General features: G+C 42.9%; 1 protein-coding gene across 2 annotated transcripts; it reads right to left on the reverse strand.

Annotated features, from left to right (window-relative positions):
• Positions 1–22083: 22083 nt before the first annotated feature.
• Positions 22084–74284, reverse strand: SEMA4C (semaphorin 4C). Of its 2 annotated transcripts, none has more exons than XM_040345953.1 (15): positions 73826–74284; positions 44620–44743; positions 44108–44259; positions 43934–43996; positions 43616–43714; positions 42991–43087; positions 38696–38812; positions 38392–38543; positions 35904–36079; positions 33913–34057; positions 31596–31818; positions 27897–28012; positions 26882–27039; positions 26689–26756; positions 22084–24809 (listed from the first exon to the last, which is right to left on the reverse strand). In XM_040345953.1, exons 2-15 carry the CDS (start codon positions 44711–44713, stop codon positions 23965–23967), a joined length of 2505 nt encoding a protein of 834 aa, XP_040201887.1. In that variant the 5' UTR covers positions 44714–44743; positions 73826–74284; the 3' UTR covers positions 22084–23964. The 2 variants fall into 2 exon arrangements, with proteins under 2 accessions (XP_040201887.1, XP_040201888.1); XM_040345954.1 differs by having other exon boundaries at positions 44620–44746.
• Between the last annotated feature and the right edge of the window lie 69895 nt (positions 74285–144179).

Here is a 144179-nt window from a genome sequence, read left to right on the forward strand (position 1 = left end):
GATAATGTGTATTATTTACTTGTAATTTGATCCACTTTTTTGTATAAAAAGAAAACGGAAAACAATAAAGAGAAATTAAATAAAAAAACAAATATACACTAAATTTCCTAAAACCCTTTACAGCATTGGGGGGTTGAATCATTTTGAGCACAACTGTATGTAATCTGGACAACCAGCTTTATTTCTAACTACAAGAATTTTATTTTGTGGATGTATTTTAGAGCAATAATGCAAAATAGAAAGCTATTCATTATTAATAACATGGTACATTGTTATATTTATGTCATGAGACAGGAAACAACCGTAAAGAGAGTTTCTGTAGCCTTATTTTAATAAAAAGCACGGCAAATGGTGACTGTTTTTAATCAGATTTATTTTTATCGGAAGGTTGACCATACCTAAAACTGGGATTTCTATTTTGTGGATTTAGTAACAAGACTTCAGGACTAGGACGGTGGCAACATACACCTTATGAATTCTCAGAGGTACGCAGCTATCACAGTCATTATAGAGCCAAGCAATGGTGACCCTCTTTGAGATTGTTGCTCCAAAACATGAATTGTGCTGTCCAGACAAGTTACACCTTGGTCACAGCCTTGTGGGAAGGCCTGGGAGCACAAGTCAATGTTTCTCTACTGCAGACTCCAATGGATATAATGAGCTTGTTGGCAGGTGTTAGTGCCTCTTCCTGTAGTGATGGAATGGATGGAGCTAGGGCCCATAATACTAACTGTGTCTGGGGCCTAGTTAGAGAAGGGTATAGGAACAAGACACCCTGGTGTTGCATCATGTAGACTCATCCCAACAAAAGTAAGGGTAGGGGCCCCGCTGGAAAGAACTGTAAAACATTATGATAAAAGTTAGGATGCCAGTGGAGGGACATTGCCACCCCCGATCCTTAGCTGTTAGTCTGTGACATGGTATAGTACGGCCTTGAGGCCTAAGCATTCTAATCGGGGGCTGTTCCAACCTTTTGGTGCTTCCAGGAAGAGTATGAAAACATGGCTGCAAATATGTACTTGTTCTTTGCAATGATAAAGACTGCTGCAGGATTATGTTCTGCCAGTATGTCAAGAGTGATGTATTATTATTATTGTAATAAGTATTAATTGCAGTAAAGTGCTGAAAATTCAAGTGTGGCCCTTTTCATTTTTCCAATTTGGGGCTTTTGGTCGGGAATGTAGAGAGTGGGAGCTATGTGCACAAGATGGTACACACAACAGGTATGCAAGTGCCCTATTCAAGAAAAAGCAGGGAGGGGTACCCAAGCTGGATGGTGTGAACCTTGTACCTAATCCAGGGGTTTAACACTTGGTTTAGATAGAAGGATAGGGCACAACACTGCCTTGAAGTTGTGTTGGCCCTGCTAATTGGATAGAACGACACTACTATCGCTGCGCTACTCTCACAAAGGTGGCTGTTATGTGTTCGAGCAGTGACCAAGAATGACTTTGCAGTATGTTGAAATCATGTTGCGGATACCTTAGTGGCACTGTGCATCAACTGTGGAAAGCCAACTTGGCACCTTGGGCCACTGCTGAACTTTCCTGGGCTTTCCTTTTTGAAGTGCACCCTGGGAGTGAAGCACTGTGTGACTGAAGTGTGCCATAAGAGGAGAATGCAATATAGATGGCTAAGGGGAGTCTCTTCAATCTTCTACATCAACTGGAGGAATGCCACATAGGATCTCCAGAACTGGTGCAACGAAAAGAGGATGTACAACATTGGGGCTCCCCAGACAACATCATACTGGCAGGATTATGTTCTGCCAGTATGTCAAGAGTGATGTATTATTATTATTGTAATAAGTATTAATTGCAGTAAAGTGCTGAAAATTCAAGTGTGGCCCTTTTCATTTTTCCAATTTGGGGCTTTTGGTCGGGAATGTAGAGAGTGGGAGCTATGTGCACAAGATGGTACACACAACAGGTATGCAAGTGCCCTATTCAAGAAAAAGCAGGGAGGGGTACCCAAGCTGGATGGTGTGAACCTTGTACCTAATCCAGGGGTTTAACACTTGGTTTAGATAGAAGGATAGGGCACAACACTGCCTTGAAGTTGTGTTGGCCCTGCTAATTGGATAGAACGACACTACTATCGCTGCGCTACTCTCACAAAGGTGGCTGTTATGTGTTCGAGCAGTGACCAAGAATGACTTTGCAGTATGTTGAAATCATGTTGCGGATACCTTAGTGGCACTGTGCATCAACTGTGGAAAGCCAACTTGGCACCTTGGGCCACTGCTGAACTTTCCTGGGCTTTCCTTTTTGAAGTGCACCCTGGGAGTGAAGCACTGTGTGACTGAAGTGTGCCATAAGAGGAGAATGCAATATAGATGGCTAAGGGGAGTCCCTTCAATCTTCTACATCAACTGGAGGAATGCCACATGGGATCTCCAGAACTGGTGCAACGAAAAGAGGATGTACAACATTGGGGCTCCCCAGACAACATCAGTGGTGAACGCTCACCCAAGGACAATTGGTCTGAGCTCCATTGAGAACCTGAACAGGAGGAACACGTAGTCAGCTGTTATGGTGCCTGCAGTGGGACAGGTGCTGGCCAGTGATACCAGCAGCATGGTGACACTGGAGATGTGCTGCGCTGATTGTAGAGCGGCAGTCTAAACCCCCACATTTAGATCCTCCAGGTCCAGCAGCTGGAGGCTACATCTGCAACAAGTGTTGCAACAGCATCCAAGGAATGGGCTGGAACTTTGTGGGTTGCCCCCTGAAAGGACTCAGTGAACCAGTGGGAGAGTGCCCCAAAGAAGTAGGGGCTGTTAGGGGGGGGCAGTATCTTAAAAGTCCCCCAATCCCTTGGAGGACTGGCGTCTTTATAGAAGCGAGGGTGAAGAAGAGGTTGGTACCTCTGGAGATATGCAGGAGACGGTGCAGTAGCCTCTTCTCTACCAGTTTCTGAGGCAGGGTCAGAAGAGGCACCTGAGCCGGTTGTCCCAGCTGTATCGGTACCTGGTGAAGCTAGTGCAAGAGTTATACAGGCTGGAGTTTCCAGATTTCCCTGAGGCCTTGTTCAAGGTAAAGGAGGCCGAGTAGTAGCACTTTTATAAAATGGCAGTTTGGGAATTCCATTGCATCTATAGGGAGTAGAACTATGGTTGCCAAATACATATGGATTTGACAAATACATATAAGTAGTGGTATCCAGGCCCAACAGTGAGGACATACATAACTACGTAGTCAAGCAGATTACAGAAACTGGAAAGTGGAGAGTATTCCCAGATCCTAACTACTACCTATAGTTTTTTTGTTCCTGACTGACTACTGCTCCTTTTTCACGGTTCTAGTACTTGTGTAATTATTTTTAATCTGTTATAATCATGCCTACCATTTATGACCCTCTATTTGTGCGGGCTACTGCATTTTACACATGTCCAATTACCTCCATTTATAGTAATCTTGTTTATCTACTTCAGCTCCGGGAGGTTTACCCCCCCCCCTTTCATGACCAGGCCATTTTTTCCGATACGGCACTGCGTTGCTTTAACTGACAATTGCAGGATCGTGCCAAACTGTAAGAAAAAAATATATTTTTTACTTTATGCTATAAAACATACTCAATCTTCATCAATTTATGCCAATATGTATTTTGCTACATGTTTTCGGGAAAAAAATCCCAATAAGTGTATATTGATTGGTTGGAGCAAAAGTTATAGTGTCTACAAACTATAGATGGGATATTTTTATGAAAGGTTTTATTTCTTTTTTACTGGTAATGGCGGCAATCAGTGACTTATAGCGGGACTAACTTTGCGGTGGACAAATCTGACACTAATTGACACTTTTTGGGGGACCAGTGACACCAATACAGTGATCAGTGCTTAAAAATATGCACTGTCACTGTATTGACACTGGCAGGGAAGGGGTTAACATCAGGGGCGATCAAACGGTTAATTGTGTCACTAGGGAATGCTTGCTAACTTTGGGCGATGTGCTTGTACTGTGGGAAGACAGAGATCTGTGTTTCTGCTCAGCGAAAACACAGGATCTCGGTCTTCTCTTGTCACAGAACGGTGATCTGCCTTGTTTACATAGGAAGACCGCTATTATGCCTCTGTTGGGAAGGAATGGTGGGTTCGCTGGACCTGCTGATTGGCTTCCGCTGTGTCCAAACCTGCAAATAACAGAAGATGTACAGGTACGCAAAAATGTACGTGGGGCGGTCGGCAAATGGTTATACAAGTTGAATAGTTTGTAAGACTGAGTACACACAGGCCAAATATCAGGTGGTATCGGGTGGTCTAACAGGAACTGTCTGACATTAAGTCAGTGTGTACAGCTGTCTTTCAAACAAAAGCCAGTCTAAAGCATTTGTTGAAGGGACATGCTGATAAACCTGCATCTGTTCAGTGCTCTCAGCCAAAGGATGCAAGCACTAATAGAGTGTGTTTTGGCAGGGGGTAGAGCAGCACAAAGGCACAGCGGGGATGATCGGCGCACTAACGTTGCTTGTGTTAGTACAGTGATCTGTCAGGTTTTTTTGTTTAACCCACTGGCTTGAACAACTATGTGTTTACCCGGCTTACTATAAAAGCCAGCGTCAGGCACCTGGACTTTTATATTTATGGTTTCAAAAAATGTGGACTATACTGCTGTATTACTGTTTAGGGATGAAAGCCAATCTTCCCAAATGTAAGTAACCACCAGCACAGCAACGTGACATTTTTAAAAGAAAGAGGGGGAAGTGTTGGCAGGTGTTGGTGTCCCTGGTGCTGCATTATGTAGAGCTCATCCTAACAAAAACTAAAACGTGAGGGCCTAGCTGGGCAGAACTGAAAATGAGACATTAAATAAAAATAAAAAACACAACAGGATGCCATTTGAGGGACCTTGCTACCCTGATACTCAGCTGCAGGTCTGTCGCTTTGTGTAATAAGGCTTTGGGGCCTGGGACTGAGCATTCTAATGGAGAGCTATTCCAATTTGGTGGTGCTTGTGGCCAGATAAGTAGAGATCGGGTCTATGGAAGGAAGCTATGTGTACCAGTTGGCAGAGTAGGTCTCTCAAACAACAGATATGCGAGTGCCTTACCCAAGAAAAAGTAGGGAGGGGTGCCCGAACTGGATGGCACAAACCTCGTGCCCAATCCAGGGGTCTTATAAGATTATTATTATTATACAGGATTTATATAGCGCCAACAGTTTGCGCAGCGCTTTACGACATCAGGGAAGACAGTACAGTTACAGTACAATTCAATACAGGAGGGATCAAAGGGCCCTGCTCGTTAGAGCTTACAGTCTAGAAGGGAGGGTCAAGTGGAACAAAGGGTAGTAGATGTGGGGGGTGATCAGATGGACAAAATTAAAGTACAGTTGTTAAATGTGTGTAGGATAGGCTTCTCTGAAGAGGAGGGTTTTCAGGGATCCTCTAAAAGCTAATAGAGAAGGAGATAGATGGACAGATTGGGGTAAGGAGTTCCATAGGCTTGGAGAGGCTCTGGAAAAGTCCTGGAGACGAGCATGAGAGGAGGTGATGAGAGAGCTAGAGAGCAGGAGGTCTTGAGAAGAACGGAGAGAACGATTAGGTTGGTATTTGGAGACTAGGTCAGTAATGTAGCTGTGGGCAGAGTTGTGGATGGCTTTGTAGGTAGTAGTTAGTATTTTGAATTTAAGATCATATATTATTCATTTCACTGGTTTTCCTAAAAAAAATAAAAAAAAATATTTACAATTCAATGATTGTTCTCCGAATACATTTAAAATCTTTAGAAAGAAGACAGGAAAAACAGCCTACCAACCGGATTCTACTCTTACCTAATTTGCACTGTCAAATAACAGCCACAAATCAGATTAATAGAGCATAACAGGTCATTTTTTTTTCTTCTAAAGCAAAAAATGTTATGCTACAGAACAAAATAATTCTCATCTCTTCTCTGACAACCTGTAATACAGAATATGCACAAATCAGCCATAATTTTATTACCACTGACAGGTTAAGTAAATACCATTACCAACTGAAAGTCGGTGGGATATATCAGGCAACACGGAAAAATGTTGTCCCTGAAGTTGATGTGTTGAAAGCAGGAAAAAAAAATGGGTATCCTAGTTTGTTGTGTACAGGGCTGCATAGTCACAGACCCGTGTCAACAGACAAAAGCACCTACAATAGACACGTGAACATCAGAGCTAGACCACTGGAAGAAGGTGGCATGGTCTCTGATGAATCACATTTTCTTTTACATTAGCTGTATGGCCAGGTGCATGTGGCTTACCTGGAAAAGATGCAGTATGGGTAGAAAGCAAGCCGACAGATGCTTTGGGCAATGGTCTGCTGGAAACCTTGGGTCCTGACATTCATATAGATGTTTCTTGACATCTTGTACCACCTACTGAAACAATGCTGCTGACCAAGTACACCCCTTCATGGAAATGGGATTCCCTGATGGCAGTGGCGTCTTTCAGCAGGATAATGCGCCCTGCCACACTGCAAAAATGGTTCAAGAATGGTTTAAGGAACAGAAGTCTGAAGTGTTTACTTAGCCTCCAAAGTCTCCTGATCCCAATCCAACTGCGCATCTGTGGGATGTGCCGGAATAACAAGCCCAATCCATGAAGGCCCCACATCGCAATTTACAGGCTCTGCCATTGATGGCTTGGTGACAGATACTGCAGCATACCTTAAGAGGTCTCCATGACACAATGAGTCAGGGTTGTTTTGGCAGCAAAAGTGGGACCTACGCTATATCAGGTAGGTAGTCAAAAAGATATGGCTCATTGGTGTAGCTGTGTTGTAATTTTTTCCATCCCCTGACACCAATAATGGGGCACTATTCCTTCCACTGACACCAACAATGGGGCATAATTGTTGCCACTGATATAAAAAATAACACTATTCCTCCCATTGATGCCAATGATGCGGCACTATTCCTCCCACTAATACCAAGGTGGGAGTCACTATTCCTCCTACTGACCACAGGTACTATGTATTTTATTACTCCCACTGACCACCAAGCCGGAGGCATTGCTTACTCATACTGAAACTGAGGGTTGTACTCCCACTCCTAACATCTGGCAGACAGTAAACCGACCCTTTGTTCTCTGCTAAAGAGAAACAGAGAATGAGGGGCAGATAGAGTGTAGCAACATGATATTGCAGAAGTGAGAGGTAAGATGTAGAATTAGGAGCATATCGAGGACAAACATTATGTGGACACCCCTCCAAATGATTGAGTTTGGGTGTTTCCAGTGAAGGCTACAATGGAGTATATAATACAAAAAGACCATTTAGACAATTGTGTGCTTCTAAATATGTGGCAACAGTTTTAGCATAATTTCATTGTTTATTACTATTTCATAATTTAAATGTTATTTCTATTTCAGCATAATTTTCATATTCAGCATATTTCAGCCCAAGAGCCATGTCCATAAAGACACGAACTTGAGTGTCCTGCACAGATCCCCAACCTCACCCCTACTGAATACCTTTGGAAATAATTGGAACATTGATTTTGAGCTAGAGCTCATCATTCAGCATCAGTACGTGATTTTACAGATGCTCTTTTTTTACAAAAAAAATAAAAAAATCACAGACCCACTCTAGAACTTGTGGAAAGCCTTACCAGATGATTGCAGGCTGTCAAGGAGGGGGATTGGGTGGGACTGCATATTAAAGTGGTTGTAACCCTAAAAAATTCTCTTTAAGGGAGGCTAAGGTGCATAGTGATCTTGAATTGTTTAGAAGTCCATGCAATATTTTACAATATGTATATAAAAATCTGCAATAGGCCATAAAAAAATAGGCAGCTTTCTATAAAATTGTGATACCAATTTGTAATATACTGTATATAAACAAAGAAAGAAAGCAGCTCTTCAAATGTTGAGGATTACCGTATATGCACTTTTCAATAGTTGTAAAGTGAAATCAATCTGTAAAACATCAAATAACATAAAGTGCAAACAACCAATACATCAGGTTGTAAAGTGCATAAATCCTCAGAGATAGCAAACCTAAAGTTCAATCAATATAAAACATCAAAAAATATAAAGTGCAAACAGCTAATTCATAAAAAAATAATAATCATAAAACGTGAAAGCTAAAGGTGGCGATGTAAGTTCATGTGTCAAAAATGTATGTTATTCATACATCGGTCACTTAAATTAATGTATATAGTTCATTGGTGAACCAAAAGTTCCATCACAGAACATCTACAGTGTGTGATCCTCCAGGGAATAACATTTGTGCAAGAAAAGGAAAATGAATGTGATCACCAGATAGTAGTAGTTACCAAGTGTTTCCTACTAGAACAGTTGGGCTATAGATTATAATGGCCAGAAACACATGTAAGTGCAAAGCTCAAACTTGACTTCCATTGTCCGCACCTTTAGCTTGCACTTTTGATAATTTTTTTTGATGCATTAGCAGTTTGCACTCTGTATTATTTGAATGCATTATATTGATTGCACTTTACATTTGCTATCTTTGAGGATTTATGTACTTTACAACCTGATGAATTGGTTGTTTGCACTTTATGTTATTTGATGTGTTATATTGATTGCACTTTACAACTAATATTTTGTAATACCTGGTTAGTCCTGCCTCTCCAAGTTTATATTGACCTACAAGAGAAGATTTATGATGATTTTTAAGCAAAGACTTAAGAGTTTTTTTTACCCACATTCAATAAACTAATATACTGTAGGAGTTATGGTCAGGTGCCTACAAACCTTTTAGTATAACTGAAATTGTATCGCTACGGGACTCTAGTGCTATGATCTTCTCAGAGTTTGCAGCTGTAGCCTTTATGAAGTGGCATTAAATTGTTTTAGGCTTTGGGTTTTAGGGTTTTGAATTTTTGTTGGACTGCAGGTAATGTTTGTAGAAACACAAAATGCAACACCCACCAGGCTCTGTGCAGGCAGTGCCAAGAATTCTTCAGGTATTTATGGCATTACCTAGTACCAACCTATACTTACAGTCTCTACAATGCTGTGAACAGGTATGTGCCCCAATTTAAAAAAAATTTACTACTTTTGCAGGTCTTTAACTAAAACCTAATATTGGGATAAAAGACATCTGAGAGGACAGATTATATATTTTAACTACTTAAGGACCAGGCCTATTTTTTTCAAACTTGGTATTTACAAGTTAAAATATATATTTTTTGCTAATAAACTTAGAACCACAAACAATATAAAGATTTTTAGACACCCTAGAGAATAAAATTGCGGTCATTGCAACATTTTATCTCACATCGTATTTGCGCAGCGGCCTTACAAGCACAATTTTTGGAGAAAAAAAATACACTTTAATAAAAACATAAAAGTAAAGTTAGCCCTTTTTTTTTTACATTGTGAAATATAAATGTTACGCCGAGTAAATTGATACCCAACATGTCATGCTTCAAAATTACACCTGCTCATGGAATGGCGACAAACTTTGACCCTTAAAAATCTCCATAGGCGATGTTTAAATATTTCTACAGGTTACCAATTTTGATTCACAGAGAAGGTCTAGTGCTAGAATTATTGCTCTCGCTCCAGCGATCACGTCGATACCTCACATGTGTGGTTTGAACTCGCTTTCTGTGTGCGAGCCTGGCGGGATGGGGAACTTTACAATTTTTTTTGTTTCTCTTTTTTATTTTTTACGCTTTTTTTGTCTCACTTTTATTCCTATTACAAGGAATGTAAACATCACTTGTAATAGGAAAAAGAAAAAAAAAAAAAAAAGAATGACAGGACCTCTTAAATGTGAGAGGTGGGTGGCCAAAAAGACCTCAGATCTCACATTTACACTTAAATGCAATGAAAAAAAAAAAAGCCCCCTCTCCCGCCAGGGAAATGTGATCTCGTGGCGGAGACCACTTTTATCAGATAGAGGACCGGCCGCCGTTAAAGAATATACCAGGGTTATGGCAGCAACCTGCTGCCATAACCCCAGTATTCTATATCAAAGTACCGATGTAGAACGACAGAGGGCGGTCCGTAAGTGGTTAAAGAGATTGTAAATCTTCCTACCTGCACATAAGTGCATAGATCATGTAGTTCAATGGTGTCATTTGTTACCACATGTGTCGGATGTTTCTGATTGCGTTTAGCCACTTAAATTCAGGGCACTTTCCCCCCTTCCTGCCCAGGACAATTTTTAGCGTTCAGTGCTGACGCACTTTGAATGGCAATGACAATTGTGCAGACATACAACACTGTACCCAAACTAAATTTTTATAATTTTATTAAAAATTGTATTTTCTCCTTCACCGACGGGCACTGATGAGGCTGCACTAATGGGCACTGATAAGGAAGCACTAATATGTAAAATTTATGGGCACGGATAGGTGGCACTGATGGGCACCAATAGATGGCACTGAGGAGGTACTGACAGGCATTACTGAAGGGCACTGACAGGCATTAAGGATGGGCATCTGAAGGGCACTGACGGGCATTAGACAGACATCGATTGGCAATATGGGTGGGCACTGACTGGCAGCTGATGGGCATTGTGGTGGGCACCTCTGATGGAGACTGCGCTGATAATAAATGTGCCGATTATCAGCGCACACCCCCACACCCTCCAACAGGAGGACCATTGGTTCACGCTGTGATTGGTCACAGCTGATCACGTGGTAAAGACCTTCCGTCAGAGGCTCTTTACGATCGGAGATGCGGTGTGTCAGAGTGACACACCAATCACTGCGCGCTGGCTTGTTATCCTGAAAAGCGGCATATGATTCTCGGTCAGGATAACGCAACCACCGCCTGGCCATCATAGTGCTATAGGCCGGGTGGGAAGTGGTTAAACATGTGGCACTGCACTGTATAGGTTAATGCATTACATCTGTAGGTAGTCTACGAACTGACATGTTCTGAAACTATTAGCTAGATTCACAGCGAGCGCCGCAACTTTAAGGCGGCGTAGTGTATCGTATTTACGCTACGCCGCCTTAAGTCGGAGAGGCAAGTACTGTATTCTCAAAGTACTTGCCTCCTAACTTACGGCGGCGTAGCGTAAATGCGGCGGGCGCAAGCGCGCCTAATTAAAAATAGGCTGAGGGGGCGTGTTTTATGTTAATATGCTTTGACCTGACATGATTGACGTTTTTTTGGAACGGCGCATGCGCCGTCCGCCTACATTTCCCAGTGTGTATTGCGGCTAAGTACGCCACACAGGCCTATTGATTTCGACGTGGATGTAAATGACGTAAATCACTATTCACGGACGACTTACGCAAACAACGTAAAATTTTCAAATTTCGAAGCGGAAACGGCGGCCATACTTTAACATTGGCTACGCCACCTAGGGGGCATCTTTAATTTTAGGCGGCCTATCTCTTACGGAAACGGCGTATCTGTACTGCGTCGGCCGGGCGTACGTTCGTGAATAGGCGTAACTAGTGATTTACATATTCTACGCCGACCACAATGGAAGCGCCACCTAGCGGCCAGCCTAAATATTGCACCCTAAGATAGGACGGCGCAAGCCGTCGTATCTTAGATAGGTTTAAGTGTATCTCTGTTTGAGAATACACTTAAACTTAGGTCGGCACAGATTCTGAGATACGCCGACCTAACTCTACCTGAATCTAGCTATTAATTTTTTTACAATCCCTGGGTCTCTTAATCTAGTGTTCTTCAGGTGAAAGCCAATTAATTAACTCTGACACAGACACAAGCAGGCAGCACAATTAACAGAGAGATCATTTGTGCTGCAACACAGAGGAAATAGAGAGGCAGGAGAATAAGAAGTTGCTGGTCACTTCAGTAAATAGGTGGTTTAATACATGGACCATAGAGGGGAACTGATTAAAACATGTGAACCCATCAACAAGGCAAGGCACATAAACGACACTGCAAATACAACTACACTAATACCTAGTTAAAACAAAAGAAACATTGGAAAGTGTACAATGCCTTGAACACTTAATGAAAGATGCCCATAGCACAAATATTTTATACAAAAGCCCACAAATACCCAAATTAGGAATACTTTTAAGATTGATAAACTCTTGAATGGACGCTTGTTTTCCAAAGAGCCATAGGCAAAAGAGGACGAGTTGTTACCCTCACTACCATTACTGAGCCTTGAAAGCCTCTTTTGTCAAATCCAATGTTGAGAATGTGTCTAGGACTGAATGTACTGATCGGACTGCCTGCTCATGATTTATATGCTTGAAATCTTTTTTAAACTCTATTAAATGTACATTTTTGTCACTGAATGCCTTCAACTGACAGCAAGCACTTTAAAGCCTCTTTAAACTCTGAGCAAACCCCCTTTATTTTTTTCAGTTTTTGCTTTTTTACTACAGTCTATGGCCATATTGATGGGATTTCCCCTCACTTTCTATCCAGACAGTAAGTAACGAGAACATTTCTCCAGGCAAAACTGCAAAAAAAGAAGACTTTTCACGAGGAATGAGAATAGAAACAGTCGGGTCATTGTTACTATGTCTTCAGGTCCCAGTTACAAATGTTTCCCTCAAAACCGGTTCTACTGTAACATGGACATGAAATAAGGTGAAGTCTTCCATACAGCAACATAAACTTGACTCCAATACTGGCCAAAATTAGGCTTTAGTTAAAAGGTGTATCATGGAATTTCAAATACTGCCGAAAAAGGGTAATTTGGGCAAATTAAATGGATAATTAGACCCGGATACTTACACATAGCTAGGTTTGATGACAGCCCATTTCCTTAAACGGGGGCTTCTTTTGACCCAGAAAACGTTTTTTTTAAGCCATAAATGTAACGTATATGTATTTGTAAAGTCTTTATTACAAAATGTAGATATCTTAATTTTTTAGTTAAAAGCCTTCTTTAGCTTCAAGGCTCCTCATTTTAGTTTTAATCTGGAAAAGTGTGCCAAGCACAGTAAAAGAATCAGGTCAAGGCTCTTTGACATTCAATTATCAGAAAACGTGGCTAGCACAGTAATACAAATAAAGCTCTACCAGATTCTATGGCTAATGACTTATGACTCACTTACCTTTCAGTATACAGGAGGCTGCTATAAACACTATAGGAGATGTGTCACCAAGCTGATTATATGTCTCTGAAGTCTCTTATGGAAGCATCCATTATCTTTGATTTTAAGGACCATTAGTAAAATTGACCTGGTTAAGCCTTTAAATCTCCAGAACTATCATACTTTCCGAAGTCAGAGAAAATGGCTTCTTCCACAAGCTTCAAAGATTGTTTTTTAGCTTCGTGAAACTTTCTTTTTTTTTTTAAGGCAAATTAACAACAAGGTTGTAGCTGAATAAAGACTATTATATTTGCATACAATATTGCATACCTGTAAATTCTGTATATTATAGAAATAAAGGATACAGGTTGGAATTTAGGTTGGGAGAAACCCCTCAAGGATTAAGAGCTAAGAGATTAGCCCAGCTTTAATTAAAAAATAATATGAACAACCCACCAGCCTCTGCAGTCATTAGGACTGCAATAGAAATATACTGCCCTCCAGTTGTCTGTTTTAGGGCCGTACACACAGGCTGGCATCAGCATCATATCAGGTGGCATCAGCAGGGTCAAAAGAAACTGTTGAAGGGGCATTGCAGAAATAGGTCTGCCTGATCACCGATCAGCATTCTCAGTCAATGGCTGAGAGCACTGACTGGTGTCAGTGGAGATCAGCTTGTTAGTATAGCGGCTCCTCCGATGCTGTTCATTTTTTTCCCAATCAGGTTGGCGAGTTGAATGTCCGATTATTTTCATCTACTTTACACTATGAAGAAAACTGCAGGAAAAATGGGATGCGCTCGTTGTAATGGGAGGAGCCTAGGAATACTCACTAGAGATTCAACATAGGCGGTCCCCAACTACCTTCAGTACTTTAAATCATTGACCCATAAGTATTCAGCTGGTGAATTTAAACATCTGATCTTCCTATTTGTTTGTTGTCAGTGACCCAACAAATCCATTGGAGCAGCACAATTCCTAAAAAAATAGCACCATTACCAGGGAAGTCAATAATAGAGGCCTGTTTCCCTTAGATCTGAACGCCAGTGTAAGCAGATATTGGGGTTGATTTACTAAAACTGGAGAGTGCAAAATCTGGTGCAGCTGTGCATGTTAGCCAATCAGCTTCTAACTTCAACTTGTTCAACTTGTTCGGTTTCTATGCAGAGCAGCACCAGAATTTCCACTCTCCGGTTTCAGTAAGTGTTTGTTCACACCAGATGCAGTTCCTTGTAATTTCTTTCTGCACTAAAAAATGCATGCACAGTGTTTTCCATGTATTTCAATGGCTCTAGTTCACACCAATGCAGTTAGTTCTGGTCAGTTTCTGCACTGGAAACTGACTGGAACTGACTGCACCGGTGTGATCTAGAGCCATTGGAATACATAAAAAAATAGGATTTTATGCTCACCGTAAAATCTTTTTCTCTGAGTTCATAGACGGACACAGTCTTAATCTTGACATAGTGGGAAAATAGCCTTCCTTTAGGAGTGACTAGGCAGAAAGTGTTAACACTTCAAAGCTGAACAGCCCCACCCAGGGTGCGGTCCTACTGACTATATCCCCTCAGCCTGCACCAAGCAGTTCAGTTCGTAGCAAGCAGTACAAACTTTAAAAAAAGAGGGGTGGGTGCTATGTCCGTCCATAAACTCAGAGATTTTCTCTTTCATTCATGGACAGACACAGCTTTAATCTTGACATAGTGGGAAGTCCCAAAGCAGTGTCAAAATAAGGGGTGGGAATAGCATAAAATTAAACTTCACCCCAAAACCAAACAGAGCTCCTCAACTGAGGAGTTGTAACTCTAAAGTCGCCTGCAAAACTTTGCGGCCAAAGAAGCATCCGAACATGCACTCACATCAACTTGTAAAGTTTAGTGAAAGTGTGACCAGGCGACCAGGTCGCCGCCTTACACACCTGGCAAACAGACGCTTGATGTCAGTCCAAGAGGCACCATTGCCCTGGTCGAATGCATCGTGACAGGGAGGCGCCCGACCCTTTATGGCGAAAGCCTAATCAGGATCTGTCAGATCCACCTCGAAATGGCGGCCGATGAGACCGCTGGGCCCTTCTTGGGACCAGCCACTGAAACAAACAGTGATTCTGAACTCCAGAACGGAGCAGTAACAGACAAGTATACTCTCGGAGCTCGGACAACGTCCAAGGAATGCCACATCATCTCCTTAGGATTTGACGGATTAGGACACAAGGATGGCAGTACAAGGTCTTCCTTGAGATGGAAGGTCAAAATGACCTTAGGAAGAAAAGAAGGCTGCGGCCGCAGCACCACCTTATCCTTGTGGAAGATCAGATAGGGAGCCTTTCATGACAAGGCTGCCAGCTCAGAACTTAACTGACTTTGAATAAATAAAAAATCCAAAAATTATTTTGAACTAAAAGCCTCCAAGCCTATGGGCCAGAAGGGAGCCATGTCTTCTCCTTAACTAGGCAGAAAAAAACTGAACTGCTTGTAGGACCGTAGTCAGTAGGACCGTACCCTGGGCGGGGCTGTTCAGCTTTGAAGTGTTAACACTTTCTGCCTAGTCACTCCTAAAGGAAGGCTATTTTCCCACTATGTCAAGATTAAGGCTGTGTCCGTCCATGAACAAGTGAGAAAACACTGTGTGCATTTTGAACGGCCAGTTCACACCACAAAAATGCACTCGTACGTTCCGGATCAGTTTTTTATTACAGTTCGTTGGTCTTGCCATGTTCCAGTACAGTGCAGAAAAAAAATGCAGCACGCTCTACTTTTTTTTTTCTGCATTGGAAACTGACTGCACTTTGTGTGAACTAGAGCTATTGGACTACGTGGAAAACACTGCAGAAAAAAGCGCATCTGGTGTAGACTAGCACATATCAACCCCATTGTCTCAGTATAAGTGTTGTGTGTATCCTTACTTGAATCTTGGTGTGCGTTGTGCATTTCTTCCAGATCTGTGCAGCAATTCAATCTGAAGCGTTGCCTCTGTGCAAAAGGTTCCCCTAATAAAGCGTTGCCACTGCTGCGCTCTCTTTGTGCAGGGTGACTGGTCTTGGATCTGCTCCCTCCTGTCGTTTTCTGCAGGCAACCTGTAGTAGGTGGGCCTGCTGAAACCCTGCTCTACCACAGCTACTTTTACAAGGAAATAATTTTTTTGCACCAAAAGCCTTTTGTAAATCCAGTTATTTTGACTTGCCTCTAAATTCCATTTCTTAGAAGTACAGGATGGGTAGTCAGACACTGGGTTATAGGCAGCTACCTTCAGGTCATTGGATACTGCCAGAGCTTTGCTGGACATACCCCCTGGGCATACCCCTATAACCCCACCCTATTCCATGAGACCTTATTTTTATTTTTTTTAGCAAGCAATGCAGAGTAAAAATAACAGAAGGGGGAGCATAGTCTGTGCCCTGTACTATATACTCCAAGCTATGATTTACAGGCAAGTCAGGATACCTTTGGTCTTAAATCATACAATACAGAACACAACCTACTGGATATTCCTAGACCATGGGATCTCCCCAAGCAATAAATCAGAAAGTTGGGAAACAAGGCACACGGAACTGTGCCAATAGACCGAATAATAACAGGGGTCAACGAACTAAAGAACAGGTGACAGACAGCCTTATTCAGCTGGGCAAGCTGCTTGAGGTCAGAATGCCCATGAAGCACCCACATATCTGGTGAAGTGAAGACATAATAGTGCTGGGAGGTGTTTTGTCCTCATGAGTATAAGCTGTAAAAATGTGTGGTTGCTTCAGAACCGAGAGTACCAAATAAAGAACTCAAAGAAGCACAGGGTGCTGTAAAGTCGATCTGGCCGGAGAAACTCATTTCATTTTTTTTTCCCCCTTTTAAATAAAAAAAAAAAATCAAAGAAAAGCGAGGCTGGAGGTTTTTGGAAAAAATGGTCAAGGCCTGTCCCCTAAGAGTACTTGACTTCTGGTCAAGTCCGATTGTAGGAAGGCAAGAATGTGAGGCACAGGAGTAATCTCTGCGATTAAAGTACCAGTGGTCATGTCAGGCAAAGGAGGATTACCATATATGATAGTTGATCTTTCTGGAAGTGGCTTTTAGTAATGAGGGAATGATGGAGTCAGATACCCTCATCCTTCAAGACCTGGGTTTCAACAGCCATGATGTTAAAGCCAGTGACCGAGAAGCAGGATAGAACAGGGGACCCTGAGACAGAAGGTCTGACCGGTTTGAAAGAGGCCAAGAATCTTCTTCTAAAGGGTTGTGCATGTCTGTGGTGCAATGATAATCACCAGTTTCTTCCTTAATCTATATTGCAGAGCAGTCGAGGCAGACTCCACACTACAGGAAAGGGATATTTTACCTGGAATAGAGTGCAAAGAATTACCAGTGTATCCAGTGCCAGTGCTAGAGGATCATTGGGCTAGCGACAGTGGTACCTGGAGGCCAGGATGTCCACAGCTGTAGTCCCCCATTTCTGGCATTGGAGACTGAAGGATGCCATTCTGAAGGGCTCATTCATCTTGGTCCATAGGATGACAATTAAGGTAATCCAACAATTGTCCACTCCTGGGATATGAACAACATTTCTCCACCCAAAAGATAAATCACACTTTCTTTAAGGCTGTCTAAATCATGGTACCGCTTTGATGACAGATATAGGCCATAGCATCATCTAATTTTACCTGGATTGTGTGACCCTGAAGAGGGGGGGGCGCAAGTGATACGGAGCTAGTTTTGTTACTCTGAGCTCCAAGGTAATGATGTGGAGCTTAGCTTTCATGGTGTCCATGTTTTCCCTGAATTATAGAACATTGGAAAACTTCTCCCACTGACATCTGTCATTCTCACTCTCCATGGTTGTGGTAGAAACATCTTCCACACTGTCAATGATGGATTGGAAATCCGCCAAACTACTGAATCCCTTGCTTGACTGGAGAGGAGCATAGGGATGTTGTCATGAATCTGCAGTAATACTTTCATGCCCTGTCTGTCTACCTCTGGTCTGTGCATTAGCCTTAGGGCCTGCACCCTCACACCTGCATTGTTGAGCAATTTTCTCTCAGCGTGGCTCCACAGGATACACTATTTAACACCATGCTCTCCAAGCCTGCCTTACCCAAGCAATATTGTGCGTTTGGTGCACAGATCTACATCCGATTCGTTTTACCATTCTTTGCTTGTTCTCGACAATCCTTGTCGGCTTCATACCCTGACCTTTGGCATGTTCTTTCACTATCCCTGTCTGTTTGTTGCCCTGACCTTTTGGCTCATCTGACTATCCCTTGTTGTCCTGGACTGCTACTTCCTCTCTATCCTCCAGTAGCCTACCATGAGCTGGGAGACCCTGGGGACGGCGACCTGGAGCCAGTTGCAGTGAAGTCAATCCCCACCATTAGGGGCTCTGATGAACACCTGCTGGTTCCTAGACACTGCGCCCTGGGGAATCTCATGCTCTAGCTCCCAGTGTGATCCGTGTTGGTGCTCCAGAGGGCCAGCTTCCTGAACCACCCAAATCTTTATCCAGAGCAGTGTGCCGTAGGGTACCTTAGCGGCACACTCCTGGCCCCAGGTGACCTGACATATGTTAAGAAGCAGATTTATTCCAGGCCAACAGGATGTTGCATTGGGGAGGCCTTGAATGGAAAGGAACAAAAGGAAGTACCCTCCAATGAGTTCACCATGATGCACAGAACTCTGAGAATCTCACTAAGAGGCGTTTGTTTTCCCACAAAGAATACTTTTGTGGGTTCCATTTTGAGAATGAGGCCTTAGTATTCAGGGAAGGTTGGAGAAGCCTTTTGAAAGCCTACTACTCAATCAAAATCCGAATAGTCTTTTGGACATTTGCAGATCATTGAAATGAAGTTGAGCCTTTAAAAAAAAAAATGTTAATAAAAAGGTTTGGCGTTATCAGTGACTCACCTACATCCATAGTAATACAGTTAAAACAAAGGTAATGCCCTTTGGGACTTAATATGAGGTGTGCACACCTCATATTAAGTCCCAAAGTGCACTACCTTTGTTTTTATTGTACGTTTAAAAAAAAAAAAAATGTTGTCGTCTATGTACCCCGTTACCTGAAAGCCCTGGGTTATTAAGAGGGAAAGGAGTGCAAGGTACCTTGGTAAATAATCTGGATGCAGAGGATAGGCCAAATGGCATGTGGCAAACTGAAAGTGTTCGTCCCCTATTGTGTGAAGTGCAGAGATAGATAAATGAGAATATGTAGATAAGCATTGTATTGTATACTGATGCCCTTGTCTCAAAGATTCAATAACCAAGGTTGCAGATTCCATGTCAAGGCATTAGTTTAGAAATCATAGTTTCAGGATAGGATGAATAACCCTGATCGTTTTGATACTATGTACAGGTTTAAATATAATGCTAGAAATTATTTTGGACCCCTTTGAAATCATCATCAATGAAACACACAGGTCTGAGATATCGGTCACCCAGAGGATGCCAAACTAACAGACACCCCCCTACTGTTGGAAGTGGGGGTGGCCCCTTAAATGTGAAGGAAGTCTTGGGTGGATTTTGTGTTCTAAATCATGTGTGAAAAATGAAGGGTTGAGTTTTAGCTTTGAAGGTGAAGCCTAAAGGAGAGAGTGGTGGGGCACTCTTTGAAGAGTTAGCAGCCCCAATGAGGCGCATTTAGGAGCCCTCCAGTGACATCTTTAATCATTTTGTTAAGTGCCTCAAACAGACACCCTGTTTCAAAGGGCTTTCAGCCATAAGATTCTGCACATACAGACAGAAAGAAGAGCCTATCTGAAGATTAGTAGCATGACATGCTCTAGGGCATCAACACAAAAGAATTAGGGTTTGTAAGTGCACAGCCAAAGTTCAGTCCCGAGAGACTGGATCTTGTTGGTTGTTCTTTGCAATAGTCCATTCAGCTGTGCAGTCTGACAGAGAAAATTGCAGCAATAGTCACATTTTCTGACCGCAAAATCTTTTAAGTAACATCTTCTATAGGACAGTGAGATGTTTGTTGAAGACTGAGATGGTTGGGTCTATTACAGTCAACTTTTTTTAATAGAGACTTTTTCCAGTGGATAGAGTTCAGCAATCAATTGTCATATGCCCATTCTATTTGTTCATGAATAACTACTGGAACAGAGAAGCAGTCTGTATGCATGTCCGGTCAAGTTCTTCACCATGGACCCAGGGCAGGAGAAGTTTGGCGAGTGAGGCACAGTGGATATCTGGAAGAGCCATGCCAGGGGAGCCGAGTGCAAGGCCAGAGGAGAGACTGTAGGGTTTTGTGTCAAAGCGATGTGGCCTGCAGGCACAAGATTTGCAGGTCGGGCCAACTGGGATCAGTAGTCCACCAACTAATGCAAGCTGCTAAACAACTAGGCCGCAAGAAAGGGTACTGCAGGCCCCTGGCCTATTAATCAGTCAGCAAGTTCAGTCAGCATCTGGGACCACTCAGAGCGATCCCTGGTGTTATGTGAAGATAGGGCAGAGAAACTAGCATTGCACAGTGAAGTTTTGTGCAGGAGGAGAAGAGTCCTGGGAGCAATAGTCTGCAGGAGTTGGTGCAGAGGAGGAGTAACAGCCTGCAAGAGAAGTGACTGAATGCAAGGCTGGATTCACACCTATGCAGTTTTAGTGCATTTTGAAGATTTGCACTACAGTGTTCCATAAGAACCCATGTTAAATGGACTGTAATGCAAATCTGCAAAGTGCAAAAAGCACTAAAACTGCATAGGTGTGAATCCAACCTTAGAGTCAATCAGTTCTTTGAGGCTCAATTCATTTAATAATTCTCTAATGATGGCAAAGCGATTTGTTCTATGGGCATCCCATACCCCCTTTCCCCAACCAAGTTATATCCCCCAAATAGAACAAAAACAAAGCAAAATGACCGTTCATCACCTCCGAGAGTGATATATGGAGGTCTGGCAGCAGGGTGATATGGTAACTTGTAGCAACCATCCGCTACACTGGCAATAGTATGACCTGTGTGATGCAACACCTAATCATCCACCTGAGACAGAATAAGCATCAAATGAAGGAATTTTACACCAAGTTTGAAAAGCTTAACTCCTCTATAAGCAATTCATTTTTAAAAACACATACTCCTGGTTTGACAGATTCAATATAAAACTGCATGCTAGGAAGGATAAGTAATCTAGTACTATAATATTGGTCCAGTAACCAGGTGATCCGGTCTATGTGGTTGGTCCCCCGTTTAGGGTCCAGGCTTCGCTTGTCACAGTGGGTGTACCCCTAAGAGTGGTCTTAAAGATCTTGGTTTAATAGGGATGGATAACTGCCCTGGACCTCTATAGCACCATGACCAACTTCACACATTGCATGTGATGCCAAGGGGAGCATGCAGGCAGGATCCAGTCCTGGAAGCAACGTTACATCCCTACATTGTGGGGTTGGAGTATGGCTCAAAATGTTTTACCAAGGTTACACCCATCCAGAAGCACGGCTTCTGTTGTAGTAGAAGACTGAGGAGTTGACCAAATGGCTGACTGAAGAATCCAAAGATTATACCATTCGGTCAAATCACCCAAGGACACCATCAAACTGAGGAGTCAATGAGTAGAGCAGTTAACAGGGGTATGCCCATGAACCATGTCCAGCAAAGCTTTGTCCGCATCCAATCACATGAAGGCAGCAGACTATAATCAAGGGTCTATTAATATCTGCATTGTACGATTAAGATAAGGGGATTTACATCCTCTGACGTTATAAAGGAGTATGTCTAAATGCATGTTTTTGTGTCTTTAGTTCAGCTTTAAAGTATATCCAAAGCCAAACCTTTTTTTTGATAGAGTGTTGAGAGGTTAGAGCCTCTTCCCGTGTCCCCATTAGAGAGATTCACACATTTGTCCTGGTGACAACTGGCACAAGAGCTAAAAGTGATGGGAAATGTTTCAGTGAGGACTGTATAAGGCGGTAGTTTCCTCAATATAAAAAGAGATTTTCTGCCATGTATACAGGACAGAAAGTGAAGGGCAATCTTCACAACGGCACAAATAAAAACCGATGGGCTTTAACAATTGCAACTCAATTAAAAAAAATAAAATAAGGAGGTGATTTAGGCCACCAAAACAAGCTTGCTGTCAAACAATTCGGTTTTAAATTTCAGAAGTTTAATGCAGTCAGAACTTTTGAAAATGATTTGTTATTGACTAGACATGGATTACTGCATCAAGAATAGATATTATGAATGACATAACATGTTTAAATTTTATTTTTATTTTTCAATATAAAAATACAGTATTTACAAGAAATAAATATATTTTAAAACAAATAAATTACACAGTGAGCTACAGAAGTGAGACAGAATCCAGGAAAGAGAGAGCGTGAGAACGGACAACCCTATTTACAGAAGGGAATGGAAAAAAAAAAAAAAAAATGATATTTTTAGCGAGCAGACCCCGAAGGAGGTTTGGTGCTTAAAAACAGTTGACAGGATATGTATATACAAAAAACACAGCTCTCTCATCCCTGCCTTCGGCCACTCGCAGACACACAAATAAGAGAAAACAAATTGGCATTTGGCATGGTGGGGACCCATACAAATTCCGGGTTTAAAAAAAAATCTTTGAAATGTTAACTGGAACAGGCTTGCAGTACTCAAAGTGGGGGTTTAATTGGTGAAAGGATCAGGAAGAGATATTGGATTGGAAGATGCTTAAGTGGTTTTCTGGGGTACTGTCCCAGCATAAGACATTACAAAAAGATATATATATAAATATTACTACATCCTCACATTCATTTTCATGCGTCTAAAACAAATTCATATACACGATCACTCAGCAACCAGACTGGCTGCATCAACATCACGTGGCTGAAGCAGTCATTTTGGATGTGGCAGATATGAGTTTTGAAGAGTACAAAATGACAATTTTCCATTATCCTTTCTCAGATTTCTACTATTACATTTGGATAGGCTTAAATTTACTTTCTATAGATTTGTCACAAGCACAAGTTCTTCTCTCCAGTACAGGCTTGGGCCACCAACAATTACTTTATAGTCTTCTGTTTACAGATGTTCCATATGCATCTGCTAACCACTTGCTTGAATGACCCGAGCTGGCACATTATAGAGCCACTCCAACAAAGTTATGTTTTGAGTGGAATGGATGAGCGCCAAATCACTTACCAGGTCATTACTGCTATTATGGACCCCAGAGAACATATTTACCCCACTACTATCAGTTTGAATTTCCTTTCATGATCCAGTAGTGGTCGCAGGACACAAATATTTAACTTTTCAAAATCTAAAGGATTCTCCATGAGACATTAAAAGGCGCTTTCAGCCTGGTGAGTAGCTCTTTAAAGTCTAGGAAGTAGTACACCGCTCACTGCGGAGAATTGAGATCAATATATCGATTGAAAGATATATGCCCTGCAGAAAGTGGACCGGAATACAAGAGGGATACAGATACACCCAGCCTAAAAAAAAAAAAAGAAGATACACAAGCCCAAATTCATGACATGCCAAGTATATTGTTCCACAGTAACTGGCTGCCAATGGTTGCCATTTCCAGCTTTTACACAGACCTGCAAACAGAAGGAACTGGTCAAGTTATAAAAGTTTTGTTATGCTTATTAAGACCATTGTAAACTTAGGACACGAATGCTGGAGATCACAGTAGTGATGATTTAATTGCCCATATACAGCTGAGGCAGAGCAAGACTGGCAACTAAATGGTTATTGATTGATCCCTGCAGCTCAGAGTAAACGTGCCACGGAGTCTACCATCTGTTATTGCTGCTATTGCTGCAGATTTTAGGAAAGAAGGCAGAATGGTCACAATGCTTTTTACATCACTTGTGAGTGCGCCAAACCTTTAAAGAAAGATTAACAAATACTGAAGTTTTGCGAGTCTCAGAAATCAAGCAAAGGTGAACAAGGACACGGGGACAACAAGGGAGCCGCTTAGGTCTTTTCCTCACTTAAGTTAAACTGCAGTCCATCAGGAGGACATTTTAGGGGAGAGAAATGAAAAAAAAAAAAAAAATTGGCTGCATTCCTCCCCCAATCCTCCAGTCCCTGAGGTAGTTCAGAGGAAAAAAAAAAACAGTGCAAACTGTGCAGGTGGTAAGAGGGTGTGTCAGACTGAGGATTCCTCAGGGTTGGAGTCTGGCAGAGTCTGTCTTTGCTTCAGTTTCCACCTCAGTTCCTCGTTAAGCTCACCAAGTGGAGGACGTTCCTCTCCCACTCCACCACCCAATGTGAGACGTATATAACCGTTACTGCTGGAGCCACGCACTCCCGAGAGCAGCATGTGGTTGGGAGAGTGAAGAGGTGGTGATGGCAGCGGTTGACCTGGGATCCCATTGCCAGAAGGTGAGGAAGAGCCAGTGCTGTTTTGGCACAATGCGTGACCTGGGACAATTTTAAGGGAGCCATCAGAATAATAAAAAGAGGATGGATCCCAAAGTTTCTCATCTGAATCTGCGCTTGGCAGACACTTTGTCATTTTGGGTTGAGATGGCAACTGGATAGGATACACAAGGGTGTTCTCAAGGGACTTTGACCCTTTCTCCATCTCATCTTGTAACTTCCTTCGCAGATAGACAACAGCCAGGAACAAGACCAAGCACACTGCTCCAAGCGCTATTACCATCATCCAGACCAAACCCAGACCATCCATTGGTGCCCGAGATTCCAAAGTGAGAGATGGTGAAGCCACAACACCGAGTTGGTAGATTTCAGAGGCAAAACGGGACTCTTGTTCAACTGAAAAGCAGTAGTATGTACCAGAGTGGTGGACAGCTACGCCAAGGATTACCAGAGCTTGCAGTGTAATGTCATACAGCATAGATTCATTGTCTTCTTGGATCAACTCGCGTCCATTGAAGGTCCACACCGGTTGAGCCAGGTTGGAGGTCAGCTCACATGGGAGAACTACATTTGTTCCAATGGCCACAGTCAGGTTTCTTAATGAGGGTTTAACTGAAAATCAAAGCAATATATAAATGGAGGAAGAAAAAAAAAAAAAAAAAAAAAACCCCAACACAACACATACTGACAAACACTAGCTGCTAGCAAAACCAGTCAGAAAAAAAAAACAAAAAAAAAACCTGTGCAATCAAAATGGTATAAAATAAATGCAGCGCTAATTGTGAAAACAAAATACAGGTGTAAAAGGAGAATATAACAATTTGATCAAAAATATGGATTAAAAAAAAATAGCAGCTCCGTGGATGTACAAGAAAGTAATCCCCATCATGGATATGCAATAAAATAGAGCATCCACAGTGTAAACCTGTATAAAATGTTGTTATTTTAAAAAAGAGACAATTGAGGGTACTCACAATGTCACTCAGTAAACAGGAATGTCAAAAAAATCCAAAGCGGCAAGGAAGCATGGAAACTTTCTTTTTATAGATTCTTTGTAAACATATGTTTTATTCGTTTTAAATCACGATTTTGTATTATTCACAATGATGTTATATTCTCCTTTACACCTGTACAGCATTTTGTTTTCACTGTTAGCGCTGCATTTTTTCCCCCCTATATAAATTATATATAATGCAACATTCTAATTGATGCTTAAAGAAGAACCAACCCCTCCTATCTTTAGAGCCACAGAAGCTGCCATCTTGGCCTCTGCTTGATCTGCAGTTGCCTTTGTGCTGCACATGTAATCAGTTATGACACCAGTTGTTTGAGAGTACAAGCAACTGTGACAATCAACACTCGCATCGTGATTTGGATGCAAGGGTTGTAAGAAACAGTTAAAGCGATTTGTTTACTTCTGCTTCAAGACAAACATCAGGTTTCAAGTTAACACATGACCTATCCTCAAATGTCTAAAAGAGTAAGAGCCGGTTCACACAGGGGCGACCCGGCCGCCTGACAAGTCGCGCTATGCTCAATGGAACGGCTCTAATAGGAGCGACTCAAGTCGCTCTGACTTAGAAAAAGGTTCTTGTACGACTTTGGGGGCGACTTGCATTGACTTCAATACAGAAGTTATTTTGCAAGTCGCCTCTGGGGTCGTCTTGAGATCACCTTGCCAAGTCGCCCCCAAAGTCGCGCCGCCCGTGTGAACCGGCTCTAACAGAAAAGCTGGAATCATCTTTCCTGGAGAAAAACGTTACATCAGGATTAGGTCAGGCATTTTGTCATGTGATCTCTCCTAAAAGGGGAGGCGAGAGAAGATTGGCTATTCTTCCTTCTGCATGTACCACATGACAAGTTGCCTAGGCCTTTACTAGGAGGGAGAATGAAGCAGCAATACTCTGCAAGAAATGTAAGGATTATAGCCTTCCTTTTAAAGGATAGGTTCACTTTTTGGCACATAATATGGGTGGGACTCCCCTTAGTGTGACAGTAGGCAGGGGGTTTTCTCCCCACACCCGCCGTCACAATAAAAAAAAACACACAGGTCTCTGCCCACATCATTCATTCACAGTTTCCTGTAAATGAAGGAGCTACAAGTAGCGTCATCCACCACAGTAGATGGCTTGTAGTTCATTCACAAGCCCTGCAGCTTTCAATCTGCCGGTCTGTACAAAAGGTACAGGTTGAAAGCCACAGGGGGCTTGTCTGTAGAAGCCCAACATTGTACCCCTGATCACAGGTGCAATGCTTTCCAGGGTCCTACAGAAAAATGCTAATTTTATGTGCATTTATTATTTTTACTAAAACAGGTGAACTTCTCCTTTAACATAGTATTATAAAAAAAAAGTTGAATGGGTCCCTCTTTAATTGTGTTAAAAAAAATTATAAATAAATAAATCAATCCTTTTCAGTTGATATTCATGGTTATTCTACCTCAGGCCCTTTCCAATCAACTGTAAAAAAAACAAAACACAAAACAACTTACCAGCTTTATTGTACTGAACTTCGCACATTGATGTATCTGACCCTTGGAGATCCTGTAGTAACATATCCCTACAAGGAACACAAACTGTCAGGATCTCAAATCTTTAAGTACGTTACAAGCATAGCTTTTCACTCTCCTCCCAAAACACAAACAAAAAATGCTTTACTATTCCCAGAATATTGCCAGCACTCACCCATACTGCTCATCAGATGGTACGCAGCGACTGATGTTGACATTCCAAGCACAATAAGGGTCCCGGGCAAGAACACAGTCTGCACAGGATCTGTATTTACTGCAGTCCGCCACAGGCACTTGCACCAGTCCAGATGGTGAACCAGCAAAAAGAAAAGACTGCAAGAGAAAGGGTAAGTCAGCAACATGGAGACAGGACACAGACTTTTAATATTACATAGACAGTTGCATAGTTCACAAATCTAACTCCAGATATAAGGAAACCATTCAACTTGGCATCAGCCTCTTGCAATCCTTTGACTGAGAGCATAGACTGAGGAAGGAAGAAGCAGCACGAGGAGCCAATCAGTTGTGCCAATGTGCAAGCAGCATTCCAATAGGAGGAGGCTAGATCAGGCTAAGAGTGGAGTCTGCTGCTTCTCCTTCCACTGTCCAGTCACAGGCTGGGGGTGAGGCGGAGATCTGTACGTGTAGTGGCACGAATATGAACTGAAGCAAAGGAAAGTCAGGTCCTCATCTGCCAGACAGGGCAGAACTGTGAAGAGCTCATAGATAAAAATACAAATTTTGTGGCAGGTAAAACAGCAACTTTATATTAAATTCAACTTTGTGTTTAGCGGTTTTTCTTGTGTTCAGACAAACAGCTAAATACTGTCTATCCGTTTGCTTTATAGATCTAGATTAATTTTCAGGATAAAAAAAAAAAAAAAAAAAAAAAAGAAGTTTATATATCCTGAAAATGTAATTTTTGAGACAATGTTGTGCTCTAGCCAAAATAAAATACCACTACATATGTAGATTAAAGTGGTAGTAAACTCTGCTTGGTCACTTGTATGCAAGTAAGTGTGCATGCACTGGTGAAGTTTTTACTACCGCTTTAGAGAAAGTCCTAAAAGAAAAAAGGCAGTGCTTATTAGTTAGCATCTGACAAACTGATCCAGTTTTGTGGGCTGCAAGGAGATACTGGTTGGAGATGGCAGAGAATGTGAAGGCAATTACATCCGACAGGGCCTTACCGATCGGCTTGAGATGACTAGGCTGTGCACAGGATGAGGCTTATCAAACACCTGAACTTCTTCAATTAAATGTACGGAGGAACCCAGGCTTACAGCTTTATTCAGCCAGCCATTTCCTGTTTAAGAAACAACAAAAATGAGAATAAAAAAAATTGTTAAACAAAATTTTTATATATTTTTTTTGTTACACACACACACACACACACACACACACACACACACACACACACACACACACACACCCCAACAGATTTGTCAGAAAACATTTACTTTCCTTTCAGAATCAACATTTTCTACACTACACAAATACTCCCACAAATGCCATTGATTGCAACCAAGATTTGTTAATTTGTACACAGGATTTCTTTCCCAACATTCATTCAAGACCATGTTGCAAAAATGAATACACCCCAATGAAAAGCTTAGGAGCAAAGCTAAAATTTTAGATAACACCTAATTAACCAGGATTCCAACTACAGGTGAGTCTAATTAAAGCAGGGGTTCACCCTTTTTCTAGCATGCCATTCAGCATACTAGCACGAGCTACAGTATGCCTTTATATTTTTTGGTGCCGTACTCACAGTTTAATCGCGTAGTAAAGTATCAGACTCCCTGCGGGGAATGGGCGTTCCTATGCAGAGGGAACGTGATTGACGGCCGGCTATGGCGCGTCATGCTTCCCAAAAATAGCCGAAATAGGACTTTGCTCTTCACGGCGCCTGCGCAATCAGCTCCGATGTCTGTGCGCAGGCGCCGTATAGCGCCGTGAACAGCCGAGTCCTACTCTGGCTATTTTTGGGAAGCGTGACGCGCCATAGCCGGCCGTCAATCACGTTCCCTCTGCATAGGAACGCCCATTCCCTGCGGGGAGTCTGAAACTTTACTACGCGATTAAACTGTGAGTACGGCGCCAAAAAAATAAATAAAAGGCATACTGTAGCTCGCGCTAGTATGCTGAATGGCATGCTAGAAACTTGTTTTTTAGGGTGAACCAGCGCTTTAATCAAACAGATGTCCAGCAGATTATAAAAAGCGCTATCAACAATGGCACCACATGTAAGAGAAAGGTCACAAGGCCGTGGAAAAAAATTTTCTTTCTCAAAGGCTACAAGTAGATCAGCAAAGCTTTACTTAGTCAGTATACTGTTGCAAAAGTGATACAAAGCTAGAACTGTAACCATCTCACAGACCTTAACACCTTGATGGGAGCATCTTGTAATGAGAAGGGTTGAAGAAAATCACCATTGAAGTTCACAGCAGTTAGCTTAAGTAGTAGAAAGTCAAACTGGGGTGATTGTTTCCCATGACACAATACGGCCTACACTGCAGAGGAATGGCATGCATGGGTGTCTTCCACAAAAGAAAGCCTCTCCTAAAACCCATGCACAAAAAAAGGCCGCCTAGAACTTGCCAGATCCCCTGCTGAAAAAGAAGACTACTGGGACTCTACTCTGTACTCTGGAGTGATGAGACCAAGATAAAAGGTTTTTGGAACCGACGGCTTCAAAACTATTGAGTTGCAAAAGGTGAGGAGCACAAAGAAAAATACATGGTGCCTACAGAGAAACATGGTGGTGGCAGTGGCCTTCTGTGGGGCTGATTTAGTGCTGCTGGGATCAGGGAGCTGCATTACATTGATGGTATCATGAATTCAAAGATGTACTGCTCTATATTGAAAGAAAAATATGCTACCATCACTCCATGGCTTTTGGTCGCCGTGCAGTTTTCCAGCACGACAATGATCCAAAACACACATCTAAGGCCACTGTTGCATTTCTGAAGAAGAACAGGGTGAAAGTATGACTCCTGATCTGAACTAAATCGAACATCTATGGTGAATTCTGAAGAGAGAAGTTGAGCATCACTCTCCATCCAGCATCCAGGCTCTAAAATAAGTAGTTATCGAAAAATGGGAAAAGATAGATGTTGCAATATGTCGTCAACTTGTTCATTCCATGCCTAGAAGACTTTGTGCTGTCCTTACATCATGGAGGTCATTCAAAAAATACTAGATGTAGCAGTTTTTGCATCAACTAATTTGAGTAAAACTGGGGATTTTGTAATCCAAGTTATATTATTAACCGTATTTTCATGTAATGAGCGAAACAAATGCTCTATAAAACTCAGGTTGTCAAAAATATTGGAAATTGTTTTTATGTCCATTGAGATATTGATAAAAAAAAAAACAACACACACACACACACACACACACACACACACACAATTATATATATATGAAAAAGTATTCATATGCCTTGGAATGTTCCACATTTTGTCATGTTATTACCAAAAATGTAAGTGCATTTTATTGGGATTTTAAGTGATAGACCAACACAAGTGGCACATAATTGTAAAGTGAAAGGAAAAAAAGATAAATGGGTTTTCAATTTTTTTTTTTTTTTTTTTTTTAAATTGAATGTGAAAACTGTGGCGTGCATTTGTATTCAGTCCCCTTTACTCTGATACCCCCAACTAAAATCGAATGCAGCCTTTTGCAACACAGAAATCCTACTAAACCCCCTACTAAAAATTACTATATCTACCACTCATGATATATTAGTGTGATGGTCAGTGGGAAGAATGCTTCTTGCCCGTGTGGTCATTGGGAATAATTACCCCCTTACAGATTACCAAATACATCAATAATGTCACTAAGAATTTTTTTTTTTTTTTTGAGAGTCAGAAATTACTCATTGCTTAAGGAACCCCTATCATAGAGGAACCTTAGGGTTTCATGGACCCCTGGTTGATAAACCCTGGTCTAGTGGAACGAAATTGCCTTCAGAAGTCACCCAAGAGTCCACCTGTGTACAATTTAATCTCAGTATAAAGCTTTTATGTGAAGCCCAAACAGCAGGCTAAGGAACAAACCAGACAGGTCAGGGATACAGACACAGCAAACATGTGGAAGAAGGTGCTCTGATCAAAACGCTATTAGTGGTGGAAAACGAACACTGCACATCACTCTGAACACACCATCCCCACTGTGAAACATGGTGGTGGCATCATCATGTTGTGGGTATGCTTTTCTTCAGCAGGGACAGGGAAGCTGGTTAGAACTGATGGGAAGATTGATGGAGCCAAATACAGAGCAATCTTAGAACAAAACCTGTTAAGAGTCTGCAAAACACTTGCGACTGGGGCAGAGGTTCACCTTCCAGCAAGGCAATGATGCTAAACATACAGCCAGATCTACAATGGAAAGTTTTACATCAAAAGCATATTCATGTGTTAGAATGGCCCAAAGTCCAGACTTAATTCCAACTGAGAATCTGTGGCAAGACTTGAAAATTGCTGTTCACAGATGCTCTCCAACCAATCTGACAGAGCTTGAGCTATTTTGCAAAGAATGGGCACACATTTCACTCTAGATGTGCAATGCTGGTAGAGACATCCCCAAAAAGACTTGCAGAGAAAGGTGGTTCTATGAAGTATTGACTCTGGGGCTGAATGCCACACTTTTCATAAATGGTTTTCAATTTTTTTCTTAACACAACTGAATATATCATCTTCCTTCCACTTCACAATTATGTGCCACTTGGTCTATCACATAAAATCCCAATAAAAAATACATTTAGGTTTTTGGTTGTAACATGACAAGATGTGAAAAATTCCAAGGGGTATGAATACTTTTTCAAGGCACTATTTATATAATGTATAAATAAAATCTCATAATAAAGCATCCTGACAGAAGCTCACCTGTTCCAATGAATAAGACATCATATAACTCCCCTTCCAGCCCTTCAGTCCTTTGTACTGCAATTGATGTAAAATTTACTCCTTTCCTGACCAGCAGAGGGCGCCCATGAACAGGCTGGACAGCATCATCCATCAGGGGGTGCGTCTTGGCAAAGTTGAGAGTGTTATCTGGAAGCTCGAGTGAGCTGCTCACTCCGTGACGCCTGTGGAAGTCTGTGATACACTAGAAAAAGAAAGAACTGGATTCAGAATTTGTCACAACTGGAGTAAGCTACAAACAATAGGAGAAACAATGGTTTAATATACAAATTTGTGTTTTTCCCCTGAGCGTTGGGATGTTTGGCCTATAGCGCAGTTCTGTACCGTTTCTAATGCGAAATCTCTAGCAATGCACATGCAGGGCTGACAGTAAGTGACAATTAAAATTCAAGGCTGAAGCAGACAGAGCAAAAAAATCGGAAATGTGCTGCTTGAAGCAATGATGTCTGCCTAATATTTAATGGACTGTGCAATGTGGAGGAAAAGCATTCTTGCTAGTCATTTGGGACAAAAGGAGGTTATGTTGTTGTTCAAAACAGAGTGCTAGAATATGAAAATTATGTAAAATCTGTGAATCTTGTGCTCTGAGCAGGAGCTCTCTTTAGAAAAAAAAAAAAACAAAAAACCACGACCAGTCACTGCTGCCTCCTTTCCTTGTGCAGGGCGATTGGTCTTGTATTCAGCCCCTCTGTAGTTTACTGCAGACATCCCGTAGTGTTGCCCCCCCAAGCTCTGCTTTCACCATGGGCAATGTAGTGCAGAGTGATGGCGTTCCCATTGGTTTTACAGGGAATGCAAAAGCATTTGGGGCACACAAAGTGGATTTCTATACTTTGTGGCTATCAAGGAATAGATTTCAAAGAAAGTTCTTGTGCCTTAAGTTTAGCTTTAAAGCGGAACTAAACCTTCCTAAAATTTAGCCAAGGAAGCTGCCATCTTAGCCTCTGTTTGATCTTCAGCCTCCATGAAGCCGCACATGTGATCAGTTATGACACCAGCCATTTGATGGTTTGACAGTTTGGTTCAGAGCCAATGTGACTGTTACATTCCTGGCTGGTGCCTGGAATATAATTTTTTCTTCCGTCCGGCGGAACGGATGCAGACGGACAGATGGAACGTCTGCATCCGGTTCCCCATAGGGCAGAGCGGAGCTGAGACAGGGCGGTCTCTGCACTGTGTGCGGGGACCGCCCTATCCCCCCGACAGCTCAGCGGGGATCAGGACGCGCTCTACATTGCAGATAGAGAAAAGAGGCTGTGTGTTAGTGAGCATCCTGACTCTCCTGTAGTCCAAGGGAGGGGGCGAGCACGACACTCAACACCAGGGAGAAAGCCTCGCATTACTGTGTGGAGTTAGACAGAAATACAGGAAGTGAGGATTTCCCAGAAGAAAGAAGGACATTTAAAAGCAAAATTGAAGGATGAGGTAAGTGAAGGAGGACTTAGGAGCACTAAGGTAAAGGAAGCTAGTTAGGAAAAAAAAAAAAATTGTACCTTAACAACCCCTTTTTAAAATGAAACTAAACACTGATTAACAGTTTAAAAAAGAAAAAAAAAGTTTTTATATTCCAGGCACCTGTCACATTAGTAATGTAATTAGTAATAAGGACATTTAAAAGCAAATATGGAAGGATGAAGTAAGTGAAGAAGGACTTCACTAAAAGGTAAAGGAAGCGATTTAAGAAAAGAAAAAAAAAAAAAAAGAAAAAATTGTACCTTTACTACTCCTTTAAGTGATATTTGTTAACCTAAATTTGACACCCACAATGAGCGACTTAAAACCTGCAAGTACTGCTTGGCTCCATGTGAGGATGTATTCAAGTTCCCTTTGTGCTTGTGAATATGCACAGCACACTTATATAGACAAAAAGCCAAGCAGATACTATAGTAATATAATCAGATGCCGTTTACCATCTTTTAGTACAGTTTTTATATTTAGTGGGATAATCAAACCCTTCCTAAATCTGTGCAGGGCTCATAACAAGGTTGAAGTCGTCTGCTCTAAACATTTTATACTGAGAAAAGCACCATTAGAAGGAAAATGGAATAAAAACACTTCTGGAAAAGAATAGGCTTTTCATATGTTTCTTATGGAAAGCTGAACTGTTAAGTCACCACAAATAGTTCATTGTGTCGCTGCAAAGGTTTCCTGGCTGCTTCTCAAGGGATGAGCAGCTTGTGCCGCCTCTCTCTCTCTCCATGTAGTTCATGTGAGGTCAATGAATGCAGCTTATGAGCCTTAGATTGATTATATTAACCAGTAATTAGACTAGACTTACAGATCCAGGACGGGGACTGGGCACAGAGTCGGAATAAGGGCCCCACTTCTTGGCCTGCTCATGGTATTCCTTGTATGACCCATCAAACACCTTCTGGATGTCTTGTATGGAGTATTGGCAGACGGCTGAGACAGATACATCACCCCTAAAATGAGAAAGGCCGTTAGCCAAAAACATTCGATGACACAAATTTTATAGGGATTCAAAATAGCTAGTGAATGCCCCAGTATATAGCCAAAAATATAATATAAATTATGCCTTAATAGTGTTTCACAGAATAGAAGTTACATACAACTGGCCCTGAATTTCAGTAAGGCCAGGTTCACGTATGTGCAGCTGCGGTTCCCAGCATGGGGTCCAGTGTATTCCTGGTCAACGGTTCAGGTGCGAATCCGGTCCGAATTTTGACTGAATATGCACCTGAACCCAAACACGCACAGGACCCTTTTGGAATGTGAACCGCAGCTGCCCTGGACATGTGTAAACCCACTCCATTGAGAGCCGGTCACACTCGCATCCAATTCACACATGTGAACCCGGTCTAAAAAAATCAAATGGTTTCTGGATAATGTATCACATTTTGATTACTCCCTGGAGGTTAGCTGTAACTCAACCTAACCCAAAGTCTTAAGGGTCCTAAGCCAGGAATGGCAAACCTTGGCACCCCAGATGTTTTGGAACTACATTTCCCATGATGAACTACACCGCAGAGTGCAGGAGCATCATGGGAAACGTTGTTTCAAAACATCTGGGGTGCCAAGGTTGGCCATCACTGTCCTATGTCATGAATGGGTTTGCTAAGGAGGAGTAGCTGGATTGCTAAGGAACAGTAGCTGCTACACACAAGGCACCTCTGTATATGAATGATCAATGTCTGAAGCACAAAGTCCAAAATACCATGGAATTGTTCTTTGGACTTAAAGCGGAAATTCCACCCAAAAATGAAACTTCTGCTTTAAGTGTTGGTGACCCCCTGGCATGTCATTTGTTTGGAGGGGGGGGGGGGGCAGGTACCATGTTTTTACAGGCACCCAGCTGCCACTTCCTCCCCTCGTGCCGCAAGGAAGATCATCTCTCCCCCCTCCCTCCAATCTTCTGGTACACGTTACAGGTCCCAGAAGATTGCCCGGCCATTCGCAGTGTGCAGCGCGGATCGCTAATGCGCACGCGTCTGAATCCACAGCCGGACCGATGGGACAGGTGAGTGTCCGATTATTAAAAGTCAGCAGCTACTACACTTTTTGTAGCTGCCGACTATTAAATGGGTGGAACTCCGCTTTAATACTTAAAAATGTGGATTTTTGCAAAAAGGGGAAGATTGTCATTGACTTCTATAAAAGAGCATGTATGCACAGATGCTTTGTCGTCTATATTATGGCAAGACTCTACAGATGTTAAAGCGGGGGTTCACCCCAAAAAAATTTAACATTGTCATTGACAACTCAGCTGAATGTAATCGGCTGTTTTTTTTTTTTTTTATCCCCGTACATACCGTATTTTCACCGTCGCTTCCGGGTAGGTCTTCTGCGGGACTGGGCGTTCCTAACTGATTGACAGGCTTCCGACCCTCGCATACAGCGCGTCACGAGTTGCCGAAAGAAGCCGGACTGCGAGTCAGCTCTATACGGCGCCTGCGCACCGACGTTCAGCCTTTCGGTGACGCGCAGGATGCGACGGTCGGAAGCCTGTCAATAAATTAGGGACGCCCAGTCCCGCAGAAGACATACCCTGAAGCGGCGGTGAAAATACGGTATGTACGGGGATAATAAAAAAAAAAAAAAAAGCCGATTGTCATTCTGACAACTCGGCTAAATGTAATGTTAAAAAATATTTTTTTGGGTGAACCCCCGCTTTAATGACTGCTGAAATGTTGGACAGGGCCCATCAAATACATTGCAATTAAACAGACACTATAACTAGAGTAAAAATCAGGTTATCTAGATTTAAACTGTAAGGGCCTCTATAAACACCATAGAACACCAATTTCTCACCATAGTGCTTGGAAGACCGCATAGAACTGTGTGGATCTCCAGTGATTGGTGCGCAACGTGTACACAGCTTTCAGCAGGTTAAAATGAAGTTGTAACTCCGGAATGGAACACACTAGCCGGGCCTTCAGGAAACTTGTCCACTTCCTCTGCAGAGTGCGAGCCCCTCCTAAATCCCCCTGTAATACAATCATACTGTCATACAAGAGCCAATATGAAGGAAAGGGGAACATACAAAAGACAGGAAGGGTTTGTTGGCTTATAAATCATTGTGTATGTATAGGAAGCTCTGCTCGGATGAACTGTGAGAACACAATGTTATTTTAGGGTGGGCAATATGCATTAGCTTGAAGAGCACTGATGAAAAAGGATAGAATAGGGTCATTTCCTAAAGCAATCAACCAGGATCTAGTGTCAATCTCCAAGCTGCACTGGGAAAATGAAACACTGAATCAGAGAGTACTGTCAGTAACAACTCATTGACTAGTTCAAGGGTTCCTCTGTCTATATAGTTCCAACGGTAACACTAAACACAATGTATGTATGTATGTAATGTATGTAATGTATGTAATGTATGTATGTATGTATGTATGTATGTATGTATGTATTCATCACTGAAAAAGTCCCTTCTATTTCTCTCAGCCTGCTCCAAATTCTTTTTGCTGCTGTGATCCGACTTCCTGTTAGAAGGTGGCAAGGTTTGCGCTCCATGGTCCCACTGTATGAGGGAACATAGCCACCCTCTCCTGCTCACTTCCCAGGATGGACTAGAGACTATGGATTTTGGAATGTGTAGTGTGCACTGCTCATTCCAAATGAATGGAAGGGAGGAAAGAAGAGGTTCTGGAGCTCACAGTGGGGGCAGAAAAACACAGTAGGAAATCATTTTTATGAAAAATAGAATACAGGATAAATTAAAATTCGTATGGCCCAAGCTTTTTAGGTCACAGGAGACAGGACACTTACTTTCATTCTCCTGCAACCAAGAGTTAACTGACAGAAGGCTATTGACCGACAGTTGGCTCTGCCTTTCGGCACATGGCCAGCCATTCATGCTCCCACCCCTGCCTGGTGCTCCAGTGAGCACCGGAGGATCAGAGCAGTGGTTGACCATCACCGCTCTCTGCTCAGTAAAGACTGAGCACAATGGCCAGGAGATCATTCAGTTCAGGCTTAGAGACTCAGCATGGGACAACTGCATCTCGACACAGATGCCGCAGCATGGAAGCCAAGTATGAATGGGTTTTTTTTTTTTTTTTTTTAAGTAGTTGAGGTGCATCAATTATTTTTGGAGAATAGGGGTATAATTTAATGTCACTTTAAAAAGGAACAATATAGTATTAACAAATGTAGCTATAACAAGTAAAATACATTTTATGTGTGCACGGTTTTTTAAATTTCAATGTCAAATATGTAATGGAGCATGTATTTAGGAAAAAAAGCTGCCCCCTGCACACCCAGTTGCAGCGCCACTTTAACTGCTCCTTTTCACAACGAAAGCCTTGGAGTTGGCAGATTCAATTAAATCAATGCAGTTCCTATGTGGCTGGTGTCTTATCTCAATAGTTAAGGAGGGAGGCAGATTAATTGCAAACATAACTTCCTTTAATAGCCGATCTACGATTGTCTATAGTTAACAATATGCAAAAGTAAGCACTCTAAAATCATGCTGGCAAGTTAGGTGGCTCCCATCTAAACTGGCCCTAGTATGAGCATGCATGCATGCGCGATAGGGATCGTGGATTGTAAGCTCCATGGAGGGCAGTGTGTCTTGTGTGCATGCTCAGTATGTAAAGTGCTGTGTAAATTATCAGTGCTATATAAAAACCTATAATAATAATAATAATAATAATAATAATAATAATGTAAAATGTGAAGGTACTTTAACAAAGGTAAGCCCTACAATAATAATTTAAAAACGAATGTTCACCATTATGTCCTTCAACGATTAGTATATAAAACCAGGGCAAAGCTTGAAAATGTTGACAATAGTACATTTTCCTAACACTGAATCCTGACATATTGCTGTGGATAACCGTTCCATTTTCTTTTTGCTATAGCTTCCATACCCTAGCATGTGTCGGTGCTCCTGGAAAATATTGCCAAATTGGTGGTCCCTGATAAATGAAATAAGCAAATCCACTGTACTGCAAGAATAAGGAGCCTGTCATTGCTCCTTTTCTACTTCTGAATATGCTAGTTGCCTGACCAACTATTATGCTGATCACTTGGCTTCAATTTCTTAGTCATTGACCTGAAACAATTATGCAGATCATGAGGTCTGACATCACGCCTTCCAATCTGCATTCAGAGAAAGCCAGGCAGAAATTTCAGCATTACAGGAGTTCTATTTAATTGGCTTTTTGTACAGATTGCAGGGGCAAGGTAAGACAAAGGCGCCATGCTGAATCGTTTCCTTACGTAAGCTCAATATTCAGTAACAGAAACAAAGACCAGAAATAATTGCAGGACTCCTGTAGATTGCACTCACCTTGCAGACTCGGGCCACCCTGGAGACAACCTGCTCACTGTAGCAGTCATATTCCAGGGCCCGCTCAGTAAAAAAGAAATAGATTTTGTCATCATCTCCCAACTCATTACCGTCACTCTCCACTATGTGAGAGGAGGCCACAAAGTTTGGACCTGGTGAGAGAAAGTGAAGAGGATTAGAGCCTGACATTGATTATCAATTAGAAAAACAAAATGGAATGAGAAGCAGAAAGAGAGGGCACGGAATATGACAGAGGAGGGGTCAAAGTATACAGGATGATCAAGATGAAAAATGGTATGCTCACCATTAAGCCATGTTGCCAGATATTCGGTCTTTAGAACATTATGCTGCCCCACACTGCGCTGTATCACCGGCTCTGTTCCCAGGAAGTTAAGCAAAGTGGCAGAATATAGAACTCCATCTGGAAGAAATTAAAATAAAAAAATAAACTATAAATGCTAAACCTTTTTTTGTCAATTTGCCCATACAGTTTCTGCTAATCAGGACTAACACCCTGCCATTTTCTACTTTGGCATTACCAATTGCTGGGTGGCTCCCTGCTCAATGGAGAGAGATGATGCAAGTTGACAATCCAATGAACAGACTCGGTAAAGAGCAGGAAAAACACTGGAACCTGCAATGCAGACCCAGGAACAGGTTTTTCTTGGACTCCATTCACACAGGCATACTAAAGCATACATCTGTGGTTATTTGCAGGTAGTCTCATTCATGTTAAAAACGAGACGCAAACAGTTGCACTGACACAGGATGCCTGCAATACCTGTGCAGGTAAATATGGCCCCAGCACTGGTGTATGCTGTAGTACACTCGTGTGAACTGAGGCACTAATCACAGATCCATGGAAGCTAAACAGTAAGCGTACGTATAGATCTGAATGTTTGCCTTTTCTGCTCAGAGCTTTGCTTTAAAAAGGAAAAGTTCATTTTTTAAAAAAAAATTAAATGCATATATATTTTTTTCCTGCCAAAAAAAAACAAAAAACAAAAAAAAAAAACACCCCACTAACAACTGTGCATTTATTATATTTTATTTCGGCAGCCTGGAAAGCATTGCACCTGTGATCAATGGATCAGGAGCGCTATGCCAGGCTTCTGCAGATAAGCACTTCAGCCCATACCTCCACACAGGTTGCCAGTTTGAAAGCTGCAGGGATTGAGAATGTCAAGAATACAAGAACGCTCATCACCATCCTGGCACTTCATTCAGAACTGCAAGCCATCTGCTGCAGTGACTAATGGTACTTGTAATTCATCCACAGGAAATTGAATAAATGACGTGACCTTGCGGGCGAATACAGTTGGAACACGCAACATATTCAAAAGGTGAACTTATCTTTTAACATGGCTGAACCCTGTTCTGAATTGCTTGTTGCCTCTTCCTTAAACAAGACTGCTTTGTGCTTCATATTGGCTCAGCCTACGCTGAAAATATAGCCCATTTTCCATATATACCTGGCAAGTGTGCCGTCAGGTATTTTGTATTGCGTTTGGTGCAAAAACACCACATCACAAAAAGAACACCATACACACAGTGAAGCATGGTGGTGGCAGCATCATGCTTTGGGGCTGTTTTTCTTCAGCTAGAACAGGGGCCTTAGTCAAGGTAGAGAAAATTATGAATAGTTCCAAATATAAGTCAATATTGGCACACAACCTTCAGGCTTCTGCTAGAAAGCTGAACATGAAGAGGAAAGAAGAGTGGGCAAATATTGCCAAATCAAGATGTGCCATGCTGATCGACTCATGCCAAAAAAAAAAAGAGTGCTGTAATTAAAGCAAAAGGTGCTTCAACAAAGTATTAATTTAATTTAATTATTTTAGTTTTTTTACTTCCCTTCACCTAAAAGATTTCAGTTTGTTGTTCAACTGAGCTGTACAGTTTAGAGGTCACATTAAAAAAAAGGTGAAACAAGTTCTGAAATGATTTATCGTTGTCTCATTTTTATTACATCACAGAAACCTGACATTTTAACCACTTAACGACCTCCGCACGACGATATACGGCAGAATGGCACGGCTGGGCAGATCGATGTACCGGTACGTCCTTTACATCTACCCAGCCATGGGTCCGAAGCTCCAGGACCGCGAGACCCGATCGCCGCTGGGGTCCCGCAATCGGTCCCCGGAACTGAAGAACGGGGAGAGCCGCGTGTAAAAACGTCTTCCCCGTGCTTCACTGTGGCGGCTGCATCGATCGTGTCATCCCCTTTATAGGGAGACACAATCGATGACGTCACTCCTACAGCCACACCCCCCTACAGTTGTAAACACACACTAGGTGAAACATAACCCCTTCAGCGCCCCCTGTGGTTAACTCCCAAACTGCAACTGTCATTTCCACAATAAAAGAATGCATTTTAAATGCATTTTTTGCTGTGAAAATGACAATGGTCCCAAAAATGTGTCAAAATTGTGCGAAGTGTCCGCCATAATGTCGCAGTCACGAAAAAAAAAAAAAAAAGCTGATCGCCGCCATTAGTAATAAAAAAAAAAAATAATATTAATAAAAATGCAATAAAACTATCCCCTATTTTGTAAACGCTATAAATTTTGCGCAAACCAACCGATAAACGCTTATTGTGATTTTTTTTACCAAAAATATGTAGAAAAATACGTATCGGCCTAAACTGAGGAAAAATATTTTTTTTTTTATATATATATTTTTGGGGGATATTTATTATAGCAAAAAGTAAAAAATATTGCATTTTTTTCAAAATTGTCGCTCTATTTTTGTTTATAGCACAAAAAATAAAAACCTCAGAGGGGATCAAAATACCACCAAAAGAAAGCTCTATTTGTGGGAAGAAAAGGATGCAAATTTTGTTTGGTACAACATTGCATGACCGCGCAATTACCAGTTAAAGCAGCGCAGTGCCAAATTGTAAAAACACCTCTGGGCATTTAGCTGCATATTGGTCCGGGGCTTAAAGTGGTTAACAGGGGTGTGTAGACTTTTTATATCCACTGTATATACCCAACCACAGCAATAATCATATCCCAAGACCAGATCACGTTTTCACGTAGATAAGAATAGTAGAGACTGCAATAAGCACATAAATGTATTTTCTACAACCAGAACCCCCACCCCCCATATTACAGTCCAGCTTATTCTATACTCTTGCACAGAGCACCAAGACTACCAAAACAAATCCATCAAGAAAGCAGAAGAGGCTATTCAAACTGCAGATGAACTAGAGTTCATTTCCCAGAACAGGAAGAAAGTGAAGAATTTCTCCCCGAGCTATAGATAAGTAGGGCGAGTTGGGAAAGATTCTTTAGCCCCTTAAGGCAAGAGATAAGTTACAAACAAGCCTAGAGCAAGTTCTCTGCTCTGTTGGCTGTATTAGTTTCTTGCATTATAATTCTTTAGACCTTTTTCAGGACTCATTTTTTGGTCTTCTTCATTGTACTTTAAAATGTGAATCTTTTTTACTAGGAGAAAAATCAAATTTTGAGACCTCAAAATACTTTACCCCAAGCTCTTGTCAAACCCTTAAAACAAACCTTCAAAATCCACCACCTTTATAGTGATCATTAAACTTCAACTGCACCCAAAACTTTAGAGCTTCTGCAAATCAACCCATGTACCAAGACAGGCTGGTGTCTGCCGTGTAGGGCTGTGCTTTGTGTTATGGAAGGCAGTGTTTTTTTTTTTTTCAACTTTATTAAAAGTTTCACAACAGGACACTTTATTTAAACATATGCAATGTAGGTAAAAAACACTGTGGTGGGTTGTCTCACTACAGCTTGTTGGTGTGAACAAAGCACATAAAACTTTTTTTTTTTCTACGTGCCCCTGTGTTTATCTATGCAGCTCAATACGAGTGTGAATGAGCCTTTATTTATTTTTGGGTAGAGCAGAGAAGGGTTGCATCATCCGTCAGGGTTTTATAGAAGTATGTGTCCCCATTAGAGAGATTTCCCCTCGTTTCCTGTCAGAACCATCTTGAAAGCCATTAAAGCGGTAGTTCACCCTCACTGACATGATTTTACCATCGAGACAGGCATTGTAGCGCGAGCTACAGTATGCCTGTCCCGATTTTTTTTAACCCTGGACTCACAGTGTAATCGTACATTATAGATTTCGGCTCCATGGGCGTGCCTATGGAGAGGGAGGATGATTGACGGCCGGCCCTGGCACGTCACTCTCCCCGAAGACAGCTGGAGTAGGTCTCGGCTCTTCACGGCGCCTGCGCACAGGCTATGCGCAGGCGCCGTGAAGAGCCAAGTCTATTTCGGCTATTTCCGGAGAAGCGTGACGCGCCAGAGCCGGCCGTCAATCATCCTCCGTCTCCATAGGCACGCCCATTCCCCGAGGGGAGTCGGTATCTTCGATGTACGAGTAAACGGTAAGTACGGGGAAAAAAAAAAAAAAAAAAAAAAAAAAAAAAAAAAAAATCGGGACAGGCATACTGTAGCTCGCGCTACAATGCCTGATTTTATGGTAGAACAAAACATTTTTTTTTTTTTTTGGGTTTATAGGGTGAACCCCCGCTTTAAAAAGCCAAAAAGGGAAGGTTTTCCACACAAAAATGGGTCTACCCAACAAAAATCAGTACATTTGGCAACATGTACTCACCTACAACAATCCCAGTATGGCCTGTAGTTGGATCATATGGACACTTTCCCCGTCCATCTTCCAAATTAACGGCATCTAAAGTGAACGTTGACCGCTCCTGGAGAGAAAAAAAGGCAAAGGTCTTCACAATGTACAAGACGCAAGGCTGCCGGGTTCTTTAGTGATGTAGAATACCCAAGTTAACTACAAAAAATAAAATAAAAAAGGAACAGACAGCTACAGGCAAATTGGCAGAAAGCCCTGTGAGCTGAAGTTAACAATTGTAGATCTAACAAAGGGTTTTTCCAGAAACATTATGCGATCACACTAGCAACGAAAAAGTAGTTTGTAGCACTTTAAGTGGATGCCCAGAGAGCGGTAATGGCTCATTGCTGATACAGAATCAAGCACATAGGGGGCAGAGGGTGAATTGGAAACTTGTCAGTCAATGCAATTAGTGCCTGCATGAGAGCAAGAGGCAGACAAATGACACAACCAGGTCTAACAATGACCTGCTCCCACTTTGGCTAGCCTGCTGTTGGCCGAGTATGCCAGCTGGGTAAACAGTAAAGCAGTGTTTGTCTGCACCACTGACTGCCCCGAAGAGGAATCTCACTTTGCTTTATCGACCTGAAACAGTACTCACAATATAAGCACACTTGGGCTGAAAGGCATACGTCCCGCAGGTGAGGAGGTGAGTGTCATTAAATTCTTGCAGGATACGAATGTAATTGAAACACTCCGTCTGAAAATAAAAGAAAAGGAAATTGAGTTTGAGCACAGATACATTGTTTATAATTGGGACTACGATGGAAGAATGGTACACACAGGGGGGCAGACATTTGGTCATGTCATGTGAACAGATTGGCCTACAAAATAGCTACATTCAGTGTCTGGATATCAGATATCCTTTAATAGGATGTACCACCAATCTTTTATCATTTCAATCCGGCCTCATACACACCTGATTGTTCCTTCCTTTATTGACACACTCTATCTTCCTTTCAGTTGGTGCTTGCCATACAATCTGAACAGGAAAGAAAGTAGGCGTTAGCGTGAGGAATTATGTATACCGTAGCCATATGAAAGCCCTAAATACGAAGGCTTTGAACTAAAAATTATAATATATGAAGCTTACCGGAGGCCGCAATTGCTTTGCAACATTATTAAGGTCCAACATAAATATGGCCTCTCGTGCACCAACATACAGCGCCCCTCGACTCTCATCCAGTGTCAATGTCAGGTAATGGGAGATACCGCTGGGCCAGGCCTGGCGAAGCTCCGTGACCACTAATATGAAAACAAGCAAGTGTTACAGACAAGCTACATCGCAGATACCGATAATTCTACAGAAAGATAAATGAACAGTATCCTCCCAGCAGATTAATCTTGGCCATCTTTCCATGGGTCATGTGATTCGTCACTGCTTTAGAAGTCACAGGGGAAAATATGAGGTATAATTACAGCATGACATCACCTCCATGGGGAACCTGAAGAGCACACAAACAGGTGACATAATCCGGGCCCAGCAGGACTACAGAGCGGAGGCTGCGCTTTAATCTGTCACCGTTTGCAGCAGTTGTGTCTGCCTCCACTCTTCAGGAAATATGGCACAAGAACAAGGGCAGGTACTACAGGGTGAAGCCTTACCCGAGTAGCGCACAGTTTTCCGTGGCAGCTGATTCCACCCTCTGACTTCTATTCTCAGCAACAGTGCCACAAAGCACAACCACCGTGGAATCATCCCCTCGTCTGGTCCTCCAAGTGCGGGAGTCTGCTGGGCAAGAAAAGACGACAATAAGAGCCATTTCCAATGCAATGCAACCACATTATAAAAACACAATAGGTCTCATGCATAAAGCAAATTTAAAAAAATGCATTTAAAAAAAGTCTATGTATTTTTTCATAAATAAACATGAGAAATTTTCCTGTACACCAGTCTCCTAGTATTCTCTGTACAGCAGAATCACTAAAGAGGGAACAAGATTATTGACTCTGTTCTCAGAATCCGAGACCGCTAGAGTGCAGTTGTACTAACAGACAGTTAGTACGATGGCTCCTCCTGAGCTATTTTTTGTTCAGCCCGAGGCTCAAAAAAATAAAAGGGGTGGGGAAATGGTGCAACAATAGCAAAATAAATATTCGCTATTGTCTTCCCGATTCTTCTTCCAGCCAATCAGGAAGCAGGTCCTAAGACCAGATTGGGCAGGAAAGTCTTAGGACGCTCTGGTTAAATCGGGTCTCAGGACACACTTCCTGTTCAGCTGGGGAGGAGAAGCAACAGCCTCAGCCTCCTACGTTAAGGTCAGTCTCCCGCAGAGAGTGGTAGTGTATGGCGCGATTGCCACCTGCCCCATCCATCTCCCCTCGAGGGGCGGAGTTTACGTGGCATTAGTTTGCCGCCCCCCCTCCCCCCTAAGAATATTAAGCACCAGCTGCCTCTTGGTTGTACAAGTTCTATAGAGTTCAAACGATAATGCACCCATAATGCATATTTAAAAAAAAAAAAGGGGAAGATAGAAGGAGCACAGCACATGGCAAAGAGGTGAGCCATCCCTAACTGAGGACACATGCAGAGAGGAAGAAAGAGCAGAAGTACAACCTCAGAGGTTCTGCCAAGAGACTTGGATGTGCTTTCTGGATCTCAAGGCCAGCTGCACAAAATTACAAATCCTTCATCAGGTAAAATAACTCCCAATATATGCATTTCAAATGTGTATTTAGCTGCCTGTTTGGAGATTGGTTTTGAACAAGGTATATTACTCGTCATCTCAGGCGACAAATGTAGGATGCTTCCTTCTAATGCAACTATGATGTCAGAGAAATGGAAAAATGTATGCCAGAGACGGCATATGCAGCCACAGTATTGCTGCCTCAATTACAGCTGGACAGTCCCAGTCATTTGGCTGCACTGCAGAACGCTTGGGTCATTGAGTTTTGGCAGTGGTACCAGAACCTGATCTGGCAATGTGGTGGTCACAGATTCTAAAAAGGCAGTTTGACTGTGCATAAGGAAGGAATGACTGCCAACATTCTTTTTTGTTCCTTTTAACGCTGTGTAGAACTGCTCACTCACATAGCCTGAGAGAATATGCTGAAGCACTGTGCAGACATGTTCAGTGCCAGCTTGAGAAACAATGATCATACGAGAAAAGAAAAAAAACACAAACACCCCACACAATCGCAATCTCCCCCCCCCCCACGTAGTGCTCTCTGCAACCCCATAACAGTATTTGGCATGCAATTTCGGATCACAGGCAGAATGGCAGCGATTTTGCATGCAATCCCACATCATGAGATACGACTGGGGATTCAAGAGCAATGCCAAGCTTGCAGCCAATTAAAGAGTGCCTGTGCTCTGCCTCTGCCCAGCCTCCTGTGTTGGGACTACCAACATCATTGCACTGACGACACCCTCCCTCTCCTCTGGGAAAGCTTGCTATATACGTATGCCAGGATGCAAAATAAATATATATATATATATATATATATACACATACATATATACATATACATATACATATACATATACACACACATATACATATACACACACACACACACACACACACACACACACACACACACACACTTTTACATTTATTATCAAATTTATTTTAATAAAATGCTTTTGGGGTATCCAAGTATAGTTTTCCCATTTAGTTTATTCAGTATGAAATGGAGCCAAGTTGTGTAGCGTGAGGCTGTACATTCTACAATATTTACATTTTTGGTAAACTAATTTAATGAATCCAAGCTCTGCAAGCTGAGTGAGATAACATGCACTGCATTGATGCATTCACACAATTTCACACCAACTACCAGCAAGAATAAGTCCTTACATTTAAAGAGCACCTGTTATTTCAGATCCATCAAGGCAGCGCCCGTTAGCGGGCATCCACTCACCTGCTGCCACCACGTCCCTCACCTTGTGGTCTCACTGCCGCATCACTAGATGTCCCATTAAAGTGAATGAGACTGTTGATGGTTCAACATCGGGTCAGAGGAGGTGCCACTATGGGACAGAGATGACAGTTGCCCTTTAAAAATATGATTGAAATAGAATCAATTTAAATCAAGCCTTTTTACTAGCGATTTAAATCAAAATCCACCCCGACGTATACATTTCTCTTTTTCAGCTTGTGGGCTTGAAGTGGTATTATACCTAAAATCATATATTGCAGCTTACCAATCATAAGATGTGGCGGCTGCATTCATTTTATTTAGGTGACCCCCAGCCCTTTTTCACCTGGTGATCTGGCCAGCAACACACCTCCTGCATTAGAGTGCCTCCACTGGAGGATGGTGTCGGACAGCATTGTCAGTTTAGGGGGAGAAAAGTGTTACATGTACTGGCAGATTTAGATACACTAACAAATTAAGCCACGATTAAGGCCTGATGGCCAAAACACGTGGTCTTTTTTTTACTTTTGTTCACCTGGATTAACAAAACAATGTTTTAGCCGACTTCCACGGCACCGGCCTTTCACACTTTTTTGCACGGATTGCACAGGGAGGTTTGCAGAGACTTCCCAGGCTGAGTGCTGTGTTCTTGAGGCTCACCAGGCATAACAGAGGAGGTAGTAGCTCCAACTAACAAATTAAAGCGGTAGCAAATCGCACCATTTTTTTTTTTAATCCTCTGCAAGGTCAAAGCATAATGTGCTAGTAGGTATCGGATATTAGCACATTATGTTAAACTTGCCTGAAAACAAAGCCTTCCAGTGCTGACCCATCACCGCTGCAAGCGCTTCCATCTTCATCCGGTCTTCCGTCTGGGTCCGGACTTTGGTTGTGTGACTGGCCGGAGCAGCGATGACATCAATCCCACGCATGTGTGCAAGAGCCGCTGGTTACGGCAAAGGACTCTGAAGGAACGGCCGGGTGATCTCTCCTAAGCGGTGCACGTTTTGGAGATATTTACAGTACCTATTAGGTAAAGATCTGAGATGGGGGAGTTTACTCCTACTTTAAAGTGGATGTAAACCCACTCTAATTCTTTCTAAACTACTGCCATAGTGCTGATCTATAAGGATATACATGCCTCCTGCACGTATCCTTACCTGTCAAATGTCTCCCCTCTGTTATAAGAACTATAAAAAAAAAATGTATATATGTGTGTATATATATATATATATATATATATATATATATATATATATATATATATATATATATATATATATATATATATATATAAAAATCAGATTCTGTGGGTGGATCTGTTGTCTGGAGCTCGGTGGGTGGAGTCGTGATGTCAGTAGACTCCCCGCTCCCCTTGTCAACATGAATTTTTTCCTATGTATTCCTTACACTAAATTCTGCTATGATCACCAACATCCAGTCAAAATCCAGAAGAGCAACCACATGACTTCAGAAAAGGAGTGGGGGTGGGAATTAAATAATGCCCGTCTCCAGGCTAGTGCGTGAGATATGTAAATAACCCGTCATTCACAGCAAGGGCGGGCGGAACGGACCAAGGTTTTTCTCCTTCAAGTCCGTTTTATCTCACTGAACAATAAAAAAGAGGATTGCTCAGAGATGGATTAACTCTGTGTGGCAAGACTGGGCACAGATGATAGGAAATCTTATACTGTACATAAAAAAAAAAAAAAAACACAACACACCACACACATTCGGGTTTACATCCACTTTATTAAAGCCAAAATCCAGCTACAACAAACAGAGTTTTGGGATGAAACTTTTACATAAATAAAAAGCTGATAAAATGTAAGCAACTCCATCAATGGTAAATGGTTTGTCTCAACCCCAACTGCTAGCAGGACAGCTTGTTTGGGGGAAAAAAAAAAAAAACCACTAAAGAAAAAAAAGAAAAAAAAGAAAAAAAAAAGAACTGCAATATAATAAAAGCTTTGTTTTGGGGTTTAATACCACATACACAAAAAAAAAAACAAACACACACAATTCTTCCATGCATGCTAAACAGCGCGGATGAAGTAATCTCTCCCCTGCCAGCTATTGTCTGACAGCCAGTACCCGCCACTGTCAGAAAAACAGAACAGTGACAGCATCTAAATGGTTCAGCAGAAATTGCCACAAGATTACTACTACTACGTCTTCATTTTGATGCAAATATGAACCCCTCCCCCCAAATGAAACGCTCAATGTTAAATGACCAGATCCAGTTCTGAATTTCCAGCTGTTAACAAAACAAACATAATTTCTGCTGAAAATAAGAATCGCAGTCACCACCGATTCGCAGGCCGGCCCGGGGGCCTGACCCTGCGAAGATACCTTCTTAGGTTTTATTGTATACACAGTAAGCGCATTTCAGGCCCCAGCAAGAGGTCCCTCCACACCTTGCTCTGGCCGCACACTGAACCGGGTGGGCGTGATCGCAAGACAATAAGCTTGGCAAGGCCTAGGAAAGTGAGTAAGTTACTGGCAAGCATCTTAATCCACTCAGAAATACTGTGTACGTGTGCATATCCTTTAAACTCATTGCTGTGTACATTACATTACAGATTCAGGTCATTACTGCGGATGATTCAAGGAAAATGAGCTTAACTTCAGAGATAAGTGGAACATTTTGCCATGTTCTCATTTTATACGGAATAACACATCGTGAATTTTACCATTACACACACTTAAGCTTGGTAATGAGGCAGCGCTGCTCCTGCATTGTAAACCGGTCCTAACAGCTGCAACAGGCAGCCCGATACGGGTGACTTCACCTAATATCCATATTAAATTTCAAATTTGAACTGAAAAGATTAACTATTCTCTGCAATTGAGCGAGCCGGAAGACGTCAGTCAGTAGCCCTCCTCGGGAGCAGGAAGGAGTTAACCGGATGACTCAATATACTGTATAAAATCAAGGAAAATGAAAATCACTTTGCTGTGCCAAATATGTGGAGGAGGACAGAACGGCGGAGAGGGACGAGGGTGGGAGTTTAAACAGGATACACTTCCTGGGATCCAACTAGTAGGCTGCAGAAAGACTTACTTCCTCCTGTTACAAAGGCAGCCCCCCCAACCACAATAAGGCCTGGCCATACAGAGGAGGGGGGAAGGGACAAAGAGGCTTCCTGTAATCCAGACCTGTTGGTCTACAGCTGTTGAATTGTACGTTCGCACACAAATGTCAACAAGATGTGATGAAAATCAACATTTGGGGACGGGATGAAGAGTGGAGCTTTATTTAATTGCCTGCAGGAGGGTCTGACATTTTGAAAAGCTGCTGAATTGTTTATTCCTGGTAATGTTAATCTGTAAAAGCAAAAGACTTACTTTTTGGAAAAAGCATTAAAAAAAAAAAAAAAGGGAGTAAAAATGTTTTTTGTTAAAAACCATATCCAAGATCCCACTGGGGAGATTTCCCATCACTTCCTGTCTTGGGTGATCATAAAAAAAGTACTTCCGCATAGCAGCATTAAGGTTATCGGTTTGAATCCCAACCACAGCACTACCTGCATGTTGACATGCTGGTAGGATATTTGGCTCCCGTCTAATTCAGCTTTTTTCAACCAGGGTGCCCGGTTGCCTGCATAGCATCCTTGATTGAAACACCCCCCCCCCCCCTTTCAGTGGTGGGGTCACATTAGGCGAGTGATGGAGAAACCCTGGAACACTAGTCAGCAAAGGCATTATGTGCTTGTATGCATCGCATACTAGCACATTGTGTGAAACTTACTGGGAAATGAAGCCCTCGTTGTCACTGTTGGAGGCTGCATCCATCTTTGGCCATCTTCCTTCCAGGTCTGCGGACTTAGATTGTGTGACCGGCCAGAGCCGCTGGTCACGGCATAGGGCTCTGAAGAAACGGCATGGATGGCTGTACCTTCAGAGCACATGCGCCAATGATGTCATCGGCTGCATATGCAATAAATATATATCCTAAACGGTGAACATTTAGGAGATATTTACAGTACCTAGAGGTACAATGAATGGAAGTTTACTTCCACTTTAAGACACACAATTCAACCCAGCAGGGCAAAAATCACTGACAGCTCAGGGAGGAGCTTCTGTACCAACTATCCAACATTAGTACAGTGAGCTCCCCTGCTGTTCCATTTTATTCCGACAGGGGGAGACCCCCCCACAAGAACACTCTGATCAGCGCTCCACCATTAGTTAGTGCTGATTCGGAGCCGATCAGCAGACCTTTAAAGTTCGACCGACTCCAGTGCACACGGGTCGAATGTCGGCTGATTTCTATTAAACCGGCCAATGCTGCTCTACATTCGGCCCGTGTGTACTAGGCTTAAGGGACCTTAAAAATTGTGAACTCCTTTAGGGCAGGGACTGATGTGAAAGCACAATATACGTATTTGTAAGGCTGCATAAATGGACGGTAATAGATCAGCACCTGTAATAAATACTTCTTTGGGGGGTGTACCAATCCTCAGCTACCCATCTTGTTCACCGATGGCTTAAATAAATGCTAATCTGGTTCGACAAATATAACACTCTGGAGGTGCAATAGGCCAGCACATACCAAACAAAATAGGCATCCCGGCCTTAAAAAGGGACATTCTACCCCTGCAACAAACAGTAGAAAAAAACGCAACGGTTTAAAAAAAAAAAAAAATTAATAATAATAATAATAATAATAATAATTATTATTATAATAATAGTAATCTGGCCTACCCCTCTACCTCCATTCTCACCTAGATGCGAGCCAGCCAGCTATGACGACATAGGGAGGGAGGATGGTGCCACAGGACCTTGCCCTTAGCAGCAGAGCAGGGGATCCAAGCAAGGTAAATGCTTGATTTCCCTGGACAGGTGAATTTTCTGAAAATAAACCAAAACCCTTAAACCCTTGCATATCAGGTAATGGGGATAAAATTCATCTTCAAGACATTTATAATGTCTTATTTTACAAATTTCAATAAAACTGACATATTCAGCAGTTCTTCACAGAGCCAACATGAGTGGTAGCCAATCTAATCCTTTGTCCACAGGCAGCCAGGCCAGCTCAAACATGGTCTACTGGGACAGCTTACCGATGACAAGCACCACACAATAATGCCAAGTAACACATTTAATTTCCTGGTGGTAGTCCACTGAGGCATATATAAAATCAAAATGACAATGCGTGCAAAAGACAAAAACAAAATAAGCCAGAGCTGTACAAATGAAAAGAAAAAAAAAAAAAAAAGGAAGGGAGCGATTGAATGAGCGATGCAAAAGACAAATCCTTTTTTATGGATTTATACTTCCACATTGCCAAATAAGGAAAAAAACATTTCCCCTCTTAAAGAAAGCATGGGTAAATAAACCCAACGGACAATAGTCTGAACTACAATAGCAGACAATAGGCAATACGCATACACACACACACACACACACACACACACACGCATATCTATGCATACATGTTTTAGCATGCGCTGTGTCTGCCATCGAGTGGAGTTACTATATGCCCTTAGGCCTCATGCACACTCAACACCTTTTCTCCTGGCAAGAGAAAAGCTGCTTAAAAAAATAAATAAACAAACAAACCTAGTAAAAGCCGCGTTTTATGCACACGTTTACACATTTATGTGCATATCGCACAAAAGGGATTCTATTGGACAGAATAATCATTAATCGCCACATTCACTTTCTTTATTCAGTCTTCTTACCCATTTATTTGGTTATCCAGCCAGTAACACCTCCGGTCATGGGGTGACAATGCCGACTCTGTACTGTATTTAAGGAAGAGCAACATTGTCACCCAAGGAAAGGAGTTGAGTTGGCACAAAGCAGGATATCTGGGCAGGGCTGATAACCAAAGAAATGGGAGTAAACCATACACAGAGCAAATAGTTTTCCTGCAACCTCGGGATGCAAGAAATAAATTAACTTTTTTTCCCCCCCCCCCCCCCCCCATCAACACAGATACTGTTGAGGAGGGAAACCCTCCCGCCGAGACATTGTATTCTCCTGGTGGGCACAAAGACAGCGATTACTGCTAGTAGCTATACCAGCATCTAGCGATAATCGCATGCACAATCTGTTAGGTTGGTTGTATCAAAGTTGAGCGATCAACTTTGTCCATTCAGCATGCCCATACATGGTTGAAATCTCGGCTGATTACTGCTGAACCGGCCTAAATTTGAATGGTCTATGGCCAAAGTTCACAATTTGGGGAAAGGAAAGGAAAAGGGAAAAAAAAGGAAAAGAAAAAGATAATACAGGAGACGATCGCAGACCGCAGAAGTGATGATCCAATAGGCAATACAGGAGATGGAGAATGTGGAGACATACTACATAAAACATTTAGATCACTGTCATAGCCGCAAAACAATGAAAGCTTCCATTACTGACTGCTTGGGTCAGCAAAGGACAGCACAAGTACCCAAGTGCCATACGTGGGCCACAGGTATACAATGACAAGTCCAGCATAACTAATCTTATTTATGCGATATACAGTATATTCATTCAAAAAGGCAGCACAATATGCCTTTAAACGTCTACTGTCGTAATTGTTTCCGTACTAGTAATCCAACTGCATAAAATATTCATAGACACCAAGCTAGGTTAAAAAGAACACATTACTTTATGCATACAATGGAACGGCAGAGCAAAAAAAAAAAAAAAACCCGAAAGCACACATTGCACAGACTGAAGTTTGACTGTTATCAATAGGTAATTAGCAGTTTTATACACACAGAAACAAAGTGTCAAGAGATTTTCAAATTGATAGCAAATATACTTTGTGGTTTTAGATGCAAGATAGCCAATTCCAAGAGCTACAATAAAGATGGATTAAACACAGACAGACCAACCCTTAGCAAGAGGGTTAGTCAATCTTCGATCTTTTTTCCACAAGCGAAGGTGGATAATCCTATAATTGACCGCATATGGTGGACATGCCAGTGTCCAGTGCTTGTCAACAGCTTTGATTAATGGCAACTGCCTATGGGCAGCCTTTGGGTGGACACACAGGAGCAATCTAAAGCAGATTGCTCACCAAAGTGAGAGATTTGCCATTTTCCAAATGAACAAAATTGGTAGAATGTCAAATGTGTTTAATATCAGCACCTGGTAAAGCATTCACAATGCAGCAGTGTGTTTTTTTTTTTTTTTAAAGTTGATTCTCTTTTGTGCCGCAGCTCCCATCTTTTTGTATGGCTCTTCCAGCTGAGCCTCTGGCACTTGGCAGAGTAAGGCTAGAACTTTTAACCAATCATGCAGGAACATCAAGTACTTGTGAAAACACAGGTGTAAAACGTCATCCACACCGCTGAAAAACACATCTAGTGCTGATATTGATCAATACCAAAAGTCAGTATATACTGGTACAACTGGTTAAAAGACCAAAAGTTGTGCAACCACAACAACAACCCCACCAAAAATTAAACACCCACTGCTTGAAATGCTCTCATTCCAATTACATTTTCAGTAATGAAAATTCTATTGTAATAAAATTACAACATACAAAGCTCAATACAGATATTTAGGTCAAATTATAAACCTATTACATGAGGTTTTTCAGATTCTGAATCATGCATTCTCATTAAATGTGATGCAGAACTCTTGGAGTTCAAAAGTTTTGGTCACCTTTTAAAAGGGTGTATAAACCAAACCCCCAAAATATGAGGGAACCTGTAAATGAACAGCTTCTCAACTCCCCATCAACCAGCCTGGGTTCCCTTGGTGCTCTCCACCTACTTTCCAACATAACTTTGGAATCCACGTGAAAGGCCGGTTCATTTCAGTGGCCATCCAATACTGGTCAGTGCAACCAAAAAGGTAAGAGATCTGCAAAAAATGGACAGTCAGCTGAAAGGCAATCTGCCTCAATACATGGCTCCCAACTGTCCCTGATTTGGAACAATGTCCCTCATTTTGGTCTGATCTATATAGTCGTACATAAAAATGCATTTTTTATCTTCCAAAAAGTTTTTCCCAGTGCTAAATCTTTCATCCAAAAATTCTAAAAAATTGCTGAATTTGTCCATTTTAAAAGCCAATATAAAAGGAATATATTAGTGGTAATAAAAAAAAAAAAAAACACTTGTGGATTTAATTAACTTTTTTTTGGTTATGTCCCCTTTTAGGGGTGTGGCAGGGGGCATGTCCTATGCCTTCATACGTTTGCTAGTAGGTGTCCCTCATCCCCATCTCAAAATGTTGGGAGGTATGTCAATAGCATTGTGGAGGTTAGTTACAATACAAAACAGAGTATGGACTGTGGCCGGCTATAGTCAAATACTTCAAAGGACCTGTGTCGACAGATCTTCATTCATTTCAAAACTAGTTTTGCATTCCCATAAAGGTCTTATGCCTTGTTTCCACTGCACGGATCGGTTCGGGTCAGAAAGAATGGAGTGGTTAGAATGGGACCGGTCTATTCTGCAGAGCATTTCCACTGCAAATCGGACCATCCGGGACCATGCAAGGTTTAGAAAAAAAGCCTAGCACGTCCACCAATCAGTGAGATGTATTTGTAGGTCCGCCCTAATAGAACCGTTCCATTCTCTATGGCCCCACATCTGAAGCAGTACCCAGAATGGTCCGGTACGGTTCGCTTTTATGGCACGCTTTCATAATGGAAACACCCAAAAAAGCGTACCGTACCGAACCGATCCGCTCAGTGGAAACGAGGCATAAGACCCCTTTCACACTGACATGTTTTTCAGGAGGTTCAGCTCTAAAAATAGTGCCGCTATACCGCCTGAAAAAAATCGTGCCCTGCAGGCTTCAATGTGAAAGCCCGAAGGCTTTCACACTGAAGCAGTGCGCTAGCAGGACCGCTCCAAAAGTCCTGCTAGCCGCATCTTTGGAGCGGTATAGAAACGGGGTGTTTACCGCTCCTTCCCATTAAAATCAATGGGAAACTGTGGTAATACCGCCCGCAATGCGCCTCTAAAGAGGCGCACTGCGGGCGCTATTAACCCCTTTTTTGGCCGCTAACAGGGGTTAAAACCGCACCACTAGCGTCCGAATATTGCGTTAAATACGACGCTATATCGGCGCTAAAAATGGCACTGCTATACCGTCACCGCACCTCCACTGCCCCATGTGAAAGGGGCCTTAGTGAATGCAAACCCTACTTAAAGCAGGTGAGAAGGTCAGCTACAGGCCATAGTAATGGTCAATGAACCCATTGCTTGGCAACACAGGCCCTAAAAAGAGGCCAAAAGAGAAGAGATTATTCCACCAAGCTGCCAGTTGCATTTTTACCATCAACACTTAAATCTATGTGCCTATTAAAGGTTTAAAGTGGTTGTAAGCCTCAGGACATGAAATATGAACAAAGAAAATCCCTCTATAGTGTGCACTTGTCACAATCCAGAGCACCAAGTGTCATTTCTGTCTGCCGTTTCGTTCCTCTGCTATGAGCATGAAATATTTATGATAAGTTGTCCTGACACAGAGAAAAATTGTGACAGGGGAGGGAACTCCAGCTGACTGACAGCCTCAGCTCTGTCCCTGTGTGAAAGGGGTGGCAGGGGTCTCTTCCTGCCAATCAGCTCTCAGAGCTCTACTCACTGAGCTCAGCAGAGTGTGACAATTTCAAACCCACGTTCAGGGTGAACGAGGATTTAAGCTCTCTGCCTACTTTTTTCTGAATGCTCACACAAGTTTTAAAGAAAAAAAATAAATATTGACTTTGACAGGCTGTAGAAAAGAGGAGACTACAGATAATCGGGGACAATTTATGCAAGAGGATATGTTTAATTCCTGTATCACCTGAGGCCAGTTACTTCACTGGGTATATGTGAGGTTTTCCCAACCACTTTAATGTCCAAAAGAAGAACGATGGCTATTGTTGGGTTATATTGCTTCTTTTACTAGATCCAGTAATCCTAAAAGAAAAATATGTGCCACCAAGTCCTGGACTAGCTAGTCAGCACCTCTGAATACTACATTGGCAATTCTGTCCTTGTTGGGTCTGGAACCCAATTGACAAAACATACGTTGCTTACACATTTTACATAAGGCTCATCGCTGTGAAAATGGCGATTAGTTTTTTTAAGTTCATTTTTCTTTAGTGTTCATGGATAGGCTAGAAGATCTGCCACCAACCAGCCATGTTTTTTAGGACCATTATCTACCAAAACCAAGAGTCTCCAAACTTTCTAAACAAAGGGTCATATTGTCAGACTACAAGAGGGCTAGACTGTCAGAAAATGTACGGGGCTTGGTGGTCATTGAAAGTTAAAAAATAAATTACTTAGTGCCTGTGGTCGATAACAGGAATAGTGCCCCATCATTGGAGTCAGTGGAAGGAATAGTGTTCCAATGTTTTATATCGCGAAAGGAAGTATGCCCCATCGGATTGCATTATCAACTAAAGTGTGCGTTGACCGCTATTTAGTAGTGGTCTTATATTTCCGGGAAGCCTCCTGCCTGCAACACCCTGGTGCCGTGATACTCTCTTGGGATAACTTTGAACTTCTTCTGTTGACACCCCTGCACCAAACTTTAGAAGAAGAACTGCCCTTTTGCCACTGTCATTTTCACTCCATTTGGCACGGGCATTCATATTCTATACAGAGGATTTTATTCCTATACAATTCCAGTGTCCACTTGAATTCAATTGTCACAGTGGTGTAGTGGTTAGCACTTTTACCTAGCAGCAAAAAAAGGGCTCACTGGTTCGAAACCCGACCACTACACCATCTGCCTGGAGTTTGCATGTTCTCCCTGTGTCGGCGTGGGTTTCTTCCCGGTACTCCGGTTTCCTCCCACACTCTAAAAAGATATGCTGGTAGGTTAGTCAGATGCTGTCTAGATTGGCGCTAGTATATGTATGAATGTGTGTTAGGGACCTTAGATTGTAAGCTCCTTGAGGGCAGGGACTGATGTGAATGTATATGGACAGTGCCGAGTAAACTTACGGCGCTAAACAAGCACTTGAAATAAAAAATTAAAAAAATTGTCCCATGAACTCTGCTACTCAATGTGGTTTAAGTTTTTTTTTTTTTAAATGCACTATATTATTCATATGTATATTATATATTTGGGGTTTATTGCACGCGATTTGGAGGTTCTCTGTAGGAGGTTAATTTGCATATCTATAATTTTTATCTCCACAGGAGATCCAATTTGTAGCGCTGCACATTTTTGCTTAATTTAATTACGCTCCATCGATGGCGTCAGTGGCAGGAAAAGGTTTCCACCGTTTGTGTCAGTGAGGAAAAAATGCCCTACCGCTGGTGTCAATGGAGAGAATAGTGTCGTTTTTGGGGTCAGTCAGTGTTAATTTTGGCAGCAAATTTAGTTTTAGTCTTAGGACTAAAATGGCATTTTAATTTCAGTCCCATTTTAGTCTTCTGCATTTGTTTTAGTGGTATTTAGTCGACTAAAATCTCCAATTAATTTTTGTAGACTAAAACTCATTTTTAGTCATCTAAAATTGAATGGGTGTAGTTAAATTGTAATTCATTATTAAAGCATTTGTCTACAATTTCCAAACTCGTTATATACTGCTGGAGTGAAAAATACAATATGTTATTGGAGGTATGAACATGCACTAAAGACCAGAGTTAATTTTGACATAGAGGGCCAGATTCATAAAGAACTGCGGCGGCGTAACGCATCGTCTTTACGTTACACCGCCGCAAGTTTTCAGTGCAAGTGCCTGATTCACCAAGCACTTGCGTGTAAACTTACGGCGGTGTAACGTAAAGCCGTCCAGCGCAAGCCCGCCTAATTCAAATGGGGCGTGTACCATTTAAATTAGGCGTGTTCCCGCGCCGAACGTTCTGCGCATGCTCCGTGTGAAAATTTCCCGACGTGCATTGCGTGAAATTACGGCGCCCCGACGTGTTTTTTGAACGGCGACGTGCGTAACGTACTTTCGTATTCCCGGACGTCTTACGCAAAAAAAAAAAATTTAAATTCGACGCGGGAACAACGGCCATACTTTAACATGGCTGTTCTAAAGATAAGCCATGAAAAAGCATGACTAACTTTGCGACGGGAAAAACGGACTAGCGACGACGTAAGAGATTGCAACGAATGCGCGTATCTTCGTGGATCGCCGTAATCAGCTAATTTGCATACCCAACGCCGGAAAACGACGCGAACTCCACCCAGTGGCCGCCGGAAAATTACACCTAGGATCCGACGGCGTACCAAGCCGTAAGCCTGTCGGATCTTAGCCAAAAGCCGTTGTATCTTTTTTGTGAATTACAAATAAAGATACTCCGGCGTATTTTCAAATTTGCCTCGTTGTATCAGTAGATACTCCGGCGTATTTCCTCTGTGAATCTGGCCCAGAAATGTTATTTTTTTTTTTTTACTAAAATGGCATTTTAGTTTTAGTCCCTTTTTAGTCATCAATTGCTTTAGTCATATTTAAGTCGACTAAAATGGTATTAAGTTAGTTGATTAAAATGTTTTAGTCAACAAAATTTACACTGGTGTCAGTAGAAGGAATAATGACTCGGATCAATGAAAGGAAGGGTGCCACAAGGGGCAGATAAGGTAGGCAAAGGGCCGCAGTTTGGAGACCACTGGTCCAGACTAAACAATGACCAATGCTGTACAATTCACTTCTGTAAGCCACAGAACTGTTCTATTGAAGGGATTCTTCTAAGCTACCTGCTGCAATGACAGCATCTACACCTCTAAAAATTGTAGGCTGCCTATTGGCCTTCAGTCAATTGCAAGTACATTGGTCTCCTTATAATGGCTTGAAAATCGGAATTGTGTTCATGTGACACTGGTCTCTTTATCATTAGCTTCCTCGAAAAAAATTGAAGGGAGAGAAAAAAAAAAAAAAAAAAAAAAGGGAAGAAGCATAGGATCTTTATCAAAGAGAAGCTTTCAATGTCTGCGCGGCCAACATAAAACAGACATCGATGTCAGCAGAAACATCACAGCCACACAAGGCCAGAAGTAGTTCATACCGCTTGATACTTAGCAGTCAAGCTTTGACAAAATGGGAAGGAGACTTCTTTTGTGCTCTTGTAAAATGCGGCATGTCCCAAATGTTCAACAAGCAGAATCTAGGGTAATTGCTGAAAGCACTGAAGGATTGTAAGCAAGAATGGGAGAAACAAAACAAGATCAATACAGCGAGAGAAACAGAGGGGAAAAATAAATAAAAATACAAATAAAAAATAAAAACACAGCTGGAACAAAGGAATTTATGGTTCTGAATAAAAGTTCGCACTTTTGATCTTCTGAAAGCTGGAAAGACCACAATATACTCCAATTTAAATTTGACACATGCCGCAACTAAACAGGAAGAAGGCGTTCCTCCAAAGGCAATCACTCACCACTTGAGTTATCAACTGTTGATGGAGTTCATTTGTAGCAGACTCCCATAATTAATACAGAATTCTACCTCTGTCAAATCAGGATTCAAAGCCTTGCCAAGTGGCTGGAAGGTAAACAAGAGACTTGAAAGGAAGAAGGAATCTATTAGGGCAATTAAAACGTCGTAAACAACTTACAATGGACAGTTTGAAAATCCCCCCTAATTTAAGCCCATCCAGACAATACCTGTCATTATGGGGATCACCTGGGCGGGTGTGGCGTCCTGTTATTCCTGAAGATTGGAAGTTAAGGAGATAAAGTGACCTATCAGAGCATCGCTCTACAATCCTCTGACGCTATTCACAGTCATTATAGCACTGCGTGTTGAGAACAGTATCCAATTACGATTTCTAATTGATGGCGAGTCTTGCCGTATATTACACGAAATTACGTCCAGGATGAGACAGGATGTTCTGCGTAATCTTATTAGATTACTTGATGCTTACACAAAAAGCTCCCATCAAAACAGCCAATCAACCTAAAGTACAAGTTGACAAAGAACCATTTGTAAAGTAATATTTATAGGATCTACTTTAACAACTAAAATAACAGCTTGAGGGTGATTGGTCCTTTAAAGCAGAACTCCAGGGATTATACATCATTTTTGCGAGTGGGTGGCTCTGTCGGCTTAACAAAACGTGTTTTCTCTGCCCTGAATTACCAGCTGAACAGCACCTGTAGCCAATGAGCTGAATTTACTGTTTGGATTTTCTGAAAGCCGATGTCAATGGTGGTCAAAATACAATAGCCCAGCAGGGCTTAGTAAGACCTCATCTGGAATATGCAGTTCAGTTTTGGGCACCAGTTCTCAAAAAGGATATCGGAGAACTGGAGAAAGTGCAGAGAAGAGCAACCAAACTGATAAGAGGCATGGAGGAGCTCAGCTATGAGGAAAGATTAGAAGAACTAAATCTATTCACTCTTGAGAAGAGGAGAATGAGGGGGGATATGATCAACATGTACAAATATATAAGAGGTCCATACAGTGTACTTGGTGTTGAGTTATTCACTTTACGGTCAACACTGAGGACAAGGGGGCACTCTTTACGTCTAGAGGAAAAGAGATTTCACCTCCAAATACGGAAAGGTTTTTTCACAGTAAGAGCTGTGAAAATGTGGAACAGACTCCCTCCAGAGGTGGTTCTGGCCAGCTCAGTAGATTGCTTTAAGAAAGGCCTGGATTCTTTCCTAAATGTACATAAAATAACTGAGTACTAAGATTTGTAGGTAAAGTTGATCCAGGGTAAATCCGATTGCCTCTCGGGGGATCAGGAAGGAATTTTTTCCCCTGCTGTAGCAAATTGGATCATGCTCTGCTGGGGTTTTTTTGCCTTCCTCTGGATCAACTGTGGGTATGGAGTTGGGTGTATGGGATTGTATTGTGTTTTTTATTTTGTTTGTTTATTTTTTTTGTGGTTGAACTGGATGGACTTGTGTCTTTTTTCAACCTGACTAACTATGTAACTATGTAACTAGGGTGTGTATGGAGGAAGCCATTTTTTTTTTCATCGGCACATCATGGCCAATATCACATGGGGCGGGATCCGCCTGCCGAGTGGGGGAATCTCTCCGCTGATCAGACAGAGCGGACAAGGACAGAGCACGCTCTCCTCTATGGGGTAGTCAGATGGAAACAGACTACATGGTGAAATATCAGGTTTATAAAACAGACCCCTGGGGCACTGCACCTTCCATTGACACCAACGATGTGGCACTGCTCCAGGACATTTTCTACTCCCATTGGCCCTAGTCCAGCCCCCTTAAAGTCTGAACGACAGTAAACAGACCGCTGATGTCTCATTTTGAGACAGAGAAAGGGACTGAGGACAGAGATTCATCAGTCCTTTTCTGCAGCTTCGGCTGCACTGGAGAGTGAATGGGAAGTGCTCTTTGCTGAAGCATGGTAAATAGTTTATTATGCTTCAGTTAGGAATGGACACAATAGGGAATTTGGTGCAGCTTTGCATGGTAGCCGCTAGGGTTTTCTGTCCACACACAGATACTTTTTTTAATGTCATGTGACAGTGGCACCAATATGCAGCACTGATGGGCTTTTTACAATGCTTTCTTTTTTGGGTGGGGGGCAGTTTTGGTGAGATATCAGGAGTCCTCACATCTCCCTTTTGAGACAAGGAAAGGGACTGAGGACAGAGATTCCCTAGTCCTTTTCTCTACAGCCTCAGCTGCTGCACTGAAGATTAATGGACAAGAGATAGCGGCTCCTCTCCATTCATGAACTGAAGAACAATTTACGATGTTCAGTGACAGTTATGATTGAACAGTCAGTGATTACTGACTGCATTTCAGAAAAGTTGGTAAATTACATATTTACCGGCTCCTTCCTCCGCTCTCCATTCTGACAGATTGAGGACAGAGGGGGCCCGAGGAGCAGAGAGAGGGACTGTCAGGGGTGATCGGTGCGGTGCTGGGGAAGAGAAGCGGCTGTCAGCTGCTTTATTGAAATGTATACAGGGAGATCAGGGATTGCAACTCCCCAGCGCCCGCACTGATCACCCACGACTGTCCAGGCATCAGATTAAGCATCAGAGAATTTGCCCAAGTACTCAGGGAAATGCTCGGCACCGATACTAGTATCGGCGCAACCCTAGTAGCCGACTTCCAACATCAGTGTTTAATTAAGCTTTAAAAAAAAAAAAAAAAAAAAATCTGGAAGCCGATTGGCTTCTATGCAGAGCTGCACCAGATTAACCCACAGTGAGTTTGTCTGGGGTGCCCTGCCAGTGCTCCTGGCTCCTCCTCTTCTAGGTGTGCCAACATAGGAAGCCACTTCTTATGGTGGCACACCTGTGGGCTTGATCCCAGAGTATTGCTGCCTGTATTTATAGTCACAGAGCAATGCTTTCCCCTCCCCCACCCTTTTGTCACAGTATTTGACCGACAGCAACAGGGGCCAATGGCTCCCACTGCCATAAACCTGTGAGAGCAGGACGATCTGTTACAGACAGGCACTGGATGGAGCACACTCAGGCAAACATAAGTAGGGTGAGGGGGGCAATATTACTACCTATGTATGGAATGCATTAAGGAAAAAAAGGTTTCGGCTTTAAAACCACTTTAAAGTGGCCATAGATGGATCAAAACGTGCTGGGTACAGCAGGGACTGGATGAATTTCAATGTATGTATGTATGTATGTATGCCCCTTCCCTTTCACGAGATGTTGATCTATCAAAACGGACTTCTCATGAAGCAGCTTGTTGGAAAATTTGTCTGCATGCGCTGATGAAAGCAAATCAGCTACAGCAATGTATTCTGATGGCGGAGGGATTACTTCGATGGCGGGGGGATTCCTGCAGTCAGAACACAAGGAAAAACCTGGGAGCATTCCCTCATCTGTCTCAAATTTGTGAATGGGGGAAATCAGTTCAGCTTTTTTCCCCCTCCATTCAGCTCACTGGCTGAATGAGAAAAAAGAAAAAAAAAAAAACACAACACCACACAACACACAAAACAAAGACCAGCTTAACTTAACCTACTACATCGGAACAGGACAATAGGACTCCACCTTTCTCCTCTTCTCCATAATAAAGAGGGCTATGGTTCTGTAATCCTCAGGATTGCAGAGAACAATTTAACGGAGACAAATAAATAAAAATCTGCATAGGAACATATCAGCACACTAGATTTCTATCAGGATCAACAGGTACTTTTGTGCTCATCAACAGATGCAACCAAATAAAAATGTACAGCCTTTAAAAAGGAGGAGGAGTACACTCAGGCTGCATTCACACCTAGGCGTATTTCCACCCGACGCTCGTGCCGCTGGAGGGGCGAATTTACATTGATGTCTATGAGATGGTTCACATCTCACGCCTGCCAACAAGTCCCGGACCCTTTTTTTCAGGCGGCTTTCGGCATAGACATCAATGTAAATGTTTTGTGTAAAAAAAAAAAAAAAGAAGTTTACAAATCGCGGCAAAATACGCCGCGTTATAGTGTGAATGCAGCCTGAGGCTGGTACACACAGGCAGTTATTTTTTTCGTTCAACCCAGCAGGCTGAATAACCCCCCCAATCATACAAAACACTGGAGAAGCTTGATGTACTATGCAATATAAGCACAGCGATCTTCCTGCTGTGCTATGATGCTCTGAGCCCCCTCACCAGAACACACCAGTCAGTGCTCACAGCCAGTGGCTGCAAGTGCCCGATCAAATACCGCGTGGGTGCTGGTTTTCCAGTATACTCATTTGACAGAAGCCTGTCGTTTGACGAAAAAAAGAAGAAGAGGAGCTGTACACACTGCCCGACAGTCGACCGGGAACTACCAAATCGACATTTTTGGCCCGTGTGTACCTAGCATTAGGCAGGCAATAGAGCTGCACGATTCTGAGAAAAATGAGAATCACCTTTTTTTGTTTTAGAATAAAGATCACAATTCTCTTGGCCAACATCATACAAAAAAAAAAAAAAAATTGGGCTAACTTTACGCTTTATTTTTTTCCAAAAATAAAAATTGCATTTGAAAGACCGCTGCGCAAATACAGTGTGAAACTATTGCAACAACCACCATTTTATTCCCTAGGGTCTCTGCTTTTTTTTGGACAGAGAACTCTGCATAGAATTGGGAAAACTCTCTCTCTCTCTCTCTCTCTCTCTCTCTCTCTCTCTCTCTCTCTCTCTCTCTCTCTCTCTCTCTCTCTCTCTCTCTCTCTCTCTCTCTCTCTCTCTCTCTCTCTCTCTCTCTCTCTCTCTCTCTCTCTCTCTCTCTCTCTCTCTCTCTCTCTCTCTCTCTCTCTCTCTCTCTCTCTCTCTCTCTCTCTCTCTCTCTCTCTCTCTCTCTCTCTCTCTCTCTCTCTCTCTCTCTCTCTCTCTCTCTCTCTCTCTCTCTCTCTCTCTCTCTCTCTCTCTCTCTCTCTCTCTCTCTCTCTCTCTCTCTCTCTCTCTCTCTCTCTCTCTCTCTCTCTCTCTCTCTCTCTCTCTCTCTCTCTCTCTCTCTCTCTCTCTCTCTCTCTCTCTCTCTCTCTCTCTCTCTCTCTCTCTCTCTCTCTCTCTCTCTCTCTCTCTCTCTCTCTCTCTCTCTCTCTCTCTCTCTCTCTCTCTCTCTCTCTCTCTCTCTCTCTCTCTCTCTCTCTCTCTCTCTCTCTCTCGAAAGGAGAGTCAATTAAAGTGGTTATAAAGCTTAATTCTTGCTTGGGAGCAAGCCTGCACAAAAAAGGGGCTGTCTATGGGGACAGTCGCTGGAGGAGCCAGAAGCACCAGTGGGGGACCCAAGAGGAACAGGTTTGGAGCCACTTTGTGAAAAACCAGATATAAAACACTGATATAACAGGATAAAAAAAAAAACACACACAATTTCCAACAGCAAAAAAAAAAGTTTTTTTTAATATACACAGAATTTAGCAGTTATGTATTTAGACAAAATGTCATTCGGTTGGGGTTTAAATCTACTTTAAAAAGGTGGACCTAGAACCAGATGGATTTCTCATGTAAATTCCATGCCTGCTAATTATGCAAGTGTAACACTTATAGGTGTTAATTACCTCCCACAGATATCACAATATTCCCCCCTGACATCTGCTTCTCTAAAGAAGTACAAAGTCACCATTTATATAGGGTTCTTTCACACGGGCGGTCCTCCTGACAGACTCCACTTTGCTCAGCGGAGGATCAATCCGCTGAGCAGGTAGATGACATGTCCGTCTCCACTCACTGGACAGGGATAGACCTGTCAGAGCCCCGCTCTCTAAGGGGAAATTGGATGAAAATGGACCGCCTCTGTTTTTATTTGATCCGCCAGACAGATTACAAAATGGGTCACCACCCATCTGGATTTCAAGGACAGGACTGGATAGCAGCAGGTGTCAGTGGACATGTCACCACTGACATCCGAAGCTCCACAGGAGCGGACGCTCCATTCAATCAGGTCTGCCTGAAAAACCGACAGGCGGACTTGATAGGAAAGCCCGTGTGAAAGGGGCCTTAGGCATTATTTGGGGGTCAGCACCTTATTCCTGGACCGAGATGCTGGTCAGGGAGGTCACAATCATGTATATTTTGATGTGTATGTAGTTCAAATATTGGGACAGTAATCTATCCATGCAGTCTTGTCATGTTACTAAGAGGACCACTTCCTAGGCCCACTCACACTAGGAACTACATGTTCTGTGCAATTCACATGCAGTTGTGTAGTGCAATTTCAGCACCATTCATTTTGAAAACACCACACAACAGAGAAGCTGCAAAGCATGCTGGGAAGTTGTGAAAAGAGACAGATATCTGTACATAGGACGACAATAAGCCGTGCGCTCCATAGAGTTGGGCTTTATGGCAGAATGGCCAGAAGAAAAACCATTACCTTCAGCAAAACACAAAATGGCATGTTTTGAGTTTGTGAAAAGGCATGTGGGAGACTCCCAAAATGTAAGAAGGTGCTCCAGTCTGACGAGACTAAAATTTTACTTTTTGTCCAAAGAAAAAAACGCTATGTCTGGCACAAACCCAACACATCACCCAAAGAACATCACCCCCACAGTGAAACATGGTGGTGGCAGTATCATGATGTGGGGGGATGATTTTCAGCAGTCAGGACTGGGAAACTGGTCAGTTGAGGGAAAGATGGATGGTGCTCAATACGGGGATATTCTCGAGCAAAACCTGTACCACTCTGTGTGCGATTTGAGGCTAGGATGGAGGTTCAAGTTCCAGCAGGACAATGACCCCCAAACACATGGCTAAAGCAACACTTCAGTGGTTTAAGGGGAAAACATGTAAAAGTGTTGGAATGGCCTAATCAAAGCCCAGACCTCAATCCAATAGAAAATCTGTGGTCAGACTTCATGATTGCTGTTCACAAGGGCAAACCATCCAACTTGAAGGAGCTGGAGCAGTTTTGAAGGAGGAATGGGCAAAAATCCCAGTGGTAAGATGTGGCAAACTCAGACTTATCCAAAGCGATTTGGAGCCGTGATAGGGGGGTGAAGAGTTATGCACATTTACTTTTTTTCCTATTTGTTGTTGCTTCACACACAAAAAAAACAAACAAAGTTGTGGGCATGTTCTGTAAATTAAATGATGCAAATCCTCAAACAATACATGTTAATTCCAGGTTGTGAGGCAACAAAACACGAAAAATGCCAAGGGGGTGAATACTTTGGCAAGGCACTGAATGGTTGCCTTTACTCAGCACTGTGTAGAAACTGAAATGCACCCTACACCAATATAGCACCAGCTCAGCTGCAAGAATTGATTGGCAATTTTACTGCCAGGAACACGCACTGGCCACAAAGCCCCCCCTGGCAGAGGACAAACGCACTTCCTCCATAAGAATGTCTCTCACAACAGTATGGAATCTAACACAAGAGCTACAAAAGCGACGTCAGCAGAAGGATTCAGGCAGCAGGTGACAGGCGCACACCCCGAGTCCAGCATCCCATCAGTTTATTACAACCATCAGAGCACAGGATGTGTTGTAGAACTGTAATAGGAGGCAAGCGGCATATCACAAATCCTCAGTGCTTACTACATTCTATACAGAATAGGTATGCATTGCACTTAATTGTATTGGGCAATTTCTTAATGCAATTTCCACATTTTGAAATTATAACTGCCACACTCTACTGTAGTATTTGGCTAGAGGTTATTCATTGCCAAGTAATTTTGGAAATCCCCAGGATACTGTGAACCCGGAAATTAAGATTTATATTCTCCACAACACAATGGCTGGGGATTTTCTGTACACTTCAAACATGTTCCTTTAGGGAAAACCTTCCAAAACGTCTCCCTATAAACCAGCGGTTCTCAACCTGGGGGTCGAATGAGGATTTGCCAGGGGTCACCGAATCCTGGTCTGTTCCTGAAGCCTGCATCACTCTCCCAGCCTTTTTGCTATCCCTGGAGCCTGTAGCCACCCAGATGGGTTGTTCCTGGAACCCGCAGCATGGCTGGGGGGTAAAGACAAGAAGTCAGCTGACTGGTGAGGAATGTGAAATGGGAGGGGCTGGAGGAGACCCCATCTCCTGATTTCAGCATCGGTGTCACTGCTACGAGACACCACGAAGTCAGAAACACAGTGAGTGACGCTTCCTGTGATTAGAGTTGCCAATAAAAGGACTCAGGGAGTGCTAAATGTCTGTGGGTTAGGGTCGCAAATTACTCGTCTTGCTTTGGGTGCCGACAACCCACGCTACAAAAATAATTTTACCGTTAGGGGTCCCCACAACTTGGGAAATTTTATCAAGGTGCCACGGCACTAGAAGATTGAGAACCACTGCTGTAGACAAAGATTCCTAGGGTTCTCATGAGACAGAGCGTGCACTCCAAAAGATGGAGGGAGATTTGGCTCTACCAGGAGAGCTGAATGATCAAAGACCACTGATCGCTCAGGCCTGCTCGAGCACAAAGGGGTGTCTGACAGTCTCTGGTTCTCTGCTCTAGCCCCTCCAGTGCTCACTGGAGTGCCGGACTGTGGGGAGTGGCTCAGACTTTGCCACATCAGCTGAATAAGGATCACAGGAGTGCAGAACTAAGTGCACTCCCGTGACCTACAAAAGAAGTATGGCCAAAAGAGTTCTCTTCCTACTTCTCATTTAAATACTAGGGCAAAAAGCGTGAACACCAACCTGATAGTACTGCCTGGCATGAACCACAAGACTGGCTGAACTGAATTAGAAATCCTTTGCCAGGTAAGAACGATCACGTGTATGTTTTTAAACTGTATTTAGCCATTTTCCAGGAGTTCAGCTTTAAGAGCTGAATAATGAAGCTGTTGGCAATTCCCTGTGCACAAACCAGTTCTGCAAGAGCTGTGTAAGCCAAGTAAATCAATAATTACTGTGGAAGAAAATGGGAAAAAAAGAAACGCATTCTGGTTGACAAGAAAATGCAGAGCGACTCAACAGAAGCTTCAGAGCAAGTAGAGGAGCACAGGTTATGCACACACAAAAAAAGGGGGGCGCTTTCCAACAACATGACTATACAAATGCACATGTAGCCTGTAATTTACTCAGAACAGTTGATTTTGTTCATAAAGGAAAAAAATAAATACAAAAACAACTATTGCCAAAAACCAACCATCTAAAAGGTTAACGCCTGGCAGCTTTCTATGGGTAGCAGCTGCACTCCTGCTTCTGTTGTCATGGAATAGCCATACAGAATCCAGCAATGCACAATTTGGGCTCTAACAGACAGACAGCATATTCAAACACTGGCACAGCAGCAATGAACCACAAAATGATCAGGCAATGTGGAAATTTTCAGCCAGATCCCCATTATAACTTGTCCTGTTCGCCAAGATGAGCAGTACATTATGGATACTCGAGCAACACAAATTCTAAAAAAATTGTACGTATCCAGTCTTCAAGTTCTTTTGAGGGTCGGATTGTTTAAACGCCAACAAGCAGGATCCCCTTTGTAACAATAGCTTTAGAACCAGCCACGCTGCCGATTCAGAACAAAAATAAATGGTGGCATAGTAATTGGCAACATAGATCAGGTCATTGATCAATCTTCATGTGACTCATAAGATGTACATTAGTAACATACACCAAGAGGTCTCCTCCAGGAAGCAGCATGTCAGCAATCAATACAAAGTACCCAGCCCAAGCTGGCCGTCCAGGCACTCTGGGATAGTGGACTGCAAGCTAAGATTTACTGATGAGCTACAATAATTCTTAGAACCACAAAAAAATAAATCTGTATATCCCAAGAGCAAGCAATTTCCATGGTACCAGCTGCCATTAAAAGGTATTCTTTTAAATGAAACAAGCATATCTCCTGTACACATTTCATGCAGAATAAAAGCCAGCTTCCTCCTGACAGTAATCCGATGCTTCCAATCAATACATGGGAGTGTTCCCTGCATTGATCTGGTAAGGGATCTATGCTGGTCACTTATGTGAATGGCTTTAATGTAGGACTACATCCAATTCCATATATTACAGGGAGCCAATGCAGTGTGCGGATTAACAAAGCATTTCTTCCATGTTATTAGTAAACTAAGTAACATCATTGTACACAATTATCTGTAAATAAATAATATTGTTACATTATTGTTTCTTCTTTATTATTGTAATGATTGGTCTTTTCATTTTACCGACATGCAATCTAATCCAAAGCATAAAAAATAAAAAAATAAAGTAGCCTAAAATCTGATTGGCTGGCTGAGGTTATTGTACATTGAAGTCCCCAAATTAATCTTTTTTTTTTATTTATTTTTTAAGGGTCAAAAAAAAAAAAAAAAAAAAAAGATAATAATAATAATTATTATTATTAAGCTGCTCCTAGAGGAGTTCAGCGTTTTGCCTGCAGAAGCAACTAATGTCATCCTGTCTATGCACATTAAGAAGCAGGGCCAGCACTACCACTAGGCAAACTAGGCAGCCGCCTAGGGCGCCCGGCCACTGGCGTTTCTACTCTCTGATCTCTGCAGCAAGCAACCAAGTCTCAGCATCAGCAGGCAGCCGCCGATCCATCGAGGCACGGCGGAGGGTTGCGTCTTTGTCCCGACTCCCGAATGAAAGCAAGTAAACATTCATGATGGGCACTGGTAGGCTGCATTTGATGGGTGCTTCAATAAAAAAGTGGGGCATACATGGGAAGGGCAAAGAGGGTGGGGGTGGCAAAATGAGGTTTCACATAGGGTGTCAAATCTTTGCACCAGCCCTGTTTAGAAGCAGAGAAACGAAAACCATTCTGTTTTGCATCCGAAACGCTAGTACCAAAAAATAAAATACTAAGAAATGTTCTTTTTTTGCCAAGAGCACTGGCATCTTAATTGCGCTACCATCATACTCTAGACAAACACGGGCTTTTAAAGACGCGTTTTTTTTTTTTTTTTTAAACACACCGCACCTAAAACGCCCGGGAGTGAACAGGATCCTAGGCCCAATTCCCGCCTGAGTGTTTTCTAGCTCAAAGCTACAACACTTATCCTAAATCCAATGTATTTCAATGGTGGCTGTCCATATAGAAGAGCGCAAACACCTGTAGCTTGAGGCCAGAAGCTACATGAGCTCCTTAAGTGGTTGTATAGGCTCTTTTATGCAGGAAGTTTTTTTTTTTTTTTTTTTTTTAAAACAACACACACACTTGATCCAGCTATGTGCACTAGAGCCTCAGATCTGCCTCCTCACTGGCTGAGGCAGCAGTGGTAGCCATTGGCTCTCACAGCCAGTAAGGAGAGAGCAGGAGACATGGAGCAGCGGCTCGGGAAGCATGCCTGCTTGGGTGCCCCCATAGCAAGCTACTTGCTATTGGGGTACTTGGCAGCGGCTCAGAGTCCCGGCGGGGGACCCTAGAAGAGGAGGATCGTGGCTGCTATGTGCAAAACCATTACACAGAGCAGGCAAGTATGATTTTTTTGTTTCTCTTTTAGAACAACAAACAAGGGGATGAACCTTTAAAAGCGCAGCTTGGTGATTTTTACTTACAGGCAAGCCTATAATAAGGCTTAATTGTAGGTAAAATGAAGAAGATCTCCTAAACCTGCATGGTCTTTAGGAGATAGTCGCAGTGCATGCAGCCGGTGACATCAGTGACGCATGCACTCTGAAGGTCTGGCGGATCGTGACAAAAGCTCCTTTCCGGAACGGAGAACTTCCGTGCATGCCACTCCCAGAAGAAAAAAAAAAAAACGCAGGGGCAACATGTCAGCTTTCTCAGCGGCGACCAGGAGGCGGTGCAGACGCTTCGTTCCAAGGCAAGTACTTCAAAATGCGCTGCTTACTAGCTCATTACGCCTTTTAGGTTGTTTTTTTTTCCTTAGGACATACAACCGCTTAGCGCGAGGGATCACCCCTTTCCTTAACCACTTTAATATCACTTAAAGCGGGGGTTCACCCTAAAAAAAAAAAAATTCTTTATCTACCATCCAAACCAGCATACTAGCGTCAGCTACAGTATGCCTTTTTTTTGCGCTGTACTTACCGTTTAATCGTCCACTTTCCTTTCAGACTCCGGCGGGGAAATAGGCGTTCCTATGAAGAGGGGAACATGATTGACGTCCGGCGTTCCGAAAATTGCCGAAATAGGACTCTGATATATACGACGCCTGAGCAGTCAGCTCCTAGTCTGTGCGCAGGCGCCATATAGCGCCGTGAAGAGCCGAGTCCTACTCCGGCTATTTTCAGAACGCGTGACGCGCCATAGCCGGAACGTCAATCATGTTCCCCTCTTCATAGGAACGCCTACTCCCCGCGGGAGTCTGAATTGAAACTGAAGGATTAAACAGTAAGTACAGCGCAAAAAAAAAAAAAGGCATACTGTAGCTGACGCTAGTATGCTGGTTTGGATGGTACATAGTGTTTTTTAAGGGTGAACCTCCGCTTTAAAGGCAGATTTCTGCATTTTGGGCCCCATAGGAACATCTGCAAATGCTCAAATCTGGAGGCACATTTCAGGCATTTTTTTGAACCTGTAATAACTGCACTTTCACCTTGCGTTTTCCATTTGCTAAACGTCCAACGCTTGATAACGCATGTACAAATTTTTATAATACGCCTGCAAAAATGCTCAAATAAAGAGGTCTGAAAATCTCAGGTATGAATGCAGCTTCTACTGTACAGAATTCCACAAAAAAAATTAAATAATGCACAAAATTATATATATATATATATATATATATATATATATACACACACACACACACACACACACACACACACACACACACACACACACACACACACACACACAAAATGGCAACTAGAAATCCCAACAGCCCCGGATGTAACGTAGATGTTGGGAGGGAAAACCCATGGCGCCTGCAAAGCGGAATCCCAGTGCGATCGGACGCAGGGGGCTTCTCAGGAGCGATGGAAAAAATACAGAATTATAAAGGCAGCCTGCAGCCAATGCAAGCTGTAGATGGGCAGAAGATGAATGAACACATTTTATGATCATGTGGGATCAGTTTCTCCAGGTGGCCCCAGGCCTGCCCTATACTCTACCACTACTTATAAAAGGATGAAGTAATGATCATCAGATGGGAGAAGATCTGGACCGACCAATATTTGGCGACTGGTAACAGATGCCAGATCTGGGGGGTGGGGGCTGACCGGCGTAATTTAAAGGGCAATGCCCCAACGCAGCCGGTCCATCTGGAAAATTAAAGTTACATGATGTGGCATAGAAATGAGATTAGCAGTACTGTCACTGCCCTCCAGCTGCTGGCCTAGGCCTGGTGCCTGCAATTGTCTAATGCATCCCTCTAAGTAAATCCTCCCTGGGATGTGCAGAGGTCAGGGAAGGGAGGACAGCCTTCTGTCTACACATAGGAGGATCTCTGTGTATGGAGAGGATCTCATTCATGGAGCTGCCATTGATACAGGGAGGAGATCTTCTATTCCAGTTACACACAAGGCAATGACAGAGGAGATTACACATCAGCTGATCTGAGCTGTGGGTGAGGGTGCCCAGTGCAGGGCTTAGGATGGGCAATGGAAAGCAGCACCCTGAGCTGTCCCTGCACACATGCCCTCCCTCCTTACACGTGCAGCCCCCCTTCTCCCCCCCCCCCTCCATATACACACACTGCCTCCCCTCCCCCTCCACACTATATACAAACCTCCCCCCTCCTCTTTACACTGTCCAGACTTCTGCAAGTCAGCAAGAAATCCCTTCCCCCCACACTGCACACAACACACCGAGCACATCGCACGATCTGATCGCTCACCTGCTCCCAGGGATCACCAATTTACTCCGATTTACTTCTTCTATCCTGTTGCCAGTCCTGATCGTAGAGATGACCACCGACAAACACACACACACCTAGCGATCGGGATGCAGCTATAGATTGGAGATCCTCAGCATGCGACCAGGGTGTTCAGCGATCCTATACAGCCAGGGGCATGCGATCAGGTCCAGGGGCTCCTATACAGCCTGCGATCTGTTCCAGCGATCCTATCCTGCGATCCTATCTCGCGATCACTTGCAGGGGCTCCTCTATGCAGGCAGGTTACATGCAATCAGGTCCGGGTGCAGGAAGGTCCAGTGTATGTAGGTAGGTATGCAATCAGCACCAGATGAACAATGTCCTCAGCTCGTCTGCATCCCTGTGTATTCCGATCTCTCCGCACTCATCCCCGTCCTCTCTACTCTTCTCATCTTTCAATTGCCAGTTTTCCTCTCCTGTCCCCGCCCTGTTCCTTGTGACGTCACTGATGGGGATGTGGGGGCGGAGCTGTGATGGAGGAAGGTTGTCCCTTCACTCCTACAAGGCAGCATTATAATGTGTCTATTGTCCTGGTGGAGGGCCACAGATCCCCGGGATCCCACACTTCTAATGTACAGCCTTGGCCCAAGGACACAAAGATTCAGCGTTCTTAGATCTTTCTGTCAGATGTTCCTATCTTATAGTGAAGTAGAATTACAAGCATTTCATAAGTGCCAAAGTCTCTATTGACAATTACTTTTACCACTTTAAGAGTTTCTTTCTGAGATTCGGTTTAAAACAGTTTTTTGTTTTTTTTTTATTGTGGGGGAAAAAAAAAATGTTTTTTTTTTTTTGCTAGAAAATTACTTAGAACCTCCAAACATTATACATTTTTTTCTAACACCCTAGAGAATAAAATGGCGGTCATTGCAATACTTTCTGTCACACCGTATTTGCGCAGCGGTCACTTTTTTTTCTGAAAAAATACACTTTTTTAATAAAAAATAAAAAAAAACATCAGTAAAGTTAGCCCAATTTTTTTTTTTTATATTGTGAAAGATAATGTTACGCCGAGTAAATTGATACCCAACATGTCACGCTTCAAAGTTGGATCAGCGACAAACTTTTACCCTTAAAAATCTCCATAGTCGATTCTACAGGTTGCATATTTTGAGGCAGATCCACAGAGAGAGTACGCCGGCGTATCTACTGATACGCCGGCGTACTTTCAAATTTCCCGCGTCGTATCTTTGTTTTGAATCCTCAAAAAAAGATACGACGGCATCTGGGTTAGATCCGACAGGCGTACGTCTTCGTACGCTTTCGGATCTAAGATGCAATTCTTCGGCGTCCGCTGGGTGGCGTTCCCGTCGTTTTCCGCATCGAGTATGCAAATTAGCCATTTCCGACGATCCACAAACGTACGAGCGGCCGTCGCATTTTTTTACGTCGTCTCTAGTCGGCTTTTTTCGGCATATAGTTAAACCTGCTATTTGGTGGCGTACTCAATGTTAAGTATGGCCGCGTATAATTTAAATTTTTTGTTTTTGTTTGCGTAAGTCGTCCGTGAATCGGGATGGACGTAATTCACGTCCATGTTAAAAAAAATGACGTCCTTGCGACGTCATTTAGCGCAATGCACGGCGGGAAATTTAGGGATGGCGCATGTGCAGTTCGTTAGTCGCGGGGACGCGCTTCATTTAAATGAAACACGCCCCCTAATCCCCGATTTGAATTACACGCCGTTACGCCGCAAGAGATAGACTACGCCGCCATAACTTACGGCGCAAAATCTTTATGGATTCGAACCAAAGCCGGGAAAGTTACGGCGGCGTAGCGTATCTCAGGTACGCTGCGCGGGTGCAGATCTCTGTGGATCTGCCCCTTTGAGTTTAATCAACAAGGGGTAAATATATTGCGCTATGGAAATAATGAATTACTAAATTGATAAAAGTGAAAAGGTGTTAAATTAATAACTCAAGCTGCAACACCTAAAAAACATGTGATATACAGTACATGTAACAGGATAAGAACAAAAAGGAAAAGGTTTGCGCTAAGAAAAAACGTCACAACCTGACTAATGTGCGTATATATTGTATGAATAAATCCCTATTAAACGAGGTTAAATAAATAATAAGTGAAAAAAGTGAAGAAAAAAAATATATATAAATTGTGAATATAAAAATTATGTTGTGAGCAGTCCCATTAGATGTTTTGAGTTACAGAGGAGGTCTGGGGCTGGAATTATTGCTCTTGTTCTAAGGCCCCGTACACACGGCCGAGTTTCTCGGCAGAATTCAGCCAGAAACTCGGTTCAGAGCTGAATTCTGCCGAGAAACCCGGCCGTGTGTACACTTTCGCCGAGGAAGCCGACGAGGACCTCGGCGAGGAATTAGAGAACATGTTCTCTATTTCCTCGTTGTTCTATGGGAGAACTCGGCCTGCCGAGCTCCTCGGCGGCTCCAGGACTGAACACGCCGAGGAACTCGATGTGTTTGGCACGTCGAGTTCCTCGGCCGTGTGTACGGGGCCTTACGATCGCGGCGATACCTCACATGTGTGGTTTAAACACCGTTTTCATATGCGGACACTGCTCACGTATGCGCGCGAGCTCGTCGGAACGGGGCACGTTAAAATTACATTTTTTTTCTTATTTGTTTATTATTTTACACTGTTCTTTTGAGGGAAAAAAAATTTATTTTTATTTTTTTATTTTTACACTGTTCCTTTTAAAGAAAAACAAATTGTGTCACTTTTATTTCTATTATCAGGAATGTAAACATCCCTGGTAATAGAAAAAAAGCATGACAGGACCTCAAAGTGATACTAAAGGATCGTTTTTTTTTTGTTTTTAAATAACAAACATGTCATACTTAGGTCCACTGTGCAGCTCGTTTTGCACAGAGTGGCCCCGAATACCGACTTCTGGGGTTCCTGGGAGGCTCCTGTGGCTCCTCCCCACATCAGATAACCCCCTAGGAGAAGCGCTCTTCCTGGGGGTTACCTTGGGGGCGTGCTCCCAAGTCATTCATTTTGCCCCCGCGTCATTGGATTTGATTGACAGCAGAGGGAGCCAATATCCACGCTGCTATCAATCTATCCAATCAAAAGAGAGCGAGGCAGAGCGTTTCACCGCCGAGCGAATTCCACGGCTCAGGTAACTACAATGGGGGGCTGGTGACTGCCAGAAGTATTTTCACCATAGGATGCATTATGGTGAAAAAACACGAGGGTTCACAAACCATTTAAATATGAGATATGGGGTCAAAAAGACCTTAGATCTCATATTTACACTAAAATACAAAATATATATATATATATAAAACAATGTCATTTTAAAAAAAAATGTCCCTTTAAGAGCTGTGGGCAGAAGTGACGTTTCTGACGTCGCTTCCGCCCTGCAATGATATGGAGACGGGTGGTGGCCTCTTTCCCTCACTCAGCTCCATGCCACAGAGGGAGAAGGACGCGATCTCCTCCGCCGCTGCCAGCGGCTCCAGTAAGCGGTGGAGGGCACCGAAGCTCGGCGGGGGGCCACTTCCACCACCGATAAAAGTGATCTTGAAGCGAATCCACCGCAGACACCACTTTTATCTGAAAGCCGACTGCCCGCTCTTGAAGAGGATACTAGGTTTATGGTAGCTAGCTACTGCCATAACAACGATATTCTTTTGGGTGGAATCTTTTGGGTGGAACTCTGCTTTAAGGATTGATCACAAGTTCTCAATGGGATTAACCTCGTCAGCTCCGGAAGGTTTACTCCCTTCATGACCAGGCCATTTTTTGCGATACGGCACTGTGTTCCCTTAACCACTTAAAGACCGAAAAAAGGATTTGGCCCTTAAAGCGGAGTTCCACACATTTAAAAGTCAGCAGCTACAAAAAGTGTAGCTGCTGGCTTTTATCAATCAGACACTCACCTGTCCCACGCTCCTCTCCCCCTCGTCTCTGTGGCGCTGGCAGGGCCGATCCGCCCTATAGGCTCACTATGCAAGGCGCTTAGGGCCCCCCAAATTACTTCTCAATTTAATGTAAGATGTCATTTCCGACTGCAGAACACCCCCTCCACCCACTTCTCAACTATCTTTAATGTGACATGTCACTGTCGTCAATGCCCCCCGCTTCTCATTTTTAATGTGCCATGTCATTTTGCTTAGGGCCCCAGGGAGGTCAGGATCGGCACTGGGCGCCGGCATTGTAACTGTGGGCACCTGGCTGTAGCTTCACAACCGGGCGCGCACTGCACAATCTTCTGGGAGCTTGGTGCCATTGGCTGGGAAGGGGTTAACATGAGGGGCAATCAACGGGTTTAATGTGTTATTTCCCCTGTCACAGAGCAGAGTGCCCCCCCCAATAAAACAGTCTCCCATCACAGGACCCCCAATCACACAGTCCTCCTTATCAAAAAGCCCCCCCCCCCCATCGCAGAGCCCTCCACTTACACAGTCCCCTCTTCAAATCAGAATTCTACCCTTTGGCTTTGGCCACGCGGCACAGGGTGGGCGGTGGAGGAGGTCTAGAGAAGGTGGACTTCCGTCTTCCCTGGATCAGAGTCATATGTTACCATGGTGTATGACTATGTGGTGACTAAAGAACGTTTTTACATTTTTAAAAATGAAAGCGAGAAGCTGATTGGTTTCCATGTACAGCTGCTCCAGATTTTCAACTGCAGTGATCAGAAAATTTAAGCAGCAGGATGGAAATTGTTTCTCAAACGAATTTCTAATAGTGTATGTGGTTTTCTTTTGGGCAATTCCAATCATACTTTCAAACGACATTCGTCGAGTGTTTGTTAGCATCATGAAATGTACTGCGGAAATGTTTTGTACGAACGTTCTACCAGTGTATGGTCAGCTTTAGTGAAATCTCTTCAATGTATCTACTGCCATATCACAGTCTGTGTCTGATCACAGATTGCCTATGGATAGACACCATCTATATCATTGCCATCTATCCCCTGAAGGCATTCATATGGGAAAACTAGCATTATGAAGTGCTGATCTTTTAGTTTGTCTTTTGAGATCAACAGTTGGCAATTTTATACAAATATTTTTTTATTACAAAGGTATAGAAGGAAAAAGAGTTGTCAAAGCAATACCTTTTAGTGACTAAAGGAAAAGATTTACCCATTTTAACCCCCTTCCTGCCCAGGCCAATTTTCAGTTTTCAGTGCTGTAACATTTTGAATGACAATTGCGCGGTCATGCAACACTGTACCCAAATTACATTTTTATAATTTTTTTCCCCACAAATAGAGCTTTCTTTTGGTGGTATTTGATCACCTCTGCTGTTTTTATTTTTTTGCGCTTTGAACAAAAAAAGAGCTACTGGCTTGAAAAAAACACAATATTTTTTACTTTTTGCTATAATAAATATTCCAATTTCTGAAAAACAAAAAACAATTTTTAGGCCAATATGTATTCTTCTACATATTTTTGGTAAAAAAAGAATTATATATTTTTATATCCTTTTCCATCTTTGTAAAGTTTCATTACCTTGTTACGCAGGTCTTTTGACGGTTCTTTTCTACCTCCTCATGGCTCAGTGTCTAGCCTGCTTAGTGCATCCATGTGAGAGCTAACTATTTCATTGACTATTTATACACAGACATTAATTGTGAAAAAGCCACAAATGTTGGAAAATAACCTTTAATTGCCTTGGTACAGACAGAAGGTGGCACACACAGGTTAAAAACCTGTGTGTGCCACCTTCTGTATGTACCAAGGCCAACTATTCTAGGGTTTGTAAACAGGGCCATTTGGGTGATTTCTGTTATCATTATTATTTAAAAAGGATCCAAAAAAAAACTATGTGATAATAAATGGCTTCATGTGATTGCTATCCTTAAATAAAAGACAGTTTTTTGGCATGATCAGTCATATTTCAATATTAATGAAAAAAATTCACAATTTCTGCCAGGGTATGTAAACTTTTGAGCACGACTGTACGTAAGTAATTCACAGCCTGTATCCTGTTTCCACTGATCTTCCCTGAGATGTTTCTACAACTGGATTGGAGTACACCTGTGATAAATTCAGTTGATTGGACATGATTTGGAAAGGCACACACCTGTCTATATAAGGTCCTACAGTTAACAGTTCATGTCAGAGCACAAACCAAGCCATAAAGAACAAGGAATTGTCTTTAGAACTTGAGCACAGTCCCAATGAGCACAGTGGCCTCCATTATCCATAAATGGAAGAAGTTTGAAACTACCAGCACTCTTCCCTACAGCCAAACTGAGCGATCAGGGTAGAAGGGCCTTAGTCAGGGAGGTGACCAAGAACCCAATGGTCACTCTCTGACAGAGCTCCAACGTTTTTCTGTGGAGAGAGGAGAACCTTCCAGAAGAACAACCATCTCTGCAGCACTCTACTAATCAGGCCTATATGGTAGAGTAGCCAGACAGAAGCCACTCCTCAGTAAAAGGCACATGACAGCCTGTCTGGAGTTTCCCAAAAGACACCTGAAGGACTCTCAGACCATGAGAAACAAAATTCTCTGGTCTGATGAAACAAAAATTGAACTCTTTGGCCTGAATGGTAAGCATCATGTATGGAGGAAACCAGGCACCACTCATCACCTGACCAATACCATCCCTACAGTGAAGCATGGTTAAAGGTTGTAAAGACAAAAATATTTTCCTCTTAAATTAAAGTCTGACAGTAGCTGATAAGGTAAAAAGTAATGTTTTGCATTATAACTAGTTTGTTACCTGTTGAAATCGAGCTGTTTTATTTACCTTCGTCACTCCTGAATCGTTATTCTCACTGACTTCCTGGTTTGCGGTGCGCATTCATTCTTGCTACATCACGGCCTAATGGGAACTACAGTTCCCATTAGGCTTAGCCTCCATGCCTGTGAGGGATAAAAGAGCATCTTCACGCAGGGCTGTAGTCATAGGGAGGGGGTGAGCACATTCTGCTTTCCACCATGTAAAACAGCTCAGATGCTGGTGGAAAGCAAGAAGAGGAGAGACAGGAAATGGCATTTTCAAACCTGGATTACTGTATTTTGGAGGTCAAAAGGAAAAACAAGATAAGTGATATTTAAATGCTCTAGCTTACAGCAATCAATTGATCTAATAAAAAACGAACCTTTAGTGTTCCTTTAAGGCAGAATCATGCTATGGGGATGTTTTTCAGCGGCAGGAACTGGGAGACTAGTCAGGATTGAGGGAAAGATGAATACAGCAATGTACAGAGACATCCCTGATGAAAACCTTCTCCAGAGCGATCTGGACCTGGGGTGAAGGTTCATCTTCCAACAGGACAATGACCCTAAGCACACAGCCAAAATAACAGAGGAGTGGCTACGGGACAACTCTGTGAATGTCCTTGAGTGGCTCATTGAACATCTCTGGAGAGATCTGAAAATGGCTGTACACCGACACTGGCTGTGTCGGTGTACAGCCATGAAAAGGGGAATGGGAAAAACTACCCAAAAATAGGTGTGCCAAGCTTGTAGCATCATACTCAAAAAGACTTGAGGCTGTAATTGGTGCCAAAGGTGCTTCAACAAAGTACTGAGCAAAGGCTGTGAATACTTATGTACATGTGATTTATTTGTTTTTAATTTTTAATAAATTTGCAAATATTTCAAACAAACTTCTTTTACGTTGTCATTATGGGGTATTGTTTGTATAATTCTGAAGAAAATAATTAATTTAATCCATTTTGGAATAATGCTATAACATAACAAAATGTGGAAAAAGTGAAGCACTGTGACTACTTTATGGATGCACTGTACATCCCAACTTTCTGAGACGATAAAGTATGTAGACAAGGAATGTATTAAATCGTTAACGTGCATAAACGCGCCTATTGTTAATTCACATTTATGCACGTTTAGACATTTATACAAAATGTTATGCTCAAAAGCTCCTCTCATGAACATAACTTTGGTGGGTTATTATTCTGCTTCTAAACATCTGTACATGTCTATAATGTGCATGGACACATAAGCTAACATGGAGGGGTGAAAAAAAGAGTTTGAACGCTTGCAAAAACAGTGTTTTGAGTTCAAGTGTGCATGAGGCCTTATGCCGAGTACACACGATCATTTTTCAGCATGAAAAAAAACATAGTTTTTTAGCATGTCCAAAAAACGAAGTTTTTCCAACTTCATCATTAAAACGATGTTGCCCACACACACATCGTTTTAAAAAAAATGATCTAGCAAAGCACGATGACGTACAACACGTACAACGGCACTATAAAGGGGAAGTTCCATGCGGATGACGCCACCCTTGGGGCTGCTTTAGCTGATTCTGTGTTAGTAAAAGACGATTCGCGCTTTTCTGTCTGTTACAGCGTGATGAATGTGCTTACTCCATTACGAATGGTAGTTTTACCAGAACAAGCGCTCCCGTCTCATAACTTGCTTCTGAGCATGCGCGGGTTTTTTACGTTGTTTTAGCCCACACACGATCATTTTTTACAGCACGAAAAACGACATTAAAACAACGTTAAAAAATACAGCATGTTCAAATTTTTTTTGTCGTTTTTTAGAACCTGAAAAATTATGTGTAGCCCACACACGATCATTTTAAATGCCGTTTTTGAAAAACTATATTTTTTTCATGCCAAAAAATGATCGTGTGTACGCGGCATTAGCCTAGGTTCACACTAGGAGCAGTTTTGCTTGTTCTTCATTCATTTTCATGCTTCAGGAGGAAGAGACTGGATGTTAAACACAAAACAAGTTTGAGGTGGAACAACTTGACTGGCCTGCACAGAGTCCTGACCTCAACCCAATAGAACATCTTTGGGATGAATTAGAGTGGAAACTGCAAGTCAGGCCTTCTCATATAACATCAGTGCCTGACCTCACAAATGCGCTTCTGGAAGAAAGGTCAAAATCCAGAAAAGTAACCACATGACTTCAGAAAAGGAGTTGGGGTGGGAATTAAAAAATAATGCCTGACTCCAAGCTAGTGCATGACATAAATAACCTGTCACTCACAGCAAGGGGGCATAATGGACTAAGGTTTTTCTCTGTAAGTCTGTTTTATTTCACTGAACAATAAAAGAGGATTGCTCAGAGCTGGGTTAACTCTGTGTGGCAAGACTGGGCACAGATGATAGGAAATCTTATACTGTACATTGTGACAGCAAAAAAAACAACAACATTTTTGGGTTTACATCCACTTTAAGCCCCCTTTACTCTGATACCTCTAACTAAAATCTAGTGGAACCAATTGCCTGTGTCCACCTGTGTGTAATTTAATCTCAATATAAATACAGCTAATCTGTGAAGCCTTCAGAGGTTTGTTAGAGAACCTTAGTGAACAAACAGAGTGAATGCCAAGGAACACACCAGACAGGTCAGGGATAAAGTTTAAAGTAGGTTTGGGTTAGAAAAAAATATCCCAAGCTTTGAACATCTTACAGAGCACTGTTCAATCCATCATATGGAACGTATGGCACAACTGCACACCTACCAAGACATGGCCTTCCATCTAAACTGACAGGCCGGGCAAGGAGAGCATTAATCAGAGAAGCAGCCAAGAAGCCCATGATAACTCTTGAGTAGCTGCGGAGATCCACAGCTCAGGTGGGAGAATCTGTCCACAGGACAACTATTAGTCGTGCACTCCACAAATCTGGCCTTTATGGAAGAGTGGCAAGAAGAAAGCCATTGTTGAAAGAAAGCCATAAGAAGTCATGTTTGCAGTTTGCAAGAAGCCATGTGGGGGACACAGCAAACATGTGGAAGAAGGTGCTCTGGTCAGAGGAGACCAAAATGTAACTTTTTGGCCTAAAAGCAAAATGCTATGTGTGATGGAAAACTAACACTGCACATCACCCTGAACACACCATCCTCACTGTGAAACATGGTGGTGGCAGCATCATGTTGTGGGGATGCGTTTCTTCAGCAGGGACTTGGAAGCTGGTCAGAGTTGATGGGAAGATGGATGGAGCCGAATACAGGACAATCTTAGAAGAAAACCTGTTAGAGTCTGCAAAAGACTTGAGACTGGGGCGGAGGGTCACCTTTCAGCAGGTCAAGGACCCTAAACATACAGCCAGAGCTACAAAGAAATGGTTTAATGTGTTAGAATGGCCCAGTCAAAGTCCAGACCTAAAGCCAATTGAGAATCTGTGGCAAGATTTGAAAATTGCTGGTCACAGACGCTCTCCATCCAATCTGACAGAGCTTGAGTTATTTTGCAAAGAAGAATGGGCAAACATGTCACTCTCTAGATGTGCAAAGCTGGTAGAGACATTCACAAAAAGACTTGCAGCTGTAAGTGCAGAGAAAGGAGGTTCTACAAATTATTGACTCAGGGGGGCTGAATATAAAGGGACGGCACATTTTTCACATATTTATTTGTAAAAAAAAAATGAAAACCATTTATAATTTTCCTTCCACTTCACAATTATGTGCCACTTTGTGATGGTCTATCTCATAAAATCCCAATAAAATACATTTATGTTTTTGGTCGACAAAATATGGAAAATTTTAAGGGATATAAATACTTTTTCAAGGCACTGTATACTGTAATTAAAGCGGGAGTTCACCCGAAATTTTTTTTTTAACATTAGATTGAGGCTCATTTTGTCTAGGGGAATCGGGTAGTTTTTTTAAAATTGAAGCAGTACTTACCGTTTTAGAGATAGATCTTCTCCGCCGCTTCCGGGTATGGTCTTTGGGACTGGGCGTTCCTATTTGATTACAGGCTTCCGACGGTCGCATACATCGCGTCACGAGTAGCCGAAAGAAGCCGAAGGTCGGTGTGGCTCTATACGGCGCCTGCGCACCGACGTTCGGCTACTTTCGGAAAATCGTGACGCGCTGTATGCGACCGTCGGAAGCCTGTCAATCAAATAGGAATGCCCAGTCCCGCAGCCCATACCCGGAAGCGGCGGAGAAGATCGCTCTCTAAAACGGTAAGTACTGCTTTGATTTAAAGAAAACTACCCGATTCCCCTTCACAAAATGAGCATCAATCTAATGTTAAAAATTACGTTTTCGGGTGAACTTCCACTTTAAAGCAATCTATCTAAATATCCAACAGCAGTAGAGTGCCAGTGTGTATGCTTTGGCTCCAGGTCTCTCTCAATTTTGCCTCATCAACCCAAAGGCATTCCACCGATAAATTTGCATTGGTCAGTATTCATTTGATGAATATTTATCTTAGTGAATACAGAGAAGTCTGATTTGCTCCGATCCTCTCACAAATTGTAGGCTCAGTTATTTGGAAACGTATTTCTGGAGAATACATCTGTGCTGTAGTGTTATATGTTAAAAAAAAATTGGAAACTATATAAAGATGTAATAAACTATATAAAGATGAACACTGCCCACAATTACTTAATTTTCTGCATAACAGAATCTGCCCTCCAATTGACATTCATATATAAAAAAGCAGTAGCCAGTCTTTGCTCAATATATTATCAGACACAATTTTCCAGCAACCTCGTTGGAATTTTTTTTTAGTGCCTGGAATTAAACTTGCAGATGTGGATAGCTGGAGCCTGATAGTAAGTGGAGTAATGTCAATAAAAGCAGACAGCTATCCCAGGTGGGTGCATTCATGTCATGTCCCCACTCAAAATGTGAGTAATGCATTAATAGTATAAACATCTGCCCCACATGTATATATCACAGAAGCAGACTATATAAATGCTGAATACATTACATGAGCTAATTTCTGTGGAATTACTCAATTAACACCTTCAAAGTCTGCAGTCATAGATTTAATGCTGTATATGGCTCATTGTATCAAAGTGTCAGGGCTAGAGGTTTTCGAATGGGGGTTTAACTTGGATCATTCCAGTTTTTTTAGTATCAATAACCAACAACTTTTGTTGGTTTGTGCCAAATATCTTCACTAAGGGCCTAACGGACACTGGCATTGGTATCCGCTCCATAGGGCAAGGGGGAGCAACTGACCCCCTCCCCCCCTGGAAAATCGAGAAGGTGTTGAAGAGTGAAGACGCCCCTCCACGACTGAAGCAGTGACAGCGCCGCGGTGACAGGCAGGTTAGAACAGGAAGAGAAAGGTGAGCTGCTGGCCGTGGCGTTGCAAGAGGGGTTGGGGGGGTGGTCTATTGCGGGGTGACACCACTGCACCTGACCATCATCCCCTTTTCTCACGGCCATGGGCTGTCTGAGCTGTCCCGGGCCAGATGTCACACAGGCACAGCAAGCAGAGTAAAGCTGCCTCCCCTCCAGTGTTTATATGTACATAGGGAGGGAACCTGCTGTGCCTGTGCTGCACTGATCTGAGGTACTGAATGGGATGGGGGTCCATCTGTGCTGAAGGGGGGTTTGTGCTGAATGGGGGTCCATCTGTGCTGAAGGGGGGGGTCCATCTGTGCTGAAAGGGGGTCTGTGCTGAAGGGGGGGTCTGTGCTGAATGGAGGGGTCTGTGCGGAATGGGGGGTCCATCGGTATTGAATGGAGGGGTATGTGCAGAATGGGTGGGTCTGTGCTGAAGGGGGGTCCATCTGTGCTGAATGGTGGGGTCTGTGCGGAATGGGGGGTCTGTGCTGAAGGGGGGTCCATCTGTGCTAAAGGGGGGTCTGCGCTGAAGAGGGGTCCATCTGTGCTGAAGAGGGGTCCATCTGTGCTGAAGGGGGGTCTGTACATTCTCTAGGCTATATTTATATGGGTGAACCTGAATTATTTCAAGAGCTATTTTAAACTGCCAGCTTGCCGCGTTTTCGGTAAAGCGCCTCTAAAAAACGGCGCTTTACCATCGTTTTAGCTGTGCTATTCGGCCGCTTTTAACCCCCTGCTAGCTTTTGAAGGAAAGAAATAAAAAAAAGGTACTGTGTATTGCTGCTGCCAAAGCGCCCCCCCCCCCCCCTGAAAAAATTTCAGCGGACGCCCATGGACACTGGCTGTCTCTTTTGGTCTGTGTAGACCCAAGTTGTCAAAATAACAACCCCGTTGATTGGACTGGGGAAGCTAAATCACTGGAGTTTGGCCTCGTCTGACCTGTTCTGTAAATAAAATAAAATAAAAAAATGTAAGTAAAATTTCAGCCCCCTGTTAGCCCTTAGTTGACACTACTTAGTTTTTAATACTTTTCATCCCCTCATTCCCTTAAAGGGGTTGTTAAGGTACATTTTTTTCCCTCAATAGCTTCCTTTACCTTAGTGCAGTCCTCCTTCCTTTTTAAATGTCCTTATTTCTTCTGAGAAATCCTCACTTCCTGTTCTTCTGTCTGTAACTCCACACAGTAATGTGAGGCTTTCACCCTGGTGTGGAGTGTCGTGCTCGCACCCTCCCTTGGACTACAGGAGAGTCAGGACGCCCACTAACACACAGCTCCTTTCTCTATCTGCAACAAAGAGAGAGTCCTGACTCTCCCGTAGTCCAAGGGAGGGGGCGAGCACGACACTCCACATCAGGGAGAAAGCCTCCCATTACTGCGTGTAGTTACAGACAGAAGAACAGGAAGTGAGGATTTCTCAGAATAAATAAGGACATTTAAAATTAAAACGGAAGGATGAGGTAAGTGAAGGAGGACTGCACTAAGGTAAAGGAAGCTATTTAGGAAAAAAAAATTACCTTTACAACCCCTTTAACTTTGTTTTTCTAATGTATTTGTTTTTTACTGTTCATACATAATTTCTTTTATATGAACTTGTTCATTTTTTTACCTCTACATTACAAAATGCTTTGTATCAGAAACATAATTCTAGTTTTCTAGTGCTTCTATAAAAATGATGATGGCAGAATAAAATCTGTACTTTTGATGTGTTATAAACGACCTTGGTTTCCAGAAGAACTCTCAATTTTTTTAAACTGGTATAACAGAAGATCTAGTCTGGTGCATCTGCTTCAAAAAGCTTTTCTTTCTTCTTGGCTAAGTTGGTCCAGGGTTTGCTGACCCATGTTTTCTCTGCTCGGGCGGCTTCATTCCCATGCAGAGTCTTCTGGAGCCACCCTTTCATGCGCACTCCCCAGAGACAGACTCCGAGCATGCACTGAGATAATGCCTGCGTAGTCATGTACAGGCAGACAGAGAGAAATAGAAGGGGTGAACATCTACGGCAAAGGCAGCCACAGGACCAATGGCGTATATAGGGTATGGCAGGCATGGCAAGTGCCATGGGCGCCATATGAAGGGGGCGCTGATGAGTGGCTGGGCAGCAAGGCACTTACCAGTGTCTGAGACTCTCTTCTTCCCTCCTCCCGAGCATAGGCAGGATCTCCTTTTCAGCACCTTTGCTAATGGATAATGCCAGTGCTATCCCTGCTGCGTTCAGCCACAGCCCTCCCCTGTTCTCCCAGGCTCTCCCATTCCATCTGGTCGGATTGGCAGCGCACAAAGAAGACAGAGGAACATCAGTTTCTCCCTCTCCTCTGTGAAAACTGAGGCCTTAAGTGATGAAGATCTTATCACTTCCAGTATTGGTTCTGCATTTACCTGGCCCTGGAGGGCTGAGGAGGGATCAGGGGTCTAATAAACCCCAGATTTCTCCATAAAGAAGATATGTCACTACCCAAGATATCACAAGGGATGATAAATATCACTAGTTTTGTTAGCTGTTTTTTTTTTGTTAAGGTTATCTGAAAGATGGGTTTCAAATGTTTCGACAGGGCGCAGTTTCAGTGCTTGACATAGGCGCTATTTTCACTAGATACGCCTCTGCACTGGACTAGTAGAGGCGCATACCCAATTCACTTTGGACGTTGGAGGGCAGCTCCTTGACCTTCGAAGAATTTCACCAAATGTATCAGGAGTGGAATTATGAATGGCATATCCAACAGGGATTAAATGGTTGTGTTGTGGCCCGGGAATGAGGACATGTAGTATTATGTACAGAGACAACATCCAGAGACTAGGGAGTGGTGGAAGTACCCCGACCTCAACTACTACATGCAGTATCTGCTGTTATGGGTGAAACCCCAAGTCTCTAATGCTTACTATGTACAGTACTTTTCAAAAGTTTTAGGCAGGTTTGAAAAAATGCTGTAAATTAAGAATGCTTTCCATTACCGTGCCCGCAGGACCCGCTGACTTGATTTCCGCCGCTACCCCGCAATCGTATCACAGAGCTGCAGAACGGGGAGATGCCTATGTAAACAAGGCATTTCCCTGTTCTGCCTAGTGACAGGACAGTGATCTACTGCTCCCTGTCATCGGGAGCAGTGATTAGTGTCGTGTCAATTGTAGCCCAGCGCCCTCACAGTTAGAATCACTCCCTAGGACACACTTAACCCCTTCCTTGCCCCCTAGTGGTTAACCCCTTCCCTGCCAGTGTCATTTACACAGTGCATTTCTATAGCACTGATTGCTGTATAAATGACAATGGTCCCAAAATAGTGTCCAATGTGTCCGCTGCAATGTCGCAGTCACGATAAAAATCGCCGCCATTACTAGTAAAAATAAAATAATAATAAAAATGCCATGAAATTATCCCCTATTTTGTAGACGCTTAACTATCCCCTAACTTTTGCGCAAACCAATCAATATAAGCTTATTGCGATTTTTTTGTTTTTACCAAAAATATGTAGAAGAATACATATCGGCCTAAACTGAGGAAAATTTTTTTTTTTTTATATATATTTTTGGGGGATAGTTATTATAGCAAAAAGTAAAAAATATTGCTTTTTTTCAAAATTATCACTCTTTTTTTGTTTATAGCGCAAAAAATAAAAACCACAGAGGTGATCAAATACCACCAAAAGAAAGCTCTATTTGTGGGAAAAAAAGGACGTCAATATTTTTTGGGTGCAACGTTGCACGACCGCGCAATCGTCAGTTAAATCGACGCAGTGCCGAATCGCAAAAAATGGCCCGGTCATTGGGCAGCCAATTCTTCCAGGGCTGAAATGGTTAAACACCACACCTGACCAGAGTTTTCCAGATAGCAGATGGGTGTACCTGGGTCTCACTGATTTCCACCAGTTCTGTGCTGATGGCACTGCTGGACATCTTCCAGTGTCAAAGGGAAATACCACTGCGTCTACTGTCCTCAAAGTTGCCCTATCAGAGAGATAATATGCCAGAGTATCTCCTAAAGACAGCTATGTGTTTGTCCTATCCAGAAGGGTTAGGTGTTTTAATGCTACATGTGTTCTCACTGAAAGAGAGATGAGTGGGAGTAGAACTTCTACATTTCTTTCTTCATGTGCTCAGTTTAAAATAGGATATGTGATAAGTGGGCTCATAATCAAATCAGACCATCAGTGATAGAACTGCCGCCGTTGAAAAGCGTGCCACAAGCACACCCAGTAATCAGTTGTTAGATGGCCAGTAAGTGAAGTCCAAAGATGTGACACGTCATTGTTGTGGTGCACTGAAGGGGCCACAAGAATTTTAAGTAAAAGTTGAGCATCATGTAAAAATATGTTTTTGTAGAAGAAAAAATACAGCTGTTGAGCCAAATTTTACTTAAAGTGCAACTCCAGGTTTGAGCTGTGTTTTTCATCCTTGGCTTGTTATAAAATGGAAGACCAAACTTGGAATTGGGCATTTTTTATACAACAGAACCATGTGGATTAAGATTTTTACAGAACACACTTTCCTAACACAAGTGATCACTTGGCTTCCTAGAACATAAGGGGATGAGATCAACTAGTAAACTGCCTCACCATTACATGTTTCAAGACTTCTAGGGGCTTTTTCACACGGGACGGATCCGTGATGATCCGCCCCGTGAACCTCCGCTTGCTCAGCTGGGAATCGCTCCGCTGATCCCCGCTGAGCCGGCAGATGACAGGTCGGTCCCCGCACACTGTGCAGGGACCGCCCTGTCTTTTCTCCGCTCTCCCCTATGGGGGGATCAGGTGAACACGGACCGTCTGTCCATGTTCACCTGATACAATCGGATAGGGTTTTCCTCCGTCTGCAGAATCGGAGGATTGCGGACCCGGATGAGATTGGGTGTCAGCGGATATTCATCCGCTGACACCCGCAATCTCATAGGGATCAATGTATGTCCCTTTTTCATCTGTAAACGGACGAATATAAAAGCGGACATACGGTCCGCACAGCGGCGTACCTAGAGCATTTGGCACCCGGGGCGGATCCAATATCTGGCACCCCCCCACGTTAAAATGTAAAAACACCCCACTGTGCCCCCTGCATACCTCTGCATCCCTCAATATCTCTTTGTTACTACTTTGTACCCCTCTCCACAACTGCACCTCTGTACCCCTTTACATTACACATCCCCCTGCACCTCTTTACATTACACAGCACCCTGCACCTCTGGACCCCTTTACATTACACAGCACCCGGCACCCTTTTACATTACACAGCACCCTGCACCTCTGGACCCCTTTACATTACACAGCACCCGGCACCCTTTTACATTACACAGCACCCTGTACCCCTTTACATTACACAGCACCCTACACCTCTGGACCCCTTTACATTACACAGCACCCTTCACCCCTTTACATCACAGCCCTCTGGACCTCTTTACATTACACAACCCTCTACACCTCTTTACATTACACAGCACCCTACACCCCTTTACAATACACAGCACCCTACACCTCCGGACCCCTTTACATTACACAGCACCCTTTTACATTACACAGCACCCCTTTACATTACACAGCACCCTACACTTCTGGACCCCTTTACATTACACAGCACCCTGCACCCCTTTACATCACACAGCCCTCTGGACCCCTTTACATTACACAACCCCCTGCACCTCTTTACATTACACAGCACCCTACACCTCTGGACCCCTTTACATTACACAGCACCCTGCACCCCTTTATATTACACAGCACCCTACACCTCTGGACCCCTTTACATTACACAGCACCCTGCATCACTGGACCCCTTTACATTACACAGCCCCCTGCACCACTGGACCCCTTTACATTACACAGCCCCCTGCACCACTGGACCTCTTTACATCACACAGCCCCCTGCACCTCTGGACCCTTTTACACTACACAGCCCTCTGCACCCCTTTACATTACACAGCCCCTGCACCACTGGACCCCTTTTACATTACACAGCACCCTGCACCACTGGACCCCTTAACATTACACAACCCCCTGCACCACTGGACCTCTTTTACATTACACAGCACCCTGCACCACTGGACCCCTTTACATTATACAGCCCCCACAGCTCTGGACCCCCTGCATGTTACACAGACCCCCTTCAGTGCACACCCCCCATCAGTGCAGACACCCTTAGTTCAGACCCCCCCCTCAGTGCAACCCCTCCTCCCTTAGTGCAACCCTCCCTTAGTGCAAACCCCCCTTAGTGCAATCCCCCTCAGTGCAAACCCCCCCTTAGTGCAAACCAAGCTCAGTGCAAACCCCCCCTTAGTGAAAACCCCCCTCAGTGCAAAACACCCCCCTTAGTGCAAACCCCCCCTTAGTGCAAACCAGGCTCAGTGCAAACCCCCCCTCCCCATTCAGTACCTCAGATCAGCGCAGCGATGGCACATGGACAGAAGGTCCCCTCCCCCTCTGTACACATACACGGTCTGACACCCCCCCAGTGTGTGGCACCCCGGTGCGGCCCGCCCCCCACTTAGTACGGCTCTGGGTCTGCATGTGTGAAAGAGCCCTAAGTCTTCTGTTGGGTCCAAGGTAATTGCCCCATACCACTTCAATAAAACCATGCTGACTTCAGACATCATGTCACTATGATAAAGTCTGTACATATATAGTTGTGCTCAAAATTGTGCATACCCTGGCAGAAATTGTGACATTTTGGCATTAATATTAAAAATATGACTGATCATGACAAAAAATGTCTTTTATTTAAGGATAGTGATCACATGAAGCCATTTATTATCATTTTTGGATCCTTTTTATATCATAATGATAACAGAAATCACCCCAATGGCCCAGATAAAAAAGTTTAAAAAGGATCCAAAAAAACTATGTGATAATAAATGGCTTCATGTGATCACTATCCTTAAATAAAATAAATGTTTTTGTCATGATCAGTCATATTTTCAATAATAATGCCAAAATGTCACAATTTCTACCAGGGTATGTAAACTTTTGAGCACAGCTGTATATCACAATGTTAAGGTCAGGTTAGTAAAGTTAAGCAGGGCCAATAGTTATGTTCATATGTGTAGATATAGATGTGTCGCTAACGCGGCTTTTACAGCAATAAAAATCAGTAGCGGAAAATGTCTTTCCAAAGGAAATAAGGCAGTTCCATCCTTCACACAGAAAACATTGTTCAGCTGGAAATAGACATAGGAAAATATGGAAACACAAATAATGGCTTATTATCTGATTTTATGCTGCTATCTTTCTCTGTCAGCAATCAGAAGTAATTGTAACTAGAACTAAAAATGATAGGAAAATAAACAATACGTGCAATGATTAAAACAAGCCAAAAACAAGAAGATTTTACATTTATTAGTATACATTAGAATTATTCTGCTATCATTTCATATAATACAAACTGGTGGCAAACACCAACAATCGCCCAAACATGAATTTTCTCCCATACATTGGACTTTCCAAAACCAGGACAATTCTGGAATTACTGAAGCAGATTATAAGGGTACTCCATGGCAGCAACTATTAAATCCAGTATTGCTGTAGGGGCTCATCACAGAAATGATGAAAATCTAACACACATGTTTAAGGTTATAAATCCCAAAAATAAACTGCGCTACCAACAAATAGTGTTAAGATAAATGAGATAAAGCCGCAACTCTACTGTGAGATACTATACACAGTTGATATCAGGGCCGTCATCAGGGGGGTAGTACACCTGTAAGGGGCCTGGAGGTCCCCAGGGGCCCGGATGGCAACCCCCCTTTTTTTTTATTTATTTTTTTATTAAAGGGCTCAGAGGTCCCCAGGGCCCCCAGATGGCAACTCTCCCTTTTTTATTGTTTAATATTTTTTTTTAATATTTTCTTTTTTCTTTTTATTTCTTTTTTTAAATATATATTTTTTTATTAAAGGGCCCAGAAGTCCCCAGGGGCCCGTAGGTCCCCAGGGCCCCAGATGGCAACCCCCCCCTTTTTTTTATAATTTTTTTTTTTTACATTTTGCGTTGCGCTTAAATATAAGGGAAAATATGTGAAAAAATATTCACTATATATTGAAGAGAAAGAAAAGAGATTCCTCTTCTGTGTTCAAAGTCATTTAATTTAGTGATCCACCTCTATCACCAATAAAAAAATGTCCGGATAGTAAACCCTCCACCAAAACGGTACACTTACCAACTATTGTGTGAACCCCTAATTAAGGAGTGGTCATATGAGCATGTATTAGGACACCCGGCCCTGGTTATCCCTGTGACAATCACTCCAGCTTCTCCACTGACTGGCAATCCGGACTGGCTGTTACTCAAATATCAACCCATATAGGTATAACATGAGAAAGAAAAAAGGTGCTTTGATATTGTAGAATCCCACGGTAAATTAAACTATTTAAAGCGGATGTCCGCTGAAAAAAAAAATATTAAAAGCCAGCAGCTACAAATACTGAAGTTGCTGACTTTTAATATTAGGACACTTACCTGTCCTGGAGTCCATCGCAGTCCGCAGCAGAGGACGAGCGATCGCTCGTCACTCTGCTGTCCCCCCGCCATCCTCGGTGAGAAAACCAGGAAGTGAAGCGCTCCGGCTTCACTGCCCAGTTCCCTACGGCGCATACGCGAGTCGCTCTACGCCTGACGATTGTCTCCCGCTGTGTTCTGGGAGCCGAGTGTTCCCAGAACACAACGGGGGGGGGCGACGGGAGGTGATGTCATGCCCGCAGTTTACCCGAGACTGTGTGGCCGGAAGTGGGTGCAAATACCTGTCTTTAGACAGGTATCTGCACCCCCCTCCCTCCTGAAAGATGTCAAATGTAACACCAGAGGGGGGAGGGTTCCGATCAGCGGGAGTTACACTTTAGGGTGGAGCTCCACTTTAAAATATCATTCACATTCTACCTGTCATAAAGCACTAAAAACACGACAGCACGTGTGACAAAACACGTAGGGAGGAGCGACGAGCTGAAATTTTCACAAAGGAATAAAGCACAAAAGATGATGTTCTCAGCAATGAATCAGTATCCATCTTTTACTGGTCTACAGTAAAGTGATCTCTGATTGCTATGCTTTACTACACTTAATACTTTTCTTCTTTTACTAGCAAGACTTTCATGTAAAACTGTGTGTGTAATTATTCCTTATTTACTCAATAAACGATTTCCATATTAATTGAAAAAAGCATCATATCTTCCAAAGAATTGCTTAATCTATGGCCAGTATAATAGTGTCAGTATTTTAGGACCGCTTTATTTTATGTGTCATCACACTGAAAGGAAATGTTCACAGTCAATACTTCAATATGACCTCTAAACTCATTAGAAGCCCGCCCGCAAGAACTCATTTGTTTTTTTCCTGACACACCTAGTGAACCAAGATGTCTGGGTGATGATGTCATAATATTTTTCCTGCAATGAATAAATTGCAGGTGGACTCAAGGGATCAAAGGTATGCTCTTTCCGAGAAGATATAGCTGAGCTTCTTTGGGTCCTGATCACAACCTCCAAATTGGCTAAGTTCTCTTCAAAAAATCTTAGTCTTATGCCGCATACACACGATCGGAATTTTCAACAAGAAAAGTTCGATGTGAGCCTTTGGTCGGAAATTCCGACCGTGTGTAGGTCCCATCAAACTTTTTCTGTTGGAATTTCCGACAGCAAAAATTTGAGAGCTGGTTCTCAAATTTTCCGACGGGAAAAGTTCTTGTCGGAGAACTTGGTTTTCTTGTCGGAGAACTCGGTTTTCTTGTCGGAATTTCCAATCATGTGTACGTGGAATTAGATAATTGGGTTGTGCAGTGACTGGACACTGGCTAACAAAAGCTGTTTGGACAGTCCCGCATAACCCCCTCCTAATCCCAGTAAGCCTAATTTTTTTGCTCTGAGACAAGCAAACATTTGTGTTTGTTTTTTTATCTTCTTGCTAACCTTTACCTTTAACCTTTACAATTTATCTAACAAGTCTGTAGGTGCTTATAGCCACTGTAGCTCCTATTTAGCAGCAGTTGACTCCTCAGCTGTGCCTTGAGAGACCACACCCAGACCTCTCCAGGAATAAGATGTGGGACCAGCCTTTAAAGATACTGTAGCTGCTCACTTTTAATATTAGAACACTTACCTGTCAGGGAATCCAGTCGGCACCCCTAGCCAATGTTTCCATGGGCTCTCAGGTGCGTCACAGCCAGTTACCTACTGCCCATGCGCGAAGCACGTTGCGCTTTGTGAATGGCCCAGTGGCGAAAGAAGGAGGAGGGCCAAACTTCCAGGTGATCTCGCCGCATCCTGATCACCCAGAAGTGGGAGCGGGTACCTGTCAAAATCAGGTACCTGTTCTGCCCCTCCCCTCGAAAGGTGCCAAATGTGGCACCGGAGGGGGGAAGAGGCAGATAAGTGGAGCTTCCCAGTTTGGGTGGAGCTCCGTTTTAATGTTGCACTGGATCCTGCGTGGGTTGTCACTTTGGCATGTGGGGCAGCACGTTGAATTAATTGTGGGTTACTCTACAGCTCCAGTGTCATGACACCGCGGCATGGGGTCAGTGCCATCTTAAGAGCATTATAGGCCCCCGGGCAATACAGTGCACTGGGGCCCTGTCTACACAATCGCGCACGAGAATTTACTGACAAAAATTATGAAATTTACTGGCAGAACCACATTTTTTTACCGGCACTGCAAAAAAAGTACCTAAAATTACAGTTTTACAAATGTCTTCATTGACATTGAAGGTTAGGTAACTATAACCCAGCCTGCTCAGAGTTTCCTCTTACATCAGAGTCTGCAGGATTCCCCCTTACAGTGAAAGGGAACTCTTATGTAAAGGGGAACGCTGCAGATCATGATGTAATGGGGAACTCTAATGTGGAGGGGGGCTCTGGTGACCAGAGACCACCTTATATCAGAGTCCACTGCTTTCTCTTTACATCAGAGTTCCCACTTACATCAGGGTCCTAAGACTGATTTCCCCCTTGCACTGTAAGGGGGAATCCTGCAGACTCTGATGTAAAGGGGAACACCAGGAACTCTGATGTGTGGGGCACTCTGGTGACCAGAGACCACCTTCCGTAGAGTAAATACACTAAGGTAAAGGGGGGGGGGTCACTAATATTTTTGTATTCACTCCCCCTTACATCAGCAACCAACTGCCCCTTAGACTGGCCTGGCGGTGCTATCACTGACCTCCTCTAAGGTGCACCATGCAAGGCTCAGTCAGATGGCTCCAGCTTGGCTGCTCTGGTTTTATCCTACAGTCTCCTCATGTCTGACTTCTCCCATGACCCCCATCCTGGCGACGCTCCCACTCTTGAATCCTCTCCAGACTCTTCCTCAGAGACTGTAGACACGATACAGTTCTACAGTTCTGACCCGCCACTCTCCACCATTTTTTACTGGGGTCACTGGGCAGCCGATGGGGGGCCCCCCAGGCAAGTGGGGCCCCCGGGCAACTGCCCAGCGTGCCCAATGGAAAAGACAGCCCTGCATGGGGTCATCCTGTCCCTAAAGACCCTTTTCTATGATATTGGTGTAGACATTAGTTTGCACTAGTGAAACAAAAGTTTTTTATTTTTTTATTTTTTTCGGTTTTAAATAAATTTATTGAAAAGCAGTGCAGTACAATTCAAGAGCCACCAGAACAGACTGGGGCTAAATGATATACATACAATTCAAAATCAAAATCAGACAATCGGCTTAGAGCAGAAACATTACTCTACATAAAACAGGGTATTCTTCTTCACTTATAAAAAGTTGTCACACGGAAAAGAATAAAGCTAAAAGAAACAATAGCACTCAATACTGACAGCATTCCCGGCACCCTCAATGGGGTCACACTGTGCCTAGGAATCAGTGAAAACATTAAGCTCATAGAATGTGCTTAATAAAGGCGAGGATGCACCCCTAGCCCCGGAATGACTGAGGTTTCCTGGGCCGTGGGGCAACCTCGGAGTAGGGAAAACCCCAACTCATTACCCTGTCTCGGCTAGGACCGGAGACTCCTGAAGGAAAAAAATAAGAAGACCGTCATCTCCCGCGGTCGCATCACCGTATTAAAGAAAAAAAACAAAGCAAGAAATCTCTAATGTAATTAAAAAAGATGAGACTGACTGCTTATGAAACAAAAGTTTTACATGCAGCTAGCTGTAAGTGTGTACATGTGGCAGGTGGGATAGCCTCTTGCAGTAGGAGTTGTTGTCTGCAATCTCTTCATGAGTCTGTCTCCCATAGCAACAGGAGCAGATCAGCACCACAGAGGTTCCCAGCCTGTGCACAGATACAGAAGAGGAAGAGTTTAACTAAGTGAACGCATAGAGTTCAGTTTATTTGTTCAAGTGTATATGAGTAAAGGTACACCATGTACAGGGCAAATGACCAGTCTATGGTGCCTAGCATAGCCTCCTACATGCAGAGCTTGTCTGTCACTCCCTCTGTCACTGTTGATTCTCTGTCACTGATCCTCTCCTTCAGCTTCATCAGACTCCTGGTGGACTCTCTGTAGACTCTACAAGTCTACCATCTCCAGGGCCCATCCGCCCTATAGGCTCACTATGCAAGCTGCTTAGGGCCCCGCAAAGCTGCGGAGGGCCCACCAAATTACTAGAGGCCCCGCCTGGTGAGAAGTAGTTTTCGGCCCCTCACTCCGCTTCTCAATTTGCTGGCTGCATGGGAGAAGAAGTAAGAAGTCAGCAGTCAACACACCCTCCGCTTCTCACTTTAATGTAAGATGTAATTTCCGACAGCAGAACACCTCCTCCCCCCGCTTCTCATCTTTAATGTGTTGGCAGTGCCCCCGCTTCTCAACTTTAATGTGTAATGTGACATGTAATTTTGCTTAGGGCCCCAGGGAGGTCAGGATCGGCACTGACCATCACAGTTAGGAGGTTTATTTTGCTTGGTGTGAGGCTGGGAGATTCCTCACTAAGATGTACATTGTGAATCGAATCCTATGCTTCCTCAAGTCTGGTTTCAGAGTTTTCTCTTAAAGCGGAGCTCCACCCAAAAGCGGAAGCTTTGCTTTTTCCACTGACACATTTAGCACTTTTTAGGGGGAAAGGGGGTACCAGGTACCTGGTTTTGATAGGTACCCACTCCCACTTCCATGGAAAGATAGCCACAGCGATCTACGAATATGTCCGGCCCCTCCTCCTTTCCTCTTTGCCTTCTGGTACACACACAGGTCCCAGAAGATGGCAGGACCATTCCAAAAATGCAGCACAACTCGCGCAAGCACAGTAGGAAATCGGCCGTGAAGCCTGAAGGCTTCACGGCCGGTTTCCCTTAGTGAAGATGCCAGCACCTGCACCCAAAGCTGACTGAAGAATCGGCTCGGACATTTGGCTAATAGAAATGTGCTTGAACGAAGAATGGCTAATAGAAATGTGCTTGCTCCCCCTGTATGCTCCTGGGACTCCATGGGTCCTCAAATTGGTTCTGTTGGTTCTTCAAAACCCCCCCATTGAACCAATCAGGAACATTCCACTGTCTTCCTTCATTCATAAGGTTGTCTTTTTTAGCCCTTCCTAGCATTACACAGTGATAAGGTTGTCTTGCAGCCTATGGCCTCATATCTTCTCCAGGCAGTTTTCTCCTTCCAACTTTGCCAGGACATTTTACTTCCCTCCTTGTGTCCCACTCCAAAGCACTTTGGTAAGCACTGTACAAATTTATCTCTGCTGTGGCTTCCTTTAGGCAATCAGATTCATGCTTTGACAATCAATCATGAGTGTCCCCAGAAGGGACATCTTGTATCTCATTCCACTATTGATAGATAATTTATGCAATACATTACCTACAGTCTGAAGGTCGGATAAGGTTCCTCACTATCCCTTTAAGGCATACTCTACCAGTTCAATTAGTGCTTTGTGGGCTTTTCAGCATTAGGCATTTGCAAGGCTGCCCCTTGGTCTTCTGTTTACAGGTTTTGTAAGTTCTACCAGATTGAGGTTCAGGCTCTTCTGATGCTAATTTTGGGCCTGAGGTGCTCCATGCTGCCCTCTGAGTTTGGATCCCTCTTTTGGCTGTTTGTTGCATGGGCCTGTTAGTGTTTGTTTCTGTGTTGCTCATTCAATATTAAGATCCTGTAATGTAAGGTGTCCCGTAATGTAGGATTTTTGACTCATAAACCCCTTTTCTTGGAGTACCGTACAGAGCACATGTTCTTATGATTCACTCCTTATTGCTTACTTCTAAACAAAGGCTTGCTGGGAGTGGGAGGAATTGCTGGGGTTGTCAAAATAGCTTTTCTTTGCCATCGTCCAATCACTGGAAGGTAGCTGCATAACCCAGTTGTCTAAAGCTGGCCATACATGGATTGAAATTTGGCGAGTTCGGCAGTCGATCGATCGACTTTTCATGAACAGGCTTGTTGGAAAATCTCCACTCAATCCTCACATGCAGCCAACGGGCTGCAGCACTGACCAGTGTATTCTGATGACAGTGGAGTCCTGCTGTCAGAATACAAAGACACAGCAGGTAGGATTTCCTCATCCACCTCAATTGTGTGAATGGGTAAACCGTCTCAGTTTTTTTCATTCAGCTGGCTGGCTGAACGAAAAAACCTGGGTAATGTATGGCCAGCTTAAGACTGAAGATCCTGTGTCCTATAAGGCAGTGGTCATCAACCCTGTCCTCAGGGCCCACTAACAGGCCAGGTTTGCAAGATAACTGAAATACATCACAGGCAGGCCCGGACTGGGACAAAAATTAGGCCCGGGCATTTTAGACTGAGCAGCCCATGGCTAATTTACCAGGAGGCACGGAGAGCATGGGAAGGGGGGCAGAGAATGTGGGGGATGGAGAACACGGGGGAGTGTGGAGAGCACTAAGGGGCCAGAGAGCACAGGGGGTGAAGAGCATGGGGGGTGGAGAGCACTAGGGGGAGCCGGAGAGCACAAGGGTGCTGGAGAGTACAAGCAGGGGCAGAGAACACAGGAGGCGAAGAGCACAGAGGGGGCAGGGACCACGGGGGGGAAAGGGGGGGGGGGGGAAGGGGCAGAGAACATGGAAGGCGAACAGCACAGGGAGGTGAAGAGCACAGGGGGGCTGGAGAGCATGGGGGGCAGAGAGCACAGGGGCGGCAGGAGAGCACTGGGAGGGACTGGAGAGCACTGGGAGGGGCTGGAGAGTACTGGGGGGGCCGGAGAGTAAAAGGGAGCCGATGAGCACAGGGGGGCCTGAGAGCACTGGGAGGGGCTGAAGAGCATGGAGAGCTGGAGGGCACTGGGGGGGCTGGAGACTATGGAGGGCTGGAGAGCACTGGGGGGGGCTGGAGAGCACTGGGGGGCCTAAGAGCACTGGGAGAGGCTGGAGAGCATTAGGGAGGCCAGAGAGTACAGGGGTTGATTAGCACAGGGGGGCCTGAGAGCACTGGGAGGGGCTGGAGAGCACAGAGGTCTGGAAAACACAGGGTGAGGGCTGGAGGAGGGGGGCCTGAGAGCACTGGGGGGAGGCTGGAGAGCACTGGGGGGAGTAGAGAGTACAGGGGGCTGATAAACACTGGAGGGCCTGAGAGCACTGGGGGCCGGAGAGTACAGGGGGGCCTGATGAGCACTGGGGGGGGGCAGAGAGTACAGGGGTTGATGAACACAGGGGGGCTGGAGAGCACAAGGGAGGGCTGGAGAGCACTGGGGGGGCTGGAGAGTACGGAGGGCTGGGGGGGCCTGAGAGCACTGGGGGGGGGCTGGAGAGCACTGGGGGGCCAGAGAGTACAGGGGGGCTGATGAGCACTGGGGGACAGAGTACAGGGGGGCTGATGAGAACTGGGGGGGGGGCTGGAGAGCAATGGGGGAGAGTACAGGGGGGCTGATGAGCACTGGGTGGCTGATGAGCACTGGGGGGGCCTGAGAGCACAGGGAGAAGGCTGGAGAGTACTGGGGGGCCTGAGAGCACTGGGGGGCTGGAGAGCACTGGGCACTGGAAAGTACAGGGGGGGCTGATGAGCACTGGGAGGGGCTGGAGAGCTCTGGGGACTGGGGGGACCGGAGTGTACAGGAGCTGGAGATCACTGGGGGGGGGCTGGAGTGCAGTGGGAGTGCATGAGAGCAGGGGATACACCTGAGAGCATGGTGGGGGCAGTAGAAAGAGGCTGGATATGAGAAGCAGCTGCACACACAGAAGAATCCATCTCTTTATTTTTCTCCTACAGCCTCTGAATGCCCACAGAAGGGAGAGAGTGAGAAGCTGGCATTCAGAGGCTGTGGGAAAAAAAATAAAGGCATGGATTCTTCTACTGTGTCTGCAGCGACTTCTCCTATCCAGGCGCACGCATACAGACACTCACTTGAACACCGGCGGCCGCGTCTCATGTCGATCCCCTCCCTCTTTGCGGTCACAGGTAACGTGACCTGTAGTCTCCGCCCTCCAGTCCGACGGCCGAACTGTAATGGCGGCCGGCCAGCAAGCCTCGGAGAGGCCGGGCGAGCGGCGGGGGCTCAAGGAGCAGCTCCGTTGTCTTGGCCACACAAGACCATGGGGCCAGGTGGCCCGCGGCGGCCCGCGGCCCACCGGGCAAACGCCCGGTGTGCCCTATGGCCAGTCTGGGCCTGATCACAGGTGATATCATTTGCTGCTCAGTGATTGCAGTATTCTAGTCTGTATCTCCCCAAGGTAATACATAAAACCTGGCCTGTTAGTGGGCCCCGAGGACAGGGTTGATGACCACTGCTATAAGGTACTCCATGAAAAGCATTTCACAGGTGAGTCAAAAATACAAATTTTTTATTAGAGGCTTTCCAAATATCTACTAATATCTTTTTTTTTACCACTGGGCTAATTCAGAGAATGGCTTTGATGTAATTATTTTTGTCACTTACCATACACACAAATGCTTCTCACAATATAACCACCAGTGTAAAAAGAAGGACTAAACCATTTTTTTTTAATGAGGGGGAAAGCTACACTCTCTTCAGGGCTGTGTGTTTGGTAGCTGACATGGATACACAGTATTCATAGTAATCGTTACTATAAAATGTTGGCTGTAGCAGCTGGGAGCGTGTGTAAAACAGCAAAGTCTGGCTATTGCCACCTAGCATTCTCTGTTGCTAGGACGCAGGTAGATACTGCCCCTAACATCTTCTGTTGCTAGGGCACAGGCGGCTACTGCTAGCTATTTACTAGCCTGCAAAACTGTTTGTTCAGGTTATTGCTAGTTATTAATTAGCTTGTTGGTGACTGGAATAGCCTGTGTATAGCAGATTTATGTCCAAGTTGGAAGGAATAAAGACTTTTTTCTCATTTCCATAGTTCCTATTGAGGATTAATATTATATATATGGACTTTAGATCACACTGAGTCCGGGTGCTATGGCGCAGTTCTAAACCCCTCTTCTTTTCATTAATTAGCTTGTATTACTGCTTATTTAGAATATGTAAATAGTTTTGTGTGCATGATGTGGGCACCAGTTCACTTTAAATGTAAACCGCCATGGGACAGTTGGCTGAGAAAATAAGTGCAAAGTCACCATTCCTATCAATCATACAGCAGTAAGGAGTGTATCTGCATGCTCATAGCTGCCAAGCCGCTTCAAACCTGCCCTGTAAACACAATTGAAATCAAGTTTGAATATGACTAGTGGCCTTACGGGAAATAAAGAGTTCTTAGTACTGAAACTGTAATGTGTGGTGCCCCTTATGACTGAATATCCGTAATATTATTTTCTACCAAGAAAACAAGTAATATAAACATTTTTCCAAATACAAGATATGATTTAAATTTAATATACAAGAAATGTCAAATTCAAATGAAACCAAGAGCTGCACTGCGTATAATTCAGTACATTTCCTTACCAAGGATATGGAAAGTAGAACATTGAAGTTATGCTCCAGGCAGAATTGAAAAGAAGACTTGAAATACACGCAGGAATCACAGCTTACCTACTCAGATCTTGAGCCTTAAAGCTGGCCAATACACCAGTAGAATTTAGTGTGAAAATGTTCATTTTCAGAGTGTTCATTAAATTGATGGTCAGCGTGGTGAAATCGATGTTCGTTTTTGACTGCAGTGTAGAGAAAATTCAGAAGAGCGGAATAAACTTTTATTTTTTAGTAAATGAACGAAAATCCAATTGTGAGGCTGGGTTGCTCACAGCAGGGGTCCTGTTCTCCGTTTCAGGTCCAATTTCGTTCAAAAATTTTGACTGAATTCGGGCCTGAAACAGAGACGGTCACAATCTCCTGATGTGTAAATTGGATGCGGGGGAAAACCACATCCAATTCGCAATAGCATGATCCAAAGCTGTTTTTTTGGGGGGGGGGGGAATCATACTTACCGTGTTTCCCCGAAAATAAGACCCACCCCAAAAATAAGACCTAGCATTATTTTCCAGGAGAGCTGCAATATAAGCCCTACCCCGAAAATAAGCCCTAGTTTAAAATGCTTGTAAAATCCTATAATCCACTCTATTTCTGGAGTATATAATGTACAATGTGTGTGTTTCTGTAATATAATTTTGCCAAATACCTTCGGTACGGCTCCCCCTCTGCAGTGCTCGGAGTGGGGAAAAGAGCTCCGGCGGGTTACGGAAGTACAGAGTGGCGCTATAATGAAGGTATTTGGCACATTTATATTACAGAAACACACACATTGTACATTATATACTACTGTAATTATGTAGATCATATGATTTTGCAAGCATTTTAACTTGACTCACACTGGGGATTCCTGACAGGCAGGGAGGGGGAGAGAAGACATCACATTATATGGTAAGACCTACCCTGAAAATAAGCCCTACTGTGTCTTTTGTTGCCAAAATTAATATAAGACCCGGGCTTATTTTCGGGGAAACACGGTATTATAATGAAACCTGTTTAATACACCTGTGATTTGGTTCAAATAGCAGGTCTAGATGAAATTTTAACAAAATTAGTATGATCAGTGATGGCAAGAATGATTGTTATGAGGAAAGAATTTTGAGACTTGCCTATAAACATTCAAATGAAAATCTAACTGCGTATGGCCATCTTTACATCCGTGCATGGCTATAATGAAGCAGTTCATATGGCTAAGTCATTGGATGCCTGCTCCAGGAGGGAATGTGTCTCATCTAGAGCAGTGTTTCCCAACTCCAGTCCTCAAGGCACACCAACAGGTCATGTTTTCAGGATTTCCCTCAGATGAAACGGCTGTGGTAATTACTAAGGCAGTGAAACTGATCAAATCACCTGTGCAAAATAATGGAAAGCCTGAAAACATAACCTGTTGGTGTGCCTTGAGGACTGGAGTTGGGAAACACTGATCTAGAGAACCAGACAGTTCAGATTGGTGTGTGGCTCCTACCTGAAGTCCACAACTGTGCAGATTGCCTGTATAGACTTACAGGGATTTTTAAACAAACTCTTGATCCTGCCCTCTGTAATTGTTTCTTTCCACCTGGATGCATAAGACTATTACCGGCCATTCACGTTCTACTTTTCATCCATGCTTTATGTGTCCCCCACATCCGCCATAAGGACATCCTGAGTGTTGTTTTTGATGCGGATCCACCGATAATACTCTCCTGATGAAGCAGCAAAGCGCCACGAAACATGTTGCGAAAGAGTATTGCATGTTTCTTGAGGATCCACTATACCTTTGTTCTGCTCTATGGAGCACATTCAGCATTAGTGACACACATGTAATGTTGGGATATATGTCCAAATGGCATTAAAACTTGTATTTGTATAATCCTTACATGTCACTTTGGGATACCTATTCCTAGTTTTTATTGTTTGTATTAATAAAACATAGATTTTTTATGAACTTTGTGTACTCTGTTCAAGTTGATATCGCAATAGTCCACCCTTCCCCACCCCCTTTTTTTCTCCCTCCATGATGAGCTGTTGGGGACAGGTTTTCCTGGTTCCAAAATCGCTTGATTCCCCCATCATCACAAACAGTGTTTGTGTTCTGCTTATAGGGGGGTGCAGGGAGCCTTCCCAGCTGAGTCTATAGCTGCCGGCAGTAATTTCATGCTAAAAATCTGACAGGCTGGTTGTACCCAAGTTGATCGATGGATTGACTTAGGGATATTCAGCCTGCCCATACATGGATTGAAATTCGGCAAGTCGCTGTTGAACTGGATGACTTTCGATCCATGCATGGCGGCTTAATTTTTGTCTGTAATCATGTGGTATGAGAAGCCCATTTGTTTTACCTTTTCAAAAAACAGGAAATCAGCCATGGCCTTTCTCTCTTTGTTGTCTCTCACATACAGACGCCTTAAAGCAGAGTTCCAGGCTTTTTTTGTTTATTAAAAGTCAGCAGCTTCAAAAAGTGTAGTTGCTGACTTTTAATAAACAGACATTCACCTGTCCCACGGACCAGCAATGCAGCCACACGGAGCCTCGCTCCTCTCCCCCTCCTCTCCTTGGCGCCTCCATTAGAACTGTGAAGCCGTAAGCTGTCACGGCCGGGCACGCACTGCACATGCGCAAGTCGCGCTGTGCTCTCCCAGTGGACAGGCAATTTTCTGGGACATGTCACGTGTCCCAGAAGATTGCTGAGAGGTAAAGGCTGTCTAGGGGGAGAGGAGGAGTCGCCTAGGCGGCCCGTAGGCGGAGGCAGGAAGTGGGACAGGAAGTCCCCCTTAAAACTAAGCACCCACCCCCCTAAAAAAATGACATGTAAGGGGGTGAGGAGTGCTTAAAGCAGAAGTTCCACTTTTTTGAAATATCAAAGTACTGGAATTAAATTCAGCTTAGTTACAGAATCACAATCACTTACCAAATTCAAATCTGCCTTGAAAGATTTTATTCGATTAGTGAGATATCAAGTGAGGATCTCTCTGGAATCCAGCTACAGCATTACACAGTCTGTTTCATGAACCTTTTCGACTTTATTACTGCAAGATCACAGCAAGCTACTGATTGCTTTCACTTGTTGTCATTTGCATGCCCTACTGCCCAATTGGAAAGTTTGGGACCCTTTCTATTGAAACTGGACAAAGAAAAGGAAGGAGTAAGGCCTCGTACACACGATAGGTTAAACAGAGGACAATGGTCTTGTGTGGGCCCCATAGGTTATTTAACCATCGGTTAAAAAAAAGCCAACTTGCTTTAAATTTAACCAATGGATTCCTAACCGATGGGAAAAAAACGATCGTTAGTAGGCACAACCATCGGTTAAAAATCCATGCATGCTCAGAATCAAGTCGACGCATGCTTGGAAGCATTGAACTTCATTTTTTTCAGCACGTCGTTGTGTTTTACGTCACCGCGTTCTGACACGATCGGTTATTTTTTTTTTTTGGATCCAACAAAATTTTATTTAGTTTGCAGAGGTACAAAGTATGCAAGGTCCCCTTGACATTGCGGGGACAAAATAATAACAAAGGTTAAGATAACCAATACTCATAGAGTATCCATAGACAGGAGGTAGACCCCCCTCCCCCAAAACCGTTTCAAACATCACCATCCCGACAAGTAGCACCGTCCCCATCTAACCCCACATTGATGCCCAAAAGTCTATCCATCACCAGGTCTACCGGGGCCAGACCCGGCACATCCAACCACTTTGCCCATAATTTCTCAAATTTGTGGGTATTACCCCTGTGTTGATACTCCACTTTCTCCATCCTCAGCACCAGCCCAATATTATTAATCCATTCAGCCAGAGTCGGAGGAGCCTCAGCCCTCCAGTGAACCATATTAAGTTTCCTTGCTTGGAACAGAACCCTGTGTATCGCCTCTCTGTCCGCTTCCTCCCACTCGTACTCCTCCAGAGCCCCCAAGAGACAAGCCCTCGGGTCCTGTGGAAGAGCCACGCCAAATGCTGAATTTACGGTACTCACAACTCCCGCCCAATACGTGTGGAGCTTTGGGCATCTCCACAGCATATGGATCAGATCACCATGGTCTCTTTTACATCTGGTACAGGTTGGATCAAGCTGTGGATTCATCTTATGGAGCCTGTGTGGGGTATAATAAGTGCGCAGCAAAATATACAGCTGTGTAAGCCTCTGTGAGACATTCAGCAAACATTTGCCTACTGCCTGAAAGATTTCTTCGACACGATCGGTTATTTAACCGATGGTGTGTAGGTGCGATGGACCATCAGTCAGCTTCATCGGTTAACCGATGAAAACGGTCCATCGGTCCGTTCTCATCGGATGGACTGATCGTGTGTACGAGGCATTAGAGGCCTTCAAGTGGCCCATAAAATACTGATGAGGCATTCTTGAACATTGTACAGTTTGGTTGTGGGTATAAGATGACATTGGATGGCAGTGAATGCTGGTGTGGCGAATCTCATGACACAGACCAAAGTCACACAGTTCACAGTATTTTCGGTATTACTCGAAATGTCATCCAGGAAGCACAGACAGTTCCCTGATTTCTCTTAAAATAGTAAAAAGGAATAAATAGACGTGCTTTGTTCTGGAATGGGCTCTCATGAGTATAGGATGAGGAATTAGCACAAAGTAAGTGAACATCATTTGTTATGTAGAAGGATGGGAGTCTGGGTGAGTCAAGTGGCTCTTATCTGCTATCACACTGTAGCTTTCTAAATTTAGATTTCTAATAGACAGGCTTGCAGTAAATTTACTGGTGAAGTCCACACTTCCCCAGGCAGATAATGCACACAGCTTCAGGGTGCGGCAAAGACTTGGGGATTCCACTAGTCCAGTGCTTTGTAATCCTCTGGAAATCTCTTAAACCATCTCATTATGTGACAAATGACCACATCAGAAAAATGACCCACCTCATAAGCTCATACAAATAGCACGTCGTCAAGCGGCCTCCGATGTGTTCAGGTGCTTCATACATAATTCATGCTGAGTCCCAGCACAACTTCCATTTGCTGTCCTGGCACTAAACACATGCAGTGGAGAGAGTTATAGATTATCTCTATTCATAATTTCTGCAGAGGATTTATCTCCATGACCTTCATTGACCCTGCTGAATCATGATACGAGAAACAACTCTAATCTATTCATTGTTTTTGGTAAGCCAGACGTGCAATGCAATTATTTTTTACTACCAAGTTTATTGTTAGGTGTAAGATTTAAAATGTATTTAAAGTCAAAAACTTTTTTTCGTTTTTGATAGACTAGGGAAGAGGTAAAACTCCTATCAGATTATTTTTTGCAGTCTGTTCACTCTTTGTTTTGGTGACAACTGTATAATGTTGGATTTCCCATAACTTCCTGTCTCAATGACGGGGGTCACCAGGACAAAACAGAAAGTTTGAATTTACCAAGCAGGCAGACAGACAGTCACAAACTTGTAAGGCCGCGTACACACGACCGGTTCATCTAATGAGAATGGTCCGACGGGCAGCCAAATCTTCCGGGGATGTGGTTAAAAGAGAAGTATGTTGTTTTTTTTTGCTATTCATACTTACCTCAGTGGATGGAGCATCAGGCTGATGCTGCCGCTGTCCCCCGCCATCTCTGCACTAAGAACCGAGCCACCGAACACCACCGATGGCTCAGTTCTCACTCCTCCCCAAGCAGAGCCATACTGACCTGTCAGTCAGCTTGGCTTCTGCTCTACTTCTCAGCGCTCATTGGAGCGCCGAGCAGTGGAGGGACGGGGAGAGGATGTCTCAGCGGCTCGCTAAGATGCTGAGACTGCCATCAATCAGGGCAGCTGGCGGATCCCGACTTGGAAGTCATGATGACGCGCTGCCCCGATTGATTGCAGTGACGTCAGCGGAGAGTGGACTTCCGACCGCTCCTCGATGAAAACGGGTCTTAGGAGTGCAAAACGAATTGCACGCCTGTGACCCAGAGAAGCCCAGCCTAAAAAGCTCAGGCTAGACTTATCCTTAAAACATGAGTACCAAGGTAGTTACAAACTAGGTAATATAGTGATAAAAAAGCATCTAGATGTTTAGTAATAAGCTTTGTCCGCTCCTAGTGCAAGAGACAGAGTCCTGAGAGAGGGCCCTATGATAAGGTGACCAGATTTTTAAAATGAAATCCGGGGACATATTATTTTTTTACTAGTAATGGCGGGAATCAGCAACTCTGCCCGCCGCCGCCGCCGCCACCGCCCGCCTCACATCCTGCCAAGACTTACTCTCTGTGCCCCGGCTACTACTGGGTGGGGAGCAGAGGAAAATCACTCCGCCAGGGAAGGCAAGGAGATAAGCAGGCAGGCGGCTGTCTGGGACTTGAGCCAAGATAGATGGACATGCGCCCGAAACTTAAGAAATATTCCCTCCCCTCCAACCAGTACATGGTCATCAGAAAGGGGCACAGATAATGGAAAAAATTAGCTAGTAGGAGCGGGGAAGTGTAATTCAGAATCCGGGGACAGACTTGATCCGGGGACAGTGTCCTTAATCCGGGGACTGTCCCCTGAAACCTGGGATGTCTGGTCACCCTACCCTATGAGAGGACAAAACAGGACAGACAATATCCTTAGAGTGTGAGGTGAGCTACTAGTACCATAGATCATAGGGTTAATACTGACCTTTAGGCCCCGTACACACGACCAAACATGTCCGCTGAAACTGGTCCGCGGACCAGTTTCAGCGGACATGTTCGGTCGTGTGTACGGCCTATCGGACAGGTTTCCAGCGGACATTTGTCCAGCCGACCGTTTTCCAGCGGACAAAAATTTCTTAGCATGCTAAGAAACATGTCCGCTGGAAGCCTGTCCGTCGGACATGTTCGGTCGTCTGTACAGACTCACCGTACATGTCCGCTCGGCCGAAAGCCCTCGCATGCGTCGAAAAGTGATTCGACGCATGCGTGAAAGCATTGACCTTCCAGGGCAGCGCACGTCGCCGCGTAATCGTCGCGTTGACAGAGGGGCCACGTCACCGCGTATCGTGTCCGCACATCAGACAGAAATCCGGCAGCGGACTGTCCACTGAAAACGGTCCGGCGGACCGTTTTCAGCGGACAGTCCGTCCGTGTGTACGAGGCCTTACTGGGAGTAAGGCCTACTGGCTTATAGGTGGAAACAGGCATTATTTTTATGTGCGATACAGCTTACATCTGGGGTCTCGTAACCACATCTGGGGTCTCGTTGTAAGGTATAATGTGCCACCATACGTGAGGGGATGTGCCTGGTAGACCACAGTTTCTCCAACAGCGGTTTGAGTGTGATGGGTACATATGAGAAAGCTTGGCTTAGCAAGTAGGTTGTTGCTCGTAGGTTTGAATGAGCTGTTGAGGTAGGTTGGAGGTGGTCCAGAGAGTGCCGCGCAGGGCATGTCTGATGCGTAAGTCTTTATAAAAGTCTCTGTGACTGATGTGTGACTTGGCCTGCAGTATGAAAGGGAGATAAGACTTTGTTTTTATATAAGTCTCCAATGGTCTGGATCCCAGCCACAACCCAGGAGTCAATCCCCAGGTCCCGACACAAAAGATTTTTTGCAGTTAAACAAACTTGTAAATGGTTTTAATCCTACATTACTCTCTTCAAAACAAACAAGAAAAAGGCTATACATCAGTATTGCCAACCAACCAGATTGAAATTTACTGACACGACACACAACATTTACTAGCAGAGCCAAGTTTTTACTGGCATTTCCAAAAGTTACAAAATTACAGTTTTAAGTGCACATTTCAGTATTTAGGCTACAATATGCAATTAGCAATGTGATTTAAGGTAGATATTAAGGCAAAAAAAAATATATTTTTTTTAATCTTTATTTCCAATATAGTAAGTAAGTAGCTCAGGCACAGGACTAAGGCAAGAAATTAGAATGGGTGGCTCACACAAGAAATTGACTCTCACAGTGTCACTGACAGCAATGTGCAGCAGCACAGATGATAAAGACACCTCACCAACACGTCCCCTCCTGAGTCACAGCGACAGTCTCTCTCCACAGCAGATAGACCCTCCAGTCCAAACAGCACTTACAGTCCCGCTCCTGGCTTGCCTTACTCCCGTTGTGATCCTGCACTTCCAGGTAGGGGGCGTGAAAGCATTCCACCAGCGGCTCGCTCACACTGTGATTATACACACCACCGTCATCCTGTAGGGAGGCAGAACAGCAGTCTGCTTATGTACAGTAAAAAGGGCAGATTGCCATTCTGACAGGAGGGAAGGGACATGGATCCATGTCTTCCCCTGGTAAAAGCACCTCCCACACTGTAATAAAACACAGGCTAGGCACAACGTTTTTCGCCCCTGATGTTTACCCCTTCCCAGCCAGTGTCATTAGTACAGTGACAGTGCAATGTGTCACCGGTCCTCACAAATGTGTCAAAAGTGTCAATTAATGTCTTATTTTCCGCAGCAATATTGCAGTCCCGCTATAAGTTGCTGATCGTCGCCATTACTAGTAAAAAATAAATAAAAAATAATAATTCCATAAATGTATCCAATAGTTTGTAGAAGCTGTAACTTTTGCGCAAACCAATCAATATATGCCTAATTAGATTTTTTTTAACCAAAAATAATGTAGCTGAATAAATATTGGCCTAACTTGATAAAGAAATTAGATTTTTTACATTTTTATTGAATATGTTTTATAACAGAAAGTAAAAAATATTGTTTTTTTTTCCAAACTTTGTCTATAGTGCAAAAAAGAAAAATTGCAGAGGTGATCAAATACCACTAAAAGAAAGTTCTATTAATGGGAAAAAAAGGACATCCATTTTATTTGGGTACAGCGTCGCTCGACCGCGAAATTGTCCGTTAAATTAACGCAGGGCCGTATAGCAAAAACTGGCCTGGTCATGAAGGGGGGTAAATCTTCTGTAACTGAAGTAGTTAAAGAGTACCTATGACAGGTCCAGCAGTTCATATTAACACCTGCAGCACTGGAAGATTACTGATACAGCTCTGCAGCTAGCAGGCAGAAAAGAAGCATTAGCCCCCAATCCCGCTGGCGCAACTTGTCATGTGATTTGACAGGTCCAAATCGCATGACAAGTTGCACACTATTGTCAACAATGGAACTGATCAAAACTGTGCTATGCCAACTTTATAGTGCTGCACCTATTTTTGGCAATTTCTGGTGCGACTTGCATAGACATCTGTGTATGCAGTCGCACAGATGTCAACCGAGTCACACCTGAAGTCACACTGACACGCGGTCTTGAAATCGTGCGTTTTCAAGTGAAGTCGCACAATTTCAATGCCGGATTCGGTGTGAATGGGCACTAAGGACTCTTTCACTCAGGTGTTGAAAACAGGCAGCTGGGTCGCATTTTACAGCTTCCTAGCCACCTATCAACGCCATTAAAAATTGTTTAAATAGGGCGCATATTGAGGTGTACACACTGCAGCATTAGCATTGCCTTGCGTTGGAACTACCTCCATTCACTTCTATTGAAATGCATCACAAGTGTGCCAAGAACGCACTGTAAGTGCTCCTATGGAATTTACAGCATGATTAAGGTGTGGTTGCAAAGCTATAGAATTATCATTTAAAAAACAAAAACACATCTCATGCGGTGTTTAAGGAGTGTCGCCTGTCGCGACTTGAACACCTGTGGAGCACATCCCAAATGCTCATTAACGCTATAGATGTGTTAATGCATGTTAAAGACTGCTCAAGAATTCATCATCTGTGTAAAAATACTTTTGGTAATTTAGTGTATATAAACCTACCTACTAGCAAGGTTTTTTTTTCACACTTTACTTTCACTTTAAAGAGAATTTTTACTTTTGCAGTCAAACTTGAGAAAACCCCACTATGTCAGTGTTGCCAACCGTCCGTGGGCCAGATCCACATAGCGAGTACTAGGGTTGTCCCGATACCACTTTTTTAGGACCGAGTACAAGTACCGATACTTTTTTTCAAGTAGTCGCCGATACCGAATACCGATACTTTTTTTAAATGTGTCCCCAAATGCAGCCATGTCCCCCACATATGCAGCCATGTCCCTCTAGCCATGTCCCTCACATATGCAGCCATGTCCCTCTAGCCATGTCCCTCACATATGCAGCCATGTCCCTCTAGCCATGTCCCTCACATATGCAGCCATGTCCCTCACATATGTAGCCATGTCCCTCTAGCCATGTCCCTCACATATGCAGCCATGTCCCTCTAGCCATGTCCCTCACATATGCAGCAATGTCCCTCTAGCCATGTCCCTCACATATGCAGCCATGTCCCTCACATATGCAGCCATGTCCCTCTAGCCATGTCCCTCACATATGCAGCAATGTCCCTCTAGCCATGTCCCTCACATATGCAGCCATGTCCCTCTAGCCATGTCCCTCACATATGCAGCAATGTCCCTCTAGCCATGTCCCTCACATATGCAGCCATGTCCCTCACATATGCAGCAATGTCCCTCTAGCCATGTCCCTCACATATGCAGCAATGTCCCTCTAGCCATGTCCCTCACATATGCAGCAATGTCCCTCTAGCCATGTCCCTCGATGCGGCGGCACGATGCAGCAGGAGCGGCGGGCGGGGGGGGAAAGGGGGGGGGAAGTATTCTATTTAGGTATCGGGGGTATTTGCGCGAGTACGAGTACTCCCGCAAATACTCGGTATCGGTCCCGATACCGATACTGGTATCGGTATCTGGACAACCCTAGCGAGTACGCCGGCGTATCTACTGATACGCAGGCGTACTTTCAAATTACCCGTGTCGTATCTTTAGTTTGAATCCTCAAACCAAGATACGACGGCTTCTGGGTTCGATCCGACAGGCTTATGGCTTCGTACGCCTTCGGATCGTACGTGCAATACTTTGGCGCCCGCTGGGTGGAGTTTGCGTCCTTTTCCGCTTCGGGTATGCAAATGAGCTTTTTCCGACGATCCACGAACGTACGCGCGGCCGTCGCATTCTCTTACGTCGTCTCTAGTCGGCTTTTTCCGGCGTATAGTTAAAGCTGCTATTTTGCGGCGTATAGATAGACTTGCCATGTTAAAGTATGGCCGTCGTTCCTGTGTCGAAATTTTAATTAATTTTTTTTGCGTAAGTCGTCCGTCAATAGGGATGGACATAAGTCATGTCTAAGTTCAAAAAATGGCGTCATTTCGCGCAAAGCACGGCGGGAAATTTCGAAACGGAGCATGCGCAGTTCAATCGGCGCGGGACGCGCTTCATTTAAATGAATCACGCCCCCTACCCGCCGATTTGAATTCCGCCGCCAGAAATACACTACGCCGCCGTAACTTACGGCGTGAAATCTTTGAGGATTTGAAAGTACGCCAGGTAAGGTACGGCGGCGTAGCGTATCTCTGATACGTGGCGCAAGTGTAAATGTCTGTGGATCTGGCCCATAATTTTTACTGTCAGCCAGTATAAAACAGGTGCTTTTCTCCTGCCAGTAAGAGGAAAAGGTTGCCAGTAAAAAAAATATGGCTGTGACGCTTGGCTCGGAAATGGGCATGTGCAGCTCGGGTCTGGAGCCAGGCCAGGACCATCCAAGTGCCTGCTACAGTGTGTTCGGGTAGTACCGGCGGGGGGAAGGGTCTGGCAGAGCATGTGGTATGATGTCATAGTGCAAGGGAGCCGAGAGGAGCAGCCAGAGCCTTGTGTGCGAGTCTGAAGGACGGAAGCAAGGCAAGCCGGGAGCAGGACTGTCGGTTCGGTTTGGACTGGAGGGGACTGAGAGGACCACCTGGCATGAAGAGAGAATGTCACTGTGACTCAGGAGGGGACATGTCAGTGATCTGTGCTGCTGCACAGTCCTGCCCCTAAACCACTTACTATATTAAAAATAAAATAAGAAACATGTTTTTTGTCTTAATATCTACTTTAAAATCACATTCTAATTGCATATTCTACTTATTTGTAGCCTAAATACTGAAATTTGCACTTTGCACAATTTGCACAACCGTAATTTTGTAACTTTTGGAAATGCCAGTAAATTTTGGGTGTTGTGTCAGTAAATTTTATTTTTGGTAGGTTGGCAACACTGCACTTTCCATTCACAAAGCATACCTAAAAAAAAAAGTAAAAAAATATTTCTTACCTTTTAAATGTTTCTAAAGCTGCCCATAGACAGTTCAAATCTCGGCAGGGATCGGTTGAGATTCGAACCTTGTATGGTCAGGCTGATTGTACCAAAATTGATCAATCGATCAACTTGGGTACAGCAGGCCAGATTTTCTGTGCGATCATTGCCAGCAGTTTTTCAGGCCAGGACAGCTACCCCCACCCCCCACAGGGAAAATACAATAGCTTTGCGGGAGGGATTCCCACATCAACACTGACCCTTGGTTGCAGGAAAGAACATTTCACCATCTATGGTCGGCTTAATAAGAAGGTATTATGGCTAATTCTAACAATTTCATAGCTTCCAACTGTCCCTGATTTTGAGGAATGTCCCCTGTCCCTCTTTCCTCCTCATTTGTCCCTCATTTTGGTCTGATCTCTATAGTTTCCCAGTGCTAAACATTTCATCCAATTTTTAAATTGCTGAATTTGTCAATTTTAAAAGCCCAAATAAACGAATAGTAGTGGTAAAAAAAAGCACTTGTGTGTTTAATTAACCTTTTTTTTGGTTAATTCTCCTTTCAGAGGGATGTGGCAGGGGGCGTGTTCTATGCCTACACATAGCTCCCAACTGTCCCTGATTTCAAGGGACTGTCCCTGATTTGGAACAATGTCCCTCTGTCCCTCTTTGCCCCTCAATTGTCCCTCATTTTGGTCTAATCTATATAGTTGTATATAAAATGCACGTTTTATCTTTCAAAAAAGTGCTAAACCTTTCATGAAAATTCTAAATTGCTGCATTTATATATTTTAAAAGCCAATATAAAGGAATAGTAGTAATAAAAAAAATCCCTTGCGGATTTAATGAACTTTTTTTGGTTAATTCTCCTTTAAGGGGGTGTGGCAGGGGGCGTGACATGGGGTGTGTGCTATGCCTACATACGTTTGCTAGTAGGTGTCCCTCATTCCCATCTCAAAATGTTGGGAGGTATGCAATTTCTGGACAGTCTCACAGTGTCCAGGGTTAAAAAGCTGCCCACAGTTAAAATGATTGCAGCCAGACTTAGTGGAGGGAGATTTCTGCAGCATATTTGGTAAGTACAGAATCACAGTATATATAAAATAATATGCAAAGATGTTTTTATTAAAAGCTATGTGAGCAGACTGCAGTTCCTCTTTAACCACTTAACTACCGGCCACTGTCAATTGACGGCAGCATGATAGCTCCATTGTTCTGACAGGACGTCATATGACGTCTTCGTCTTTTAGAGCCACTAGGGAACACGATGCGCGTGCCCGGCGGCCGCAATGGCCGCCGGGCACCCCGAGATTGCACAGTAACTGAGCAGGACAGTGGATCTGTGTGTGTAAACACAGAGATCCACGTCCTGTCAGGGAGAGGAGACTGATGCTGTGTCCCTTGTACATAGGGACACATATCGGTCACCTCCCCCAGTCAGTCCCCTCCCCCCATGGTAAGAATCACTCCCAGGGTACACATTTAACACCTTCCTCGCCCCCTAGTGTTGACCCCTTCCCTGCCAGTCACATTTATACAGTAATTAGTGCATATTTATAGCACTGTTCACTGTATAAATGTGAATGGTCCCAAAAATGTGTCAAAAGTGTCCGATCTGTCCGCCATAATGTCACAGTCCCAATAAAAATCACAGATCGCCGCCATTACTAGTGAAAAAAATAATAATAAAGAAAAATCATAATTATGTCCCCTATTTTGTAGGCGCTATAACTTTTGCGCAAACCAGTCACTATATGCTTATTGCAATTTTTTTTAACAAAAATATGTAGAAGAATACGTATCGGCCTAAACTGAGAAAAAATATATATAAAAAAAAAATGGGATATTTATTATAGCAAAAAGTAAAAAATATTGGGGTTGATTTACTTAAACTGTGTAGTGCAAAACCTGGCGGAGCTCTGCAAAAATGCCAATCAGCTTCCAGGTTTTATTGTCAAAGCTTAATTGAACAAGCTGAAGTTAAAAGCTGATTGGTTTCTTTGCAGAGCTGCACCAGAGTGTGCCCCCTCCAGTTTTAGTAAATCAACCCCATTGTGTTTTTTTTCAAAATTGTCGCTCTTTTTTCGTTTATAGCACAAAAAATAAAAACCGCACAGGCGATCAAATACCACCAAAAGAAAGCTTGATTTGTGGGAAAAAAAGAATGTAAATTTTGTTTGGGAGCCACGTCGCACGACCGCGCAATTGTCAGTTAAAACGACGCAGTGCTGAAAGCTGAAATTTCGCCTGGGCAGAAAGGGGGTATATGTGCCCAGTAAGCAAGTGGTTGAGGGGGTAAAACCTTCCGGGGCTGAAGTGGTTAAAGGATTATCAGAAGATTCTTAAGGCGGCCACACGTGAATCCAAATTCAGCAGGGACTGGCTAAGTATTGATCCATTTATGGGCAAGCTGATTATACCGATCGATTGCTGTATAACCAGCCTGTCAAGTTTTTCTCAATGTATCAGTGCCACCAGCTATAGCCGGCAACACTGATTAATGTGTTCTGACGGAAGGGAGGGCTCCCCACTGTCAGAATACAAAAGCTCAGCAGGAGGGATTCCCCCATCCACCTCGAATGTGTGGATGGGGGATCGGATCTTTTTTTTTTCATTCATTTACTTCGCTGGTTGAGTAAAAAAAAAAAACATTAGTACATGGTCAGCTTTAAAATGGGTATTTCCAATTATATAGTTTGCATCCACTTCAGTGATTCCATAGAAGGTATTTCCTTCCAAGGACGTCTAACAATGAACAATAAGCCCAGTAGTTAGAGATTTGTGCACTGCTTGTTGCTCTTTCACATAGTCTTTGTTACTTTAGGTTTAATGGTCTTTTACATATGTAAATGCCCTTGATTAGAGCAGAGTTCTTTCTGCGTCTTGAATTATACTGGTTATAAAAGAAACAGGGAGGTTCAGGAAGCTGAGGGTACCAGGGGGCAAGCCAGAGTATTTACAATCCGTGGCATTCAGGCAATGCTGTGAAACGTCTGGCATGCTCTGGGTGTGGTCATACAGAATAATGGGCATCTCCATCTGGGACATGTGCCAAGCTAAAGACGGAGATGATCATTATTCTTTATAGCCAGCTTTGGCGTTGGTGTGAAATGTCAAATCATCGCCAGAACACCTCCAAAACTCTGCTTGGGCCTGGGCATGCCATACTAGTAATAAACAGGGCATCTGATGCTGCAGTTTGAGCAGGATGGATTATTTTTTCCTCTGTAATACATTTACCCTTTAATGTAACGTCAAACAGATAAAACATAGTGGGCCAGAGATACGACGGCATCTGAGTTCGATCCGACAGGCGTATGGCTTCGTACGCCTTCGGATCGTAGATGCAATACTTCGGCTTCCGCTGGGTGGAGTTTGCGTCGTTTTCCGCGTCGGGTATGCAAATTACCTTTTTCTGACGATCCACGAATGTACGCGCGGCCGTCGCATTCTCTTACGTCGTCTCTAGTCGGTTTTTTCCGGCGTATAGTTAAAGCTGCTATTTTGCGGCGTATAGATATACTTGCCATGTTAAGTATGGCCGTCGTTCCCACGTCAAAATTTTAATTTTTAAAAATTTTTGCGTAAGTCGTCCGTGAATAGGGATGGAAGTAAGTCACGTTTAAGTTAAAAAAATTACGTTGTTGCGACGTTATTTCGCGCAAAGCACGGTGGGAAATTTCAAAACGGAGCATGCGCAGTTCAATCGGCGCGGGGACGCGCTTCATTTAAATAATTCACACCCCCTAATCGCCGATTTGAATTCCGCCGCCAGAAATACACTACGCCGCTGTAACTTACGGCGCAAAATCTTCCTGGATTCGACTTAAAGCCAGGTAAGATACGGCGGCGTAGCGTATCTCTGATACACTGCGCCTGTCTAAATCTATGTGAATCTGCCCCAGTAGTTTTATTCTGAATTAGTAAACTATTTAAAGCTGACTTCTAAGTAGATTAAAAAAATTGCAAATGAATGCAGCCCTGTAATAATTGAATACACAATGGAATGCACTACAAGCAGTGTAAGTTTCCAAATGTAATCTGGTATTAGATTCTTGCACTTCCTGTACAGCAGGGCTTAGGTGTGAGAAGAAGAAGCAGTACAAGCAGCCAATCAGTTCACGTGATGACAAGAAGCATTTTAAGAGAAAGCAGAGTGAGCTCATCACTCTTCTACTTTTCCTTTCACTGTCAAGTCAGAGGTTGGGGTGTGTCCAGGACAACCTGGGCTCAGAGGAAGAGGGTTTAATTTTGCTGGTCATCAGACTGAGGACATCTAAGGTCAGTCAAAAAGTACTCTGGGGGAAATCTCTTTATTGGAGGTCAATATTACCGTATTTATCGGCGTATACCGCACACTTTTTTGCCCTGAAAATCAGGGCAAAATCGTGGGTGCGCGATACACGCTGATACCCGCGCCGAGTTTGAATACTGCGCCAGCATATACCGAGCGCAGTACAATCGTGTATAGTCGGGCAGGCTCGGCTCGTCTCACGCTCACGTCCTGGACGTACAGGACGTGAGCGCGAGAGTAGCCGAGCCTGCCCGACTATACACGAGTGTACTGCGCTGCGCAAACTGTTGGCGCTATATAAATCCTGTATAATAATAATAATAATAATAATAATAATACTGCGCTCGGTATGAGCCGGCGCAGTATTCAAACTCGGCGCAGGAAAGCGGGGATCGAGCGGGGAGGATGCCGCAGAAGGACGCCGGACCCGACGAAGAGGACACCCAAAGCCGCAGAAGAACACCGGACCCGACGAGGCCGCCGATGGACGCCGCTCAAGAGACCACAACTGTAAGTACTAAAATCTTTTTTTACAGGAATGTCGGGTCCACTTTAGGGGTGCGCGCTATACGCCGGAGAGCGCAATACCCCGATAAATACGGTAATTAATATTATTTTTTTTATCTTTTAATGTATTATTTATTTGTATCTTATTTTTGTCTGGAGTTCAGCATTAAAGCACAAACTTTTTCATTTAAATGTATTCCTCAATAGCCACAAGAAATATGAATCCACTTTATGTGCAGTAAATGCCTTTGCTAACCCAGGTATTTCCTTATGAAATAGCTGTGACATTATCACTGTGCTGTACAGAGAGCAGTACCATAGGAGGGACTCAGTAGCCTCCACCCACTACAGGCTACCTGCAGAAAACTACAGGAAGAGGCGGAGACAAGACCAGTCACCCTGCACAAGGACAGAGAGAGCAGCAGTGAGCGGTCTTTATTACAGGAAGCTTCTGCACAGAGGTAAAGTTTCACACTGAATTATTGCACAGATCTGGAATGCACAAATCCTTAGACATGTGCGGTTAATTTTGTTCCGAATTAAAATTTGGACAAATTTTTCGTTATTAGGACATTCAGATGTATACAAATTTCCCAATTACAATAGTAACACATTTTAACAAATCTGAAAAACAAATCAAAATTTTTGACAAAATTTGAATTGAAATGGTTTCAGAATTGAATCGTTTTCTAATCGAATTCGGATTTCCCAAGAGAATAAAATGTAATAGACAACAAAGGAATAGAATATAAAAGAATAGAATAGGATAGAAACTAAAATAATATACTATAATATAGTAAAACAGAACAGAATAGAAAATAAAAGAATAGAAAAAAAGGGTTAGAATAGAAAATAAAAGAATAGAGTAAAACAGAACAAAATAGAATAGAATATAAAAGAACAGAATGAATAGAAAAAAAAAAAGTAGGATAAAACAGAATAGAATAACAAATAGATCAGAATAAAATAGAAAGAATAGAACAATCTTCTAAAATTCAAATTTCAAATGGAGTAGATTCTTATTCGAATAGATTAGAAAATAAAAGAATAGAACCATTTCACAAAATTTGCATTAAATAAATTAGAATTTGAATAGAATAGAATAGAAAAAAATGGATTAGAATAGAATAGAAAAAAGAAAAGGAAAAAGAGATGAAAGACCAGGAGGTGTAGGATAGACCCATGTTGTTAATGTTGTCATTGTTGTTATTTTTGTTATTTATGTTTATGTAATGTTGTTTGTATTTTAAATGTGATTTTTTTTGTACGCTTTTTGGAAATGTAATGTAAATTATATCTGTGTTTTTTTTTAAACTTTGAATAAAAACAAATGAAAAAAAAAAGAATAGGATAGAAAATAAAAGAATACAGTAAAGTAAAGCAGAACAAAATAAAATAGAAAATAAAAGAATAGAATAAAACAGAATAGAAAATAAAGGAATAAAATAGAATGGAATAAAAAATAAAAGAAAATAGAAAGAACATAACCATCTTCTGAAATTCTAATTTCAAATAGAATAAATTCTAATTCAAATAGAATAGAAAATAAAAGAATATAACCATTTCACAAAATTGTAATTAAACAAATTCAAATTTGGATAGAATAGAAAAGAATAAATTAGAATAGAATAGAAAATAAAATTGATTAGGATAGAAAAGAATAGAATAGAAAAAAAGCAACAGAATAGAATAAAAAGAATATAACCATCTTAAATTCGAATTTGAATAGAATAGAAAAGAATAGAATAGAAAATAAAATAATAAAATAGAAAAATAGAATACTGTAGAATAGACTAAACAACAGAATAGAATAGAATAGAAAGAATATAACAATATAAAGTTTTCCAGTAAATTTGAATTCAAATAGAATATATTAGAAAAGAAAATATTAGAATAGAAAGAAAAAGAATAGAGTAGAAAAGAAAAAACAGTTGAATAGAAGGGAATACAAAGAATGGAATTCTAAAAATTTGAATCGATTTGAATAAACAAAATGAATTCCAAAAACAAATTTAACGAATTTATGTAAATAACGAATCGAAACGATATGAAGCACATTTTTAGTTCTGCACATGTCTACAAAACACACCAAGATTCAAATAACAATGCACACGCCTCTGGTATTTAGACAATATTTCCTCATCCCAGAGTTCATTTGAAAGGAAAATCCATATTAATTTGCGCCTATAGGAACACTGTGTCGCTGTAGATAAATAAAGAGGCTGTACAGTACAGTATATAAGCTGCACTATTTCTGCTGACTTCTGTGTCTTTTATCTGCATCCTTACATTTCATGATATCCTCCAACTACTTCTATTACCAAGCTTGTCTTATCATAAGCGCCCACACTCTGGCATTGCCACCCAGTCATACTCAGGAAAATCCCCTTCATGGAATATAGCTTTGAAGTGGCATTAGCACTTCATTACTGTTTATCATATTATATCCATTCTGGAGAGAAAATGTGATGTGAATGTCTGATATCTCACATCAACCTTTCCACATGAAAAGTTAGAAATAACCTCTAGGGCAGAACATAGAGACATGATCCCTTCACAAGTATAATGAGAATCCAAAAACCAAATTTACTTTCGTCAGATCATGTCAGTCTGCAAGATGGCAATATCCAAGCCAAACCGTCTGTGTATGGAGAAAGACCGATATGGCCGTCACAAGGAGCTTGTTGGATTGAAAGTTTTTAGGATTTCTGTAAAGCAGAGACAACCCGGACATGCAAAACGTACTGTATGTATTGTTCTCTTTCAAAGGCCGATTTATGCATTGACATACCTCCTTAGACCCAGTCTGTCCGGACAGTATGCTCTCCTGCTGACTTTGCACCATCCACAGGCAGCTTAACTCTTCAATAAGACACAGAAGTTTAATCCGAGGCAATTTTTCTTCAACTAATTACAGTGGATGCTTTTCAGGTCTTTTAACCTCCCTGGCGGTATCTCCGAGCGTGACTCGGGGTGGATTTTCAATGCTAGGATCGGTATCCCCGAGTCACGCTCGGGGTAGCTGTGCAGAGCGTGCAGCGGTGCGGCTTACCTTTCGCAGCATCCACAGACAAGTTACTCACCTTGTCCCTGGATCCTGCTGTGCATCCCCGCTGTGTGAGTGAGCGGGTCCTCGCTCGATTCACAGTGTCCCCGTGTGCCGCCGATCTCCGTTCCCTGCGACGTTACGACGCACGGGGGCGGAGAACGGCGCCAAATTCAAAAAAGTAAACAAACACATTACATACAGTATACTGTAATCTTATAGATTACAGTACTGTATGTAAAAAATACACACCCCCCTTGTCCCTAGTGGTCTGCCCAGTGTCCTACATGTACTTTTATATAATAAAAACTGTTCTTTCTGACTGCAAACTGGAGATTGTCCATAGCAACCAAAAGTGTCCCTTTATGTCAAAAGTGGTTTTAGAGCAGCTAGAAAACAGCGATAATAAATTATAATCACTTGCAGAATTGAGCGATAGCGATTTGTGGGGAAATTCGTCATAAAAAAATAATAATGACAGCAAAAATTCTGCAACTGAGCAAATTTCAGTGATTTTGAGCTGATTACATTATTGAATCATTTTTATTATAATTATATTATTATTTGTTATAATTATTTATAATTATTTATTATATTATAATTTATAATTTTGTTTTTTTAAAAATTTCATACCCGGGATGCCTACTAGACTCTTGTTTGGTCAGATTTAAGTGAGTTATTCCTAAGAATTACAGGTCTACAGTATAAAACGCCAAATTTCCTTGCAAAATAATTGTACCGCTTTTGGTACGTAATTCCAGACAGAATCATACCGCCAGGGAGGTTAAAAGTGTAAGAAGACAGTGGCCCAGATTCACGTACAGCAGCGTATCTTTGAGCAGGCGTAACGTATCCTATTTACATTACGCCTCCGCAACTTAGACGGGCAAGTGCAGTATTCTCAAAGCACTTGCTCCGTAAGTTGCGGCGGCGTAGCGTAAATAGGCCGGCGTAAGCCCGCCTAATTCAAATGTGGAAGATGTGGGCGTGTGTTATGTAAATGTTATGTGAGCCCACGTAAATGACGCTTTTTACGAACGGCGCATGCGCCATCCGTGGACATATTCCAGTGTGCATTGCTCCAAAGTACGCCGCAAGGACGTATTGGTTTCGACGTGAGCGTAAATTACGTCCAGCCCCATTCACGGACGACTTACGCAAACGACGTAAAATTTTCAAAATTCGACGCGTGAACGACATCCATACTTAACATTGGTACGCCGTATGTACGCCTCATATAGCAGGGGTAATTTTACGCCGGGAAAACGTAAACGGCGTATCTGTACTGCGCCTGCCGGACGTACGTTAGTGAATTCGCGTATCTAGCTGATTTACATATTTCTAGGCATAAATCAGCGTACACGCCCCTATCGGCCAGCGTAAATATGCAGTTAAGATCCGACGGCGTAAGAGACTTACGCCGGTCGGATCTAATACACATCTATGCGTAACTGATTCTAAGAATCAGGCGCATAGATACGACGGCTCAGACTCAGAGATACGACGGCGTATCTGGAGATACGCAATCGTATCTCCTTTGAGAATCTGGCCCAATGACTTTCCCGAGACCTGTCTCTGCGATTAACTAAAGCCTAGTACACATGGTCAGTTCATTAAAAAGGGTGGCTGAGAGCGCTGACCAGAGTGTTCTGGAGGGGACAATCCCCGGCAGAACACAATGCTCATGGAGGGATTGGCCTAGATCACTGTACTAACATCAGATTGTTAGTACAGCGGCTCCGACCTGTACTATCAGGTTTTTTCCCCCGCTTAAAGGGATCGTAAAGGTTTGTTTTCTATTTTCTAAATAGGTTCCTTTAAGCTAGTGCATTGTTGGTTCACTTACCTTTTCCTTCCATTTCCCTTCTAAATGTTTTTTTTCTTTGTCTGAATTTCTCACTTCCTGTTCCTCCTCAGTAAGCTTGCCCCCATAATCCGAGCTGTTCTGGCTGGGGGTTAGTCAGCCAGAACAGCTTACTGAGGAGGAACAGGAAGTGAGAAATTCAGACAAAGAAAACAAAGAAAAAAAACATTTAGAAGGGAAATCGAAAGAAAAAGGTAAGTGAACCAACAATGCACTAGCTTAAAGGAGCCTATTTAGAAAATAAAAAACAAACCTTTACAACCCCTTTAAAGGAGTTTCCTGTTTTTTCACCTTAATACATCCTATGCATTAAGGTGAAAAAACATCCGATAATTACAGACCCCTCATCCCCTGTTTTACCTACCTGAGTCCTGAGTCCCACGTCGACAACGCGATGGATCTCGGCCCGGGCTTCTCGGCTCTTCATTGGATAAATTGAGAGCAGCAATCAAATATAATGACGAAGGTGCCGGGGGGCAGGGCCGAGTCTGGCATTCGTGTCTATGGATGCAAATGCTGGACTCGGGAGCGTGCCCACAAGGTAACCCCCTTGGGAAAGCGTTTCCCAGAGGGGGTTATCCGATGCAGGGAGGAGCCGAGACAGCTGCCGAAGGACCCCAGAAGACGGCGTTCCGGGGCCACTCTGTGCAAAACAAGCTGCACAGCGGAGATAAGTATGAGATGTTTGTTATTTATTTTTATTTTTTTCGAACCTTTACAATCACTTTAACACTGACTGAGGGAACATGGAAGAAGTGGGGAGAGTCTAGCTAGAACTAAACTAACTAACACTAAATCAGGGAAGACAGCAGTGTTCATTTTGTCATCAACAAAAATATTTTTACTAAATTAACACTATTTTAGTTGACTAAAATACAACTAAAACTAAAACAATTGAGATAACTAAAATACGACTAAAACTAAAATGGCATTTTAGTCAAAAGACTATAACTAAAACTAAATTGAAATTTGATGTAAAAATTAACACTGCACTACCACATACGAATAAGTAGGGGGCATCTTTTAATCTGCTAAAAGAAAAAAGAAAAAAAGAAAAAGAAAAAGGCTTTTCTTATTTTTTCTTAATATTTAATGTTGGTAATATATTCAGAGATAATATGTGCAATGGTATTACAGACATTAGAGTTTACAGTTTTTATATTCTAAAGTTGCACTCCTGTTTGTCAAAAAGCAACATTTCTTTTTTTTTTCTGAAACTTCTTTTTTTATCCCTTTCCTGTTTTATACAGTTCAACTACCTTTCCACACAGATCCTTTGACAATTCTTTTGCTTTCCCCATGACTCAGAATCCAGAAACGTCAGTGCAGCACTGGATGAAAGATGCAAGGGTCGGTCAGTTCAGAAACTCATTGACCTTTTATACACACATACTAATTACAAACAAACAGATCACAGGTGAGGATGGTTACCTTTAATGTCAATTCAACCCCCTTTGTGTCAACTTGTGCGCATGTTATCAGGCCAAAATCACTAGGGTATGTAAACTTTTGATCAGGGTCATTTGGGTAGTTTCTGTTGTGATTATGATTTAAAAAGAGTAAATACAGTTGATTGTGATTGATAATAAATGGCTTCAGCCAAACACTAACCATAAGTGAAAGAAAAACTTTTGTGTTATCATTCATATTCTCTGAAAAATGGCCAAGAAATCATAAATTCTGCCAGCACAACTGTACCGCCTGCCATCGTTCTGCCACACTTATGGACCACCCGCCAGCGTTATACGTCGCTACTTTGAAGAGGAATATCGTTGTTATGGTAGAAGCTAGCTACCATAACCCTGGTATCCTCTTCAAGAGCGGGCGGTCCGCTAGTCTCTGCAGCGGATTTGTCGCAAGATCACTTTTATCGGTGACGGGAGAGGGCCCCCCCCCCTCCCGCCTCCGGTGCCCTCCACTGCTTACCGGAGCCGTCGGCAGCAGTGGAGTCCTTTTCCTTGGCTGACATGGAGATGAGTGAGGGGAAGATGGCCCCCACCTGTCTCCATATCATTGCAGGGCGGAAGCTACATCAAAACGTCACTTCCGCCCAATGCTCCTAAAGTAAAAAAAAAATTGTATTATTGCATTTTTGTGGAAATAGGAGATCTGAGGTCTTTTTGACCCCAGATCTCATATTTAAGAGGTCCTGTTGTGCTTTTTTTCTATTACAAGGGATGTTTACATTCCTTGTAATAGGAATAAAAGTGACCCAATTTATATATATATATATATATATATATATAAAAAAAAAACAGTATCAAAGTAAAAAATTTAAAGTAAAATAACTAATATATTGCAGAAGCAAACGCATATGTGAGCAGAGACTGCATATGAAAACATTGTTGAAACCACACATGTGAAATATCGCTGCGATCGTTAGAGCGAGAGCAATAATTCTAGTTACAGACCTTCTCTGTAACGCAAAGCATGCAACCTGTAAAAATTTTTAAACGTCACCTATGTAGATTTTTAAGGGTAAAAGTTTGTCGCCATTCCACGAGCGGGCGCAACTTTGAAGCGTGACATGTTGGGTATCAATGTACTCGGCGTAACATACACAATATAAAAACAATGTTGTCTTATTTTTTTATTAAAAAGTGCGCTTGTAAGACCGCTGCGCAAATACAATGTGACAAAAGTATTGCAACGACCGCCATTTTATTCTCTAGGGGTTCTAAGTAATTTTCAAGCAAAAGCCAGAAAGAGGCTTGGTCCTTAAGTGGTTAAAACCCATTACCTTAATTAAAATGCTCTAAACCCACACAGGGTCCTGTACATCTACATACACTTTATAACCAGAAATCAAATTTTCCTGTGATTTCTGCCTAACAAAAAACTGTCTCATATAATAACCTAATATAATACCCATCCCCCTTTGCAGAGACACTGTCACTTTGCCCTGCGTGATCATGGTAACAGTGTCTTTTTAAGAGTCAAGTCATATAATATGCACTTTAAAACCGTGAAATGGTGATGTTCCCTATATATAAACCTCTCATATATATTATATGCCTATAATAATTTAAAAAATTAATATTATCAATATTAACAATAATGTCATATTATTAGATAACATTATATATAACAGTAACTAATACAAATTTATATTTATTGAATTAATAATTGAATGTAATCATATTTGAATAGTATAATATTCAAAAATAATAATAATAATTGGCAAGATTACTATAATAATAATTAGCAAGATTACTATATGAGAGAATATTATTTGATAAAGAAAATGTGAAGATTTAAATGTATATTTCTGGTTTTAAGATACACAGGGGTCTGTTTTTGGTTTTCAAACATATTGATAATACAACAGGTTTTTAAATATTAGAGAATAAAGTAAAACAATTTTTTTGTAACTATTGTGTTTTCTATACCCAGGGTATATATATATATACTTTTAAGACGCAATGATATATGTGTTGGCCTACACATTATATACTTACTCAATATGCACCCTTTACAGTTGCCTAGCAACAAGTATAGGAAGAAGGAATGGACAAAGCAAAATGCACTGACATTTCTGATGTACAGTGGTGCCCCAGTGCTTCTCCTGCCTCGTTATACGCAGAAGAAAATTACTGGCTGAACCTAGACTGCATCCTATTAGACTCAGTCACTGTCATTGTATTCTGGCTGCCACGGATTCTTGAATATAGTCGCTGGCAGTGGAGATTCTTCCATCTGGGGTGTTAGTGTGCAATTGGATCAGTACTTTGTATGGCAGCCCTAAGCTTGGTCCTCTATGGCTGGTTTGAACCCCCTCAATTGTAATGCAGCACAATGAAATGCTTAAAGCTTAGAGCAAGCCATACATTATACAATTTTCTTTCCTTCAACCACAGGTTGAAGGTAAGAAAATTGGTGGAGTCCCCCCGCTGCACTATTATATTCTGACAGTGGGAGGTTTACCAGCCGTCAGAATACAATGATCACTGCTGGTGGCTATAGCCGTTGGCAATGATTACCGTATTTATCTTCCTATAACGCGCCCCGGCGTATAGAGCGCACCCCCAACCTAGAAGAAAAATTCCTGGAAAAAAAGAAATACTTACAGTTTGGATGCCCCTCGTCGGTGTCTTGCCCGGCGTCCATTGGCGGCCTTGTCCGGTCCGGTGTTCTATCGTGGTGTCCTCCCTGCTGTGTTCTTCAGCCGATCCCCGCTTCCCGCGCTGTGTTTGAACCACTCCGCCGACATATTCCGAGCGCAGTACACTCAGGTATACTCGGGCAGGCTCGGCTCCTCTCGCGTAAAGGACGTACAGGACGTGCCCGCGAGAGGAGCCGAGCCTGCCCGAGTATACTGCGCTTAGTATATGTCAGCGCAGTGGTTCAAACACGGCACGGGAATCGGCGTATATCGCGCACCCACAATTTTGCCCTGATTTTAAGGGCAAAAAAGTGCGCTGTATGCGCCAATAAATACGGTAAATGAAAAAATAATCTGACAGGCTGGTTGTAATGAAGAAGATCAATAGACTGACTTCAAGACCACCAGCCTGCCCATAGATGGATGGAAATTCAACTGGTTCCTGCTGAATCAGATCAATTTCAATCCATCTATGGCTGGCTTAAAGTGGTTCTAAAGGCTCAACTTTTTTTTTTAACTTGTCTGTTTTTAACCTTTTCTGTGAAGCAGTCCCCCTTAATACTTACCTGAGCCCCATCTTGATCCAGTGATGTGCATGAGAGCCTCGGCTCTCCAGGGACTCTCTCTCTTCATTGGCTGAGACAGCCAGTGAGCCAATAAGAGAGAGAGAGGAGGCGGGGCCAAGCTGCACCTCTGTGTGTGAATGGACACGCAGAGCCGCAGCTTGGGTACGAGCTGCTTGCTTTGGGGATACTTAGCACAAAGCCAGGAATGCTGGTGAGGGACCTCAGAAAGGAGGATTGGGGCTGCTATGTGCAAAATCACTAAAACATGTTTAATTTTTTTTTAAAGAAAGCCTTTAACCACTTGCCGACCGCTGCACGCCAATATACGTCGGCAGAATGGCAGCGGTGGGCAAATGGGCGTATCTGTACGTCCCCTTTAATTCTCTGGCTGGTGGGTGCGCGTGCGCCCATTGCGTACTGTGGGACAGTGCCCGCTGGTCCTGCGGACTCGATGTCCGCCGGTGTCCTGCGATCGTGACATGGAGAGGCAGAACGGGGAGATGCCTATGTAAGCAAGGCATTTCCCTGTTCTGCCTAGCAACATGACAGGGATCTACTGCTCCCTGTCATCGGGAGCAGTGATCTCTGTCATGTTGTTGTGAGACCATCCCCCCTACAGTTAGAATCACTCCCTAGGACAGACTTAACCCCTTGATTGCCCCTAGTGTTTAACCCCTTTCCTGCCAGTGTCATTTACACAGTAAATCAAACCATTTTTATAGCACTGATCACTGTATAAATGACAATGGTCCCAAAATAGTGTCAAAAGTGTCCGATGTGTCCGCCGCAATGTCGCAGTCACGATAAAAATCGCAGATTGCCGCCATTACTAATAAAACATTTTTTAAATGAAAATGCCATAAATCTATCCCATATTTATTATAACAAAAAATAAAAAATGTTGCTTTTTTTCAAAATTGTCGCTTTTTTTTGTTTATAGCGCAAAAAATTAAAACCACAGAGGCGATCAAATATCACAAAAAGAAAGCTCTATTTGTGGGAAAAAATTATGTCGATTTTGTTTGGGTGCCACGTCGCAAGACCGCGCAATTGGTAGTTAAAGCGATGCCGTGCCGTTTTGCAAAAAGTGCTCTGGTCAGGAAGGGGGTAAATCCTTTCCGGGACTGAAGTGGTAATATCACTCAGCTTAGTAATTTTCGTACATTCTATGATAATGCCTTTGTGCTGGTAGCTGCTGTTTTAGTTGCAGAGGTAAACCCTTGCAGAGGTAATCTTCAAGTGCTGCAGGAGTTAATTCAACCTCTGGATCTGCCATTAGCACTCATCAACAGTGTTGACTATGCTGCCCTTTCCACTCTTTCCTCCATTCATAGAAGCTATACTATAACTTTCATTAATGGAAAGCAATCTATGAATGGGGGAGGCAGACCTTTCATTCACCTGCCCATACTCCATTCATAGATCGCTTTTCAGGGAAGCTATAGTACAGCTGTAGGGCTATGGGGGAAATTTCAACTAAGACAGCAGTGACAAGCACAAAAGACACTTCTCATTGAATGTAAGTAAAGTCCCTTTTGCTGATTTTTAAGAAAAAAAAAAGTTCAACTAAACTTTCAACTAGGCTTTCAAGTGCAACTTTAAAAGTTCAAAAGGAAAATGTGCTGAATGTATGTTCTACTGTAGATGTTATTGTTTAATAATTCAGAAGCCAACTCTTTTTTTTCCCTTTTTTTCATACATATATTTGTAAGCTGCTTGGTCTGTTACCCGCAGCACAATGTATTTTCAATAATTCAACAGAAAACTTGATTTTTATCTTTTATTTTTAAATTCTACATATATTTAGTGAGCTTGAAGGCCTGTTACCTGTCATTATTTAAGCAGTGAAAAATAAAATCCTCCTGAGATGTTTCACAGAGGCTTTATATACTGGTAACTTTATCACTGGTCCCCCCGGAAGACCCAGTGGTGCCATACAAGGTCACCCCCTAAAAAAAAAAAGTCAGACAACCCTAATCAATATTGTAAGAGGGCGATTCTCAGCACTTAAGCCTCGTACACACATACGGGTTTCCCGGCAGACTTTTTACCACCAGGAATCCCGAGGGAAAAACCAAGAACCTGCTCTGTAACTTTTTCCCCCTAAACACGACAGGGTTTCCCGACAGAAAAACTGCCATGAGAGCTTTGGTTGGGAATCCCGGCCGCGTGTATGCTCCATCTTAGTTTTTCCCATAGGGAAACTGCTGGGTTAAAAACCGCCGGGAATCCCGGCGGGAAAAAAGAGAGCTGGAGCATACACATGGCCGGTTTTCCCAGCCAAAAGCTCTCATGGCAGTTTTCCCGATGGGAAAACCAGTCGTGTGTACGAGGCTTTAGCTGCAGATGCTGTTTGTGTTGTCTGTCAACAGTGTGGGTAGGATAGGCTTTAGTCAGACAGATTGGGGTAGGAAACTCCATAGGATGGGAGAGGCTCAGGAGAAGTCCTGGAGGCAAGTATGGGAGGAGGTGACAAGGGAACTAGAGAGCAGGAGCTCATGGGAATGAAGAAGACGATTTGGTTTGTATTTTGAGACTGACTAGGTTAGTGATGTAGTTGGGGGTGGCTTTGTAAGTTATTGTTAGTATTTTAAACAACATTTTTTGGGTAAGTGACAGCCAATGGATTTGTAAGGTGGATGAGTCTGACAGCAGCATTCATGATGGACTGAATAGGGGATAGTCTATTTAAAGTTAACCCAATGAGGAGGGAGTTGTATTATAGTAAATCAGCTCTGAAAAGTATTCACTACCTGGTGACTGGAACATACAGGAATATGTAATGTACAGGAGGATGGACAGACATTGTCATACCTTCTTCCTGGAGCTGCTTGTCACATTGGTAAACACCAAAGTAAGTATGCATTTAGTGCCCATCAATGCCACCTATCAGTGCTCATCAGTGCTGTATATCAGTGCCACCTATCAGTGCTCATCAGTGCCGCCTTTCAGTGCCCATCAGTGCTGCATATTAGTGCCTCCTTATCAGTGCCAGCTCATCAGTGCCCTTCAGTGCTGCCTCATCAGTTTCCCAACAGTGCCGCCCCATCAGTCCCCATCAGTGCTGCCTATTAGTGCCCATCTGTGCAGCCTCATCAGCGCACGTCAGTGAAGGAAAAATTTTATACCAGAAACGAAGAAAACCTTTTTGTTTTCCAAATTTTTGGTCTTTTTACATTTATTTAAAAGAAAAGAAAATAATAATTTATTTTTATTTTTATGCTACAGCGTTGCATGACTGCGCAATTGTCATTCAAAGTGTAACAGCGCTGAAAGCTAAAAATTGGCCTTGGCAGGAAGGGGGTAAAAAATGCCCAGTAGGCAAGTACACTCATTTAAAAACATGTTGTGCAGCACTAAATTGCAATTGCATTTGTTGATTCTGCCCATGTATTCCTCATGCAGCTTCCTGTGATGATGTGACAACACTCCTCCCCAAACAGAACAGTGTTGTCACCTCCATGTAGGCTGTGTCTGCTTGACCTACAGTGAATTGAAGAGATGTTTCAGGGGGTGTGACTATCAGCATTGTTAGTCAATCAGCACCCAGCCACCCCTACTTCTCCCCTCTGCTTTCTGGAGTGACATCGCAGTCTCTGCTGATAAAACCCTCCCACTGTGAGCTGCAGTGTCTGGGAGGTGAGTGCATGAGTCCCAGGGAAGCATTAGGCTCAGGGGAGGGAAAGGTTTTGTATTTTTTTTAACCTTATGAGGCTTGTGCATCATATACTAACAGGATTTGGGACCTATTTAGATTGTCACACATGTATAGGAGGCTGTACTTAAATTACTTTCTGAGCACTGACCTGTAACAAATATTAAGCTAACAAGTTCTCACTCCACTTTGATGTTTGGATCCCAAATATTATTGCAGCCAGAGACAGCCAGCTAATAAGCATTTTTAGACAGAGGTCAATGGCAGACACGTATTTCTCTAATGGTAAGTTTGGTAAATGTTCAACTGAAGAAAAGCGTCCCTAATAAGCTTAGACTGCGTTGCTCAATCTTTTCACCCTTATAACTGGAAATTAAATGTTTGCATAAATAAATTCCCCAGTGTTTATGGGAATCTACTGCAGAAATCACAAAAGACGTCAATGGCACTTGGGAAATGTTTTTTTTTTCTTCGTTCTGTTGGAAAAGGCTTGAATTTACTGTGTGCAGATATGTTTTATGGGAGTGATTTTCCCATAGAATTTCATCTGCTGTCAATCTTTCTGTCTGGCGTGGACCCAGTCACGACTACATAGCAGTGCCCCTGTCACCAGCATCCTCCCCGCTTGAGGCACCTACGTCGGTGCAGGGGGCCCAGCAGCTGCAGTATCTCTTCCTTGTCTGTAAACCTAAACTTTTCTTTAGCAAACTGGGTTATAAACATTGCTTTCATTTTGAGTCACATACATATAATTATATGTAATATATCAATTTCACCAAAAACCGCACTGCAGCCTAGAAAAGTACTGCAGCAAGTATTGCTTGATAAAAAATGTATAACATACTCTCTTAACCCATTGCTGGTATCACTACAGACCGTGTTGCAATTCTAAAAGCTTTGGATATTTACAAAACACATTGAACAGCATCCCATCCCTACAAATTCGATATAAAGAGAACCCAAACTTCACCTTACTAGAAGCACAATGATTATTATTATACAGGATTTATATAGCACCAACAGTTTACAAAATAAAAGGAGACAGTACAGTTACAATATAATTTAACACAAAAGGGTAAAGAGGGCAGTTTTAGAAACTTCTGGTATCTCCCCAATGGAATATGTACCACCCGACATACAAAAATGGGAAAGAGATGAGCAGCACATTAGCTGGGCAGCATGGTGTGTAAGTGGTTAGCACATCTGCCTAGGAGCACTCAGGTCATTAATCTCAACCATGACACTACCTGCCTGGAGTTTGCATGTTCTCTCTGTGCCTGCATGGGTTTCCTTTGGGTACTCTGGTTTCCTACCACACTTCAAAGACATGCTAGTAGGTTAATTGGATCCTGTCTAAATTGTCCCTAGTATATGTGAATTAGGGACCTTAGATTGTAAGCTCCTTGAGGACAGGGACTTATTTGAATGTACAATGGGCCAGATCCACAAATATCCTGCGTAATTAAATCTTCCGATTTAAGTTACACCGCCGCAAAATTTCTACCTAAGTGCCCGATCCACAAAGCACTTACCTTGAAATTTGCGGCGGTGTAACTTAAATGTGTCCGGCGCAAGGCGTGCCGAATCTAATGGGGCGAGTCCCATTTAAATTAGGTGCGCTCCCGCGCCGGACGTACTGCGCATGCTCCGTCGGGTAACTTACCCGACGTGCATTGCGCTAACAGACGTCGCTCCGACGTCATTTGCTTAGACGTTAACGTAAATGGCGTCCAGCGCCATTTACGGACGTCTTACGCAAACGACGTAGAGTTTTAAATTTCTACGCGGGAACGACGGCCATACTTAATAGGGCTTAGTCAAATAGGACTTAGCCCTAGTTTTACACGGCGTAACTCGACGTAAACGACGTAGATCTAGCGCGACGGGCCCGTCGGAACGTTCGTGGATCGCCGTAAGTGTTCATTTGCATATTCTAGGCCGGCCGCAATGGCCTCGCCACCTAGCGGCCGGCCTAGAATTGCATCCTTAAGATCCGACAGTGTAATTCAATTACACATGTCGGATCTTCTGCCTATCTATGGTAAACTGATTCTGTGGATCAGTTCCATAGATAGAAACAGGGATACGACGGCGTATCAGTAGATACGCCGGCGTATCTCTTTTGTGGATAACCCCCTATATACGTAAAGCACTGTTTAAATTGACAGTGCTATTAAGTACCTGAAATTAAAAAGTGACCAACATCTTGAGGGTCCAGATGTAGATCTAGCCAGCATTGAGCAAGGCTTAGCAGGTAATATTGGTGGAGGTAGGGTGACTTGATTACCAAAACCCAAGGTAAGTAAATGGGCAAATCCAAATTGAAATACACATTAAAAGTTCTCTTATAAACACTTGGGACATATAGTTGCTTATAGTGGCACAATTGGTAAAATAATTGTAGAACAACCAACTTGCGTGAAAGCATAAAAACATTTATTGCACCACAAGTTGAAAGATAAACAACCTTACAGGTGGGATGGATGGGAACTCCAAAGCAAATTCTTTCAGGAATGCAATATACCTTTGGCTGTAAGATCCTCTCATAGAAAAATTTGCCCCTGGCTGGAAGAGCCTACTTGCCTCTAGATGAAGATGCACTGGTGATCATGTGGCTAGTGGAGCAGAGTGCTGAAGCTAGCGGTCGTGATGTCTGCTCTGAAGTATAAGAAGGCTGTAACCATGCTGCTCGTGGCACCGATGGGGATTGGGTACAGGAAGAAGATGTTGCCCAGAACACAGCCACTGTAGAACTGGCTGAGGTGATGCCACAACCTCACGCCGGGACTTGCTGCATGCAGGGGAGACCAGGACCTGAACAAGCCGAAAACACTCGGCGATAGGAGATGACGTGGGAGGAATAGAGTGGAGTCCTCACATCTGCCAGTTAAGTGGTCACCATGACAGCGTTTCGCTCAGTAGAGCCTAATCAAGTCACCAAATCCAAATTGCAGCCTCATAACAAGGAAATAGTATGTGACAGGACAAAATTACAAGGCTTGTACATCAAGGCTAGAAGCTATAAAAATTAGAGAACATGAGCTGCTAATGTACAAGGAGGATTTTGATTTTGTGGGAATTTCAGAAACTTGGTGTGACAGTTAATACGATTGGCTGACCATTCAGGGGTATTCCCTATATTGTAGGGACAGGGAGGGTAGGAAAGGGGGAGGGGTATACCTGTATATAAAAAATGATTGGCAAGTGAACGCGAGGGATGATATCCTTACTGATGGTAAATCTTCTACATGCAGCTCAGGCATGTATCCCAGCCCTACCCTCGGGAAGGTGGGGACTTCCTGTAGGTCCTATCGGACTATGCAGCGGCTTTAAATATCCTCTATTCCATGTTTTAGCGGTAAATATATTCCCATGGTCGAATCTATGTGATGTATGTTGACATGCTAGTTCTTTTATTAATTCTATACTTTTGTGATATACCTTTTTAGAAACTAATTATCCTCCTGAAGAGACCTCTACTGGTCGAAACACGTCGGGATCAACATTGTACAATCATGTAATATAACAATATGTGTAATCATCATGTCTACTGCACCATGGAATGTGACCTTTTGTATTTGCTTTTATGCATTGCAACTTTTATACATTGTGATATTTAAGCTTTTTGTTAATAAATACTACTTTTATATAGCAACCAGTACTTCCACATTTTTGACATTGCTGCCTAAAAGCCCCACGGGGAACTCTTCCATTTTCTAGCCCTATGGAAGCAATCTCTTAATACCCTAATTTCACTCTAATATCCCTAAATGTTTTTTATATGCTCCTCAGAATTTATAGAAATATTGCATCCAATGACGGATGGTCCGGCATAATGAAGCAGAAGGTGATCTCCTGGTTGGTCATAATCTGATCTGTGGCAGGATGGCAGTTGTTTTTTTACAAAACATCCTGGATTGGCATTGAGGCTCGGTTCACATATGAGCCTCCGTCGCACAGCAGGGGTCCGGTGCGTGCTGGTTCACCGTTTCAGGTCCAATTTCAGCCTGAATTTTGGTCTGAATTCGGACCTGAAAAGGACCAAAAAAGGCACATGTTTTTCCCGCAAAACGCACCGAACCTGCTGCAGAGATATGTGAACAGGCTACATTGAAAGCCAGTCACATTCTGCTGCTATGCGAATGGGATGTGGGCAAACCCGTATCCAATATCCATAGGTGTGAACCCAGCCTTACTCGTAGTGCTCTCTTTTCCACCTGGCACTTCCACCACCTCCTTTTGGACCTTTCTTCATTTATCTTCTCCCTCATCTTTCTTTAGGTTTTCAGGGGCTTAACCCCCTATCCTGTGTATTTCTTGTTCCTTTTCTTCTGCCCCCTTTATCCACTTGACCTATTTAGGTTAAGTTAGGAAAATTTAGAAGGCAATGGGATGCAATCCTTGGTGAAAAACGGTTGTGTGTAGGCTTTAACGACGTGAAAAAAACGTGCATGCTCAGAAGCAAATTATGAGACGGGAGCGCTCGTTCTGGTAAAACTAGCGTCCGTAATGGAGATAGCACATTCATCACGCTGTAACAGACTGAAAAGCATGAAGACTGAAAAGCGTGAATCGTCTCTCGCCAAACTTTTACTAAAACGAAATCAGCAAAAGCAGCCCCAAGGGTGGCGCCATCTGAATGGAACTTCCCCTTTATAGTGCCGTCGTACATGTTGTACGTCACCGCGCTTTGCTCAGTGGCTATGATGTGGGAGCTTACAATCTAAATTGTATCTTAAACAAAAAGTAAAGTAGCTGTAAGCACATATTTTTTTTATTATGCTAAACATATAATTTGAAAATCTCTGAATTACAAAGGGGCCCTATATCAGCTAGCATGATATGCTGTGGCCATAAATACACAAGGCTTCTGATTATTTTGATAGGACCAATTTTTATATTATTATTTTTATGGGACCAATCTTACCCATCTCTTTCTCATCTGAGGTACATATTCATTTATTTTTTATTTTTAAAAATACGCACAGTGTTTCTTTGTATGTAATTTATCCTTTTCTACCCACAGAGAAATTGTGAAATTTCCCAAATGGGTGTTTCTATGCTCGTGTGATTTTAATGTAAACTGAATCAAGTAATACAGCCTATGTACTAATATCTCAGATTTTTACCCTGGCTTTCATCTTTTGCACAGCTATTCCACTACCTAAACACTAAAGGCTGTTAGTGTCCTTACTTCATGAATAGCATATGGGCTTGTGAAAATACAGGCCAAGGGTATTTCCTAATTCTAAGACCCACACTATGCACTTCTCATAGGAGGGGTGGCTGTCACAGTATCATGTAACAAGAGGTTGTGGCCACTCCAGGAAAACTCAAAGGGAAAAGTTGATGAATATGGTTGCAACAGATTAAAGCTCAAATCTAGGCATCTTGATTTTAATAATTTTGGACACCTTAAAAAAAAAAATGCATTTGAAAGATCATACATTCATTTTTACAGCAAACTGTGCATCAAGGTGTCTTGATGCACAGTTTGCTGTAAAAATTAATGTATAATCTTTCAAATGCATTTTTTTGGTGTTTACTGCAATCATGGGACATTTTGGAGGTGATATCTGTTCTGAGATTCATGGTGTTCAGAACTTCAAGCAGAAAGACTATGCTCTCAGCAGTTCCCTTCATGCTTCATTGTTGACGACTGTAGAAATTAAAGTGGCTATACATGGGTAGGCTATGCTGCCTAACACTTTATTTCTTTTTCTGATATTTATTCATTGTGATGACCAAATCTTACCAACTGCCCTTTTGATATTGGTTCCAAATGTCTATTGCTTGTAGCAGTCTTGCAAAAACAATATACAGTAGGTATATTGATGCTGCTCTTGTTCATCTTTCAGATGTTTGATACTGAAGGAGATATTTATAGGTTTTGGTGGTCCACATGGCCTTATGGTTAGTCAAGAAATTGTACTGATGGGCTTTGGGCTTATATTGCTTGGCAATTGCAGGTGGTCCATTCTTGTCGAATTTGAGATCAGTTTGAGACACTTCCTAGAATATAAAAAAATTCATTGACAGATGCATTTGACCTCTTTTTGACGTGTTTCTAAGCTGTATCTTCCTGCTTCAAGCTGCTTTTGCATTCCCCAAGAAAGCCTGTTAGCACAGGCCTTTACTTACTTTTGTGCTGAGAACACTTTGCCTTCTAATTCTACAATCACTAGTGTCGATGACCCTGGTGATACATTTGGTTCCTACACAGTTGTACATAATTTTCCTACAAAAGATGCATTCAACTTTTCATAAACATGAGATGGTGGTCAGAAGATGCACCTACTCCATGACTAAGCATGCACACTTGTTTTATCTGAGCAAGCATGCTGATACACATACAATATTCAACAGTAGTTAGGCATTAATCATCTAATGTCAATAAGTATCCTTGTTCAGTAAAATTTAGCAATGGTCTCCCAAAAATTGTTCAGATAAATAGCAGTTTCAACTTAACCGCTTGGGACCCGCGCTATAGTCAAATGACGGCTACAGCGCGGATCCCAAAATCCAAGTGGACGTCAATAGACGTCCGCCCCTTTGCACGTTCCCCGCGCGCTCCAGAGTGCGCAGCGGGGAAACTCTGTGTTGGCCGTGTCCCTTGGACACAGCCAATTACAGATCGCCGTGAACGGCCAATCAGAGTGGCTGTTTGCGATGCGATCTGTGTGGCCAATGAGAGATGATCTCATATGTAAACATATGAGATCATCTCTCATTGCCGTTTTACACAGAGACAGCGGTGCTGTCTCTGGAGAGGAGACCGATCTGTGTCCCTTGTACATAGGGACATAGATCGGTCACCCCCCCCAGTCACCCCCCCTCCACCTACAGTTAGAACACTCCAAGGCTACACATTTAACCCCTTCCTCACCCCCTAGTGTTAACCCCTTCAATGCCAGTCACATTTATACTGTAATTAGTGCATATTTATAGCACTGATCGCAGTATAAATGTGAATGGCGCCAAAAATGTGTCAAAAGTGTCCGATGTGTCTGCCATAACGTCGCAGTCCCAATAAAAATCGCAGATCGCCGCCATTTCTAGTAAAAAAAATAAATAATAAAAAATAATAATTCTGTCCCCTATTTTGTAGGCGCTATAACTTTTGCGCAAACCAGTCGCATATTGCGTTTTTTTTTTTTTACCAAAAATATGTAGAAGAATACGTATCGGCCTAAACTGAGGAAAAAAATATATATATATTTTTTTAAATTGGGATATTTATTATAGCAACAAGTAAAAAATATTGTATTTTTTTCAAAATTGTCGCTCATTTTTGTTTATAGCGCAAAAAATAAAAAACGCACATGCGATCAAATACCACCAAAAGAAAGCTCTATTTGTGGGGAAAAAAGGACGTCAATTTTGTTTGGGAGCCACGTCGCACGACCGTGCAATTGTTAGTTAAAGCGACGCAGTGCCGGAAGCTAAAATTTCACCTGGGCAGGAGGGGGGTATATGTGCCCAGTAAGCAAGTGGTTAAAATTGAACTGTAGGCTGAAGTAAAAGACACAAAATAATGCACTTCTGTAAAATAATTAAATGTATTTTAAATGCCATCAGTATACGTAATTTTGTCCTGGTATCAGCCTCCTGCTTTCTGCTTTCCCTGCACAGGGGGGAAGAGGAAAAATCACAAGCGGCCAATGAGTTCACATGCTAGCAAGAAGCTTCCTTATAGGATGAGAAAGCAGAGTAACTGATAGATGAGCCCAGTCACTGGGATGGGACTAGGACCACCTTGTTAGGGAACTTTGTGATTGGCGCCAGGATGTACCAGAACCATCCTGCCTCTTCTTGGATAAAGCACCCATTCCTCTGCCTTTGTAGCCACCATTTTGGACATACGGCCAGAGGCCCGGTCACACATTTGTGGCCTGAAGCCTACACTTGTAATAAAGGAACGTCCACACATTATTTGTGTTTTCTGCACTTTACTGCAACTTTACATCTTCACATTACTTCCCCTGATATATCACATTTGACCACTTTGCAGATGTTTCTGCATGGAGAGCAACTAGCATGAATATACATCTTCCAGCAGTTATTTCAGTGCAGAGCGCAAGAACACATCTTTTAACCATCTTCCCTTCTGACTCTACTCCTTGGGAGTACCATAGAATTGGGACCAATTCCCAATGCAGAGCCGATCCTAGGCAGGGTGCACAGGGTGCATTGCACCCAGGCGCCTGCAGAGGTGGGGGCGCCGAACATCTAACAGACTCTCTAACAGAAGCCCTCTCTGTGTCCATCAGAGAGGCCCCCTCCAGATCCAATAAAGTACTCTGCTTCTCTTACTGTATTTTGTTTATTGTTAGTAAAATGCAGACGCCCATGTGGTGGCGCCAGAAATATTTCTGCACCCAGGCGCCTGTGACCCTAGGATAGGCCCTGTCCCAATGTATACTAAATCCACCACCTGAGGCTATCCATCACTGGATCACAAGACCCGTAGTTGAGGGTCAGTCGGACAAGGTGCTTTCTTTAGTATACTGCTCTTGTCCAAATGTCAAGTCTATAGCTCTGCTCCATGATGATTTGCAGAAGAAGGTTAGGGGTAGAGAGGGCGACTCCAGATTTTCCTCATATGATCTGTACCACCTCATCTGGGAATATAGCCCTGCATGGGGCTCTTTAGATTAAGTCAGTACAGGATTACATATTAGCAGCTCTGTGGTATCTTTTTCCCATACCCGGGTCTCTCTGGACCCTACAAACAGCTGACACTTGTATAGGCACTAAATTTACCTATTACATCACTAGAGGGATTTCTCTATAAGGGGAACTAACACCTGCTTACAACCTTCCTCTTACCATGCCATAATGGCAAAAGAGCCATCTAGCGACAGGCAAGCTAACTGTACCTGCCAACAACTTGGGCTCACACAGGAAGTGGGTTGGATATTACCTGATATCAGACTAAGGACATGGCAGACAAAATTGCTGTGCTGGAAATCTCTGCATTGAAGGTAAATATTGCAGCAATATTGTTTTATAGTATAATATAGTTTTGTTATTATTTTTGGCTGAAGTTCTGTTTTAGGCTCCATGCTCACTGAAGCTGATAAAAGCTATAAAAAAAACGCCAGTAGCTTTGCAGGGAGCCTTTCAAAGTTTTTTAGCGTTTTTGCAATAGCTTTAATCAGCGTTTTTCAGTGTAGCTTTTTTTTTTTTTTCCAAAAAACGCTGGCACCTGCGTTTTTGAGCGTTTTTAATTTTTTTTTAGCATTTTTCAGCTTTTTTCCCCGCCAAAAAACGGCACTTTGAACGCAAATTTCGGGCGTTCAGAAAAAAGCCAATAAACTCCAAAGCTCATTAACACTAAAAAACGCCCAGGTGTGCATGGGCACATAGGCTAACATAGAGTTCAGTTTATGGACTTTAAAAAAAAAAAGCCAAAACACCAATAAACTGCAGTTTATCAGCTTCAGTGTGCATGGAGCCTTAAAAGTGCCAAAAGTAGCAAGTACAGTTTTTAAAAAATATATCCATGAAAGAATAAACAAACTGGCACTAATGTCTGTTAACCCTATCACTGTCTAATTCCCATTTGCCCCATCATGGGTTTCCATACAGAGACAGGATATCTTCCTCTGAGGGTAATATTTTCAGAGGTAGGTGTCAAACTGTCTGAGGGAAATGTTGATCAGAGCAGTTTGCTGAAAGCCAACCCTGCCAGTGATCGGCTTATGTGTAGGGGACCACCTGCCATGTACACTGACAACTTCAACACCACCGAGACATGATACAAAGGAGCTGCTAAATGAGAGCAAAACAAATTAATGGAAATAGGCTAATTAGCGTTATTAATTAAACAGCGAGCGGTCTCTTGCTTGTCTGCAGTAATCATTAGTGTGGTGGCTCACAGACTGTTTTTGACTCTTCAGTTTTCATGTACAGCAAGACCTTCTGCTATGTGAGTTAGGAGATGTATTCCAAGACAACCCACTAAGCACTGACAGGTATGCTTGTACATTAACTTCCCATTACGTGTGTGCATTGGGTGACAGTTCCAAAGAAATGTGTCATTTTCATCTTTTTCAAATACTGATAACATTACTGGAGTGGGAGATTTGAAGTTAAAATTGCATTGTAATGACACCTGGTTCAGCAGGTGCCGGACAATTTTTGTGAGTGTTTGGCCGTCCTTGCTCAACAGAGGTTGATCATTTGATCAACTTCTGTCAACGGAACATAATCTGACATGTTGCAGAATATGACAATCGTTTATGATACAGTTCTAACTAAAGATGGCCATACATTGTTATTTTTTCTTTATTTTTCTAGCCAAAAAAAAAACCAGAATTCCTCTATCTACACAAATTGGGTGAATGGAGGAGTATCAGTAGCTGACAGAATACATTGATGAGTGGCTGTAGCTTATTGGCTGCAGCCACATATCCAGAAACATTTTTTGACATGTCCTGTCGACAGAAGTTAATCAAATGTTCAACTTCTGTTGAGCAGGGACAGCCAAACACTCACCAAAAATTGTCCAGTACCTGCTGAACCGGTTGAAGTTCAATCAGTGTATGACATATAGGGACTCATATCGTGGGGTGAGGTATACCCCTAAATATTTAATGT

The sequence above is a fragment of the Rana temporaria genome, chromosome 3 (assembly GCF_905171775.1).
Source record: "Rana temporaria chromosome 3, aRanTem1.1, whole genome shotgun sequence".
Classification (NCBI taxonomy): domain Eukaryota; kingdom Metazoa; phylum Chordata; class Amphibia; order Anura; family Ranidae; genus Rana; species Rana temporaria.

Bases quoted from the DNA above. Each gene is read 5' to 3' on its own strand.
- SEMA4C (XM_040345953.1), bottom strand. From the start codon at position 44,713: ATGATTCCACGGTGGTTGTGCTTTGTGGCACTGTTGCTGAGAATAGAA. The intron at 38,544-38,695 runs GTGAGCATACCA...TTCTCTCACCAG, and splicing joins TCTGGCAACATGGCTTAATG to GTCCAAACTTTGTGGCCTCC. The intron at 34,058-35,903 runs GTGAGAAATTGG...TTCTCATTTTAG, and splicing joins GCGGTCTTCCAAGCACTATG to GGGTGATGTATCTGTCTCAG.